This window comes from Schistocerca nitens, chromosome 4 (genome assembly GCF_023898315.1).
Source record: "Schistocerca nitens isolate TAMUIC-IGC-003100 chromosome 4, iqSchNite1.1, whole genome shotgun sequence".
Lineage (NCBI taxonomy): Eukaryota > Metazoa > Arthropoda > Insecta > Orthoptera > Acrididae > Schistocerca > Schistocerca nitens.
The window spans coordinates 570,801,089-570,945,267 of NC_064617.1; the positions used below are offsets into that span (position 1 = coordinate 570,801,089).

The 144,179-nt window shown below is 43.3% G+C and overlaps 2 protein-coding genes across 2 annotated transcripts; one reads left to right on the forward strand and one right to left on the reverse strand.

Annotated features, from left to right (window-relative positions):
- Positions 1 to 17,877: 17,877 nt before the first annotated feature.
- Positions 17,878 to 101,227, reverse strand: LOC126252439 (transmembrane protease serine 9-like). The gene is made up of 7 exons (XM_049953332.1): positions 101,217 to 101,227; positions 100,941 to 101,047; positions 99,829 to 99,866; positions 93,888 to 94,433; positions 91,276 to 91,579; positions 23,671 to 24,212; positions 17,878 to 19,493 (listed from the first exon to the last, which is right to left on the reverse strand). The coding sequence occupies exons 1-7, from the start codon at positions 101,225 to 101,227 to the stop codon at positions 19,131 to 19,133; spliced, it is 1,911 nt and encodes a 636-aa protein (XP_049809289.1). The 3' UTR covers positions 17,878 to 19,130.
- Positions 101,228 to 103,450: 2,223 nt separating this feature from the next.
- On the forward strand, positions 103,451 to 107,077 carry LOC126252440 (trypsin delta-like). Its single transcript, XM_049953333.1, has 2 exons — positions 103,451 to 103,711; positions 106,570 to 107,077. The coding sequence occupies exons 1-2, from the start codon at positions 103,451 to 103,453 to the stop codon at positions 106,930 to 106,932; spliced, it is 624 nt and encodes a 207-aa protein (XP_049809290.1). The 3' UTR covers positions 106,933 to 107,077.
- The last annotated feature ends 37,102 nt before the right edge of the window (positions 107,078 to 144,179 follow it).

Consider the following 144,179-nt stretch of genomic DNA (forward strand, 5'->3'; position numbering starts at 1 on the left):
TCTAACTTAACACATTTTGACTCTATTTGGTTGATGGATAAGTGTGTAGCGCTTTTGTTTCGCATGCTGATATTCCAGTTGCTACGGGTTTATTTATCGATTATCATTTTTTATTTGTAGTTCATTGTTGCTGTTTCAGATTAGATCTTGTCATTTGGTCATTTTTAGATAGTGAGTGGAGCTGTGGACGCTAGAAAACGAAATGCTAAGTGGAGAAATCGTAACATTTCCGAAACTTTTATCTGTCTGAGATCAGTAGAGTGGTGTCAGAAGCGCATGCAGCCAGAAGCATTTGCGAAATGTGTGGGGTTAATGTCATTGGCCGGAACACTGCAAGAAAACGGTTTCTTCATTTTGAAAAGAATCGTTTTAGCATTAGTGACTCTTAACATTCAAGTAGACATTCGGGATTTGATTAGATCATTCAAACGCATTATTCCACAGTGATCCAAGTTCATTACTCTGTTACTAGCAAGGGTGATGAAGTATGAGCATTCTACTATCGTGCCGTATTTGCATGAAATTAGGACGGTTTAAGAATCGGATGTGTGGCTACGGCATACTCTAAACCCAAATGACAAACATCACTATGTGGCCATATATGCATCTCTGCTTCTTGCCTCAATTAACTCGTGAACAATACCGGCCATTCCCATCCTGTATCTTTGTGATGAGAAATGGTGTGTAATATAAGGAAAAGAAAGGAATGTCTGAGCACAAATAAAGCAGCAACTCCCCGCATCGACAACTCCACTCAACGACGAAAGATAATGCTATACATGTAGTGGAACATCGACAGCTGGTGTATTACAAATTGCTTCCTCGGGATATAACCATCTTTGCTGACTTTTACCTCAACAACTCAGACGTCTTGCAGACGTAAGTCAAGAACAACGACCAGGAATACTGAGTGAATTTGTGCTACCTCACGATAACTCCCGTCCACATTCTGCTAGACTGAGAAAGAACATTAGACAAGATCTACGTTGAGAAGGCATTCCGTACCCACCTTACTCATCTAATCTTCAGTCCTCATATTTCACGTTTTCCGCTCTTTATCGAACAGTCTTCAAGGAATTTCCTTTTCAGATGAAAATGTGTGCCGGACATGGCTTGATGAATTCTTCGCCTGAAAACCACGTTATTTCTACATACGCTGAATTAAAACTTACCCCAGCGTTGGCAGACTGTTGGAAATAGTGAAGGATTGTGTATTATTGATTACTAAAGTAAGTGTTACGTGCATCTGTTGCGTTCATTAAATGTATTGAAAAACGCTACGAACTTATGCACGAAACTAATACTATTCTCCGATTTCGAAATTGTCGTAAATAAAAATGCAAAAATTTCGTAATTTCGGCCTTTGGTACTGAATATTTGAAACTGGATCTTTTCAGAATACAGTATCCAATTTTACATACAACTGATTTCCCCATTGCTTTCCTTTCCATAGCCATATTCTCCATCTGCCTCAAGGCCCTTTGCTGTCTTTCTTCAGTGGTCCATTCGGTTTGAGACGAGAAACCTGTAAACTCAGCGAAAATATTGCCAGATTCTTCACCATGTAAGACTGTACAGGGTAGGAGACCAAAACTATGCGAGGTGCCGGGGCTAGCAGTGTATTTAACACTAAATTCTTCTAGAATCTTCACATAAAAATTATGCTCTCTGCCCCCCCCCCCTTTTCAAGCTCCGACTTTTGCTGTTGCACATGGATTAAGAAGAAACGCGAACTGACTGTAATAGACCGTGCAAGTGGAGTTGAAAAGAGTTTGACACCTGCAATAATTTAATTTCATAGAAATTAATTTGATATAGGAGAGTTTCATTAACGTAGTGAGAAATGAAAGGGTTGCTGTACCGATCTACAGCATGAAAGTTCTGTCCAAAATAACAATTTGATTTATTATGACTAAACTCAAAATAATAAACAAAACACACGAAACATTTACAGTACGTCAGATTGGATACTCAAATAAATGCTGTGAAGGTGAAGTTGTCTATAAGTGGTATGCGGAGCCAATTCCTTGCAACTCAAGAGAAATACCCAGCCAACCCAACGTTAATTGCTGCTACAGTAGTGAGAACTCAGACAATGAACACCCAAGACAGAACCACTTTAGAAAAGACGGGAACAGGTAGGCTCTGCTGAGCTCTTCCAGTGCTGCGGACATGTGATACCAAGCTGTCATCTTAACTGCAAGGACACGATCTGACGTACTGGAGGCGATGGCTGGTTGCTTCGACGTCCCGTCGTGGTGATGATAATGTCGCGGGTATAGCCCGAAACAAATTATCCAGGTCTGGTTGTTACAGACTAAAACTTCCTAGTAACACAAATGCGCCTCCGATGCAGATGCAGAAGGCTTGCTACACAATCACCGACGGTACAGTGACTGATTTTAACAAGCGAAGTTACTGACAACATAGGCCGCTTGTATGCAGAACGCTGCATGGAAGTCGAAACTTCAGCAACTTCGTCAAACAGTTACAATTAAATGAAATTATATCAGACAGCCAAAGGAAGGCAGGCTGTCCAGAGCAGCGAGAGCTCAGTCTTGTAACCTGCCCCGTCCGAAAGGCGAGACTCGACTCTACCAAGAGCACCCGTACAAGCCAAACACAGAACATTTCCGCCCCCACGACAGTGGCCGTGATTAAACGTGCCAATCAGCAGTTCCAAAACCAGCGAAAAATTCCACTCTAATGCCGAAGCACTACTATTCCACCAATGGGAATACTTGGCGCCAATTTCTGCGCCGATTTAGCTACGTCACGGAGCTGTTCCCTGAACAAGCCAATCACAGTTATGATTTTGCAGAAAACGAGGGAATTTTCCGGCCAAAACAGCTTAAGAACACAAGTCATTCCCACGCCTCGCTGTTAGCCCGTCAGAAAGTGTTTTCACTAGGTTTCTGCAAAGTAACGGACTCTAACCCCATCCGCTCCTTCAGACCTCTGTGGGCGTGTAGCCCCCGGTCTTATGACAATGTCGGCGTCTTGACAGCATCCACTTGACTCCCTCACACCCGTCGGCATAACCCTTTAAAGAGAAGCAGAACCCGCCTGTCACCAGACCACCTGGGTGACGAGAGACGCTGCGTGGGAAGTCCACGTGTGAAGGAATAGCAACTTTTCACCGCATGCAATTACACAGGAAAATATTCATATCTTCTGAGTTCTCAATGACAATACTCTGCAATACTTCCCGAAATCGAATTACTCAGAGTAAGATATAAATATGAGAGGGGGCATGCCACCTCTCAACTTTGATGTACCAAATCACTGATCACGTCCTTAATGATAGATAACTTCCTGAAACACTAATTGTGCTTGATTTCGCAACGTGGTTTCGGTGTGATTCCAACGATTCTAAATGTGTACAAAACTTTATCCAGCATGCCTATTCACTCTTTCTCCGACAGAGACGTTATCAAAACATCATCGACGTACACTATAAAAAAAATGTTCAAATGTGTGTGAAATCTTATGGGGCTTAACTGCTAACGCATCAGTCCCTAAGCTTACACATTACTTAACCAAAATTATCCTGAGGACCAACACACACAACCATGCCTGAGGGAGGACTCGAACCTCCGCCGGGACCAGCCGCACAGTCTATGACAGCAGCTCATTAGACGGCTCGGCTAAGACGTACACTATCACGTTCTGTAGAAGTTCTGCAAGAATCTCATCCAAAGCTCTATCAAATGCTAATGAGGAAACGTTACAACCGAAATTGCATCTGTCTGAAACGGTAACACTGTCTGTTTTGCAAGAATGCAGTGAACTGTCGGCTTCCCTCGTCCAGCTCTGACTGCCAATAGCTACATGTTATATCAGGCTACTAAGGTAGGAAATGCTGTACCAGCAACGTTTCACAAAATTTGTTCGATGTTTTCAGTCTAATTTCTCGAGCTAGAGTAATATGATAGCTTGAATGTCCAGAAAGAGTATGACCGAATCGCTCCATCTAATTACTGGATGTTTCATACTGCAGTACTCGCTGTCTGACCTCTCAGTTATATCACGATTTATCACATGTATAATCTCTTTCGCTACAGTTTCTCTTCCACCTAGCGGTACTGAAAATAGACGGTTAGTGTGGTCGCACTTTAATTTGACACTTACATACCTTCATTATACAACTTTAAATTGCTCCAGACATACGTATAGCTTCTTGCAATTATTCTCTTTTGGAAGTGTGTAAATTACTCAAATCCGGATTCTACTTTGTATCTCCTTCTTGATAGTTATAATTACTAACCCTGCAGACTATTCTCCTTTTTCTCCCACCGACCCGACGAAACAGCCAATTATTCACCCATATCAGAAATGCTTAAACATTCTCTTCCATAACCAATCCTACATCTTCTTACTGCCAACCAATCGCTGCAAAAATTCCAATACACAATCAAAAAATTAGGAGCAAACACGACCACTTACAAATGTCTGTCTACAATCTTGCATCTAATGTGTTCCTGCGTGGTAACGCCACAACTTATGTGCCTGCTCGCAGCATCTAGGAGCACTCTATTGACAGGGAAAACAAGTACCGCTTCTATCCAACGAGTCTATTCACATAAATTGTTGGGACTCTCTGTAGTATCAGTTCTAGTATCTAAAATTACTGTAATTTTCCGACTATTTACACTGAGTTCAACCATTGGACTCAATGCCTCATCTGTAACTTGCACATCTCCTCTCAGTAATTGAGCTTTGATGTCTGTATTTTCATGAATAGTCATTTGTATTCCTACTTCTGACCCATTAAAATGTTCGGTCGTTCCAGAATGGGGTTGACCCGAGATAATTTTAGTTTACTGGCCATTGTTCGCGCTGCCTGCGTCTGTTATCTATATCTAGGAGCAATGAACGTTCGTAAATTCTCCTATCTTGTATTCCTGCTGGTTCCCTGTACCAAAATTATTTTCCTTCCTCGTATTATTTCGCAACAGAGCATCATTCCGTAACAATTTCGCTAGCGTTCATCTCTTCGCGTGTTATTGTACTGCTGGTGATTGTCATTTTGTTGATTACAGGCGGGCGCCCGAACTTACCTTGCCGTGGTGTGTCGCGACGCAGATAATGTTGACTGCGATGAGTCCAATTTTGTTTCGTTCCAACTACCGTGCCTTCATTGCCTATCCCTTCTGAACGATTTGCAACTCTTAATAACTCATAAAAACCATCAGTCGTTTAAGACTGTGTTTTATTACTTTCCATGATAAGTGTTTTATCAAAATTATGGTTACATCGCCGTCGTGAATAGGATGGTCCAGATAGCTTCTGTAAAATGCTACGCACTGACCCTTACTGTCGATCGTAATTGTGCATCGAAAATAATGTCCGGCCCCGGTAGATGATTGGTCAACGCGACAGAATGTGAATCTTAAGGGCCCGGGTTTGATTCCTGGCTGGGTCGGAGATTTTCTCCGCTCCGGGACTGGGTATTGTGTTGTCCTAACCATCATCATTTTCTTTGAACTGTTCAGCATCTATATCTATATCTTCTGTGTCCGGGGAGGGGGTGGGGGGGGAAATGTCAGTAAAACGATTTATACCAATACTATTTCGCAATAACCATCTATTTCAGTTTCACTACAAGGTAAACTACTTGTGACCGCTCCACCACCAACTACATTTAAACTATCCTTTCTGAACACTATTAGGCTTTTATCTGCTGACATTGTGTCTTGACCCCGCTTATGAACTCAGATCGTTCCTCAGTGAATGCTTTTGTACATAAGTGCGCAACATTAATGACCTGACAGTGCAAAGTCATTACGAAGGCGTACTACGACTTTATCCAACATTTTGTCCTATTTTTGACTATGTTTATCGAGTTCCTATTTCAAATTCATGCTCAGTTCTTGTTTTGTATCATCAACAGTCTTGTTCATGTTCCGCTTATAAGCATAAAGGTTTTTGTCAAAACCTCGACCAACTTTTTATTAATATCATCACGCTTTTTAGTAATTATTGTCAATTTTTTTGAGTAGGTCTGTATTCATTTTTTGTAATACCGTTCGTACAGCATAAACACAATTGTTGTTTACCACTGACTCATGTATTTCAAAGTTTACGTTCTAATTCGAATTGCCATTTTCCCCTATTTCTACAGTCTGGCTTTTCCATTAATAACGTCACTGTTCTCAGCTGACTAGCCATTGTTATTTAAATACATAGTGCACAAGTAACGATAATGAAAGTAAGTGTTCACGTCTTTGCCTCTGGTCTCCATACACAACAGCGCCCAGAAACGTCGCCACAAATGGCTCTGAGTACGATGGGACTCAACATCTGAGGTCATCAGTCCGCTAGAACCTAGAACTACTTAAGCCTAACTAACCTAAGGACATCACACACATCCATGGCCGAGGCAGGACTCGAACCTGCGACCGTAGCAGTCGCGCGGTTCCGGACTGAAGCGCCTAGAACCACTCGGCCACACCGGCTGGCGTCGCAACAAACGTAAAGGGGATGTAAAGGCTGCCTCGGTGAACAAATCAGTGTCAGGAGCTTCTGTCCCGAAATGTCGTCCTACTACGCAACACATCGTCGAAGTTATTGGCGCCGGCGCCTTCCACTAGACAGACTTTGTGCGCTGACGCACCGTACGAGCAACGTCTCGCAAAGTTCCTTATTGATTGATTGCGAATGATAGCCACGATCGCCAGTGGCGGAGATGGAACTAGCTGCTGCGTTAGCAGGCCTTCCTTTATATGATATATGGACGTGACGCTCTACTGTCTTAGTGGGTCACAGTGTCGGAGATGGGTTCTTATCTGCAGTTAATTAGACGATGCCAGGAGACAATAAACTGCGGACGAAACCCGCGTCCGAAACTGTCATCCACTGGGTCAACAGAGCATCGAGTTTATAAGAGACAAGGCCATTCTAAGCAACAGGTAGCCCATCTTCTCCACTGGCGATCGTGGCAATCAGTAGCGGTCACTGAAAGACTAACAACCTTGCGAGACTCTCCCCCTACGGTCCGTCAGCGTGGAAAGTCACGTTTACTGACGAAATGGTGGTACAGCGGCAAGTGCCAGTGCTTGTGACTTCAGAGATCTGTGCGTCGTTCGACGACATTTATAGACACAGTTTCCTATCCTCGATTTGTTCCTCAAGACACCCTCTAAAACTGTCTAAGCTCGTCGTAACGTTTCTGGAGCACCGCGTATAACACGACCACTTCGTGCATGCTACTTACAACGACAGTTTTGACTCTCACAACTACATTAAATGAAAGGCACATAATTCAAATGGCTCTGAGCACTATGGGACTTAACTGCTGAGGTTATCAGTCCCCTAGAACTTAGATCTACTTAAACCTAACTAACCTAAGGACATCACACACATCGATGCCCGAGGCAGGATTCGAACCTGCGACCGTAGCGATCACGCGGTTCCAAACTGTAGCGCCTAGAAACGCACGGCCACTCCGGCCGGCACACATAATTCAGTAACTGACAGTATAAGGAAAAAGATAATGTCAGGTTTGATTAAGAACCTTTTTTAGTAGAATTCTAAAAATGCTATTTATTGCCGAAAGCACTACCCATAGCAAACACTTTTAATTAAATATGCAAAATTTAGTAATATTCCGCATGCCACCATATGAAGCCGCCTTCTTCACACTGAAATTCCACTGTGAAAAAACGCAGCACGATTAATTATTTTGAAAACGAATCAACAACTCTACACGAACAGTGTCGACCCAGTTATAGTATCAAACCGGTCGCTCGGATCGGACACCCCTTTCCGAGCACCACTCCATCCTCTCTTCTCGACTGCAGTTTCTGACAGCCAGCTGCCTGCTGCCACTCTGAGCGCTCAAACCCAGCAACAACTACCACACATTATTCAAAACACTGTCGGTTGGATGTGTTTACTTTGAAATTCTACCTCAGGGGCAGCGTCGTCACTGCGATTAAGGAATTCGATAAGGGCTGAAGGAAGCGATTGCTTCTAAATTCTACCTCGGCGAAACGAGAGGTAGCTGCAACATATTCATTGCGATTAAGCAGCTCGATAAATTTATTCTCAAATGTTGCAGATAGTAACAAATATCCTGTCATGTGACGATACGGAATCCTCACAAGTACCTGCTTCGGTATTAATAATGCTTGAGACACACGGCTTTTTACGTTTAAGTTGTCGCCATGTGTTGATCATTTTGACATGCTTTAATTTGTGGACGGTTGGTTCGTTCAAATGAACGACGTACATGCCTCTTCTGTTAAGTCAAACATTTGTACTCTTCTTAGTTCTGTTCATTGTCTCGCACGGGAGTTTAGTTTGAGTTGTTCCCCTGCGTTGCGTCTAATTGACAACGGACTCGTGTCTGTAGTCAAGCTTCTCCGCCGTCCTTAGTGGCTACCCTGCACTCTCATGACAGAATCATACAGCGAGAATAGTTTCAAGTCTTGTTATTCAATTATTTGTTTTCTACATCTAGTTCCATACGACCAAATTGAGGAGCAAATCTCCAAGGTCATGGAACGTGTCAGTATATGAAATTACAACATAAAACTAATAACAGATAAAATAAAATGTTAATGAATCCAAGAAAGACAAAACAAAAGTGTACGTAAACGCAATCAACAATATAACACAGCAATCAGCTTAATTTTTCATGCAATTTCTCGACAGAATATAAGGAATGGTCCACGAGAAAACTCTTCAGATTCGATTTCAAAGCGCGTATATTACGGCTAACATTTTTGATTTCTTGTGGTAGCTTCTTGAAAATGGATGCATCCGTATACCGCACACCTCTCTGCACAACAGTCAAGGAAGTGCGACCCAAATGAGGATTGGATTTTTGCCTAGTATTAGCTGAGTGAAAACTGCAAATTCTTGGGAATAAGGTGATAATGTCCACAAGAAATGACAGCAAAGAATATATATACTGCGAGGCCAATGTCAGAATACCCAGAATAACGAACAGGCGTCGAGAAGAGGTTCGCGAACTTACACCATTTGTTGCCTGAACCACCCCTTTCTGAGCCAAAAATATTCTTTGAGAGTGGGAAGAGTTACACCACAATATAATATCACACGTCATAAGCGAATGAAAATAAGCACTACTTTTCGTGTCAAACTGACACTTACTTCAAATACAGCTCGAATAGTAAAAATGACAGCAATAAGTCTTTGAACAAGATCCTGAATGTGAGCTTTGCAGTACACTTTACTTTTCTATCAGGACAACTAAAAATTTGAACTTATTTAATGCCCATTCTGTGAAATTAAAACGTTGGTTTTTGTTGAACTGTGTGCTACAAACTGCAAAAACTGAGTCTTACTGTGTTTAGTGTCAGTTTATTTTCTACTTACGCCATGAATTGCGCTATTTGAAACAGTGCCAGTGTTGCACACAACGTCCGTTACTACCGAGCTCGTGTCATCAGCAAACAGAAATATCTTAGAATCACCTGCAACACTAGAGGGTATATCATTTTCATAAATGAGGAACAGGCGTGGCCCCAGCTCTGATCCCTGGGGCACCCCCTATTTAATCGTACCCCGCTCAGACCCCCACGTCATAGCAGTTCTCAACACTGTGGATAATTTCCTTTTGCTGTCTGTTGTTAACGTAAGAGGTAAACCAGTTCTGAGCTACTCACGGAATTCCATAACGGTCCAACTTCAGGAGCAATTTTTGGTGATCAACATATTCAAACGCCTTACTTAAATTAAAAAAAGATACCTAGCGTACGAAATCTTTTTTTTAATCCTTCTCGTACCCAACACAGAAAAGAGAATATAGCATTTTTAGTTGTTAAACCACTTCTAAATCTGAATTTTACTGTTGATAGGAAATTATGTGAAAGAAAATGATCAATTATCCTTACATACACAACCGTTTCAATAACTTTAGCAAGCACTGATGGCATGGAAATAGGTCTAAAATTGTCTAAATATTCCCTTTCTCCATTTTTGTAAAGCGACTTTACTACTGAGTGCTTTAACCATTCTGGGAAATGACCATTCTTAAAGGAAAAATTACAAATATGCCTAAGTACAGGGCTAACATGTGCAGAACAGTACTTTGATATTCTGCTAGGTATTCTATTATATCCATGAGAGTCCTTAGTCTTCAGTGGTTTAGTTATTGGTCAGTGTCTCAGAGGATTATTTCAGACATCAGTCTCCAAAAGGCATTATCCAAGAGAGTTATATGATTTAGTTTTTATTTAATTCGCCAGCAATGCTCAGAAAGTGATTGTTAAGTACGGTACACATACCTGACTTATCCGTAACATATATATTTGTTACGACCTGACTTTATGTCGTCGACATTGTGCTGCTAAGCAGTCACTTTCTTCGTGATTGATCATACTGTTTTAATTCTGCCCTGTGAATTAGCTATTCTGCTTGCGCAACAGGTACTCCTTGCCTTCCTAAGACATTTTTAAGCACCTTACAGTACTGTTTGTAATGGGATACTGTACCTCGACCGTGGCTACTTCCCGCTTTTTGATATAAACCTCACTTTGTTCTAATGATATCCTTATCCCACTGGTCAGCCACCCAGGCTGCCCTTTACTGCTAGTACCCTCTTTAGAAGACTCTAATAGAAAGAAGCTTCCGAAGATCTTGAGAAATGTGTTAAGGAAAGCATCATATTTGTCATCCATTTTATCGGCACTATAAACATCCTGTCTCTATTGTTCCTTAACAAGGTTTAAAAAATTCACTACTGCCGTTCGGTTAGCTTCTCCACATACTTTGTAATTATATATAACCTATGTTTGAGTACAAAACCTTTTAGTGTTAAAGTTTGTTCACCATGATCTGAAAGGCCATTCACTCTTTTATTAACAGAATGCCCATCTAATAATGAAGACTAAACAAAAATATTTTCTATGGCTGTGCAGCTGTTCCGCTTTTTTGGTAATATTAGCGTTATTGTGTTAATACCCATTAGGCTAACGTATCTTTAATTAATCCGATTACCGTAACGGCCACCACCCGTTAGTTAACTATTATCTTATGACAAATGGTTGCAGACGTAGTTTCACGTGAACTAAAGATAACAATGAACGCTGTAGTTTCTTAATCATAGTGAATGATGCCATAGCGTTACATGTTTTACCAAGCCATAATTTAAGGACTTTTTGAACTATTAATCAGTGTAATTTTTTTAAAGCCTTGAATGTTGTTCCAAGGAATACTTCTACTTGGTGATTTTAAAAGTTGTCATACAGTGGTGCCGGTAAAGGGAGATCATGTTGGTTTTACAGATCTCTCTTTCAGAGACTCCTCTTTCGATCCGTCCTGTACCCGCAGCTCCTGTGGGGCGTGCGCCGACGTTGCGGAGGCCTCCACACTTGTTGAGATAACCAGGTTCTCACGTGCGGCGCCTAGCTCGCTCCAAGGCGGCCAAGTGTTATTAATTGGTGTCGGATCATGTTTCAGCTCAACCACCCTCAGTCGTAAACAACACTGTACGCCATTTCCCTTCCACGCTCCTTTCCGCCACAAATACCAAATAATGTGTGCGTTTCATGCGACGTCTGTGTATCTTCAGTACATTAATGTGATCAGTAGTTGTTGTGATTGATAATTAATGTAAACTAAGATTCTGTTTAGTAATGAATGGCTACTATAGGTGAATAATCATCATTTATGACCAGGTGTTGTACATTTAGTTCCTGGTGTCAAGAGTGTTATTTGTTTGACTTCTTCCCCATGTATGACGGTCATTGAAATAAGGATCTATGGGTGAGACAACTGCATCCTTACTATTTTCGTACGTAAATACTATTTTATTCACGTAGCTGTCTGAAGACAATCTAAGTAACATTACTTTTTTCTTTGTTTTTATTCTATAATACTGAGTTACTTGTTCTGCCGTTCTCATTAACTGCAAATGTATCTATGACCTCATGTAGTTCCGGCGTTTCGGTGGGTAGTGTTTGTTACGGGAGTTTGTAACTGACTCATGAGGCTGGCATAATTTAGTAATTATTACATGTTCATCATCCTGTCGAAAAAATGTAATTGTTATGGGAGACGAAGGAAAGTGACTTGCGATAAGTAATTGATGATGTCATATTCAGTTGTACTCCGTAATTAGCTACGCGGTGAGTTTTGACGTATGGAACTTCAAGAGAATAAAGTTTCAGAGATAAAAATAAACGGCAACAGTGAGAACATTATCCAAAACGGGCTGATGTACAATATGCTGTCATCATCTTCAAATTCAGGCACGTCGAATTCCAGCCTCACCCTCCATAGTCTTCACGAAACACTGGAATTCACTCCTCACGCAAATATAAATATGAACAAATATTAAAGAGCATTTAGCATCCCAGGGTGCCCCAGAGAGCATCCCAGGGCGCCCCAGAGAGCTACAACACCAAGAAGAATCGATTCTCGGCTTTCGGCAAGATCAATGTGTAGTTTTTTTTAATAGATAAGGATTTAGGATAAGGAAGCGAACTTTATTTAATTGCTATAATAATGAGTCAGATCACGAACGAGTGCGATCTTTCTACAGTTGTCAACACCTTTCACCCACACTGGGACAGATTCTGATTCATTTATTTTACGACGATTCCTGATCCTGAGAAGCAAAGGCATGGTCGACATGTAATACGATGAACCCTTATCTCTGTTGTACACTTCACAAATCGGAAATGTCCGATAAGCGTTGACATCACGTTAATTGAAATTATCGACCCCTTTTACTTTATCGACTTTTGGTCCACGTACAAGAGCAACGGTCCCCCAGCCGTTACCGTGTTCATTCGTATCCTTGTTAGCGAGAGTGAAGTTCAAAACTCCACCGCAAAATACCGATGGACCTTGCAAGATGACTTGGGCGCCTACGAAATCCTTGGTAGTAATAGAAATGTAGTCTATTGGTTTAAAAACTGTAGGACGCGAACGCCTACTCCTCCTTATTTTAGGAGTTCTTTTACGTTAGTAAAGGTGAATGTTTATTATAATTTAGGTAGCAATTTGTTATTACGCTACAATCATTATTTCATTTATCTTGCACTTATTCCCGACGTGCTCCATAAACAATTCTACACTCTTCATCCTCTCTCGTTTTTAAAGCTTCACTTTAGATTTAAATATTTTTCGTATAGGAGACTTTATGTGAAATTTTTGCATGATGAATATTCCTGTAGCAATGGCTTTTAAAGTATTTATTTCTTTTAGGTTATGTTTTGTATACTTCTGACAATAAGGTCTGTCTTTGAATTGGTTGACATGCCCTGTATTTTGTTTTAGGACGCTGAACATTTCACGTTTATTTTCATTTTAGATAATTACACCAAAGTATTTTCATGTTTTCTATGCAGACACAATGACAGAACCCACATGAGAATGTACTCTCTCCCGTTTTATATATCACCTCTCAGAGACAGCAAGCTATTACGTCACCTGACAGTAAAGCAATTATTTAACTTTTTATGTATACTGAATACTGATGTATATACAGGCAGTCACCACAATTGCTAGGAATATGCGAAGCCGTTATTAGTTAATTTATGAGATTTTGTGTAACCTCTCACATACTTTCAGCCTTTAATTGTTCGTAGGAATTACATTTGTAAAGTTTTTAATAAAATATCAAAATAATAATTTTGCAACTAACTTTGACTCCAGACGACTAAATACCCGCTATTGTACATTTGTCATAGCCATAAGATGGTTCTAATTTTAAAGATAGCTTCCATAGGCATCAATAGTTCTGAAGGTATATTATCTTTCTGCGCAGTTGTTTGAGTCAAATCGTCTAGTGCTTTGTAAATTATGACTCCATCAGTGGATCACTTGTTTCATGATTTTTCTGTGTCACCTTATTATATTATAAATCTTCAGTATCCCAGTGTGTAGATTCACAACCAGTCCAAGGCCACAAAATTGCTGTGAATTTCTATTTGTTCTTCTGCCATCTTTTGAAGAATGCGACTGATGTACCTGAAGTCTTCAGATGTTACGGTGACAAGCTTTTATTGTAAACTTTTATAGTGAATGCACCTGTAATGTTAAAGTATACTACGTTGTTGCATAAGTCTACGTACCAGATAAATGCAGCCAAGCTTTTCCAGAATGAGAAAGCCTTGCACGTTAACGTTTCAAGCATGCACAAACTGCAACAGCCAGTTGCAGTACATACGTCGAATATGGTTTTTCAATTGGTCAGTCGACGCACTACCGTTACCTTGTATAAGACAGTAGTGCGAGTTTGTGCATAGCTGCTTGAGTAGGGTGACACGTAAGTCTAAGGCGCTAAATGGCGATGCACCACCTGCCAGAGTCTGAGGAACGGTCCGCAGCGTACGAGGCAATCGGAACTCTCCAGCACCTCTCCGATTCAGCGTTTATGCATCCAGCTTGTCATGCTTGAAATGTTAACCACATAATGCTTGACAGTATTTGTGTCATACATGAATCAGGCTCTAATAGTGTCAGGAACGAGTTACTTTCCAGTCAGTGAAGCACAGAGTGGTTAAAAGTTCTTGAAAGGCACTGAGGCTTGGGTCACTCACCACAAGCTGAAGCCCACTCAGTACACGTTTCACCCCCCTCCGTGGGCGACACCGCTAACTCACGCTTGTGCATTGGCACTGGACTCGGAGTTGGGTTGGTTTGAATCCCCGTGGTGAATGCAATTTTCACTACCTTATTTGGCCAGCAGTGGGAGTGAAGGTGTACGTGTAAAGCTCTTGATCACCAGTCTTTGTGCCAATGGCCTGGACTAAATTCAAAACTTTTCCCCAGTGTCTAATGAAGTGAGAAAACGTGACACTGTTGATGGTGATCTGTCCATCGGACGGGGATGCAAGGATCTCCAGCTTCCTCGGTGCTATTCGCTAGGAGCAGGCTACGTGCCAGCACCTAGTGTCACCCTCGCCATTCTATAGTCTTTTTCAACACGAACACAATAGTAGACGTGCGTCTATTGTAGACACCTGCACTTAAAAGTTACACTTACATACACATATCATACTTTGCGAGGGAAAGATGCCTGTCCGTGCGAAGGATTGGGAAATTCTTTCAATTATGAGGCTAAACCTGCCATATGGGATCTCCCAGCCATTCACACCATACGACTGTACTTACCTGCTAGTGCATGCAGCCACGTACAGTACATAGAAATTGCTTCTTGACGCCCTATGCCGAAATCGGCCGTGATGATGCTCGCAGTAGACCATGAATTGCCCCATATAGCTCTGGAAAGGCTATGGTCCAAATGGCTCTCAGCACTATGGGACTTAACGACTGAGGTCATCAGTCCTCTAGGACATCACACACATCCATGCCCGAGGCAGGGTTCGAACCTGCGACCGTTGCAGTCGCGCGGTTCCGGACTGAAGCGGCTAGAGCCGCTTCGCCACAGCTGCCGGCAGTTAATGCCGAAATGTTGACTGCTTCTGTAAATCTACGATGTTCAGTGACCCAAGCGTTCTGTACTCCAAGTTGAATTAACGATATGCTGCCATGTTCACTGATTACCTGTCAGTAGGAATCTCCTTGACTCGTGGCATATGCCACATCTTGCAGCTGTTTCGGCGTCATGCAAGGCATGTCCTTATATGGGAGAACCCTCCTCATTGGTTTTGGTTACTAACTTTTAGTCAGTGTCGTTATTCTGCCGGATATCATGCGTTATTTTCACACCAGCAGCTTCATATGATTTTACAGTCGAGTATAAATAGCAGCTTTGTGTACAAACACTCCTTGAATTTTGCCCGGTGTAATAACCGATGGTGTCTTCATGAAGCAGAAGTACATTTCTTACCCTTGTCTTTTATCTGAGATATAACAGAACATTGATTGTCCGAATGCTTACTAACCGATAGCGTCTCAGTTGTTAAATTAAAATTTGGGAGCTTGCACAGAAAACGATTAAAATGGGAAGAAATCAGGAGTTAGCCACTGCAAAAATCTTGGAATAACCTCCTTTCTTGAGGTGACTATCACTCCACCTGAAAAACAACATCCAGTTTGCATCTGAATTAGCTGAATACGTTAAAATATCACCACTGTTTGAAATAAAGTATGTTATTCGAGACTGACTTGAAAGTGAAATTCATGCCCATGACTGTCACCTAATGACAGACGAACGAATTGCCAGTGTCATCAAGGAACAATATCCTCACGGTGAGAAGAAGAGCCAGCAACAAAGAATGTAATCTAAATACGATAACAGAAAAAAATCGTCATACCTAAAAATAATTAATGTACGATAATGACATCTCTGGAATACATTTAGCCAGGTAACATATTTGATTAACAACGCAGGATTAGAAGTCAATTTCACTGTGAGATAAGCAACTGAAAATGTGAAATACTGGTGCATTAATAAGCGTGTAAGAACAAGATTGTTTTATACAAGCATGCAAAAGTGCTTGCATTGTATTTTTTAGGTGCCGGATGTTAGTTTGTGGCATGGAGTTCCATTCCTGTTCCACGTGGTCGGTCAGTACAGCAGCGGTTAATGCTGATTGTGGACGACACTTGAGTTGTCTTTGGATTATGTCCGGTAAGTATTTGACTGGAGACAAATATGGTGATGGAGCCGGCCAAGGCAACATGTCGACGATCTGTAGAGTATACTAGATTACAACAGCGGTAAGTGGGCGAGTGTTATCCTGTTGGAACCAAAACCAAGGAATGTTGTTCATAAACAACAGCATAACAAGTCGAAACAGCAGACTGGCAAACAAATTTGCTATCAGGGTGCATGGGATAACCACGAAAGGGCTCCTGCAATCATACGAAATCACACTCCATACCAGTGCGTCTCGCACTTAGATAGGTTGATTGCAAGCACTCAGCTGGCCTCCTTTTATCCAACTGAGGGCCATCAGTGGCACCGAGGCAGATCCAGCTCTCACCAGAAACACTGACAGAATCAATTCTGCCCTCAAACGAGCTGTCGCTTGACACTACTAAAATCGCAAATGGCGGCGTTTTGGGGTTAGTGAATTGCACGCCACAGGTCATCTGGCTCGGATCAGTCCTTGAAGTGTCTCATTTGTAGCGTTTTATTGTAACACTATGGTTCCAGCTGCTGTTGAAATTGCTACTGCAGATGCAGTACGGTGCTCCAGAGCTATACGCCAAACACAATGCTCTTCCCTCACGGTAGTGTTCTTGCGACTATACATTTTTGTGACCACCACTGTCAGCAGTTATTTACAGATACTACATTCCTGAGAATTTTCCTGAATTATGGCAGAAGGAACATCCAGCTTCTCGTAGTCCACTTACAGGACCTCGTTAAAACTCAATGACATGTCGATAATGGCGTCTTTGTCGCCTTAAAGACATTCTTAACATCAACTCACTGTATCCAGTCTCAAAGGTAACTAACGCTGACATCACAGCGTGGATTTAAAGCAAATAGGATTTGCATTCTCATTGTGGCGCTATTAGCGCCACTTTTATGTGACTGGAGCGAATGTTGATTGGACACCATTTTTCAGATGGAGAAACACGCCTAACAACTTTCGTTTATGTTACGCAATTCCTTTTTGGTGCTGCGATTATTTCTTCCATCAGTGCAGGTCATAGGCCACTACTGACAGCCCTGCAATAAGATGTCCTTGAAGTGGTTATAACAGCAAGAATAATGTGACGCTTTCCAATTGTTGATTTTAAAACGTTTTCGAAATTTAGTGACAAAATCAAACATCTCAGCTGTGAGACCTATCTTCGAAACGTACGTTCTTCAGCTTGCATTCTTGTCTTTTTTTTGTACCACTGGAGTAAATATGACATCACAAACAAGTTGGAAACATATATTTCCAGTGTTTTCGAATCTATTGTTTTCAAAATATATGAATTTATTTCTCTGAGTAAGTTGTATCCAATGATAATTTGCTGGTTTTTATTTGTATACGAACAAAAATTTATTCAAAGGCTTCTGCACTAGCACTGGAGCCATAAGACCGCTATTTAAAATGTTTGTTTCTTTCTTTAATGTAACATTTATGAAAACAGAATTATGATTGAAACTTCCTGGCAGATTAAAACTGTGTGCCCGACCGAGATTCGAACTCGGGACCTTTGCCTTTCGCGGGCAAGTGCTCTACCATCTGAGCTACCGAAGCACGATTCACGACCGGTCCTCACAGCTTTACTTCTGCCAGTATGTCTCCGTCTCGGTCGGGCGCACAGTTTTAATCTGCCAGGAGATTTCATATCAGCGCACACTCCGCTGCAGAGTGAATATCTCATTCTAGAATTATGATTGTTGTATTGAACAGCTGTAATGTTGTTTTCATGTTAGTTCAATAAAATAGATGATGTACTCCGTTTAAATTATTTAGGGACTTTATGACCCCATTGGTACTTACTGAAACAAAAAAAATCTGGCATTAAGAGATTTAAACAGGTTTAAAGATCATTTGTAACTTTCCAATCTCGTATATATGGTCAGATTTCTGGTTCATATGTAAAATATGTGACACAAAATATACGTAACGTTATTTCATTAGTTTTCTGCCTCACTCGCACAAAAAATAATTTGCGTCAACGATGACTAGATCCAAACGTTACAGCTTGTGATTCTGAAGTTTTTAATTAAATATCATTTGCACTTTTTAAGTTATGGATTTAATAGGCACGGAACTTCAAAGTTGAATAGTTGCATATCCCTTTAAACGTGCAATTATTATTTCGTTAGTAATTTCGGAATCACCCTGGTAATTGTTCGATGATGAACGTAAATATTCCATTCATCCAGATTTTCAGTGCAGCTGATACAGAAATATAAGGAAGTAATAAAATTGGACACAGTTGTTGATCCTTCAGTGAACATGAAGGTAGAATTCTGGAGAAGTGTGTATGTACACTCATGTGTTTAATTAATTTTTTTCTTTGGTATTCATATTAATACTTGTACAATATATTTTCGTAAATGACTCTTGCACAAAAAAACAGTTAATCGAACTCCCCGCCCTCCACCCCGTCTTCAGTTAGCTGTGATAATCAACGCTGTACCTTAGTTCTGTGTCTCCAGGGATTCATGAAAACCTTCGATTATCTGTGCTGAAATATGGAACCGCTTAGCGACGGGAACGTAAATAGGTGCAGACAGTTTTATCTACATAGAAACACACAGATTGTTACAACAGCTCCAGCGTGCCGTGCTAAACGCCACTGGTCTCGGTTATCCAGGAGCGCAGGTAGGCAACGTTGGAGTAGACGCCAGGGTAGCGAGCGTCGGCGCACCCGGAACCAAAGGAGACGATGCCGTACTGCGTGTTGCCGGCCACCAGGGGCCCGCCGCTGTCGCCCTGGCACGCGTCCTTGCCGCCCTCGGGCTCGCCGGCGCAGATCATGCGCTCCGTGATCTCCGTGGTGTAGGCGGCGTTGCAGTCCTCGCGTGACACGATGGTGGTGGTGACGGCCTGCAGCTGCCACGCGCTCAGCCCGTCCTCCTTGAGGGCGCCCCAACCTGTCACGTCCACCTGGCTGCCGACCAGCGGCTCCGACGTCGCCAGCGCCACCGGCTGCCAAAACACATTGATTGCATCAATGGTGTGGACGGGGCCTTGGGAAAAAGTCTTAAATTTTGTCTTTGATAAGGAGACTGGACTGCTTTTGACTGATAATGTGTTGTGTCCTCCATTGAGAAAGGTTTTTCTGCATCAGAATACAGAAGGAAACAATCTGTAACGAGGACAGAAGGAACTGAAGACAGTGATCACCTTGTTAGCGTCTTGGAAGTGCTAAAATATCGTAGAGTGAAAACAATAATATACGTAGACACACCCTAGACCGATACGGCTAAAAGAATCACAGTTGTAAATCACGTGATTGTATTACATAAGGGGACACAGTTAGTTCGACAAGCTAATATTCCTTGCTGTACTGCTAGAAATCTTTGCAAATGTGAGGGAAGATGAATACATGTTGTGTACGTCGTTGTTGAATCCCTGAGATTTACGTTTGTAGGACTGAACATCTGCAGGACCACATTGGTAGTAATTTTCAGTATTTTAATAATATCCATAACAAAAGAGGTTGAAGATAAGGGCCAACCAGTTACAATAAATCTTTGTTTTGCAACTGGTTTGCTAATTTTTTCAATCTCTTCAGATTTACGCAGTTGCTTTCCGAAGCCATGTTTAAGATCTGTAGCATTTGCAAGAAGCATTTGAGACAGTATGGCAACAGACAGTGAACCTATCGGACACTTTCAGCTCGAGTATTCTGTCATGTGTTGCAAACCTTGGGTTGGAACACATGTATGTGGGTTCTCATAGTAGTGCCTTACTTCTGATGTTACCCTTGGCTTGATTAACTCATAGTATATTTTTACGATCCTATTACAGTTGAAAGGTTCAAATTTCGCGTAATATTTCGATTACTACGACGGTAGTCCATGTACCGCATGCAATACAGAATCGTAAAATACTTTGAAGTTATGAATCCTTGATTGGGTTGACACTATGTTCCATTTTTGTTGTGTGTCTACGTAAGTACCACATCCAGCAAGTTCGACATTCAGTTTTGCATATTATGTCTCTGTCTGCCCGTACTGCTTTCACTTCCGCTACTACTTCCATCGGCAGGCATATTACTGGTGGATGAAGTAGCAGGGGTCGTTGGAAATACAACTGAGTTTCTTCGTGGAAGCATCATTTGTTGCTAGAACAATTAATTTTTCATTTATTATTCGTTTTGTGTATTTATTCTTCTAATGCATGACAAGTATCTATTAGACACCTTAACAAATGAGCTGTCTTTCGAATTTCTTGTAAATAGTTGTCTCTTGAGGGCCATCGTAGCTGAAGTAATCCTTGTTTCTGAAATAAACCACTTTCAACTGTATATGAACTTTTACAGGAACGTGGACGGTTTCATGATGTCAACCCACAGCTTCAGATATCCATATGCCAATAAAATACTGAAGCTCTGATACAGGAAGGAGGGAGATTCAACCTTCTCAAATTGAAATGCTGTTAACCTAAAAAAAGACGCCCTGCTTGTTGCGGGTAAAAGTATTTTATTTTGAGAAGGTTGACTCCCCCTGCTTCCCGTATCAGGGCTTAAATGTTTACTGACATATATATTTGAAGGTCTGGTTTAACATCACGAAACGGTCATATTCCTATAGAAGTTCTTGTACAACTGAAAGAAGTTTATTTGAAATTGCTTATTTATAGCTGATATAAGTGGCCCGTCACGTTGGCAAGGTCACTGGCAGCAATAAGCAGTTCAGAACAACTGCACTCATCGTTTAAAAAGTCTCTGGTGCTGTGAAAGCAGCACCTGAGTATTATTGGGAAAGGTAGCTGATTTATAGTGTTTCAAATGTGTATAGTTGATAACACATACAAACTATACAATGCATAATACTATATAATAGCTTCTGAACTCGCATGCAAGGAGCTGACACTGCCGACCATCTACTGCTGTATTAAATTGGAAACATGAATTCACAAACTGCGAGAACGATTATACATCTGCTGTCAAAAACATTAATTTACTTCCGTGGGTGTAAGTGCCATGAAACAACATATCGTTTGATTTCTTCGTAAATCTGAATCAGTAGTCCATTCTCATGACCAGAAGGCACATACATATACTTGCAAGAGACAGTCAAAAAATGGCCTTTTGTCTAACGGATGAAAATAATAAATGTACCACCCTAAAATGCTCTGTGCTTATGTCTAGGGGTAGCGTCCCAGCTACATGGTAAGTCGAAGAAATAAGAGATGAGATTTCAATAGAAATTATGGTAAGAAGTGTTACGGCCACAAATGGAGAGGAAAGTGAATTATCCTCGACTCCAAAGAGTTTTCTAAAAATCAAGACACGCTTTGGAATGACCAGCAAAGATTAGCCCATTGTGGACGACGGACGACCACGAAATCAAAGATGCTTCATGTTTCATGCAAAAATTGCAAATAACATGCTTTAATTATTTGCAAAGTATTTTAGCTCACAAAACTTCCAGCGTTGACGTAATAAAATCTGACGATTCTTGTTTAGTTACTGTTACAAAGGGAAAACACATGCATTTTTCTTTTTATTGGCAATGCCACAAATGAATTCAAAGAAATTACTAAAAATGTCACATGTTTCTCGAGAAGATATTGATGATTTTATGTGGGGAAGTTAAGAGTGCAATGACAATTCCTCTGTTATATATATAGTAGAGCGGCTATGTGGAAGGAGTATTCAATGAGGCGGAAGACTTTCGTGACAACGGGACAGAAGAAGAAACCGGAGTCGACAGGAATGATGAAGGACATCCAGTTTTCGAATTAGTACTTAGAAAACTTTGGAAGACCTAAAATATCTAATGAGGCAGAAGTGATTGATAATATTCCATGACAATATTTAAGATCATTTGGGGAACGGGCACACGCTCGTGAGCAGGAAGTATTTTATTGGCTTTCGGATAAACATCATCCACACAATTCCGAAGCGGAAAAACTATCGCACAGTCAGCTTACCAGATCATGCGTCCAAGTTACAGACGAGAATGGTATGCAGAAGAATGGAAAGAAAACCGAGGATCTTTTAAGTGAAGATCAGGTAGCTTTAGGAAAGCTAAAGGTGCCAGAGAGGTAGTTCTGATGTCGCGTTTGATAATGGAAACAAGACTGAAAAAAAAATCACGACACGTTCAACGATTTTTCCATCTGGAGGAAACGTTCTGAAATGTCAGACGGTGCTAGATATTTGAAATTCTGAGAAAAAAGTGGTAATCTATTAGGAAAGACGGGCCATTTATAATACGTACAAGAATTAAGAGAGAACAATATGAGTGGAAGACCAAGAACGAAGTGCACCGATTGAAAAGTGTGTAAAACGTGGGTGCAGCATTTCTTTCCGGCTGTTCAATGTATACGTTAAAGAATCAATGACGGAAATAAAAGAAAGGTTCAAAATTGGGATTAAGATTGAAGTTGAAAGGATACAAAACAAAAGATTCGCTGATGACATTGGTATCCTCAAAAATGGTTCAAATGACTTCTGAGGTCATCAGTCCCCTTGAACTTAGAACTACTTAAACCTAACTAACCTAAGGTCATCACACACATCCATGCCCGAGGCAGGATTCGAACCTGCGACCGTAGCGATCGCGCGGTTGGAGACTGTAGCGCCTAGAACCGCTCGGCCAACCCGGCCGGCTGCTGTCCTCAATGATATGGATTGAGAGTAAAGATGAAAGAAATAAGCAGCAGCAGAAATAAGAGCAGCGAGAAACTTAACATCAGGATTGATGATCACGAAATAGATGAAGATAAGGGATTGCACTGCCTAAGCAGCAAAATTACCAATGATGGATGGAGCAAGGAGGACGTCAAAAGTAGACTACCACTGGCAAAAAGGGCGTTCCAGGCCAAGAGAAGTCTGCGAACATCAAAGAAGTGCCTTAATTTGAGGAAGAAATTTCTGAGAATGTACGTCTGGAATAGAGTATTGTATTGATATTAGAGAAACATTAACTGTGGGAAAACCGGAGCAGAAGACATCGTAGCATTTGAGACGTGGTGCTACAGACGAATGTTGAAAATTAGGTGGACTAATGACGTATGGAATGTGAAGGTTCTGAGCAGAATCGGAGAGGAAAGGAATATGTGGAAAACGCTGACAAGGAGAACACACGGGATGATAGGAAATCTGACTAGTCAGAAGACACGACTCAAAAAGAAAAAAAAAATATCTAACCTGGACATTGGTACCAAACTCAATCGTATCCTTGGTCTGCATGAGGCCGATGTCGTAGTCTATGGTGACCCAGCTGAAGCTGGAGTGGAAGTGCTTAGCGGCCGCCTTGTAGATAGTACCGCCACTGCCCCTCGTCGAGGACCCGGCGCGCACCGACAGGCCGAACAGCGGAAATCCGTCGAGGCAGTGCGCCGCGGTCAGCACCCAGGTATCACTGATGACGGAGCCACCGCAGTTGTGCCACCATGAGTAGCGCACCGACACCTGCCATGGGTACTCAGAGATGTCGACGTCGTGGCCGCCTACGATGCGCCCCTGACCGCCGCCCACGCTTCTCCTAGGGGCGGAAAAGGAGGGCGGCGCTGCCAGCGCGGCAGATAGGCAGAGTGCGACGACGACTATCGCGGCCTTCGGCATGTTGCTGGCTCCCGCATCAGTTCTGGCGGAGCTTATATCTGTTCCACTATCTGCTCTGCACACGAGGGAAAGCCACTTTCGCACAAGTGCGCCGACCTTGCCCCTTAATCTGTCATCCATTAAATCTGTCTCAAAAACATATCAATTACAGCTTACACTGCGAAAGGTAATATCATAAAGAAACGCCAATTTTATGTTTAATCAAATAAAACGTAATTTCCGAAACTACCATAAAGTCTGTAGTTTGATTTTTTACAATGTGCCACGGAAACACAACCGCTGAGTGCCCAGTTTGTAAGGTAAATTTATGTGAAAAATAACAGCCAAAATTGGCAAATGATGTACTTTATAGAGCTGGCTGGTACCCAGTGTAAAATACCACTCCATCAATACTGCCAAGACTGTCACTCAGTCGAGAACATATTACTTAAGCGTAACTGATAAGCAAGAATGAAAAAATTTAAAAAAGTTGTTTTGATCGTTTCAAGACTAATTTTTACGAAGAACAACGGAACAACAGCAAGCAGTCACAATCGTTAGTAAAATATTTATTTAGATAACCGGTTCGTTAAGACTATGTCACCATCTTCCTATCTTCAAGTTCACAATTCATACGATCTCTGACACCTGTGATCTTTACTGTGTCACATTTCACTCCAGCAAAAACAGTAGTATAACTCAAGAATGCACTACTAGACATAAATCGACTTACAGAATTTTATACAACATATACTGAAATAGTATTAGTGTCCTTTAAATTTCAAGTAAGTAAATCTGCCAATAAATTGCACTGTAGTCTATACAACAGTAATATAGTATATATCAGTATCTACTACAAACATATCAAAGAAACTACTTGAGTTTGTACAGCCCTTTTCGAAATCAGCTCGACCATATTGCTTACACTGTGACAACATACCACACACAAGGTACTGCCGTTTGTGAACGGCTATTTCATCACCACTAATATCGAATAATCTTGGTGGTAGATATATTTAACAATACTTCACACAAACTAGCAATGCCACTCCAAATGCGGTAGTCATTACTGAGTGCAACACTCTCTTCTCCTTTGTCAGTAGCTCTTCAGTTTATGTAGTGTCTACAGTGCATTCCGAAGGACTTGGGCAATTCCAAAAGGACAATGCGAGACCCCACACATCCAGAATTGCTACAGAGTAGCTCCAGGAATAATCGTCTGTGTTAAAACACGTCTGCTGGCTTCCAGACTCCCCAGAGATGAAAATTATTCAGAATATCTGGGATGTCTTGCAACGTGCTGTTCAGAAGAGATCTCTATCCCCTCGTACTCTTACGGATTTACAGACAGACTTGCGCGATTCCTGGTGTCAGTTCCTTTCAGCACTACTTCAGACATTAGTCGAGTCCGTGCCACGTCGTGTACGGACACTTCTGCATGAACGCGGGGCCCTGCACTATATTAGGCAGGTGTACCAGTTTCTTTGGCTCTTCAGTGAAGATTGAGAGTAAATTGAACAAATATGAAAGTAGTGAGAAGTAGCAGAAGTGAGAACAGTGAGGAACCTAACATTCGAATTCGGGTCACCAAGTAAGCGAAGTTAAGGAAATTTACAAAATTGTTAAGGCTTTCGTGGCCACTTGTTGACAAACTGCCTATTGGCTTCTGTCTCGGGTTCTTCGGCCGACGTTCATCTAATGATTTTTCTGACGTTTCGCCAGCACGAGTGGCTGGCATTGTCAAAGCTTCACCCTCCATTGCCGGTGGTGAAGTTGGTCAGAAAAATCATTAGATGAACGTCGGCCGAAGAACCCGAGACAGAAGCCAATAGGCAGTTTGTCAACAAGTGGCCACGAAAGCCTTAACAATTTTGTATTACGCCTCTACGGGGAGGAGATTTGCAGATTGTACCGACGCCTTGACCAACGACGGAAGAAGAAAGCGCGACTGATGTCCTCTCTCGCCTTTCTGTAACGGTGCCGATATGAATGTGCTACACCGAAGTTCTTGAGATGCAAGCGCCTATTCACCACTGCCCAAGCACATCGTATCTGCGACAGAATGGAACGAGCTTTTCTTCGTGAGCGAATACATACAACACGGAGAGACTTGGCAAGAACGGATCAGGAACTTCTGGACATTTTCTATCAACTAAGTAGCAGAATGCATCGAGACGACTGGGACAAGATCGACAGCATCACTCACAGGAGCATGCAGAACGAACTCGAGCGCTGCACCGAGCGGCAAAACAAAAAGTTTGAAAGATGCCGGAAGCAGACCGACAAGGCGATTCCCGACATGTCACACACAGTGGTCAACCCCACTGAACGACAATTGACCGAAGAGGAAGTGTCAGTCCTTCAAAAAGGAGGGAATTTCGCTATCATCCCGAGAACTATACCTATGGAGGACATCATTGCCAACACCGAAGCAGCCATTCGGACCCTTCCTTGTGAAAGAGCAGAGGAAATACGCACTGAAACAGCCAGGATACTGCGCCGAGCAAAACCACCAGCTTGCAACCTGAAGAAAGAAGAGGTACAAGCCATTAAGAATCTCAACGCCGACAAGAGTATATTGGTACTGCCTGCCGATAAGGGGAATGCGACCGTCGTAATGAAGACCGAAGATTATGAACAAAAGATCCGAGACCTATTAGATCCGACGACGTACCGAAAACTAAGCGCAGATCCGACGCAGCGTATCACTCGGAATACGAATCGATTAATCAAGGCGTCTTCTCTGCCGGCGGACATACAGAGAAACCTGCGCAACACAGAAGCCCTACCACCTCGGCTGGATGGATTACCAAAGATCCATAAGAACAACGTTCCACTGAGACCGATCGTTAGCGCTCCTGGCTCACCAACGTATAAACTGGCGAAACACTTGACCTCTCTGCTCCAGCCACACGTGGGAAAGACCGACACATACATTAAGGACTCAGGACATTTCATTGAGAAGCTGAAGAAACTGAAACTTGCGCCAAACGACATCCTGGTCAGTTTTGATGTTGTTTCGTTATTTACGAAAGTGCCACTCAGCGACGCTCTGGAGCACATCGGTTCCATGTTCCCGCAAGACATCAAAAAGCTCTTCCATGCATGTCTCACCACGAGCTATTTCACGTGGAATGGCGATTTCTACGAACAGCTGGAAGGCGTCGCCATGGGTAGTCCTCTCAGTCCAGTGGTGGCCAACTTCTTCATGGAACAATTCGAAGCACAGGCACTGGACTCGGCGACTTGCAAACCTAAGGTGTGGTACAGGTACGTCGATGATACTTTCGTGGTGTGGAGCCATGGTGAAGAACAGCTCGGTGAATTCCTGAGACACTTGAACAGCCTCCATGCCAACATAACATTTACCATGGAGGTAGAAAAGGACAGGAAACTGCCATTTCTAGATGTGCTGGTCACAAGGGACGGCGAAAACCTGGGACACAGCGTGTATCGAAAACCGACACACACGGACCGATACCTGCACAAACTGTTAAACCACCACCCGAGCCAGAAAAGAGGCATGATTAGTACGCTCGTAACGAGAGCAGGACGAATATGTGAGCCTCAACACCTCAAACGAGAAATGCAACACCTGGAAACTGTTCTGAGGAGCAATTGGTACTCCACAAATTACATTAGAAGTATAACAGAGCCAAACACTCGGCGAAGTAAGGAACCAGAAAAAGAAATGTCGGGTACGGCCTTTCTGCCATACATTCCCAGAGTGACGGACAGAATCGGCCGTATATTGCGCAAACACGGCGTAAAGACGATTTTCAAACCGACAAGGAAGATCAAAGAGTGTCTTAGATCGGCGAAGGAGAAAAGAGACCCACTTGCAATGTTGGGAATATACCGTATACCTTGCACATGCGGAAAAGTTTATGTAGGAATGACTGGACGATCCATTAACACCAGGATCAAAGAGCATAAGCGACATTGCAGGTTGGGGCAGGTGGAGAAATCGGCCGTGGTAGAACACGCACTGAATGAGACCGACCACGTAATAAAATTCGCCGACACGGAATTTCTGGCTGTAGAGAAGCACTATCACACGCGCTTGTTCAGAGAAGCTGTAGAAATCCAAAAACACGCGAACAGTTTCAACAAGAAAGAGGAAAGCCTTAAGGTAAACGGATCCTGGCTTCCCGTACTGCAGCGAACGACCGTCGCAGGTAGCAAGAGGAGAACCGCACCGGAAATGACCGCGGAGAAGCCCTCGGACGTTGGCGCGCCAGGTACATATAGTCTGCGGCCGCGAGCTCGGCTCCAGTTCACCACCGGCAATGGAGGGTGAAGCTTTGACAATGCCAGCCACTCGTGCTGGCGAAACGTCAGAAAAATCATTAGATGAACGTCGGCCGAAGAACCCGAGACAGAAGCCAATAGGCAGTTGTTAAGCAAATTTGTTATCTATACAGCAAAATATGTCTTTATGGTCATACCAAGGACTTAAAATGCAGACTAACACTGACAAAATGGGCATTACTGGCCAAGAGAAATCTACTAGTGTCCAACATCTGCCTTAACTTTACGAAGAAACTATTGAGAATGTACATACGGTGCAGAGCATTATATGGTAGTGGAACGTGTGTGCTGGAAAAAAAACATAACGATAGTTAATTCAAGTATTTGAGGTGAGGTGCTATAGAAGAATTTTGAAAATTAGGTTTACTGATAAGTTAAGGTATTGGGAGGTTCTTCTCAGAATCGGCGATTACAGAAGTATATTGAAAATACTGACAAGAAGAAGGGACAGTATTATAGGGCTTCGTTTAAGACATAAGGTGTTAACTTCCAAAGTACTAAAGGGCGCCGCAGAGGCTAAAAACTGTTGAGGAAGCCAGAATTTTAAGACAGCCAGAAAATAATTTAGGGAGTGAGTTGTATTTGCTACTTTGAGACCAAAAGGTTGCCACAGCAGAGGAATTCGTGGTGGGCCGCATCAAGCTAGTCATAAGACTGAAAAAAATTATAAAGTATTACACCAGTTGTCTAACTCACTATCACGGCACGATAATCTGAGCCATCGATGCTAGTATGTTAAAACAGTTCTAAGTGGGATACTGGCTTCTCGGGGAAACAATATCAGATACATATTCCTCATGACCTGCATAGCGGTACCTCACATGTCCACCATGTTAAGTGACAGCGTTAAGTCACGCTGAGCTTGTAATACTGGTGCTACAATTCAGCCTACATCTTCCTTCCCTCCGAAAGAAATCGAATACGATCCTTACCATCTGTGACTAAGACCCAATGTAACTTGTTAAATGTATGAAACTCCATTCTTTAATTATGTGAACTTATTCGTAATCCGCAATTCACACTTATTGTTAGCACCTTTTGTAGTGTCGGCAGACTTGCCAACACTACGCACACTAATTGAAACAGGCGGCCAAGATGCACGCGCTAACTCACGAAGGATGGAGTGAGGTCTGAAACAGGATACGTAATGAATGCTATGAAGAAAAGTACGTAGCTTCTTGAATACTTAACTTTATTCCATCCTTGTGGTACATCGCTCTTGACGAATCAAGTGAGACTCTTAAGATACATGCAATGTTACAAATGGCGCCTTGCTAGGTCGTAGCCATGGACTTAGCTGAAGGCTATTCTAACTGTCTCTCGGCAAATGAGAGAAAGGCTTCGTCAGTGTAGTCGCTAGCAAAGTCGTCGTACAACTGGGGCGAGTGCTAGTCAGTCTCTCGAGACCTGCCGTGTGGTGGCGCTCGGTCTGCGATCCTAACAGTGGCGACACGCGGGTCCGACATGTACTAATGGACCGCGGCCGATTTAAGCTACCACCTAGCAAGTGTGGTGTCTGGCGGTGACACCACATTCCTCCCCCGCAAATCGGCGAACGGTCGTGTGATAAGGCTTCCGCCCGCTGTGGGGAGGACCCCATGTTGACGTATGCAATGAGGTGGGGAGCCTGTGCCACCCGCACCCGGCCATTCGGTCCGAGGGGAGCCAGGAAACGCCTGGAAACCTAGTCCAGGGTGCACGTCAACATGCGGTGTATGCGCCCATAATGAGACAGGAGGGGCCGAAGGGTCGACCTCCATTGCGTCGGGGGATCCGACGCGCGATGACGCCATGTGGTCCGGATCAATGAAACAGCAGCTCCGGTATCGAGCTGGAATGGGATCACTTTGCCTTCAAAGTCCAAGTCTACAAAAAGTTTATTGTCCTGCTGACGACAAGAGCGACTGTCTCGTGCAATTTGAACTGATACAGGTACAGAAGCACTTGCGACCTGACGAGATTTCCGGCGACGTCGACGCACACTTTTTGTGGGACGAACACAGTCACTGTTAGAGAAAGTGGCACTGGGCGGAGTGGAATTAACTACATGAATGTCCATGGGCGAAGGTTCACGAGCCTGATTGTCCATGGTTCGATTCCGGCGCGAAGCAAAGGGCCTGGAATGGTTGTGATTGGCCGATCAGAGCTTTTTCTGGCAAACACTTTGAACATGTCCTTTCTTATGACAGTAAAAGCAAATAGCTTGGCGTGACGGGCAATGTTCACGCGAATGTCTAGTTGCACACCATGGGCATGATTTGAGAACTGCATTGGCATGCTTACGCGGCACACGTGTTTGAGAGCTAGGCTGCAGTTGCGCGGACGTGCGCGAGGGCTGTTTAGCGTTCCGTGCAGCGCGCCCGGCGGGCCGGTTAATGTGACACACGGCTGGCGAGGTTTCAAATGATTCCTGTGCAAAGTCAAGGGTGTCTTGCCTATCCAATATGTCTATCACTTGTTGAAGGGAGGGATTAACTAGTTTCAAAATCTGTTCCCGTATACGAACATCAGAAACGTTCTGTGCAATTGCATCACGTACCATTGTATCTGAATAAGGGAGGCCACATTCACACTCAAAAGCACAATCCCTAGTAAGTCCTTGCAATGTTGCAACCCACTCCCTATTAGTCTGACCGGCCGTACGTTTTGTACGAAAGAACATATACCTTTTTGCAACTACATTAACTGTTTCTTAGAAATAGGCATCTAATGCCGACAAAATTTCTTCGTAGGACAGAGTTGCTACGTCGCGTCGGGGAAACAATTTCACTATCACACGGTACGTTTGCACGCCGACACAAGACAATAAGTGAGGCTGCCGCTCGTTACCTTGAATTCTGTAGGCGGCGAGATGGAAACCAAATTGGCGTGACCACTCCGTCCAGGTTTCGTTGGCTGCATCATACGGTCGAAATGGGGCTGCAACTGCATGTTGTGGCTGTGGTAGCGGTGAAGCGGCGGCGGCCACATCGTGTTGCAGTGCATGTTGACCCTGGACGAGCTGTCCAAGGGCATCCAATAACGCCTGCGTCTGCTGACTCTGCAAGCGATAAAATTCGGACAGTACATCTGGCGAAGCCATGACACAAGGAAATGTAAGCAATTAGAAAGAACAAGACCCTTTTTTGACTCGTCGCCAAAAATGTAGTGTCGGCAGACTTGCCAACACTACGCACACTAATTGAAAGAGGCGGCCAAATGCACGCGCTAACTCACGAAGGATGGAGTGAGGTCTGAAACAGGATACGTAATGAATGCTATAAAGAAAAGTACATAGCTTCTTGAATACTTAACTTTATTCCATCCTTGTGGTACATCGCTCTTGACGAATCAAGTGAGACTCTTAAGATACATGCAATGTTACAAATGGCGCCTTGCTAGGTCGTAGCCATGGACTTAGCTGAAGGCTATTCTAACTGTCTCTCGGCAAATGAGAGAAAGGCTTCGTCAGTGTAGTCGCTAGCAAAGTCGTCGTACAACTGGGGCGAGTGCTAGTCAGTCTCTCGAGACCTGCCGTGTGGTGGCGCTCGGTCTGCGATCCTAACAGTGGCGACACGCGGGTCCGACATGTACTAATGGACCGCGGCCGATTTAAGCTACCACCTAGCAAGTGTGGTGTCTGGCGGTGACACCACATTCCTCCCCCGCAAATCGGCGTACGGTCGTGTGATAAGGCTTCCGCCCGCTGTGGGGAGGACCCTATGTTGACGTATGCGATGAGGTGGGGAGCCTGTGCCACCCGCACCCGGCCATTCGGTCTGAGGGGAGCTAGGAAACGCCTGGAAACCTAGTCCAGGGTGCACGTCAACATGCGGTGTATGCGCCCATAATGAGACAGGAGGGGCCGAAGGGTCGACCTCCATTGCGTCGGGGGATCCGACGCGCGATGACGCCATGTGGTCCGGAGCGGGCAAGAGTCCCATGGCGGAGGACAGCTGGTCACGGGAAGCGATCGGTGGTGCGTGACCCAGGGAGGCGCTTGGCGGCTGCAGCGAAGCGTCCACTGCGGGCGGCGCCGGAGGGAGAACAGGCGGCGGCGGCGGCGCGTCGCCATGGGGCAAAATGGAAGGCAGCGTCGGTAACACCTGGGGATGAGGCGAGCCAGTAGATGGGTCCCCAGGGCGCTGACCGGACGGCACCGTCGCTGAAAGCAGACGGGGAGCGGCAGAACCCAGGCGACGACAGAGGCGCAGCTGATTGAGATGCCGACGCACCTCACCAGAGGCCCCCAAAACCAAATACATCGCGCGGCCGAGGCAGCGAAGAATGCGCCCTGCGAGCCAACGCCGTGAACCTCGATAGTTGCGATAGAATACAACGTCGCCTGGAGCAAAAACAGGAGTCTGCCGCTGCACAGGAACCTGATGCGGCGGATGCAACAAAGACATCAAGGTTCGATGAGGACGACCGTGGAGCAACTCAGCCGGCGAGCGACCATCATGGGGCTGAGAGCGATACGAGGACAAAAAGAGAAATAACGCGTCCTCCCGAGAATGCGACTCTTTCAACTTCAACATCTGGGATTTGAAAGTCCGGACCAACCGTTCAGCGGCACCGTTTGACTGAGGCAAAAACGGCGCGAATGTCAGATGTTGAATACCATTGGCCTTGCAGAATGACTGAAAGTCTGTGGACACGAATTGTGGGCCACTGTCGGAAACAATAGTCTGTGGAAGACCTTCAATGCAAAAAATAGCAGACAACGCTTGGATTGTGGCAGAAGACGTCGTGGAAGACATCCGGACAACAAAAGGAAATTCACTGAAAGCATCGACCACAACCAACCATCGAGCATTCCAGAATGGACCAGCAAAATCGATGTGCAAGCGTTGCCAAGGGGAAGTGGCGTGCGGCCATGCAAAGAATTTCCACGGCGGTGCGGATTGTTGTTCGGCACACGCCATGCAAGAAGAGCACATAGTCGTAATCGCACCATCGATTCCGAACCAAGTACAGTGCTGACGAGCAAGTTGTTTCGTTCGCACTATACCCCAATGTCCTTGGTGAAGAAGACTGTAACGAACTTGGGACCACGACTCTGGACTTTTCATTAACAGAACGCAACAACAAAACACCACATCGTACAAAAAGTCTCTCCTTGTGAGCAAAAAATTGGCGAACCAACGGATCCTCGATCCGTGACTTCGACAAGGGCCATTGCGTAGCAACAAAACGCAAAACGGTAGCATGGACAGGGTCAGCAGCTGTGGCTGTAGCTACACGACGAAAATGAATCGGAAACGATTCGACCACGTCATCGGTTTCCGAATCAATGAACATGCAAGCAAGTTCGGAAGAATCGAATGCTTTATCCGCAGCAACAGGCAAAATGACTAAGGGTGAGGCCCAGAGAGAAGCCTGCACACATTCAAATACACCTTGTGATTCTAAATCGTGTAATGTTCTTGCGACCTCATCACGCAATGCGAGGGGAACATTGCGCGCTCTGAAAAATTTCGGTTGCGCGTTTACTTTCAGTTCCAAATGTGCTTCATAGTTCTAGGCCCGGTGCAAAAATGTCTGCAAATTCGTCACATAGACGAGAAACACTGGCGGAAGGCACAGTCTGGTTCACTGACAGGACCTGATTTACTATAGACATGTTAAACAACTGAAATAAATCTAAACCAAACGAGTTCACTGCAGTAGAAGAACGAAGAACGTAAAATGACACAAGTTTTGTTTGTCCCTTGTATGTGGCAAGAAGAGTGCACTGTCCTAACACAGGGATAGCTTGTCCTGAATAACTATTTAACTTAACATTTGCGGCACGCAATGGAGGTTTGCCCAGTTGTTTGTACGTGTCGTGATTGATCAATGAAACAGCAGCTCCGGTATCGAGCTGGAATGGGATCACTTTGCCTTCAAAGTCCAAGTCTACAAAAAGTTTATTGTCCTGCTGACGACAAGAGCGACTGTCTCGTGCAATTTGAACTGATACAGGTACAGAAGCACTTGCGACCTGACGAGATTTCCGGCGACGTCGACGCACACTTTTTGTGGGACGAACACAGTCACTGTTAGAGAAAGTGGCACTGGGCGGAGTGGAATTAACTACATGAATGTCCATGGGCGAAGGTTCACGAGCCTGATTGTCCATGGTTCGATTCCGGCGCGAAGCAAAGGGCCTGGAATGGTTGTGATTGGCCGATCAGAGCTTTTTCTGGCAAACACTTTGAACATGTCCTTTCTTATGACAGTAAAAGCAAATAGCTTGGCGTGACGGGCAATGTTCACGCGAATGTCTAGTTGCACACCATGGGCATGATTTGAGAACTGCATTGGCATGCTTACGCGGCACACGTGTTTGAGAGCTAGGCTGCAGTTGCGCGGACGTGCGCGAGGGCTGTTTAGCGTTCCGTGCAGCGCGCCCGGCGGGCCGGTTAATGTGACACACGGCTGGCGAAGTTTCAAATGATTCCTGTGCAAAGTCAAGGGTGTCTTGCCTATCCAATATGTCTATCACTTGTTGAAGGGAGGGATTAACTAGTTTCAAAATCTGTTCCCGTATACGAACATCAGAAACGTTCTGTGCAATTGCATCACGTACCATTGTATCTGAATAAGGGAGGCCACATTCACACTCAAAAGCACAATCCCTAGTAAGTCCTTGCAATGTTGCAACCCACTCCCTATTAGTCTGACCGGCCGTACGTTTTGTACGAAAGAACGTATACCTTTTTGCAACTACATTAACTGTTTCTTTGAAATAGGCATCTAATGCCGACAAAATTTCTTCGTAGGACAGAGTTGCTACGTCGCGTCGGGGAAACAATTTCACTATCACACGGTACGTTTGCACGCCGACACAGGACAATAAGTGAGGCTGCCGCTCGTTACCTTGAATTCTGTAGGCGGCGAGATGGAAACCAAATTGGCGTGACCACTCCGTCCAGGTTTCGTTGGCTGCATCATACGGTCGAAATGGGGCTGCAACTGCATGTTGTGGCTGTGGTAGCGGTGAAGCGGCGGCGGCCACATCGTGTTGCAGTGCACGTTGACCCTGGACGAGCTGTCCAAGGGCATCCAATAACGCCTGCGTCTGCTGACTCTGCAAGCGATAAAATTCGGACAGTACATCTGGCGAAGCCATGACACAAGGAAATGTAAGCAATTAGAAAGAACAAGACCCTTTTTTGACTCGTCGCCAAAAATGTAGTGTCGGCAGACTTGCCAACACTACGCACACTAATTGAAAGAGGCGGCCAAATGCACGCGCTAACTCACGAAGGATGGAGTGAGGTCTGAAACAGGATACGTAATGAATGCTATAAAGAAAAGTACGTAGCTTCTTGAATACTTAACTTTATTCCATCCTTGTGGTACATCGCTCTTGACGAATCAAGTGAGACTCTTAAGATACATGCAATGTTACAAATGGCGCCTTGCTAGGTCGTAGCCATGGACTTAGCTGAAGGCTATTCTAACTGTCTCTCGGCGAATAAGAGAAAGGCTTCGTCAGTGTAGTCGCTAGCAAAGTCGTCGTACAACTGGGGCGAGTGCTAGTCAGTCTCTCGAGACCTGCCGTGTGGTGGCGCTCGGTCTGCGATCCTAACAGTGGCGACACGCGGGTCCGACATGTACTAATGGACCGCGACCGATTTAAGCTACCACCTAGCAAGTGTGGTGTCTGGCGGTGACACCACACCTTTACTTTTGGACTTCTGTCATACACAACTTTCCATTCTACACTTGAGTCTCTCAGTTTATTACACACGCCCAAAAAGGTTTGCATCACCCCAGTTCCCAGAACTCCTGAAGATAGATGTTGCTGTATATATTGTATCAAAGACACAGTAACTTTGACGGTTCAGAGATGTCACTAAATCCGCCCGAAAATGTTAACAAGCATGCATGGGCAGCACCTATTAGATGGAGGGGGTCCGACAGCCGATCAGTTCCAGTAATACCACTAGGAAGGAGGCACACAGCTCATGTTGTCTGTAGTTCAACCATGCCTAGACGGTCAATACCGCTGTTCGATCGTGTCCGCATTGTTGCTGTGTGCCAGGAAACACTCTCAACAATAGATGTGACCAAGCGTCTCGGAGTTAATCAAAGCGATATTGTTCGGATATGGACGAGATACAGAGAGACATGAACTGTCGATTACATGCCTCGCTCAGGCCATCCAAGGGCTACTACTGCAGTGGATGACCGATAACTACGGATTATAGCTAGAAGGGACCCTGACAACAACACTACCATGTTGAATATTGTTTTTTGTGCAGCCACAGGACATCGTGTTACTACTCGAACCCCGCGCAATAGGCTGCATGACGCGCAACTTCATTCCCGACATCCATGGCGAGGTCCATATTGGCAACCACGACACCATGCAGCGCGGTACAAATGGGCCCATCAACATGCCGAATTGACCCCTCAAGATTAGCATCACGTTCCCTTCACCTAACAGTGTCGCATATGCCCTGAACCAGACAATCGTTGAGGACATGTTTGGAGGAAACCCGGTTAGGCTGAACGCCCTAGACACACTGTCCAACGAGCGCAGCAAGGTGGAGGTACCCTGCTGTTCTGACTTGGCATTATGTGGGGCCGACGTTCGCCGCTGGTTGTGATGAAAGGCGCCGTAATGGCTGTACGACACGTGAATGCCATCCTCCGACCGATGCTGCAACCATCACGGCAGCGTATTGACGAGGCATTCGTCTTCATGGACGACAGTTCGTGCCCCCATCGTGCTCATCTTGTGAATGACTTCCTTCGGGATAACGACTCGCTCGACTAGAGTGGCCAGCATGTTCTCCAGACCCGAACCCTATCGAACATGCCTGGGATAGGTTGAAAAGGGCTGTTTATGGACGACTCTGAGGGAACTACGCCGAATCGGCGTTGAGGAATGTGACAATCTGGACCAACAGTGCCTTGATGGACCTGTGGGCAGTATGCCACAACGAATACAGGCATGAGTCAATGCAAGAGGACATGCTACTGTGTATTAGATGTATCGGTGTGTACAGCAACCTAGACCACCACCTCTGAAGATCTCGCTGTCAGATGGTACAATATGTGTGGTTTTCATGACCAGTAAAAGGGTGGAAATAATGTTTATATTGATTTCTATACCACTTTACAGGATCCGGAAATCTTGGATCCGATTTGATGCAAACTTTTTTTGATTTGTGTATTTTCAGCTGCTGTTACATTAATGATTATTTGATGGTTCCCAAAATTCCTCTTAAATGCAAATTATGTCACTGTTCTATGCACGCATGGACGCCAATTTTAAGGCGTGCAAAAAAATACAAATAAAAACTAGTTACTGCACCAATTCATTTGGATCAATCCAGTGAACCCAGTGAACCAAACCAACAGGTGCTGTCGATCTGTTGGAGACTCTTCCAATCTCAATTTTCAAGTACATCTGGGCTTCTTTCTAATGGTTACAGGTAAGCATTAAACTGAGTTGTAGCACTGCCATCGCTGCCACATGTTACAGCAAAACTGTAACTACGCTACATTATGTGATAAATAGTATCCTACTACTCAGCATTGCACATTGCTATGGGTATTTCTAACCTTAGCCTTAATAATAACTTGCGCTCTACTGAAGACACTTGCAATGAAATTTCGTAACGTCTGTGGAGGAGTGGCAGCATGGTCCTCCTTACGAAACTAATCAAGTACTATTAGTTACTTGGTTCTGGAGCACAGTCCATGATCTGTCCAATCCCATTTGTGTTCCATCGTATTCAAGTTGGGACTCTGAACAGACAAGTCCTATTCAGGAATGTTACTTGAGCCGTGCCTGGCTCATGTTATGCGTTGGATTAAACCTTGGTTTCTATTCTGTGTTTAGTCTCCCGCGGTTTTCGCGATTATGCTATCCTCTCTCTCTGCGAGTGGCAGCAGCGGTGTGTATCGATAGTTGCACCTTGTACTATCTTTGGCCAGGCGCTTATAGTTTCTGGCTGTGCTGTGTGCGATCAGTTAGTCGGTTGGCGTGGAGCAGCGAGGAAATCTCCGTGGCGCGTCGTCTGGCCAGGTCCGCTGGCAGCGTCTACGCGAGTTTGGAGTGTGTGATGCTGCTCCCATTGCTAGACGTCCGTGGCTCACCGATCCTGAACACGGAATTTGAGTTTTTGCTTAATCTACCAGCAAGTCACGACTGTTCACATTGTGTCGTTTGGATTCGGTTATCGGCTGTTGGGACATTCCCACAAACAGCAACGTGTGTTTTCAAGTTGGCAAATCTTAGCCATCCTCCGGTCGAGTTTAACTGTACTTGGTTATTTTGAATTGAAGTGCACCAGCTGAATCTTCTACCTTGTGGCCGTTAACGTTCCAGTTATCTGCCATGGCCGTTGACGTAAATTGAGGCAGTGTATTTTCCTCATCGTGCTGTCGCTGTCCAGAATGGTGTGTAGCTTGACAGCTCAATGTATAGTTAGTTGTGGGCGCCAATACTTCCTACGTTGTTCCATTAAACTCCCTGTTGTGTGCTCGTCGGGTGGAGCGTAAGTTATCTTGTCGGTGGGTCCGTCGACTGTCTGTCGGTTGGGTTGTCGTCGGATCGAGGATGGTTGGGCCGACTGCCTGTCTCACGTAAGCGAGCATTAGTGTTTGAATTCCAGGCCGACCCTCGGAAACTTCTGAGCGCCGTTGGGTGTACTGCCTTTTCTTATTTGCTTTTGTTATTTGTATTTGTATGGCTTCTAGCCGATTTTGGAAGTAAGGTTGTTTTGTCTTTAAGTCGTAAGATTGTTTGGCCCTTCAACTAATTTAAAAATCTGTTTTAAGTAAGGCCTTTGTCCTTCTGAAAAATTTAATTTTGTTGAGTATTAAGTGATGGGCCTTCAGCCGATTTTAAATTAAATTGGTCTTGCCCTTAAGACATGAGATTGTATGGCGCATTCAGCTGGTAATTAAGTTCCAAAATTAATGCTGTGTTTTTTTAAAAGATTTTCTTGGCTCTTGTAATGTTTGGTCAAATGAATAAAGTTGTATGTTCGAATGTAACTGACAGCCGCTTATTTTAGCCCCTTTCCACAATTAAAACTACCTGTCCATTCCTGCAGGTGTAACAGGACGTGTCACTGGTTTCAGAGCGTACTTTCGCTTGTGCATGTCATTCTAGTTGTTGTCAGTTTGACTCTTGTTTCGTTTGTGTTCCCTGGCACCATGTTGTTTTGGCTGTTACTTGTTACAGGTGCTTATCGTAATGGCAGTAAGACAGTGTATGGGGAACGGCCTGCATAGAACGGACCACCCTGTATACGAGTTGGCAATAAGGCGCCAACCGATTGAGGGCAGTGTTCCGGAATTGGTAGCCCGTTTGCACGCTGCCGTTCTTCAGACGGTTGACGTCACGTCGGCGGTGGTGGGTGAGACAGGAGCGGCAATTGAATTTTTGTTTGAGGCTATTAAAGGTCATGAGGATACTATTGGTCTTTTGGAGGGAACCCAACCTAGTGAAAGTAAGCTGGATAGGGTGCAGGCACAGTTAATGCATTTAAGCGCGTTAGATTTGGAAGATCATCACATAAAATTAACCGTTGAGTTAGGAACTTTGGTGAACGCATTACAGTTTAAGCTTACGTGTTTGGAGTTGGATGGAAGGTACGTTGAAGATAGGGACTTACGCTGTCAGGGAGAGGGTGAGAGCCAGAACATGGGTGGTACTGTTACATCCTCTGTCAAGTTAGGAACTATATTTGCCAATTTGCTTAATCCTCTAGCCTATTTCATCCGAGATGTTACTGAATTGGTTGTGGAGTGACTTCATCAGGGGGAAAAATTATTGAGGTTATAGGATCGCCTAGAACAACACGCGGCCACCTTTCGCGTTCCGCACCAAGTAATTTTGTCGTTGTTGTACCCGTTAGATAGAGGCGAGAGCTGACAAGTGCGAGAATTATCGCACAATCACCTTAACAGCTCATGCATCGAAGCTGCTTACAAGAATAATATACAGAGGAATGGAAAAGAAAATTGAGAATGCGCTAGGTGACGATCAGTTTGGCTTTAGGAAAAGTAAAGGAACGAGAGAGGCAATTCTGACGTTACGGCTAATAATGGAAGCAAAGCTAAAGAAAAATCAAGACACTTTCACAGGATTTGTCGACCTGGAAAAAGCGTTCGACAATATAAAATGGTGCAAGCTGTTCGAGATTCTGAAAAAAGTAGGGGTAAGCTATAGGGAGAGACGGGTCATATGCAATATGTACAACAACCAAGAGGGAATAATAAGAGTGGACGATCAAGAACGAAGTGCTCGTATTATGAAGGGTGTAAGACAAGGCTGTAGCCTTTCGCCCCTACTCTTCAATCTGTACATCGAGGAAGCAATAATGGAAATAAAAGAAAGTTCAGGAGTGGAATTAAAATACAAGGTGAAAGGATATCAATGATAAGATTCGCTTATGACATTGCTATCCCGAGTGAAAGTGAAGAAGAATTAAATGATCTGCTGAACGGAATGAACAGTCTAATGAGTACACAGTATGGTTTGAGAGTAAATCGGAGAAAGACGAAGGTAATGAGAAGTAGTAGAAATGAGAACAGAGAGAAACTTAACATCAGGATTTATGGTCACGAAGTCAATGAAGTTAAGGAATTCTGTTACCTAGGCAGTAAAATAACCAGTGACGGACGGAACAAGGAGGACATCAAAAGCAGACTCGCTATGGCAAAAAAAGGCATTTCTGGCCAAGAGAAGTCTACTAATATCAAATACCGGCCTTAATTTGAGGAAGAAATGTCTGAAGATGTACGTCTGGAGTACAGCATTGTATGGTTGTGAAACATGGACTGCGGGGAAACCGGAACAGAAGAGAATCGAAGCATTTGAGATGTGGTGCTATAGACGTATGTTGAAAATTAGGTGGACTGATAAGGTAAGGAATGAGGAGGTTCTACGCCGAATCGGAGAGGGAAGGATTATGTGGAAAACACTGATAAGGAGAAGGGACAGGATGATAGGACATCTGCTAAGACATGAGGGAATGACTTTCATGGTACTAGAATGAGCTGTAGAGGGCAAAAACTGTAGAGGAAGACAGAGATTGGAATACGTCAAGCAAATAATTGAGGACGTAGGTTGCAAGTGCTACTCTGAGATGAAGAGGTTAGCACAGGAAAGGAATTCGTGGAGGGCCGCATCAAACCAGTCAGTAGACTGATGACAAAAAAAAAAAAAAAAAAAAGGATAGAGGCGAGTTGCAGAACCTCCTCTCGCGAGTCGTGTAGGAGGGGTTTTCTCTGCAGTAGTTACGGGAGCTGCCGGCCGCGGTGGTCTCGCGGTTCTAGGCGCTCAGTCCGGAACCGCGCGACTGCTACGGTTGCAGGTTCGAATCCTGCCTCGGGCATGGATATGTGTGATGTCCTTAGGTTAGTTAGGTTTAAGTAGTTCTAAGTTCTAGGGGACTGATGACCACAGATGTTAAGTCCCATAGTGCTAGGAGCCATTTGAACCAGTTAAGGGAGCTCTTGATTAGGCAAAGTTTGACCACTGGGGTTCGTAAACAGCTTGAGTGTCATTACATTTGTGAAGTGCAGCAGGGTGAGGAGCAGTTACATCAGTATATCGATAGAGTTCAGACAACCTCTTTGGCCTTGCTAATTGATTTACCTGTACAAAAATTGGTCTCTATCGTTCTTTGGGGAATGAGTGCTGCAGATATGTTTCATTTTGTCTTCCGTAAGCTGCCTTCAACCTGGGAAGAGCTCCGTGTCGTGGTCGTAGAAGCATCCACATTACCACTTGAGAACCATTTACGTCATGATGTTAAGGTGAGGGAAGTCGATGCTGATTTCGGAGTATCTACAGCCACTGAAGTTATGAAAAGGGAACCGCGGTGATGTTTCAGGTGCGGCAGTGCGGCTCGTTTGGTGCACTCTTGTGTTCAGCCTCGTGCACCAAGAACCAATATATGACGCCGGGTTGGGCCGCGGACTCGGGTTCGAGCTTTCAGACCTTGGCGTACTCGGGTGGTCGCTCCCTCATCACCCCCCTTGCCTTACGTTTGTTTTCGGGTAGGTGGCGAGCCAGTTTGTGCTCATTTGGATTCTGGTAGTTCCTTTTCATTACTGAACTTCGAGTGGTTTTTGGAATTTGGGTATCTTACGAAACTCTGGTCGGTCCCTTCGCCGGTGCAACAATGTCGGGTGGCCAATAGCCAGGTTTTGCCTCTGCATGGTTGAGTCCAGGGTAGTATATCGGCCGACGATGTTTCCTGGCCTACGTCTGTAGCCTTGGTTAAGGAACTGTCCGTTAATCTAATTTTCTGGTGTGTTTTCATCAATAAAACTGCGTTGGTCTTGGATTATACCGTAAACACCTTTTCCTTTAAGTTCGCTCCTGAAGAGAAATTTGGCCTTTGCGAATGCGCTAAACCTATTGTGCATCGAACTGGCCATTAAGGCTGTAGTTAACGAGTTTTATTTGGCCTATGTCTTGACCTATCAGGCTTCTCAGTTACGTGATATGTTGCTCAGTTTTCCCCAGCTCCTTAGTGATAACATAGGTGTTACTAACGTTCTTCATTATGACATCCGTCTGTGCAACAATGTTCCGGTTAGGCAGTCCCCATACCACCTCTCACCCCCTAAGGTGAAAATACTCAAGACTAAAATATCTCAGAGGCTCCAACAAGGAGTAATTAGGCCTTCTACATCTGCTTATGCTTCCCCAGTATTTCTTGTATCTAAAGATCAGGGTCGCGATTTCAGACCTGTGGTTGACTACCGCCATTTAAACGCTAAGGTTGTCCTTGAATCGCATAATTCTTTTACTTGTTTTGCCGGCGCTAATTGGTTTACTGTCCTTGATTTGAATGAGGCCTAGTATCAGATTCCATTGGCTGAAGAATGTTAACATGTTACCGCATTTTTTACTGATCAGTACTTGTTTGAGTTCAACAGAGTTCTTTTTTGCTAGCATCTGGAGCGGCTGTGCTTATTCATTTGCTGGATGATATCCTTGGCGACATGAAGTTAGTCTGTGTATATAATTACTTGGACGACTTGGTTATCTATAGTCGTTCGTTTGAGGATAATTTGGAGCAAATCCAGCAAGTTCTTTTGAGATTACAAGGAGTCGGGCTGACCGTTAAGACTAGTAAGATTACGCAGCCAAGCAGCAGGTATCTTTCTTAGGTCATACAGTGTCGGGTCAATTCGCATTTACCAACAGCGAACTAAAGCGTTACGGGTCTTGCTTCCGCCTACTGATAAACGGGGAATTGCTAAATTCATGTTGTTGTTGCTGTTGTGGTCTTCAGTCCTGAGACTGGTTTGATGCAGCTCTCCATGCTACTCTATCCTGTGCAAGCTTCTTCATCTCCCAGTACCTACTGCAACCTACATCCTTCTGAATCTGCTTAGTGTATTCATCTCTTGGTCTCCCCCTACGATTTTTACCCTCCACGCTGCCCTCCAATACTAAATTTGTGATCCCTTGATGCCTCAGAACATGTCCTACCAACCGATCCCTTCTTCTGGTCAAGTTGTGCCACAAACTCCTCTTCTCCCCAATCCTATTCAGTACCTCCTCATTAGTTATGTGATCTACCCATCTAAATTCATAGGCATGGCAAATTACTTTAGGCGTTTCGTTCCCAATTTTGCTCAATTGCCGGCTCCCTTAAATCAGTTACTCCGGAAGGGTGCGCGTTTTGAATGGGGACCCGCCCAGGAGGATGCCTTTGAGCATATTAAGGCAACAATAGCCTATCCTTCGTTTCTTGGGGTACCCGATTTTAATAAAAGATATATTGTTCAAACTGACGCTTCTAATGCTGGTGTTTCAGCTGTTCTCTTCCAGGAGTTCGAGGGGCAGAAACACCCATTAGCCTAGTCGTCTCGTCGGTTAACTGACGCCGTGCTCAAGTACTCCGTCTACGAGTACGAGGCTTTGGCCGTTTTATTTGCATTAGAGAAGTACCGCTTCTACCTTGAACATTGGGTTTTCCAATTAGAAACCGACAATCAGGCTTTGAGTACGGTGTCGACTAGGCCGCGCGAAACTGGCCGTATTGCCAGGTAGGCAGTACGCATTTCGGCACTTCAGTTTGAAGTTAAACGTGTGAAGGGCTCTGTAAATATCCTTGCGGATGTTCTCAGCCGGATGTTCGTCGAAACTACGCCTGAGAGAAACCAGCAGGTAAATGGAGACAGTCTTAATTGTATGGTGTTGGGTGAAATTACCCTCTTGTTTGAAGATGTGGCTCAGCATCAGGATCAGGACCCTGTTTGGGCCCCCACTAAGCAACGTGTGTTGACAGCAGAGCTGTCGGATGAGTATGTTGTTAAGAGTGGTATTCTGTGTCAGAGGGTGGGCGATGCTAAGCAGTGCAATATCGGTTTGCCTGTAACTTTGGTGCGACCGGTTTTTCGTTATTTTCATGATTCGTTGGTGGGTGGACGTTTAGGCACTTATAAGACTCTCTAAAAAGTCAAGGAGCATTTAACTTGGCCCTCCATGTACCGGGATGTGAGAGAGATGGTATCCCAATGCCGCTTGTCTAATGTAGCCAGACCCAAGAATGCTCTTCAACAGGGTTTGTTGAGTTCTGAACGAGAGTCCTGTCCTATGTATAAGCTCTATATTATTATTTAGGACCCTTACCTCGTACTAAGAAGGGTCATCGATATGTACTAGTTATTACAGATGCGTTCGCCAGATTTACTTGGCTCCTCCCGAGCCGTAACACTACCGCTGCCACCAATATTTATCATTCAACTAAGGTCTTCAGTGTTTTTGGCCCACCCAAGCAGCTTGTTAGCGAAATTGCTCCTGCTTTTCTTTTGGCTCCTTTCAAGACCTTCTGCTTTCAGAACGGTGTCAAGCATATCACGACCACCCCGTATTATCCCCAGGGGTCCTTTGTGGAGAGAGTTAACCTAGATCTTAAGTCCTCGTTGATTATTTATCACCAGAAAACCTATAGTAAATGGGACTCCAGTCTTCCCCGGTTAAGTTTTGCCTTTAACACCGCCAGTCATGAAGCCTATCCGGTTAATTCCCCTCTTTCGAACTTGTGGGGAACTCAAGATCTTATTCCAACCGATATTAGTTGTCATGTTGTCAAGGAAAACTGGAACCGGGCCCGGCGTAGTATACTCAGAGCCCATAAGCTGAGCGTTATAATCGTAATCGAGAAACCTTTAACGTTAGGCCAGGGGTCAAATTAATGTCCGCAATTTCCCTGGCTGGCAGGTACGTGGCGGCAATCTTAGTAAATTTGCTCCTCGTTTACTGGCGCCTTGCACTATTGTGTGTACTTTAGGCCCGGTAAATCTGTTGGTCAAGGAGAACAGTTCAGGTAAGAAGTATCGGGTTCACCTTAGCCATTTTTAATTCAGATAGCTCAGGGGTTTAATCACCCACTCCCTGTGTTAGGTTTGAGGGGGACAGGTTGAGCCGTGGCTGCCTCATGTTATGCGTTGGATTAAACTTTCGTTGCTATTTTGTGTTTAGTCTTCCGCGGTTATCGCGATTATGCTGTTATCCTCTCTCTCCGTGAGTGGCAGCAGCGGTGTGTATAGATATTCGCACCTTGTACTATCTTTGATCCGGTGCTTAGTTTCCGGCTGTGTTGTGTGCGACCAGTTGGTCGGTTGGCGTGGAGCATCGAGGAAATCTCCGCACCGCATAGTTTGGTCGGGATCGCTGACGGCGTCTACTCGGGGTCGCAGTGTGCGGTGCTGTTCCCATTGCTAGAGGTCTGTGGCTCACCGATCCTAGACACCAAATTTGAGTTTTTACTTAATCTAGTAGCAAGTCATCACTGTTCACATTGTGTCTTTTGGATTTCGTTGTCGGATGTTTGGACATTCCCACGAGCAACAACGTGTGTTTTCAAGTTGGCAAATTTTAGCCAACCTCCGGTAGAGTTTAACAATATTTCGTTATTTTTAATTAAAGTGCACCAGCGGAAACATCTTCCTTGTGTACGTTATAGTTCCGGTTACCTGCCATGGCCGTTGACGTAAATTGAGGCAGTGTATTTTCCTCATCGTGCTGTCGCTGTCCAGCATGGTGTGTAGTTTGACAGGTCAATGTATAGTTGGTTGTGAGCGCCAATAATTACTACGCTGTTCCATTAAACTCCCTGTTGTGTGCTCGTCGGGTGGAGCGTAAGTTATCTTGTCGGTGGGTCCGTCGACTGTCTGTCGGTTGGGTTGTCGTCGGATCGAGGATGGTTGGGCCGACTGCCTGTCTCACGTAAGCGAGCATTAGTGTTTGAATTCCAGGCCGACCCTCGGAAACTTCTGAGCGCCGTTGGGTGTACTGCCTTTTCTTATTTGCTTTTGTTATTTGTATTTGTATGGCTTCTAGCCGATTTTGGGAGTAAGGTTGTTTTGTCTTTAAGTCGTAAGATTGTTTGGCCCTTCAACTAATTTAAAAATCTGTTTTAAGTAAGGCCTTTGTCCTTCTGAAAAATTTAATTTTGTTGAGTATTAAGTGATGGGCCTTCAGCCGATTTTAAATTAAATTGGTCTTGCCCTTAAGACATGAGATTGTATGGCGCATTCAGCTGGTAATTAAGTTCCAAAAATTAATGCTGTGTTTTTTTTAAAAGATTTTCTTGGCTCTTGTAATGTTTGGTCAAATGAATAAAGTTGTATGTTCGAATGTAACTGACAGCCGCTTATTTTAGCCCCTTTCCACAATTAAAACTACCTGTCCATTCCTGCAGGTGTAACAGGACGTGTCACTGGTTTCAGAGCGTACTTTCGCTTGTGCATGTCATTCTAGTTGTTGTCAGTTTGACTCTTGTTTCGTTTGTGTTCCCTGGCACCATGTTGTTTTGGCTGTTACTTGTTACAGGTGCTTATCGTAATGGCAGTAAGACAGTGTATGGGGAACGGCCTGCATAGAACGGACCACCCTGTATACGAGTTGGCAATAAGGCGCCAACCGATTGAGGGCAGTGTTCCGGAATTGGTAGCCCGTTTGCACGCTGCCGTTCTTCAGACGGTTGACGTCACGTCGGCGGTGGTGGGTGAGACAGGAGCGGCAATTGAATTTTTGTTTGAGGCTATTAAAGGTCATGAGGATACTATTGGTCTTTTGGAGGGAACCCAACCTAGTGAAAGTAAGCTGGATAGGGTGCAGGCACAGTTAATGCATTTAAGCGCGTTAGATTTGGAAGATCATCACATAAAATTAACCGTTGAGTTAGGAACTTTGGTGAACGCATTACAGTTTAAGCTTACGTGTTTGGAGTTGGATGGAAGGTACGTTGAAGATAGGGACTTACGCTGTCAGGGAGAGGGTGAGAGCCAGAACATGGGTGGTACTGTTACATCCTCTGTCAAGTTAGGAACTATATTTGCCAATTTGCTTAATCCTCTAGCCTATTTCATCCGAGATGTTACTGAATTGGTTGTGGAGTGACTTCATCAGGGGGAAAAATTATTGAGGTTATAGGATCGCCTAGAACAACACGCGGCCACCTTTCGCGTTCCGCACCAAGTAATTTTGTCGTTGTTGTACCCGTTAGATAGAGGCGAGAGCTGACAAGTGCGAGAATTATCGCACAATCACCTTAACAGCTCATGCATCGAAGCTGCTTACAAGAATAATATACAGAGGAATGGAAAAGAAAATTGAGAATGCGCTAGGTGACGATCAGTTTGGCTTTAGGAAAAGTAAAGGAACGAGAGAGGCAATTCTGACGTTACGGCTAATAATGGAAGCAAAGCTAAAGAAAAATCAAGACACTTTCACAGGATTTGTCGACCTGGAAAAAGCGTTCGACAATATAAAATGGTGCAAGCTGTTCGAGATTCTGAAAAAAGTAGGGGTAAGCTATAGGGAGAGACGGGTCATATGCAATATGTACAACAACCAAGAGGGAATAATAAGAGTGGACGATCAAGAACGAAGTGCTCGTATTATGAAGGGTGTAAGACAAGGCTGTAGCCTTTCGCCCCTACTCTTCAATCTGTACATCGAGGAAGCAATAATGGAAATAAAAGAAAGTTCAGGAGTGGAATTAAAATACAAGGTGAAAGGATATCAATGATAAGATTCGCTTATGACATTGCTATCCCGAGTGAAAGTGAAGAAGAATTAAATGATCTGCTGAACGGAATGAACAGTCTAATGAGTACACAGTATGGTTTGAGAGTAAATCGGAGAAAGACGAAGGTAATGAGAAGTAGTAGAAATGAGAACAGAGAGAAACTTAACATCAGGATTTATGGTCACGAAGTCAATGAAGTTAAGGAATTCTGTTACCTAGGCAGTAAAATAACCAGTGACGGACGGAACAAGGAGGACATCAAAAGCAGACTCGCTATGGCAAAAAAAGGCATTTCTGGCCAAGAGAAGTCTACTAATATCAAATACCGGCCTTAATTTGAGGAAGAAATGTCTGAAGATGTACGTCTGGAGTACAGCATTGTATGGTTGTGAAACATGGACTGCGGGGAAACCGGAACAGAAGAGAATCGAAGCATTTGAGATGTGGTGCTATAGACGTATGTTGAAAATTAGGTGGACTGATAAGGTAAGGAATGAGGAGGTTCTACGCCGAATCGGAGAGGGAAGGATTATGTGGAAAACACTGATAAGGAGAAGGGACAGGATGATAGGACATCTGCTAAGACATGAGGGAATGACTTTCATGGTACTAGAATGAGCTGTAGAGGGCAAAAACTGTAGAGGAAGACAGAGATTGGAATACGTCAAGCAAATAATTGAGGACGTAGGTTGCAAGTGCTACTCTGAGATGAAGAGGTTAGCACAGGAAAGGAATTCGTGGAGGGCCGCATCAAACCAGTCAGTAGACTGATGACAAAAAAAAAAAAAAAAAAAGGATAGAGGCGAGTTGCAGAACCTCCTCTCGCGAGTCGTGTAGGAGGGGTTTTCTCTGCAGTAGTTACGGGAGCTGCCGGCCGCGGTGGTCTCGCGGTTCTAGGCGCTCAGTCCGGAACCGCGCGACTGCTACGGTTGCAGGTTCGAATCCTGCCTCGGGCATGGATATGTGTGATGTCCTTAGGTTAGTTAGGTTTAAGTAGTTCTAAGTTCTAGGGGACTGATGACCACAGATGTTAAGTCCCATAGTGCTAGGAGCCATTTGAACCAGTTAAGGGAGCTCTTGATTAGGCAAAGTTTGACCACTGGGGTTCGTAAACAGCTTGAGTGTCATTACATTTGTGAAGTGCAGCAGGGTGAGGAGCAGTTACATCAGTATATCGATAGAGTTCAGACAACCTCTTTGGCCTTGCTAATTGATTTACCTGTACAAAAATTGGTCTCTATCGTTCTTTGGGGAATGAGTGCTGCAGATATGTTTCATTTTGTCTTCCGTAAGCTGCCTTCAACCTGGGAAGAGCTCCGTGTCGTGGTCGTAGAAGCATCCACATTACCACTTGAGAACCATTTACGTCATGATGTTAAGGTGAGGGAAGTCGATGCTGATTTCGGAGTATCTACAGCCACTGAAGTTATGAAAAGGGAACCGCGGTGATGTTTCAGGTGCGGCAGTGCGGCTCGTTTGGTGCACTCTTGTGTTCAGCCTCGTGCACCAAGAACCAATATATGACGCCGGGTTGGGCCGCGGACTCGGGTTCGAGCTTTCAGACCTTGGCGTACTCGGGTGGTCGCTCCCTCATCACCCCCCTTGCCTTACGTTTGTTTTCGGGTAGGTGGCGAGCCAGTTTGTGCTCATTTGGATTCTGGTAGTTCCTTTTCATTACTGAACTTCGAGTGGTTTTTGGAATTTGGGTATCTTACGAAACTCTGGTCGGTCCCTTCGCCGGTGCAACAATGTCGGGTGGCCAATAGCCAGGTTTTGCCTCTGCATGGTTGAGTCCAGGGTAGTATATCGGCCGACGATGTTTCCTGGCCTACGTCTGTAGCCTTGGTTAAGGAACTGTCCGTTAATCTAATTTTCTGGTGTGTTTTCATCAATAAAACTGCGTTGGTCTTGGATTATACCGTAAACACCTTTTCCTTTAAGTTCGCTCCTGAAGAGAAATTTGGCCTTTGCGAATGCGCTAAACCTATTGTGCATCGAACTGGCCATTAAGGCTGTAGTTAACGAGTTTTATTTGGCCTATGTCTTGACCTATCAGGCTTCTCAGTTACGTGATATGTTGCTCAGTTTTCCCCAGCTCCTTAGTGATAACATAGGTGTTACTAACGTTCTTCATTATGACATCCGTCTGTGCAACAATGTTCCGGTTAGGCAGTCCCCATACCACCTCTCACCCCCTAAGGTGAAAATACTCAAGACTAAAATATCTCAGAGGCTCCAACAAGGAGTAATTAGGCCTTCTACATCTGCTTATGCTTCCCCAGTATTTCTTGTATCTAAAGATCAGGGTCGCGATTTCAGACCTGTGGTTGACTACCGCCATTTAAACGCTAAGGTTGTCCTTGAATCGCATAATTCTTTTACTTGTTTTGCCGGCGCTAATTGGTTTACTGTCCTTGATTTGAATGAGGCCTAGTATCAGATTCCATTGGCTGAAGAATGTTAACATGTTACCGCATTTTTTACTGATCAGTACTTGTTTGAGTTCAACAGAGTTCTTTTTTGCTAGCATCTGGAGCGGCTGTGCTTATTCATTTGCTGGATGATATCCTTGGCGACATGAAGTTAGTCTGTGTATATAATTACTTGGACGACTTGGTTATCTATAGTCGTTCGTTTGAGGATAATTTGGAGCAAATCCAGCAAGTTCTTTTGAGATTACAAGGAGTCGGGCTGACCGTTAAGACTAGTAAGATTACGCAGCCAAGCAGCAGGTATCTTTCTTAGGTCATACAGTGTCGGGTCAATTCGCATTTACCAACAGCGAACTAAAGCGTTACGGGTCTTGCCTCCGCCTACTGATAAACGGGGAATTGCTAAATTCATGTTGTTGTTGCTGTTGTGGTCTTCAGTCCTGAGACTGGTTTGATGCAGCTCTCCATGCTACTCTATCCTGTGCAAGCTTCTTCATCTCCCAGTACCTACTGCAACCTACATCCTTCTGAATCTGCTTAGTGTATTCATCTCTTGGTCTCCCCCTACGATTTTTACCCTCCACGCTGCCCTCCAATACTAAATTTGTGATCCCTTGATGCCTCAGAACATGTCCTACCAACCGATCCCTTCTTCTGGTCAAGTTGTGCCACAAACTCCTCTTCTCCCCAATCCTATTCAGTACCTCCTCATTAGTTATGTGATCTACCCATCTAAATTCATAGGCATGGCAAATTACTTTAGGCGTTTCGTTCCCAATTTTGCTCAATTGCCGGCTCCCTTAAATCAGTTACTCCGGAAGGGTGCGCGTTTTGAATGGGGACCCGCCCAGGAGGATGCCTTTGAGCATATTAAGGCAACAATAGCCTATCCTTCGTTTCTTGGGGTACCCGATTTTAATAAAAGATATATTGTTCAAACTGACGCTTCTAATGCTGGTGTTTCAGCTGTTCTCTTCCAGGAGTTCGAGGGGCAGAAACACCCATTAGCCTAGTCGTCTCGTCGGTTAACTGACGCCGTGCTCAAGTACTCCGTCTACGAGTGCGAGGCTTTGGCCGTTTTATTTGCATTAGAGAAGTACCGCTTCTACCTTGAACATTGGGTTTTCCAATTAGAAACCGACAATCAGGCTTTGAGTACGGTGTCGACTAGGCCGCGCGAAACTGGCCGTATTGCCAGGTAGGCAGTACGCATTTCGGCACTTCAGTTTGAAGTTAAACGTGTGAAGGGCTCTGTAAATATCCTTGCGGATGTTCTCAGCCGGATGTTCGTCGAAACTACGCCTGAGAGAAACCAGCAGGTAAATGGAGACAGTCTTAATTGTATGGTGTTGGGTGAAATTACCCTCTTGTTTGAAGATGTGGCTCAGCATCAGGATCAGGACCCTGTTTGGGCCCCCACTAAGCAACGTGTGTTGACAGCAGAGCTGTCGGATGAGTATGTTGTTAAGAGTGGTATTCTGTGTCAGAGGGTGGGCGATGCTAAGCAGTGCAATATCGGTTTGCCTGTAACTTTGGTGCGACCGGTTTTTCGTTATTTTCATGATTCGTTGGTGGGTGGACGTTTAGGCACTTATAAGACTCTCTAAAAAGTCAAGGAGCATTTAACTTGGCCCTCCATGTACCGGGATGTGAGAGAGATGGTATCCCAATGCCGCTTGTCTAATGTAGCCAGACCCAAGAATGCTCTTCAACAGGGTTTGTTGAGTTCTGAACGAGAGTCCTGTCCTATGTATAAGCTCTATATTATTATTTAGGACCCTTACCTCGTACTAAGAAGGGTCATCGATATGTACTAGTTATTACAGATGCGTTCGCCAGATTTACTTGGCTCCTCCCGAGCCGTAACACTACCGCTGCCACCAATATTTATCATTCAACTAAGGTCTTCAGTGTTTTTGGCCCACCCAAGCAGCTTGTTAGCGAAATTGCTCCTGCTTTTCTTTTGGCTCCTTTCAAGACCTTCTGCTTTCAGAACGGTGTCAAGCATATCACGACCACCCCGTATTATCCCCAGGGGTCCTTTGTGGAGAGAGTTAACCTAGATCTTAAGTCCTCGTTGATTATTTATCACCAGAAAACCTATAGTAAATGGGACTCCAGTCTTCCCCGGTTAAGTTTTGCCTTTAACACCGCCAGTCATGAAGCCTATCCGGTTAATTCCCCTCTTTCGAACTTGTGGGGAACTCAAGATCTTATTCCAACCGATATTAGTTGTCATGTTGTCAAGGAAAACTGGAACCGGGCCCGGCGTAGTATACTCAGAGCCCATAAGCTGAGCGTTATAATCGTAATCGAGAAACCTTTAACGTTAGGCCAGGGGTCAAATTAATGTCCGCAATTTCCCTGGCTGGCAGGTACGTGGCGGCAATCTTAGTAAATTTGCTCCTCGTTTACTGGCGCCTTGCACTATTGTGTGTACTTTAGGCCCGGTAAATCTGTTGGTCAAGGAGAACAGTTCAGGTAAGAAGTATCGGGTTCACCTTAGCCATTTTTAATTCAGATAGCTCAGGGGTTTAATCACCCACTCCCTGTGTTAGGTTTGAGGGGGACAGGTTGAGCCGTGGCTGCCTCATGTTATGCGTTGGATTAAACTTTCGTTGCTATTTTGTGTTTAGTCTTCCGCGGTTATCGCGATTATGCTGTTATCCTCTCTCTCCGTGAGTGGCAGCAGCGGTGTGTATAGATATTCGCACCTTGTACTATCTTTGATCCGGTGCTTAGTTTCCGGCTGTGTTGTGTGCGACCAGTTGGTCGGTTGGCGTGGAGCATCGAGGAAATCTCCGCACCGCATAGTTTGGTCGGGATCGCTGACGGCGTCTACTCGGGGTCGCAGTGTGCGGTGCTGTTCCCATTGCTAGAGGTCTGTGGCTCACCGATCCTAGACACCAAATTTGAGTTTTTACTTAATCTAGTAGCAAGTCATCACTGTTCACATTGTGTCTTTTGGATTTCGTTGTCGGATGTTTGGACATTCCCACGAGCAACAACGTGTGTTTTCAAGTTGGCAAATTTTAGCCAACCTCCGGTAGAGTTTAACAATATTTCGTTATTTTTAATTAAAGTGCACCAGCGGAAACATCTTCCTTGTGTACGTTATAGTTCCGGTTACCTGCCATGGCCGTTGACGTAAATTGAGGCAGTGTATTTTCCTCATCGTGCTGTCGCTGTCCAGCATGGTGTGTAGTTTGACAGGTCAATGTATAGTTGGTTGTGAGCGCCAATAATTACTACGCTGTTCCATTGAACTCCCTGTTGTGTGCTGGTCGGGTGGAGCGGAAGTTATCTTGTCGATGGGTCCGTTGACTGCCTGCCGGTTGGGTAGTGTTTGAATTCCAGATCGACCCTCGGAAACTTCTGAGCGCCGTTGGGTGTACTGCCTTTTCTTATTTGTTCTTGTTGTTTGTATTTATATGGCTTCTAACCGATTTTTAAATTAAGTTTGTTTTGCTCTTAAGGCGTAAAATTGTTTGGGCCTTCAGCCTAATTTAAAGAACTGTTTTAATTTAATTTCGTTGAGTATTAAGTGATAGCCCTTCAGCCGATTTTTTAAAATTGAACTTGTTCTACTCTTATGGTGTGAGATTGTTTGCGCCTTCAGCCTAACTGAAAGAACTGATTTCAGGTAAGTCCTTCTGCCTTTTAAATTTCTGATTTTGGTTAAAGTCTTAAGTTATTGACCTTCAGCCGATTTTAAATTAAAGTGGTCTTGCCCTTAAGGCTTGAGATTGTATGGCGCATTCAGCGGGTAATTAAGTTCCAAAAATTTATGCTGCGTTTTATAAAAATTTCCTTGTCTCTTGTCATGTTTGGCTGGTCCCGGCGGAGGTTCGAGTCCTCCCTCGGGCATGGGTGTGTGTGTTTGTCCGTAGGATAATTCAGGTTAAGTAGTTTGTAAGCTTAGGGACTGATGACCTTAGCAGTTACGTCCCGTAAGATTTCACACACATCTGAACGTTTTTTTTTCTTTTCATGTTTGGTCAAATAAATATTGTTGTATATTCTAGTGTAACTGACAGCCGCTTATTTTGGCCCCTTTCCGCAATTTAAACTACCTGTCCTGTCCTGCGGGTATAGCAGGGCGTTTCGGTACTGTGGATGAACTTTTGTTTTACAGACGCTGCTTTATGGCATAGTGCACTGTGGTGCCGGTAGAAACATGCATCCTCTCCAAACTCTCCTGCTGTACGTAATACAAAATGGTATAAATGTGCTCATTTTTTTCCACATTTTACATTTTCTACTTGTTAAATATATTGTTCCATAGACGCATTCCACAGCTGGTTGACCATACCTTATTGTTGGTTTAATTCTTTCATGAAACCCCATGTCACCTGGTAAGAAGATACATCCTCTGGTCTGTCAATATGTCATCCCTTTGTCTTTCTCCGATAAAATTTGCTTCCACTTCAGTACGTTATTTCCCACATTTCTTTTAGTAAGACAGCACTTAAAAATTTATTGTCACATTTATCATTTGCGTATTACGACGTGTACTGACTTTGTAATTTCTGTTCAATCTTTTGATCTGATAACGTGTCCCATCTACTCAAAAGCACAGAAAAAATTTCTGGTGTATGATACCACAGATCTCCACGGAGTGATGAGGGAAGAGTGGTATGTCCTACTTTGGCTGATTGGAGCGTCCCTGCCATGAACAAAGGACCCAATGACTTGGGGGCTAACCGCGCCTCTATTGCCAGGTCCATTGCAGTATGTTAGCAAAGATTAATTTATCTGCATATGCAATGCATTTGGACACACTGTCGGCTTGCTTGTTTACAGCATATAAAGCTGGTATAGTTGGCCGCTTGAAACAATAATGTTCTTTGTCTCAACGTTTAATACTGAGGTTTTATTCGCTATCAGTTTGTTCGTTTTGGGTAGAGTCCTGCGTGAAACCATTTAATTTGATTTAAATTAAAACCTAGTAACTTTATGTCATTCCTTCTCTAATGAATTCTCTGATTACTACTTTGTTATGTGGTTTTGTTTCTGATGAAAGTCTTTGTGTGTGAATGCAGCTTGCCGCTAACTTGGTGTAATGTTTGTCTGTACAGAAGTGTATCTGTCGTCTTTATCGTTCCTTCACTCTCACACCTGAATCAGTACAGTGAAGTCAGGGCTTCGTGTATTATGATTGGCTGATCCGTAAAAGGACAGACAAACAATTATACTACTGGAGGATTCTAAGTAATTTCTAGAATTACATTCACTCTCTCTCTCTCTCTCTCTCTCTAATTTATCTGTGTACAATGCAAATATAAATTACTTGAGATCAGCCTGGTCGAATCTCTGGTAGAGCCCTCAGTCTTACTATTCAGCGGCTATCTTGCTAGAAAAAATCTTTACATTTGTTATTATTATTAAGCGCTGCATTCAGTTGGGAAAATCGATCGTTTGAACCATTCGTTCAGTTTACGACAGATCTAATATTTCAGATGTGGACGAAGCCTTTTTGGACGATTTATAAAACTCATAGATTGCAGGTTCTCTTCGTCACAGCTGAAACTTCCCAATTAATTACAGGGCCTAGACAATCATCAATGATTCCGACAGAGAACTCATTCTTCATTCACTCTGTAATAAAATGGTCACAAACCTTATTTCTGATGAAAGATGTATATTGAATTCCTTTTTAATTACAGGTTCCGTTTCCGTGTATTTTAAGTCTCAGGAAAGTTACTTTTTTACAGGTTTATCATTTCTTTATCTATCCCGCTAGCGGCACAAATTTCCCTTGTTCGCTTTAGTGCGAAGAAGAGTACCTAAACTTCTTTAGGAATCCAAAAATCCTCCCACCGATATTTCCGAAACTGTTCCCTTCTCTCTCTCTCTCTCTCAACTATAATAACCATGGAGCATACATATCAGTACCTCTGTTGTTCCAAAGAATAAACGTACTAGAAAAATACCTTGGCGTCGACGAGCTGTCGGCGCATATCTTACTAGAAAATCTGATCGGATACTTTTCAAACGTAAATAAATGTGGATGATTTGATTGATCACTATTAATTAGTGCGTGGTGGAGGGTAATTTTCCGTGGGGATATTACACTTCCTTTCTTAACTAGTCATCACCAATTTCATATGTCATTCTATTTTTTCGGAAAAATATCATCTACACAATTCCGAAGAAAGCGAGGGCTGGTAAGTGCGAGAACTCTAGCACAATCAGCTCGACAGCACATGCGTCCAAACTGCTGACAAGAATTATGTGCAGAAGAATGGAAAAGAAAACTGAGGCCTTAGGGAAAGTAATGGCGCCACAGAGGCGGCTCTGACTTGGCGCCTGATAATGGAAGCAAGACCGAAGAAAAATAAAGAAACGTTAATAGAATTTGTCGATGTAGAGACTGCGTTCGAAAATATAAAGTGGGACAAAATGTTCGAAATTCAGAGAAAATAGGAGTGAACTGTATGTACAAATCAGCCAAGAAGAAAATGTAGAACTAGATGAGTAACATCGAAATACTCGGATAGAAAAGGATGTAAGACAGGAATGGAGCCTTTCGTCTTACTCTGCAGTCTATACACAGAAGAAGCAATGGAGAAAATAGAAGAAAAGTTCAAGGATGGGATTAAAATCCAGGGAGAAAGGATACCAATGACAGGATTCTCTTACAACGTTGATACCGTCAGTGAAAGTGAAGAGCAAATTACAGGAGCAGCTGAATCGAATGAACATGCTAGTGAGTTCAGAACCACAAAAAGACCATTGTAATGAGACGCAGCAGAAATGAGGGTAGACTGAAACCCAACATTAAACTTTGTGCTCACAGAATAGACGAAGTTAAGGAATTCTGCGACCTTGGAAGCAAAACAACCCATTATGGACGAAGCTTGGAGGGCATAGGCACGGATGGTATTCCTGGCCAAGACGTATCTGTCTGGTTAGAAAAACAAATTTTAAGAAGAAATTTGTGACAATGTGCGTTTGGAGAACATCATCGTATAGTCAATAATTCAAGAACGGTGTTAATCGCATTTATTATTGTTATAATACCGCCAACCGGTTTCAACCCTACGTAGGAGTCATGTTCTGGGCGTTTACACCATTGGTCGACTGCTGGTGGTGTCACTCCTGTCTACATAACGGCAGGAAACATAGATGACCCCTACGTCTAGTTGAAACCGGTTGGCGGTATTATGACAATAATAAATGCGATTAAGACTGTTCTTGAATTATTGATTAATCATACTAATCGCTGCTTCTCTCCACAACCATGTTGTCCAAAAATCATCGTATAGTAGTGAATCATGGACAGTGGGAAAAAAGGAACAGAAGGGAATCGAAGCATTCGAGATATGGTACTACAGTAGAATGTTGGGTATTAGTAGGACTGATAAGCTAAAGAATTAGTATGTTCTGCGCAGAATCGTTGAAGAAAGAAACGTATGGAAAATACTGAAAAGAAGAAGGAACAGGATGATAGGACATGCAATAAGACATCAGGGAATTCATGGTATTAGAGGTATTCTCTAAGGGCAGAAAGTGTAGAGAAAGATAGGACTAGAACACATCCAACATATAACTGAAGGTATGGGTCAAGTGTTACTAGGAGTTTAAAAGACTGGAGCAGGAGATGGACTCGTGAAGGGACGCATTAGACCAGTCAAAAGATTGATGACGCAAAGAAAAGTCACCAGTTCGGGGTTTCGCGAGGTGCCCCGAAGTAGAGAAGCAATAAACGACGATTGCAACACTCTATATGTTTGCACCTTTTAGGGATGTTAGAATACATGAAAATGGAAGTGCAAAAGTTCTATTACGATATAGTAGGGGTCCGTGTAGTGAAATGTAAAGAAGATAAGGACTCTTCAGTACAATCGGCAGAAAATGATATAACAGTAGCTGGATTCGTTATGAATAGGAAGGTAGAGCAGACAGTGTGTTACTGTGAACAGTTCAGTGATAGTGTGGTTTTCATCTAAGTCATCAGAGAAACCAAGCCGAATACAATAGATCAGCCATATCGTCTATGTATCAAAATCGCAAGCAGAAGATGAAGAGGCACAGTATATTGGGCCAATAAACTGATAATTAAGTACGTAAGTCATGCGGCATTGGAATGCGGATGTATGGGAAGGAGTAGAAGAATGATTACCGGTAGAATATGAGACTGGTAGTAGGGCTGAGAGAGGAGAAAAATGAGTTCTGTAATCAGTTTCAGCTGGTGATAGCGAATAGTTTGTTGAAATATCATACGCAGAGGACACATACTAGGAAAAGGCCCAGAGATACGGAAAGATTCCAGTTGGATAACATCTGGCAAAGCAGAATCTAAGTCGCTTCCGAATTAAGTTACCTTATCTCACTCTGAAACATTAAGCCTCCCCGTCCTCCCTGTAAATTTCTAATTTCACATTATCAATCTGTATAATAAATGTAATGTGAGAAAAATAGCTACTTGTGTCCAGGATATAACGTTTTCAACGTTTCAGAAGGCTCTCCAAGGTTTTCCATAAGTTTAAACAAATGCAAGGGAAGCACACCACCATAAACAGTAAAAATAATGATTGTACCGCGCTTTTGAAATACTGGGAGATAAGAATAAACTGGCAAGGAATATGGGAAAGAATATTGTCATATCAGAGATAGAAACAAATTGCAAGTTCCCCCTGGAATGATTACCGAAGTGAGCGATTACCAGACTCCAAGGGAAGTAAGAAACATAGCTCGAAGCTCAAATTTCCATGCTAACAAGCTCTGGCCAGTCTTATGAACTGACATGTATCTACCAATCCTACATTTACTAAACCGTAAAGCTTCATTACAGACTCGATGCATAGCGCTGCAGATTTATCGTCACTAACCTGATGACTACGGAAGCAAAGGGAGCAATGTGCAAGCATTAGTCGTGAAACAACTGGATGTATGTTGTCAGCTGATTACTTCTGTTTCCGCGAGTTATCATCGTGAAAGGTACAGAGTTCGACGCGCAAGCCAAATCAAAGACTGTAAGACCTCAGTTTCTCCCGCCGTATACTATGTTCAAATAGCTTAGCTGAATGCACGACAACCGCCAATGTTACGACAGGTGACTATCCTGTTATTTTCAAGGAAAAATTGCCTTCAAAATAACATTGTGATCTCCTGCGAAATATTGGCGGGTATCGACGACGGCACCAGGCTGCATTCGAGTAAGTTATTTCAACAAGTGCAACACTGCTTGCTGCCGAATAGACCAGTCTCTCTCTTCAGCCCTGCTAGTGGCCGAATAGCTGAACAGACTCTTGCTGAGTACTGTGGTGCTCTTCTCGAGAACCTCCAAAGACAATAAGAGAAATAGATCAAAAGTTTGTACCAATGATGGGATTTTATAATAACATTTGAACTGCCGCCTCCTAAGCGTGTAAGGAAAAACCAATCAGAAGCGTTACTCTGAACAGCAAAACTGCTCACAGATCTCTTCCCATGTTGTGCACGCAGCTTACACTTTCTGCTCCCATAAGCAGAGATTAAACACGTAAGCATGAGGGCTCTTCACTTCCGAGAGACATGGCAAAGATGTCATTTTTTCAACAACATCACTGAATCACATTCCAGAGACTCGCCTCTTTGTAGCGAAATAGTGTTTTTGTTTCCTCCCCTCATATGGCATGGCTTTCAGCTGACTGTGACGTACTAGTACCCACTACTGTAGAGGTTGCTCCAAGCCGATTCTTTAGCTGTGTCTCCCCATTGTCTTCCAGTGGTCCGGTCCTTACGGCAGGCAGTATACAGCTGTAAATTCCTCCGCTTTCCATTAACACTGGGTCCCACACAGTGTTTTTTAGAAAACGTGCCTCCTGCATCACCAAAGTCTTATACAAAACGTATTCAAGGTGAAGCCAATTATAACGAAAAATTAAACTAAAGGATCATTCAAACATAAAAACTGAAATCACTCGTTACCCCGCGAAATTAAACACGTGTTAATAAAAACTCTCATTTGAGAAAATGATAAGATTCGCTGTTGCCTTTGTTATCGCAGTGAAGGTGAAGAAGCACTGACGAATGTGTTGAATGAAATGAACGGTGTGATGAGTACTGAATATGGATGAAGAGTAAACCGGAAAACGATAAATCTGATGAAATTCAGCAGACATTAGAATGGCGAAAAGCTTAATATGAATGTTGATGATCACAAAGTAAGTAAAGCTAAGGAATTCTGCTACCTCGAGATAACCCATAAGGGACGAGTCAAGAAGACGCAAAAAGTAGATCAGTACGGGCAAAGAGAGCATTCTTGGCAAAATGAAGTTTATTTTATGAACATAGGACTTAATTTGATGAAAAAGGTTCTTGGAATATACGCTTGGAGCACAATATTGTATAGAACTACTTTGGGAATGTCAGAAGAGAATCGAGGCCTTTGAGATTCGGTGTCAGGGAAGAATATTGAAAATTAGGTGGACTGATAAGGTATGGAATGTAGAGATTAAACGCACAATCGTCGAGGAAGGGAATGTATGAAAAACACTGAAAAGTATGGAGGGACATCAGGGAAAAACTTTAGAGCGTAAAAACTGTAGCGGGAGATCGAGTCTGGAATACGTCCAACTAATAATAGTGTGCGTTGGGGTCAAGAGCTTCTCTTAGATGATGAGGTGGCACAGAAGAAGAATTAATTGTGGGTTGCATCACACCAGTCAGAAGACTGCAGACTCAAAAAAGACACTTAACGTAATGTTTTGCGAGAGAGAAGAGCGTTGAAATCAGATTGACAGATCTTGATGCGAGTCGCTAACAAAAGAGCATGAGTGGAGGTGAAGAGAGTGAATATTTTCGTATTTAATGAGGGAATGGCACGTTTATAGCTGCAGCGTTCCATATTGTGTCTTCTGTGTTTTGCTTGGGCTACGAGTTTAATGGAATTACAGATCGAAGTGATTTTTATTATAAAAAGATTAGCTCCGAAGCTAATAATGAGATGAATACGAAATCAGAACATTGAAAAGAGACACGTTCTAAGTGCTCTCTTGAGGATGTTTAACACGGACTGTGAAGTAATACTATGAACGCATTTAAGTAAATGTTGACATCCACTATCATCAAACCCAAGTTAGAAACGACAATACAAGTATGACTAAAGTTGGTGTCAGTCATTTACACATCCAATTACTTTTTGCTACATTAAATTCTTCTTCTGGGGGCCTATTTAACCATAGCTAGGAGGCTTAGTGAGTACAAGTGGGGCAGAGGACACACGAGCACACGAGTAGGGGAGAAATCCAGCGTCAGGCTATTAGGAGGACCGCAGAGCTTTCAAAGAACGAAGACCATGTGGGGGATGAGACTCACGGGTAGAATGTTGGAAGAGTATGTTGCGTGCAGGCATAACTCCGTCAAAGAGGCCCCGCCCATTTTGTGTTCTAAATGACAAGGAGAGGTAGTATTGTGTTTTTGAAAGTGAACAGACCTCTTGCGCCGGAGGGAAATGCTGCGAGCAGACAATAAAGAGCGGACTTTAATGGCGCTCTGTAGCAGGTCAGCAGCATTCTGTGAAACGCTTGACCACAAGTAATGTAAAGTAAGAAATTCTGATGTGAAGTAACACGGAAGGTCACCCGACGCTTTTGTGTTTAAGAACATGGCACCCACAGTCGTCAGAATGGTGCCAAGTTAACTGCTCTTTTATTGACTCTGTCATAAAACATTAAGGGGTGCTGGATGGAATCTATAGTGGGAGAATAGGAACCGCTCTGCTTTCTTGCAGGGACCTGATTGGCTGAAAACGCAAGATTGGATTGTGTTCATTTATAAATTCAAACACTAAAAGCTAATACATGTTATGGACGGGAGATTGTTGTAGCATTAGAACGAACAAATTCTTGAGCACCAGAAAGAATCACATGCGCGCCCAAAATCATGCACAAGTTGAAAATTCAGCTTTTCGCTGAGAGTCGTCTGTGGATGTTGTACATAAATACTCCGCGATCCATCCTGAAACGCCTGACGTAGGGTACTCAGTACCACCATTAGTCATTTCCTCTCCTGCTCCACTCGCAAGCAGAGTGACGGAAAAGTGACTGTCTATATGCCTTCGCATGAGTCCTAATTTCTAGCGGCTTACTCTTCGTGGTCCTTAAGCGCTATGTGTGTGGGAGGCAGCAGAATCGTTCTGCTGTCAGCTTCAAATTCTGGTTCTCCAGATTTTCCCAGTAGTGTTCCCAGAAAGGAACGTCGCCTTGATTCCAGTATTTCCCGTCTGAGATCCTGAAGCACTTCGTAACACTTGCATTCTGTTCGATGCTACCTGCAAGAAATCTAGCAGGCCCTATCTAAACGGCTTCTACGTCTTCCTTTAATCCAACATGGTACGGATCCCAAACACTCGAGCAGTACTCAAAACGAGGTCCTACTAGGTCCTATATGTGTTCTCACAAATGAACCACGCTTTGCTTTAAGTCTCCCAGTTAACCGAATTCAACCATTTGCCTTCCCTACCACAATCAAATGGTTCAAATGGCTCTGAGCGCTGTGGGACTTAACATCTGAGGTCATCAGTCCCCTATAACTACTTAAACCTAATTAACCTAAGGACATCACACACATCCATGACCGAGGCAGGATTCGAACCTGCGACTGTAGCGGTCACGCGGTTCCAGACTTAAGCGCCTAGAACCACTCGGCCACAACGGCCGGCCCTACCACCACCTTCGCATGCTCTTTCAATTTCATAACGCTTTGAAACGTTACTCTCAGATATGTATACGACATGACCGTGTAAAGCAGAACACTACTAATGACGTATCCGAATATTACGCATTTGTGTTTCCTACTCATCTGCATTAACTTACATTTCTCTACATTTAGAGGTGGAAATTTAGTCTGTCATCTGGAATCCCCCCAGTCACTCATCTCCGACACCTTACCGTACACGACACTATCATCAGCAAACAACCGCAGATTGCTGTGTATACTGTCCGCCAAATCATTTATGTACGTATAGAGCAACAGCGGTCTTGTCACACTTCGCTAGTGCACTCCTCTGTGTCTTTGATGAACACTCACCATCCAGGACTACATATCAGGTTCTATAACTTTTCGACCCATTCACAGACATGTGAACATATTTCACATGATTATACCTCCCTTAACAGCCTGTAATGGGGCATGGTGTCAAAGGCGTTCCGGAACTGTAGAAATAAGGTATATGCCTTTTGCCCTTCATCCATAGTTCGCACTATATCATGTGAGAAAAGAGCAGGCTGAGTTTAGAACGAGCGATGCTTTCTAAGACAGTGCCAATTCATGGGCCTAATATTTTCGGTCTCAAGAAAATATTAAAAGCCGTGGCTCGTTTTTTTACAGGTTACTATTCCTTGCTGTAGGGGCTGTAATTTTGATATTTTCTTTAAACCAGCAAGGTGAAACAGTGGACACTACTTCCACCACGTCAAGTAGATATAGTGCTCACGTACTCACGCTGAGACGTGAACACTTCCCGGTTTATCAATGTGGGATAGTTGAATATTATTATTACTATCATCGGTACCGTGCGTGCAATGGTCGTGCCAGGCCCGCGATATTGAATCTTTATCTTATCATTAAAGGCGCGAGACCGGCACGACCTTATAGCAACCGTTATCATGATAATCGTTCTGTATTATTCTACTGCAGCACAAAGGGTGATTTCACGTAATGAAAGGGAGAATGTAAAGATTAAAAGACTCATTTATTTAACAGTTGAATACTGTGAAGTGTTGGCAGAAGAGCCAACACCGTGTTGCTAGAGGAGGCCGAAATGCACGCGTTTAATTACACGCTCACTGGCGTGAGGTCTGGAACGGGACAATGTCTTGAGAATTGTAAATAAAGTACGTAGATGATGTAATACTTAACTTTAATCCATAATTGGTGTACATCGCTCTTGACTGTACATGCTTCATATGAGAAAAATCCATTGAATACGGCGCCTAGCTAGGCCGTAGCAAATGACGTAGCTGAAGGCTATGCTAACTATCGTGTCGGCAAATGAGAGCGTAATTTGTCAGTGAACCATTGCTATGACCGTCGGCTGTACAACTGGGCGAGTGCAAGGACGTCTCTCTAGATCTGCCGTGTGGCGGCGCTCGGTCTGCGATCACTGACAGTGGCGACACGCGGGTCCGACGTATACTAATGGACCGCGGCCGATTTAAAGGCTACCACCTAGCAAGTGTGGTGTCTGGCGGTGACACCACATTCCTCCCCCGCAAATCGGCGTACGGTTGTGTTATAAGGCTTCCGCCCGCCGTGGGGAGGACCTCATGTTGACGTATGCGACGACGTGGGGAGCCTAACAACAGGCGAGGCTGTGCCACCCGCACCCGGCCATTCGGTCCGAGGGGAGCTAGGAAACGCCTGAAAACCAGTCCAGGGTGCACGCCAACATGCGGTGTACGCGCCCGTAGAGAGACAGGAGGGGCCGAAGGGTCGACCTCCATCGCGTCGGGGCACCCGACGGGCGAAGACGCCATCTGGTCCGGAGCGGGCAAGAGTTCCAAGTCGGAGGACAGCTGGCCACGGGAAGCGATCGGCGGCGCGTGAGCCATGGAGGCGCTGGGCAGCTGCAGCGAAGCGTCCACTGCGGGCGTCGCCGGCGGGAGAACAGGCGGCGGCGGCGGCGCGTCGCCATGGGGCAAAATGGAAGGCAGCGTCGGTAACACCTGGGGATGAGGTGAGCCAGTAGATGGGTCCCCAGGGCGCTGACCGGACGGCACCGTCGCTGAAAGCAGACGGGGAGCGGCAGAACCCGTGCGACGACAGATGCGCAGCTGATTGAGATGCCGACGCACCTCACCAGAGGCCCCCAAAACCAGATACATAGCGCGGCCGAGGCAGCAAAGAATGCGCCCCGCGAGCCAACGCCGTGAACCTCGATAGTTGCGATAGTATACAACGTCGCCTGGAGCAAAAGCAGGTGGCTGCCGCTGCACAGGAACCTGATGCGGCGGATGTAGCAAAGACATCAAAGTTCGATGAGGACGACCGTGGAGCAACTCAGCCGGCGAGCGACCATCTCGGGGCTGAGAGCGATACGAGGACAAGAAGAGCAATAACGCGTCCTCCCGAGAATGCGACTCTTTCAGCTTCAACAGCTGTGACTTGAAAGTCCGGACCAATCGTTCAGCGGCACCGTTTGACTGAGGCGAAAACGGCGCGGATGTCAGATGTTGAATACCATTGGCCTTGCAGAATGACTGAAATTCTGCGGACATGAATTGTGGGCCATTGTCGGAAACAATAGTCTGCGGAAGACCATCAATGCAAAAGATAGCGGATAACGCTTGGATGGTGGCAGATGACGTGGTGGGAGACATCCGGACAACAAAAGGAAAATTACTGAATGAATCGACAACGACCAACCATCGAGCATTCCAGAACGGACCAGCAAAATCGATGTGTAAGCGTTGCCAAGGGGAAGTGGCTTTCGGCCATGCAAAGAATTTCCGCGGTGGTGCGGATTGTTGTTCGGCACACGCCATGCAAGAAGAGCACATATCCGTAATAGCAGCATCGATTCCGAACCAAGTACAGTGCTGACGAGCAAGTTGTGTCGTGCGCACTATACCCCAATGTCCTTGGTGGAGAAGCCGTAATACAGAGGACTGTAACGAACGTGGAACCACGATCCTGGACTGATCATTATCAGAACGCAACAGCAAAACACCACGTCGTACAAAAAGTCTCTCCTTGTGAGCAAAAAATCGGCGAACCAACGGATCCTCGATCCGTGACTTTGACAACGGCCATTGCGTAGCAACAAAACGCAAAACGGTAGCAAGGACAGGGTCAGCAGCTGTGGCTGTAGCTACACGACGAAAATGAATCGGAAACGATTCGACCACGTCATCGGTTTCCGAATCAATGAACATGCAAGCAAGTTCGGAAGAATCGAATGCTCTATCCTCAACATCAGGCAAACGGGACAACGCATCGGCGTTTCCGTGCTTAGCAGTGGACCGATACAAGATATCGTAGCGGTACTGCGAGAGGAAAATAGACCAGCGAATGAATTTCTGCGCTGTACGTGGAGGTACAGGCTTGTTCGGATGAAAAAGCGACGTCAAAGGTTTGTGGTCTGTGATGATGGTAAAGTGACGACCATACAAGAAATCATGAAATTTAGTAACACCAAATACGAGAGCCAAAGCTTCTTTCTCGATCTGAGAATAATTTCTTTGCGCAGACGAAAGCAATTTGGACGCAAAGGCAATAGGGCGATCATGCGATCCATCTTTGTTCGCAAGCACAGCACCGATCCCGAAATCCGATGCATCTACCATCAACAAAAGGGGTTTCTGGGGATCGAATGGCATAAGGCAAGTATTTGAAAGCAACGCCGATGTCAACTGGCGAAAGGCGCGTTCGCATTCCGTCGTCCAGACGAACGGAATACCTTTACGGCGTAAGCGATGAAGCGGAGCTGAAATGGAAGAGGTGTTGCGCACATATTTCTTATAGTAATTCATTTTTCCCAGCACACTCTGTAGCTGCTTCAAATTCTGCGGCGAAGGCAAGTCTTGGATGGCACGGAGGTGCTCTGGACTGGGATGTATGCCTTGGGCATTGATTACATGTCCCAGATAGGGTAAGTCACGAGCAAAAAACACACATTTGTCCTTCCGCAAGCGAAGACCATTTTGTCGCAAGACCTGAAATAATGTTCTGAGATTGGCTAAATATTCTTCTTCTGTCTTTCCGGAGATCACAATATCGTCCAGATAGTTTGCTGCAGTAGGGACTGAGGCACAAACAGTTTGCAGATATTGCTGAAACAATGCAGGGGCGGATGCACACCCGAATGGCAGTCTTTTAAATCTATACAAACCAAGATGCGTGTTAACCACCAAAACGCGCTGGGAATCTTCGTCCACCGGTGGTTGCAAGTACGCATCTGCGAGATCCAACTTCGAAAAATATTTACCCGGGCACAGTTTGTCAAAAAGGTCTTCCGGGCGGGGTAAAGGATAAGTTGCAATCACTAGCTGGGGATTCACTGTTGCCTTGAAGTCCACACAAAGTCTCAATTGTCCGGAAGGTTTTGGCAATATTACTAAGGGTGAGGCCCAGAGAGAAGCCTGCACACGTTCAATCACACCTTGTGATTCCAGTTCGTGTAATGTTCTTGCGACTTTATCACGCAATGCGTGGGGAACATTGCGCGCTCTGAAAAATTTCGGTTGCACGTTTACCTTCAGTTCCCAATGTGCTTCATAGTTCTTAGCGCAACCAAGGCCCGGTGCAAAAATGTCGGCAAATTCTTCACATAGACGAGAAACACTGGCTGAAGGCACAGCCTGGTTCACTGAGAGTACCTGATTCACTATAGACAAGTTAAACAACTGAAATAAATCTAAACCAAAGAAGTTCGCTGCAGAAGAAGAACGAAGTACGTAAAATGACACAAGTTTTGTTTGTCCCTTGTATGTTGCAAGAAGCCTGCACTGTCCTAACACAGGGATATTCTGACCGGAATAACTATTTAACTTAACATTTGCGGCACCAACGGAGGTGTGCCCAGTTGTTTGTACGTGTCTGTATTGATTAGTGAAACTGCAGCTCCGGTATCGAGCTGGAATGGGATGACCTTGCCATGAAAGTCCAAATCTTCAAAAAGTTTATTGTCCTGATGACGACAAGAGCGACTGTCTCGTGCAACGTGAACTGACACTGGTACAGAAGCACTTGCGACTTGACGCGATTTCCGGCGATGTCGACGCACACTATTTGTGGGACGAACACGGTCACTGTTAGAAAGAGTGGCACTGGGCGGAGTGGAATGAACTACATGAATGCCCATGGGCAAAGGCTCACGAGCCCGAGTATGCTTGGTTCGATTCCGGCGCGAAGCAAAGGGCCTGGAACGGTTTGTAGCATCCAATCTAAGCTTTTTCTGGCAAACACTTTGAACATGTCCTTTTTTATTACAGAAAAAGCAAATAGCTTGGCGTGACGGGCAATTCTCACGCGAATGTCTAGTAGCACACCGCGGGCATGACTTTAGCACTGCATTTGCTCGCTGGCGCGGCAAACGTAGCGGAGAGCTTGGCGGCAGCTGCGCGGACGAGCGCGAGGGCTGTTTACTGTTCCGTGCAGCTCGCCCGGCGGGCCGGTTAATGTGACACACAGCTGACGAAGTTTAAAATGGTGCCTGAGCAAAGTCAAGTGTGTCCTGCCGATCCAATATATCCATCACTTGTTGAAGGGAGGGATTGACTAGTTTCAAAATCTGTTCCCTTATACGAACATCAGAAACGTTCTGTGCAATAGCATAACGCACCATAGTATCTGAATAAGGGAGTCCACATTCACACTCAAAAGCACAATCCCTAGTAAGGCCTTGCAAAGTTGCAACCCACTCCCGATTAGTCTGACCGGCCGTACGTTTTGTACGAAAGAAAGTATATCTTTTCGCAACTACATTGACAGATTCTTTGAAATATGCATCTAATGCAGACAAAATTTCGTCGTAGGACAGAGTTGCTACGTCACGTCGGGGAAATAATTTCACTATCACTCGGTACATGTGGACCCCGACGGATGCTAACAAAAAAGGCTGCCGCTCATTACCTTGAATTCTGTAGGCGGCGAGATGGAATCCAAATTTGCGTGACCACTCCATCCAGCTTTTCAGTGCCCCATCAAAACGACGAAAAGGTGGTGCAACTGCATGTTGTGGCTGTGGTAGCGGTAGAGCGGCGGCGGCCGCATCGTTTTGCATTGCACGTTGACCCTGGAGGAGCTGTCCAAGGGCTTCCTATAACGCCTGCGTCTGCTGATTCTGCAAGCGATAAAATTCGGACAGTGCATCTGGAGATTGTGGCGAAGCCATGACACATGTAAATTAGAGCTATACGACCGTTAAATCTTCGTCGCCATATGAAGTGTTGGCAGAAGAGCCAACACCGTGTTGCTAGAGGAGGCCGAAATGCACGCGTTTAATTACACGCTGACTGGCGTGAGGTCTGGAACAGGACAATGTCTTGAGAATTGTAAATAAAGTACGTAGATGATGTAATACTTAACTTTAATCCATAATTGGTGTACATCACTCTTGACTGTACGTGCTTCATATGAGAAAAATCCATTGAATACGGCGCCTTGCTAGGTCATAGCAAATGACGTAGCTGAAGGCTATGCTAACTATCGTGTCGGCAAATGAGAGCGTAATTTGTCAGTGAACCATTGCTATGACCGTCGGCTGTACAACTGGGCGAGTGCAAGGACGTCTCTCTAGACCTGCCGTGTGGCGGCGCTCGGTCTGCGATCTCTGACAGTGGCGACACGCGGGTCCGACGTATACTAATGGACCGCGGCCGATTTAAAGGCTACCACCTAGCAAGTGTGGTGTCTGGCGGTGACACCACATACTGAACAATTATACAATCAAATGGGGGTGGGGGAAGAAAGAATTGAGTTCAGCAGCCTGCCCCAACGTACGTTCATAATAAGCCACAATGGCAGGAGAAAGGAATTTTAGGAACGATCGCCGTATTATCAAATGGGGTTCAATTTACTGAAGGAAGGGGTTACAGGCATGCAACGACCACCACCATGAATCAGCCAAAGACTAAGAAAGATGCTACTAGGGGTGAATCGCGAGGTAGCCTCCTGTACTAAAGGAATAAAACCAACAAGACGCGAACCTATTCATACATGCGATACTAGGTAACTTTGGCTTGCGGTCCGACTACGTTAATGAAACATGAAGGGGCGTCAGACACTCAACACATGGGGTAGGAAAAAGGGCACAAGTTTTCAAGCTGGGAAGAACTAAATCCTGAGTCAAATTTTGCACGGGGGAACTGAAAGAGCTGCTGCCAGCTGAAGCGAAAATGTGAGCATGAAAGTATACCCTTTCGTGCCGAACTGCAAGCAACTGTTCGTCTGGATAGAGGTCAGGAGCGGAGGGCGTTGTAAAATGAAAATTAATTGAAGTGGAATGGACCCAGTTTATTCTTGTAATGATGGTACAGTGGTGCCTACGTAGGGCCGAGCAGCCCCAAGAGGGGTTGCCGTCTGCTCATTAGAGAGGCAGAGGCTAGAGGAGCGACTACTCGGGGCCGAGGTCAGAAGCTAAGAGAGCGCGGAGCTGTTTCCAAGCCGCCCTCGCCGCTCCCGGCCGCGTCCCCACGTGATCACACGATTAGTCTCTGATTGGAGGATTGATTCCGCCAACGCGCCTTGCTAGTAGCGTACCCCCGTCAGCGCAACCAACCCGTGGGACTTGAGTCTGACCGAGGAGCGCGTGGCAGGAATGTGCCAACCATGGTCTTCCAGCCAGCACCTTCCACCACAGTATGCCCAAACCTGCTACGGCCGAACATTATGCATGGAAAATTCTATTTAATAAAATTTTGTCGGCAATGATCCCTCTTGGGGGGGTCTCCTCCCTGCACATCCTTTCCCCTTCCGAAGAAGGCTCTCTGGATGAAAATGAATGAGCTTATTCTCATTGATTATTCCATTTAAAAAAATATATGATCAATATGTGCAAAAGTTACAAAGTGGCCTGAAGGGCCTGAAGGAAGGCTCTTGAATAACAAACTTGTGAAGTTGGTGCGACGGCAGTGGGTCGGCGCCATGCTGTGAGTGTGTGTCGGCGGTATCAGTGGTGGTGGGTACCCAGGCGATGATGAGGGGCACCGGAGCACAGCACACTGAAACACTCCACCCTCGTGGGGGTGAGAGAATGCTCCCAGGCCTGTCACAAGGTGGGTTTTCCCCGTAATATTACTTTGAGTTCTTAAATCTAGGATTACAATGGTAATTGCCCAAGTGGGTGAATGAGAACATTACAAAATGACAAAAATTTAAAATAGAAAACAAAATGACTTACATGAGGGTTAAGACTCGACAGTTAAATTGTGATTCCATAGACTTAACGCCGGCCGCGGTGGTCTCGCGGTTCTAGGCGCGCAGTCCGGAACCGTGCGACTGCTACGGTCGCAGGTTCGAATCCTGCCTCGGGCATGGATGTGTGTGATGTCCTTAGGTTAGTTAGGTTTAAGTAGTTCTAAGTTCTAGGGGACTTATGACCACAGCAGTTGAGTCCCATAGTGCTCAGAGCCAGCCATAGACTTAACATAGAAATACAAATCCATTACAAAATTTGTTCATTGACCTGACACCTAGACTATAATTCTAAGTGGGGGGGGTCATGCCTGATCGCATGCACCAAGGTTGGCAGGTAGTTTCAGGTGTGATATTCACCTACAGGTTGTGGGGGTGGTACTACTTCTCGGAAGGAAGTGAAATATTTGCAAAACCCTCTTTTACAGAGTATCCAGGATACTATAATCAGAATCATTACAATGATGATTACCGAACCGGCGCTGGGTAATACAACGGTGGTTAATCGCTTGGTTTTGTGCCAATCAGCAATATGTGAGGCCATTCGGTCAAGAGCAACTTGGTTGTGTTCCTGGGTAAGGAGGTGATTGATCGATTGGAGTAGATCTGAATCATTGGTATTCGGTAAATTCTTTAGCTTCTCATGGTGATGGAGTTTAAAAGAGAGTTCAGGAAGGTATAAGGTAAATGTGGGAATGGTGACATGAAATGTGGAGTGCAATTGAGCTGTTATCCTCATAGAAGCAGCGTATATGTCACATCTTGAACTATTATACACTAGGCCACTATTATTCAGTGTTACCCGGTACGATTCAGTCTCTGACATTGAACGGTGGCACACCAGGGTGGCGGTGACAGTCTGTGGAACAGCGAACAGAAAACTGTTGCCAACAGGCTGAATTATTGGTTGACGAAGTGAGACTAGGACACGAGGATATGGAGGTGTAGTGGTTTCAGCTAAAAAGAGTGACATCTCGCACTCAGTAGTCTTAGTGTGTAAAATTAGTGTGGAGCATACGTAATGTGTTGTACGGAAGCAACTGGATAGTTCAGCGCGAGAGAGAGTGGCGTGAGTTTGTCGATCCCGACTAACTATTAAAAATACTTGAGTCTGTCAAACAACATGGTGGCGAAGGGTAGCCCAAGAGACTGGAAAAGTGTATATTTGATAGCACTCGTATTCGCAATTTGCGCACGTGATTGGCAACCTCATTCGCATCCGAATACCGTCAGAATTACGGGTAAGTCGGACCACCAACGCGGCATAGTAAAAGGGGAGGTTGCTTTCCCGCACGGCATAAAGCATTTGTTTAGGGGCCAAAATTTGCGACGACACATTGTGTAGGATGTGCAAGAAGGGCTCTGAGGGTAACAGATGTGGACTGAGCTTTCCTTGCAGTCCAAGTTCAATGGCCGAGTGTAACATGTGCACGTGTAACTGTGCTGTGTGCATATTAAATAAAAGAATCTGCGTGGTCTTCACAATGTTCAAATGGTTCAAATGGCTCTGAGCACTATGCGACTTAACTTCTGAGGTCATTAGTCGCCTAGAACTTAGAACTAATTAAACCTAACTAACCTAAGGACATCACACACATCCATGCCCGAGGCAGGATTCGAACCTGCGACCGTAGCGGTCACGCGGTTCCAGACTGAAGCGCCTTTAACCGCACGGCCACACCGGCCGGCTCTTCACAATGTCCAATGTGATAGTCAGATTACGTAATGATGAGTCCACTCTGCTACGGGACGAAGGCCAAGTGTCGTTAATTAATTTGAGATTTTATACGAAGGAAGTTTTCCTTTTTTTTTTTAATGAAAAAAATGGGAAGGAATCCTGTGATCGCGGAGTGAACCTGCACAGCCTACGCACCTCCCACGCATTGGCTACTACACAGGGGCACCCACCCCGCTAAGGCTCGACACGGTGAGACAGGTGAAGTACTTCATAACATTCAGAAATAATACTGAGTGGTTTTTCAGCTGTAGAAAACCCGAAAGAGGGTAGGACAACTCAAGTTAACTCAATAATCATAGGATCTTTACTTACCGAAGTGGTCAATAGAGAGATTAACTGTACTGAAGGCGGAAATGAATTTTAGCGAGAGCGAGTCTGTTGCTCGTGAATACAGAGGCTGGGCGTGAAGCAGTGGAGGCGGCGCAGAGCAGCTTTATCAGCGCTGAGCCGGCAGAGTGCTGAGCTCAGATAACAGCGTCGGAGAGCGCTAGTGGCTCTGCGTCCAAGACTAAGACATTGTAAGTGCAACTTAAAAGTAACAGTTTATTGCAAAGCAATAATAAACGAATAGCTGATGTCACAAAGACGTTTGATTCCATTTTAACAGAACAACTTAAGTGTTCAACAGGTAAATTGATTACGTTGTTGATTAAAGGAAACTGCTACTGAACATAACGTACATACGTACGTACTTCCCTTTCCCCTTCCGAAGAGCGGAGGGCATAAACGATAAAAGCCTTGTTCATGTACTTAGTATATGAAAATAGAGGTCTGGTAACATCAACAAGTTACACCAAGGTAGTGTGGATATGAACAGTGTGAGTGTGTTGTAAGTTGTTATTGGGCATATGAAGTGTTGTGTAAATGTGTGACTAATGGTAGCTGATGGCGGATACGAATTGAAGGCCAATAGGTGCTATCAGAGATACTTCCAGTCGAGAAACTATGAAAGTTAAAAGGGAATACCGAATATGACACAAAAATAACGTATAACCATAAAGTGTACTAACATTAATCATAACTATAAATTGATAACAATAAAACATGACATTGAAGTAATAATAATTGACAAGAAATAAAATAAAGGGAATATTTCCCGAACATAAACTTCCGAATCGGATACGAAATCCGTCAGGGGATGTTGTTTTTTAGTCGGTTGACGAAGTGCATAAGGGACTACGCCAGCAGAATCCGACAGTGTGTGTATATAACAACATTGTTCTTAAAAGTGCAGTTTGCACCGTCAGATGGTGAAAAGCAACGAATCCGTTCAGCAACGGAAAAGGCTGCCATTTGGGGAATGGTATCTGAATCTTTGGCAGAAACCGATGATTTTGCAATGGAATTGCCCTGTAGAAGAAAGTGGCGTTGTATAAAATGTAATAAAAGAGCGTCTGGGGCTCAGTTCATTTGTGGTTGAGTGCCAAAGGCGTAGTGTGAGTGCAAATTGTCTCACGGTAATTGATGTTTGAATTGTTTTGTGGTCAACCGAGGAGCCTAGGATTCGGTGACGTGTAAGTACAAGTTCACGGTGCGTATGAGCTACCTGCGAGTGACTCGACTATTAAGTTCAGCAGTGCATTAGTGCAATCTGCATACTTGGATTGATGATTATATAATTTGCAGGACAATGGAGCAACCTGCGGACAGTGCTAAGGCAACCTGTCTAATAATTGAGGGGTAGGCAGTGCATTGGAGCTATCTGCGATACCGTGGTTCAGCGGGCCTAAGGGTGTCCGTCTGACTTAATAAGAATTAGTGTAGGCACATGGGTTTCCTGCGATGCATGGAATAAAAGTATCAGCGGCGTTATTTAGCGACTTGCTGTACTAGGAAAATGTCGACTGTTCAAGCAATAAAAATAGCTCTGAAGCTAGAATAGCATACATGCATAAATAGCGTCACTTTTTGTGCGCGCAGTACATAACACTACATAAAATGAAAATCATGAACTATAAATCTCTAGCGCTAGCATAATGACATAACTAAACACAATGACATATATTGACAGGAAAATAAAAACACAATGATGTATAATAATAACGCTGTAAGTAGTCGGAACGCTCAACGTTAACATGTAACACTGGCCACCTGGGGTTGGCTGCTAGGCTGTGTGTGTGTTAGTTTTAAAACTGACGATAACAAACTGAACAGAAAGGACAACTAGGCAGAGTTCCCGTAGCGCTTACATCACCGGCTAATTAGAGGCAAAGTACGTATCTCACAATGGATCATCGGCCGATATTTTGGGGCAAGACTGCAACAAGGGAGAGCAATATCTCGGTGTAAATGGGTGGTAAGATTAAAAGACCGGTACTGTCGGAAGAGGGTACCTAACATGTTGTAGGGGCCTCCTCATCGACAGAAGAAGGAAAACAGGATAGAACAATGACCACGGCGGTAGAGTAAAATAAATGGGGAGGGCAAAAATAACTGCGTAGCAACCAAGGAACAATCGCCCACCGATATAAGGCAGCCCGGACGGTTAGTCGTTTGTGCCTCGTCAGTAGCGTGAAAAACCCGTGGCATTGCATTGGTTTGCCCATATCTGGCCTTGTCCAAGGAAGATAACGTTAAATGTCCTCATAGTTCGATGTGTAAGAGGGTTAGGGCTGTAGTTTGTAGCTTATACAACGAATCAAAGCAGTAGTGAAACTTCACTTATATGATTGGCAGACTAAGGTATGCAGAATAATGTAAATCGTTAAGAACTTCGTGTGATTTATCCAGCTAATGTGAAACAAAACAAGGAAAAGAATTTAAACAATGAATCACTTCTACTTAATATTTATGTTAAGATTTATTGGGATGTTTGAATGAATTTTGTTTGCCGTGTCTTCCGGCTGCATGAAAGTAACCAGCTTGGAGCTGTTAGCGAGTGCGCAGCGCACGCGTAGGTGCGGAGTAGGCACCGGCACGTCAGCGGTTATGTGAGACGGCGTGTAGCCGCGAGAGACCGGCCGTTATTGCAGCGACAAATATCACGCGCTTAGCGTGTACAAGAAATAACGATGAATTAGAAATTGCTAATTATCTAGAATAAGAGTTTTTTTAAAAAGGCTGTTAGTTATATAAAATGATGGTAAATGCATTGTAGTCTGTCATACACGGAGGATAGGGCAGTAATCTACGGTTTGTTTTTGTAACTACTCGGACGCGCCGCGTGTTGAGACGCTTGAGGCGGCAGCACACGTGGCTGAGAAAAAATGATGGCCGCTGGCCAGTTCTTGGCGAGGAGAAGGGACAGCGCTGAAGAGAGGAGGGGAGGCGACAGCTGATGTGTTGCCCCGCCAACAGCTGGTCCCTTAAACAAAGCGTACGAGGCGTATGCATTTCAAGTCCTGGCTTTTTCTGTTCCGATTACTTACGATTAGCTGCAGCAAATACAGAACTACGACATGTAGTACAATACACTAGACGTGAACGTAACAAGTATTAAGAAAAGCTCGGAGTAAAAATACTCCACATGTACTGGTTTGCCAAATAGATGGCAACAGAGGACATTGAAGAATATTATTCGGGGTTAGCAGCCGCGGTACTGCCAACACCAAGTGTAATGGTTGCATTTGAAGCAAGTCAGTTGCGTGACGTCTAATGCGTGGCATTGCTTGCAAAACATAAAACATAATCATACATATGAAAATGAGCAAAAATACATGACAGGACTGGAAATTGACAACTGAGAATGGCTGGGAACTCCGTGGTGGCCAGGCACGTCTTGCTTCCAAGTCCCTGGAGAAAATGACTTAAACTAAGCTGCAATAGAACATAACATAAAACTCTAATTAGGCGTGATTAATCACGCGACCTCAACCCATAAGGGTGTCGATTCCGCAAAGGGTATCTACAACCCTGTGGAGGTAATCTCCTCCGTTTTTTCTTTCGTCTTGTTCCACTTGAGGTGGAGGTGACACAGGCGGATCGGGGGCTGCGACCTGTTGTGGCGACACAGCCCTACCGTGGTAAGGTTGCAGGCGGTCAAAGTGCACTATCACCGTACGATCGGTTAATTGCAGTTCTGCATTGACTGGTGAGGTCAACCGTACAATCCGATACGGGCCTTCAAAGCGGGGAGAGAACTTTTTAGTTCGTCCCTTTTTGATTGCCGGGTTTCGTAGTAACACTAAATCACCTGTTAGATAAGTCGGTAAAACAGCATTTTTGTTCTGCCTGTGCAACTGTTTATTAGTAGCTTTGATATTATTCCTCTTTACCTTATACCAGATCGCTTTTAGCCGGCGGGCTTAACCTTTTACTTCATTTATTTCTACACCTTGAGGTAGTTTGTCTATTTCGAACGGTGAATTCATCGGCCGTCCAAACACAGCTTCGTAAGGGGTATACCCCGTGGATTCATGTATTCGGGTGTTGTATGCAGAAGAAATATACGGTACATATCTGTCCCAATCAGCGTGCGTTTTTGCAACATAATAGGATAAGATTTTACAAATTGTACGGTGTACGCGTTCAACGCGACCGTTGGCTTTAGGATGGAAGGGAGTTGTACGCCATTTTTTGATTCTTAGCAATTTACAAACTTGTACAAATAAAGCAGACATGAAATTGGTTCCTTGATCCGTTAAAATGGCATCAGGACTTCCAAAAGGTAGTATCACACGATTTACAAACTCTCTCGCCACAGTTTCAGCCGTCATGTCTGGGAGGGGAACCAAAATTAGATAACGTGAAAAGTGATCAATAACAGACAAAATGTATTTGTTACCTTGTTGCGACTGTGTAAAAGGACCTTGTAAACCTAAAGCAAGAATTTCGAAGGGTGAAGATGCCTGAGGAAGTGTTTGCAGCGGCACTCGCGGATGCCTATTTTGTACTCGTTGTGCACACGGCAGGCAAGATCTTAAATACCTGTCCACGTCACGTTGTCGGTATTGCCACCAATAACGTGTCGCAATTCGAGCGTTCGTAGCGCGTTTTCCGCTGTGACATGCTTGGATTGTATCATGGCATTGCCGTATTATACGTTGCTGCAAGCATTCCGGTATTACCAAACGATTTCCATGGGGAGTTCTTCGATACAAAAGGTCGTCTATTACTTCAAATTCTGGCAAGGTGGCGTATTTTTGACATTGAACGTCCACCTGCTGTGCTTCTTTTAACTCTTCAATTGATACCTCATCTGGTTGAATGACACGCACTCTTCTACTTAACGCATCAGCATTTTGATGCAACCGACCAGGCTTGTGCCGAACTTCAAAATCATATTCTGACAGTTTCATGGCCCAGCGCATACGTTTGCTGCTAGGGTCTTTAAGATTCAATAACCACTGCAGAGCAGAGTGATCGGTAAGAGCTGTAAACTTGCGACCATAAAGGTAACATCTAAAATAATTAATTCCAAAAAGAAGGGCCAGCAATTCCTTTTCTGTAGTACTGTAATTGGTTTCTCCTTTATTCAGTTGACGAGAGGCATACCCAACGGGTTTTTCCTCACCATCTTGCACTTGGCTTAGGACACATCCTACAGCAAAATCAGATGCGTCACAAGATAAAATAAAAGGTTCAGCGAAGTCTGGGTAAACAAGTAGAGGTGAACTAGTTAAAATAGTTTTCACTGTTTGAAAGGCGGTCGAACATTCATCCGTCCAAACAAAAGGAGTATCCTTTTTAACAATTTAGTAAGTGATTTGGTAATAGTAGCATAGTCTTTAACCAAACGGCGGTAATAATTTGCAAGGTCAAGGAAGGATTGTAATTCCTTTAAATTTGTTAAAATAGGAAAAGTGTCTACTGCTTCAGTTAATCGTGGATCTGGCTTGACTCCGCTAGAACTGATGACATGACCTAAATACTGCACTTGTGATTTAGCAAAAGAACATTTTTCTAATTTTAAGCTTAAATTAGCATTTTGCAAACGCAACAGTACACTGCGTAGATGTTCAGCATGTTCAGCAATGGATTTTGAAAATATAATTATATCATCAAGATACACAAGGCACATAGTAGGTTTCAACCCACGTTATAGCAGATCTGCAAATCGCTGAAAGGTTGCTGGTGCGTTGCGAAGCCCGAAAGGCATCCTTAAGAATTCATATAAGCCACCAGGAACTACAAAAGCTGTCTTAGCTCGATCTTGAGGAGCAATTGGAATTTGATGATACCACTGCGCATGTCCAATGTTGTGATGTATCGGCAATTGCCCAGACGATCGAGTGTTCCATCGATCCGGGGTAATGGATAATGATCTGGAGTAGTAACTTTGTTTACTGCTCGCATGTCTACACAGAGGCGATAGGATTTTTCTCCGTCTATAAATTTCTTTGGAACGATTACAGTTGGGCTAGACCACGCACTAGAAGAGGGTTGTATTATTCCTGCTTCTAGTTGCTGTTGTATAGTTTCCTCTACCACTGACTGAAGATGGTAGGGAATTCGGTACCCTTTTTGAGCTATTGGCCTAGCATTTCCGGTTGGAATCTCATGTTGGATTAGATCTGTCGCTGGTAAATATTTCCTGTCTTCAAACAACCATGAATATTCATTCAATACTTCATTTATTAGCTTTTGTTCATGCAATGGGAGGTGACTAAGCTTAGCTTTAAACTTATCTGTCAGCTGTGACGTGATTGTCAAAAGGTGTTGAGAGGCGGCAGCAGTCTTTTCCTTTTTCAGAGAAGGGGTACTCATTGGCAGCTCATCTTCTGTGATAACCTGTAAGCTGGCTAATACTGTACCACGCGGTATTAAAGCTTGCTTGTGACTAAAATTGTCTAAACACACGGGTACGCAATTTTCTTTCTGTACTTGCTGCGCTTTGCGCAGGCTACGTTTTACGTGGACCTGCATCTGGTCAAGAGTTTCATTCTGGCAGAGTGGATCTACCAAGAAATGAACCTCTTCGGATTCACGTATCCCGACAGGCACCCAAAGGATCTTTCCTGTGCCTTCTGGTATCTCCACGGGATTATCGGCTTTTAGCATCGTTACGGGAGACTCCGAAACTTGGGAAACGGATCCTTTTTTCCCAGCTCCGCTCGCCCGCAACGTGCGGTCACGTCCAAAACGGTGCACGTTGTCGCCGAATTAGACGGTATTTAACCTATAGTCAATAACCCCCTTGAAATGACGCAGAAAGTCACTTCCCAGGATGATGTCGTAATCCGTGCGCCTGTTCCGTACAACCTCCATCGTAAAAGCATAGTCTGTGGAGTCCAACATAAACTCAACGCAACAGCTGCCATCAGGTTTCACTATGCCGGGACCAATACCACTGATATGGTACCGCGGCGGTTGCAATGTTCTTTTATCTCTCTTCGATAAAAATGCCAAGCTGATTTGTGCACCTGTGTCAATTAGCATGCGTATTGGTTTGCGGCCTCTAACACCATCGACAACCACGCTTGCCACCTGTGTGATTCCCTTATAAGCTAGGGGAGGCACTATTTTTAACGGGGGCCGGGAGGGGTGGCACTTCCTGCCCCGCGGCCGTTTCCCGAATTCTGTGGTTGGTTTGCATTTCGCCTGGAATTTGCAGGCGGTTGTGGCCTACTATTTGGACAATGCACGCTTTGGTGGCCCATGTTTCTGCACTGATGACAATATGGCACGCGACATTGCTCTGCCACATGTCCTTGTCTATTACAGCGCCCACACTTAGTATCGTTCGAAAAGACACGTCGGGGCTCGCTTTGCCGCACGGAGACGGCCATAAATCGGCTCGCCTCCTCTCTCAAGAGTGCTAATCGCACGGCTTCGTGTAAGGTGCGGGGGGAAGCTACGTTGATTTCGCCCCCTATTTGAGGGTTTATGCCACGAATAAACACGTCTATCGCACGACATTCTGATTCTTCCAACAGAACCTCGTTACGAGAAGAACTGGCACTTAGTGCGTACGTGTGGCATGCGACTCTTCTAATCCTGTCCGCGAATGCTTCTTAATCTTCACCCGTTTTTTGCTTAAGGGTGGAAAGCAAGTCGCGATAGTAACTAGTACCACGTTTGTCTGTATACCTTTCAATCAACCCTGTTGCAAGGGACTGGAAGGTAGGGACATTTTTCAAGCTCTCGACTGACTGCACGTAGTTCCGCGCTTCGCCGGTGAGTTTCATTTTCATCACGTTTAAGAGAAATTCATCTGGCCAACCGCAAAGCTTTCCGATGTCCTGGATATTCTGGACAAGCGTTTGAATATCCTCGTGCGGCTTTTCAGCGAACGCCGGAATAAACGTTACTGCTGGAAAGCTCTGCACCAAAGTAGAGGTGGCTACTGCCACAGGTGATTCTGCACTAGTGAGTGGTGGAGTCACCTGCTTCGGCTGTTCTTCCACTAGCACTTGCTTAGCAACATTAGATTGTGGAGAAGCCATTTTAAGATCATCTATCTGTTGCTTAAGCTCCGCGTTAGTTAGAATTAATTGTTGTAATTGGGACTGCAGCGCCAAGAGGGGATCTTCATCCTCTCCGGCTGCTCCTGCCTCCGATTGCTGCCTAGTGGTCGGCATGTTACAATAGTGTGGGCATCTACACCACCGTAGCGTCGCTAGCGACTTACATTATTTGGTGGCGTGCAGACGACGGACGGCGGCGGTGTCGACGAGCGGCGGCAGGCACGTTGATAACGCGCGGGCGCAGCAGGCGGCGGGCGACAGCACGGACAGCTACGACGGCGGGGCGGCGCGAGGGCCGCACCCCGGACCCTGGCGCAGGCGGTGAGCCGTGGCAGCTACGGACGGACGGCGGCGGTGGCGGCGTCGGCGAACGTGACTGCATCGCGGACCCTCCTCGGCTCGCGTCCGGCGGCGAACTGCGTCACGCTTGTGGCGCGCTAGTGCGCGGCCACGCACGTTCTGCAACGCTGGCGACCGGCTGGCACGCGCATGGCGCGCTGCAGCCTCGCCACGTTCGGTCTAGTTTCCTTTACTTGCTCAGACTCGGCCCCTTTGTAGTACTCATACTCAACTGATAAGTTGATTTTACAACCGTAAGGTGGGTCGCATCCCACTTTTGACACCATTTGTTCGTCTGGATAGATGTCAGGAGTGGAGGGCGTTGTAAAATGAAAATTAATTGAAGTGTAATGGACCCAGTTTAAGGGGTTGCCGTCTGCTCATTAGAGAGGCAGAGGCTAGAGGAGCGACTACTCGGGGCCGAGGTCAGAAGCTAAGAGAGCGCGGAGCTGTTTCCAAGCCGCCCTCGCCGCTCCCGGCCGCGTCCCCACGTGATCACACGATTAGTCTCTGATTGGAGGATTGATCCCGCCAACGCGCTTTGCTAGTAGCGTACCCCCGTCAGCGCAACCAACCCGTGGGACTTGAGTCTGACAGAGGAGCACGTGGCAGGAATGTGCCGACCATGGTCTTCCGGCCAGCACCTTCCACCACAGTATGCCCAAGCCTGCTACGGCCGAACATTATGCATGGAAAATTCTATTTAATAAAATTTTGTCGGCAATGATCCCTCTTGGGGGGGGGGGGGTCTCCTCCCTGCACACTACTGCGACTAACCCACACTCGCGCACATTATGCCCAACTGTACATGGAAAACCTGTACAGCCTTATAACCCGGAAAATTGCGTAAACCGTAATTTAAGGAAGACACATCAGTAAAATGATCTATAAGGTTCCCTTTGGGCCGCAGGGCGCTAAACTACAGTGCACGTCGGCGTTGATGCTTACCGAAACTTAATCTTCTGGAAGCAGCACGTTCGGTCTCAGGCACGGTCACACTAGAAATGCTCACTGTCTCTTTGTCCACTATCCACCCGCGGAGAGCGGTTGGCGCCCACCCGGGAAAAACGGGCGTGGACCTGAACTGGCCAATCAGAGGGCCGGAATCTCACAGGGAGGCGACCTCGCGACTTTAAAATCGAGCAGAAATTTCAGTTACAAGGTTGGTAAGGCAGGTTGGGGAGCTGAGAACAGGAGAAACTTTGGCCACTACTGAACATTCAAACGACACCGCGTGCTACCCTGGCGGTCGGAAAAAGGATGGGAAACGGGAAGCCATCATGGTTACTAGGAAGACTCCTGCCATCGCCCATAAATAAAGAAAATTCCTAGCGCCAAGCTCCTCTCACTGATGAGTATGAGACAAACTGTAAACATCGTCAAATAATTTAGGCAACCCATAGAAGTTATTAACAGGGCCTGAATTATTATATTACCGAATATCAGAATGCTGCGATTAGAAATATGATATACAAGCACTTGATGGTGAATTAAGTGCACTTCTTTCAATATATTATATTTAAACAGAAAATTTTCAAGCATTTGCTGCAAACCAGTATTAGTCATACTGGTCTAATTTTTGTGGGTCCGTTACTTTCCCCTTCTTATACACAAATGTCACCTGCGCTTTATTCCAGTCGCTGCTGACTTTGTGGTGGGCGAGAAGTTTGCGAGCTAGGTAGGGGCTGAAGAGAGCTCTTTGGAAAGTCAAACTGGGACTCCATCCAAACTGGGTGACTTATTTCTTTTCAACTCCTTCAGTTATTTCTCCCATCTGATTCTCCGCAGATGAAGGTTCAGCTGAAAGAAGCACATCGAATCCAGACGCTGAGAAAGAGCCTTTTTCGATGCAGGACTGCTAACCTCGAATTTTCAGCCATCACAGCCGTTACTCAATTTTCCCAAGAGATGGTTATCAGCAACCAGTTTCTAGACGCACTCTGTGAAATAATGGAGTTCATTAGGAGTTGTTTGACGATTACAAAGATGGATCACGATAGCAATCTGTAATATGTTAGATGTAAGACCATACCGGCAGTTTCTTCAGGAGCTAGAATACGTTCATGTGGCAGGAGCGGAGGAGACAGTCTGCTTTGTAGCGTTTCGCTTTCAAGCAGAAGGACATGAATCAGAGAATCAGAACTGGAGCGCGAGATATCCACCTCAAAGATACAGAAATAAATGGATCTCTCGGAACCAACGTGGACAATGGGGACGACAAAACTGGACAGATGAACGAGGAAATAATGGGACCAGAGAAAGCCAATACACGCAGGCATCAGAAATAGTGGGGGTAGTAATCCAAACCCGGGAGAAATCAGTGAAATGAGGAACAAGGAAATGATCAGAGAATTTACTAGTGGCTCATGCTACGATTTCACCGTAAGATCTTTCACAGTTAGCAGGAGCCTTATTTGTAAATTTAACTAAATTGAGGAAAACATTAAAAATGTAAAGAAATTTTACAACATTCCAGATGGTATTATCTACCGGATTAAATACGTGAATATGGGCAGTACCAGAGAACCATGTGTGCTGGACATGGGAAGGCAGGTGTTCGTGATGGATAAAGAAGGAAATGAAATGTGTGACAGAGCTAAGAAATGGCCACGGTTCAAAATGTATGTCCGAAAGTATGTGGCTCAGCGAACGCCAAGTGCTCAGATGGGAAAGAACTTCGGATACCAGTAACATCACTCATCAGTAAATGACAAATTGGGGTTTAAATTTCTGAACTACTACTGAATTACTTTCCTCTTACAGAAAATATTTACTATGGTGTGTATAACCGATGAAGAACTTAAATTAAAATTCAGGGATAGTGGAGAAGAGCCTGAAGAAGGAAGGTTTGATGTACTACGTCTTGTCATGGACGATGCGTTGGAAGAGCTATCACCAGAAAGCGAAATGGAACAGAGGAGCCGTGTGAGTGGCGAGGAGGCCAGTCAGGAAGAGCAAGAGAATGGTGGTTGTTCGAACATATGATTCTGTGGCAGATCCAGATTCGATCGCTGAAAGCAGAGAACGAGGAATTAATGTCAGGGTGACGTAGACTGGGAGGACATCTGGATCAGTGAATCTGAGAACAGAGAGCAGGAACAGCAAGGATGCAATATGAAACTTTCTGGCAGATTAAAACTGTGTGCCGGACCGAGACTCGAACTCGGGTCCTTTGCCTTTCGCGGGCAAGTGTTCTGCCAACTGAGCTACCCAAGCACGACTCACGCCCCGTCCTCACAGCTTTACTTCTGCCAGTACCTCGTCTCCTACCTTCCAAACTTTACAGAAGCTCTCCTGCGAACCTTGCAGAACTAGCACTCCTGAAAGAAAGGATATTGCGGAGACAAGGCTTAGCCACAGCCTGGGGGATGTTTCTAGAATGAAATTTTCACTCTACAGCGGAGTGAGCGCTGATATGAAACTTCCTGGCAGAGTTCGAGTCTCGGCCCGTCACATAGTTTTAATCTGCCAGGAAGTTTCATATCAGCGCACACTCAGCTGTAGAGTGAAAATTTCATTCTAGAAACATCCCCCAGGCTGTGGCTAAGCCATGTCTCCGCAATATCCTTTCTTTCAGGAGTGATAGTTCTGCAAGGTTCGCAGGACAGCTTCTGCAAAATTTGGAAGGTAGGAGACGAGGTACTGGCAGAAGTAAAGCTATAAGGACGGGGCGTGAGTCATGCTTGGGTAACTCAGTTGGCAGAGCACTTGCCCTCTAAAGGCAAAGGACCCGAGTTCGAGTCTCGGTCCGGCACACAGTTTAAATCTTGCAGGAAGTTTCATATCAGCGCACACTCCGCTGTAGAGTGAAAATTTCATTCTAGAAAATGCAATATATTTGGAGATAACAGTTCTGCGTTGGGCATTTTAATGTGTGGAGGCTGGTCAATGTGCTGCTGAACAAAACTGAGGAAGAGATGAGTTACGACGAATGTATGACGAGAGACCAAGAAGAAGAGCAGACTGTAATGAAAAAGTTCATCTGTTTCCTTGAAGGAAGCGCAAAGGGAGAAATAATCGAAGGAGGAAGGATTACCTAATGCCAGCGAGTACAGCTTGTGGGGTAACATGTTTAATGACGGTTCAGTGTAGAAAGGTGGTATAAATCTAGAGTAATACTGTTGTGATGTCCACAATAACTGTGTTGCATGTTAGGTTGTCTGCATAACACGATAAACTTATGGAAGTTGTGTTTATGAATCTAACGTGAATTTTAGAAAATCAAAACTGTTGCATACAGATGGTTCTGTTCATCACGGCAGACCGATTTCTGGCGACAGATTTCTCACTCGCCTCAGCCGCCACTTGCACGCATAGGTGTCATTAAGTATTTCAAATGACTACAGTGTTCTTAAACCACTTGACAGGACGCACCCGGATTATCCAAATTGCCGTTATGATTCTTGCGTTTCTAATTCATGTGCTGTCATTAGTAATCTTGAGCTTAACATGTGCTCAATCAAGATAGGACGTGAATACATGAATCTTTCTGTAGTTCATTCTTTCCTCTGTGACTGAACATTCGTCAACCACCGCGCGACGTTCTCGAACTAGATCTACCCCGAAATAATGTTTTGAACGTATTTACCTCGATCTTATTACCAGAGCGTTTTCAAGATGCTGTCGCTATAATTCCGTTGTAAACAAGTATTAATACTCAATGAGCTTTCCTTGTGTACTTGTGATTAACATAAAGTAGATAGCCAATTGTGATAGACAGGGTTTTATAAAAGTCTTTATTGCATCCCGTACTTTGATGAAACTCCTCCCAATCTGATGATTCTACGTGTTACCGTACCCACGTTTCTCGTATTCTAGCGACACACCTGTTTAATACGAGGGCAGTTCAATAAGTAATGCAACACTTTTTTTCTGAAACAGGGTTGTTTTATTCAGCATTGAAATACACCAGGTTATTCCCCAATCTTTTAGCTACACAACACTATTTTTCAACGTAATCTCCATCCAATGCTACGGCCTTACGCCACCTTGAAATGAGGGCCTGTATGCCTGCACGGTACCATTCCACTGGTCGATGTCGGAGCCAACGTCGTACTGCATCAATAACTTCTTCATCATCCGCGTAGTGCGTCCCACGGATTGCGTCCTTCATTGGGCCAAACATATGGAAATCCGACGGTGCGAGATCGGGGCTGTAGGGTGCATGAGGAAGAACAGTCCACTGAAGTTTTGTGAGCTCCTCTCGGGTGCGAAGACTTGTGTGAGGTCTTGCGTTGTCATGAAGAAGGAGAAGTTCGTTCTGATTTTTGTGCCTACGAACACGCTGAAGTCGTTTCTTCAATTTCTGAAAAGTAGCACAATACACTTCAGAGTTGATCGTTTGACCATGGGGAAGGACATCGAACAGAATAACCCCTTCAGCGTCCCAGAAGACTGTAACCATGACTTTACCGGCTGAGGGTATGGCTTTAAACGTTTTCTTGGTAGGGGAGTGGGTGTGGCGCCACTCCATTGATTGCCGTTTTGTTTCAGGTTCGAAGTGATGAACCCATGTTTCATCGCCTGTAACAATCTTTGACAAGAAATTGTCACCCTCAGCCACATGACGAGCAAACAATTCCGCACAGATGGTTCTCCTTTGCTCTTTATGGTGTTCGGTTAGACAACGAAGGACCCAGCGGGAACAAACCTTTGAATATCCCAACTGGTGAACAATTGTGACAGCACTACCAACAGAGATGTCAAGTTGAGCACTGAGTTGTTTGATGGTGATCCGTCGATCATCTCGAACGAGTGTGTTCGCACGCTCCGCCATTGCAGGAGTCACAGCTGTGCACGGCCGGCCCGCACGCGGGAGATCAGACAGTCTTGCTTGACCTTGCGGCGATGATGACACACGCTTTGCCCAACGACTCACCGTGCTTTTGTCCACTGACAGATCACCGTAGACATTCTGCAAGCGCCTATGAATATCTGAGATGCCCTGGTTTACCGCCAAAAGAAACTCGATCACTGCCCGTTGTTTGCAACGCACATCTGTCACAGACGCCATTTTAACAGCTCCGTACAGCGCTGCCACCTGTCGGAAGTCAATGAAACTATACGAGACGAAGCGGGAATGTTTGAAAATATTCCACAAGAAATTTCCGGTTTTTTCAACCAAAATTGGCCGAGAAAAAAAATGTGTTGCATTACTTATTGAACTGCCCTCGTATATTAAATTCAATAACTCATCCGTAGAGTGAAACTTGTAACTTAATTCTATAGGAGGGAGCTGATTATGGGTAAGGTCATCCGTTGCAGCTGACGTCCACAGGGGTATGTCAACGGCTCAGCAGTACCCTCAAAATTTGAACGGTAAATTGTAATGACGTGGAACGAGTCATGTTATATTCACAACACCCTTTACTAGCATTATGAAGATATAACTACATGTTTATCTATTAAAAGTGATTAAAGCAATTGCATGTGTGAGTTAGTAATTCCTACCCACGACCTTGTACATTTTACGATATAGAATTTCTTCTGCGGAAGAGAGAATTTGTCAAAGAAAACATTTTTCAATTTATTTCAAGTTTTACTTTTCTGTGCGTCAGACACATTATATTACTGGGCAAGCAAACAAAAATTTTGTTGCAGCACTGAGTAGCCGTTTTCGTACTAAAGACAACCTTAATGTGCCTTAATGAAGGTCATATCACTCTGGATGACATCATTACTCCAAGACCTGTTTTTGACACTAACCATTTGCTGTAAACTACACACATAAATTTACTACCCTGATTCATACCGTTTACTAATAGCTAACGGTACCTGAACGGTGGTGAGAAATGTTTAATAAGCACAATGGCGTCGTTAAACGTTGTGTTTTCCTGTGTGAAACATGACTGGCCTACGTCGGTGACTGTAGATACTACAGTCAACGAGGAGAATGTATATAATTAACTTTCTACAGCATCACCATACCAGAGACCGTTTTCAAGGAGACAAAACTGCGCCATTTCTTAATCAGTATTGTACTTTTGGTCTATCGGCTAGTAACGTTAGAGACGAAAAACCATTTCCCACTGCTAAGTATTCTTCATCGCAGATTATAACTATTAGGGAGGTCTCCCTTCGTAAATTTGATTCAAGAAGACTTATTTAATAAACATACAATTAATTTTTGTTGAAATTACATTCACGGCTTCTCACTTGTTACCGATTTCACTTACTTTCGAGATACTTTAAACCACGGTTACAGCAATCTCAAAAATGCGGAACTGAAATTAATTTCATTTATGAAGTGCTTTCTCGTAGCAAAATATTGTATGTTTGCGAATACTTTCTTTTCAGTCATTGCTTCCATTTTTGTATCGTAATCGTACACAATTGCTGAAAATTTTCATTTTATGTTTTCTTCCTATCTTACTATACGTAAATGTGTAATTGCAGTGTTTTTGAGTTTTACTCTTTCTTTTGCACGTTTATGTAGATTTCCTGTTGAATTACATGCTCATTCAACGATTTCGACCATCTTTCGCCTGCGCTTCAACCAACCCTCTGTCTCTTTCTATGTGCACTGGATGAAACATTTAAGTTCTCAAAAATGTGACTGTGATCCTTAATCGGGAGCTGATGTAAACCATTTCCTGTTTTTATGTCTCAAATTTGAGTGAACGATTGGACTTTCAGAAGACATAGCTGAGTATGGGCTACCACCTTCCTCAACCGGTCTCTTCTCTTTCATTTACTGAAGGCATTCGACATCTTAACATAAATATTAATTTCCTCAGGAATAGTGTGAAACATATGTATGTATAAATGACGTAAATATTTCATATTTATGTCTTATTTGTGACACAATTTCATGAATAGTATGAGTTAAAAAATTAAAACTGTCCCACTTACTTTCAGAGTAGTTGTTATTTTAGAAATCATTGTGACCATTGTGACATCTTGGGCTCTTATATCAACAAACGCGCGTTCATGTATTCTGTTCATGCAGTTCATATACATTAAATGGCTAAATAAAGTACCCGGTCTGAAGGACAAATAAATTAAAAAGGAAAAAAAAAAACAGCTTTCATACTATGGTAGTCCAGAACTATTGTGGGTCCATGCTTACCTGTTTTGGTGAATACCAGAAATTGTTTCAGTCCAAGTTCCGTAACATGCAATAAATTTTCGATGCATAAAATTCTATGTTTGTAGTTAGTAAAAGAATACATTCTAAAGATCTCACGATTCTTTCGTTACAAGCATATGAGATATCCTCCACTTGTAATAATTTTTGGTCAAATCCTGCTATAGTTGACGATCAAATATATTTATAATTGAATATTCATTTTTGTACGAACATGGTCATTTTTGGAATAAGTAATGTTATGAAGGCTCCTTTTTCGTTAGGTGATGGGCGCCGTTGTTCTAATAGTAAAAGAGCAAATGCTTTTTTTGCAGTTCAAGTAAATTGACTTGTATTCTGCTGTGACACAGCCTGAGCGATGTCCTAGCAAACGCTGTGACTTGGCCTCATTGTCTAATTGTCTGAAACCTGTTGTAATCGCACTGATCTAACATGATACATGGTTGACAAATGTTTTACCGTCTGGTTTACATTTTTCCAGGATCTGTTTAGTTTCGTACAGCCAGTGGTTTTTCCTCAGGTAAGTATTTGTGCATACATGTTGTCATACAATCAAGCAGTGCAAGCGTTTGTACATATGTGGGTAACGCAATTCATTTGGACCAAATAATAACTAGGAAATTATTATGGGGGGTTTTCAACCGTGACGAACTGGTGCTGCTATTTGAGTGAGAATGAAGTGCCAGTATTGAATTGGACGGTAAATAAATTTCATTATTTGGGTTACTCTCGAGATTGAATCCAATTTTTACTAACATATTCAAACAGCAACATTTCAAACAAAACGAACTTCTTTCCTCTTTCGCATAAATGGTGAATTCCATTATAAAAAATGATTTACAATCAACGTCCTCCAACATTACGTAATTTGTTTTCATAATACGTCTTACATTTCTGAGGACGTTCTCACGTTAGATGTGTAGCACAAAAATTATATCTAGTAGAATCTATTCTGGAGGACACGCTGGTATGGACGACAATTCTGTACGAGTGTGTACGATGAAACATCCTCTCGCTGTAAAGTCCTATACAATCTTGGCACACACAAGTCTCACAGTCACCTACACGCCGGTTATTTCGGTTATCCAGGAGCGCACGGCAGGCACATTCGAGTAGACACCTGGGTAGCCGGGATATGCACATCCTGTGCCCCAAGAGACAACTCCATACTGTGTGGATCCCACCACCAGGGGTCCGCCGCTGTCGCCCTGGCACGAGTCCTTGCCGCCCTCCTTTTCGCCGGCGCAGATCATGCGCTCCGTGATCCTCCCGCCGTACGCCGCGTTACACTCACTCCGCTCAACGATGTGCGTGGTGACCGCCAGTAGCTGTTCCGTGTGGTTTCCCCCATAGGAGAGGTCGCCCCAACCCGTAATGGTCACTGCTGTGCCTGCAGCGAGCTCCGAGTTGCCGAGGCTGACCACCTGCAGAAAATAATCATTATATTAGTAGAACACTGCAGGTAAGGTAAGATAACAATAGATGCTATCAATTACTATACAATTTTTCCCTTTTAGATCGGAATTGTGGATTGTGAAGCCATGTTCTTACCCAAAGATGCTAGTAAATAAGATTGACTTAGCATGTTTTATTGCCATGTGTCCCTTTTTTTTCGCTATCGGTATAAAATTGGTTGGCATTGGTGAGTAGAGTCTGTTGTTTGAATATAACCATGGTATAACCTTGTACATAGCATCCGAAATGCTGTTAGACGGCGCTGGTTTCTTAAAACACATTTATTTATTTATTTATTCTAAACCACACCATTCAGAGTGTAAACTTTTCGACGAAATGTGTGATTCACGTCTATTACTCGTAAATCAACACAGCTCTTTCAGTAGAAATTTTGAAAAATTCTGTTCCTTTAATATGTTGCCGATTGTGGATGTGGTCTTCATTGCAGCTCCTTCAATTCAATCTGCAAAAAGTGTTAACAAGTCCATCCTTTTAATAAAAACTTTTCCTTCTAGTGATAATAGCATCTTATCCCGTCTTCTGTTCGGCCGTTATCTTTTGTTTTGCTGCCCAAATGGCCAAACTCATCTACTACTTTCGTTGTCCAATTTGCTTGTCTAGTTCCCTCAGCAATAGCACATTTAATATGAGTACGTACCTTTACCCTCGTTTGACTTTTGTTGATCTTCATCTTATAAATTCTTTTCAAGGCACTATACATTCCGTTGTACGATGCTTTCAATAACGTTTCCGTATCTTACAGAGTTACTACATCATCAGTAAACTTGAAAGTCTTTATCTCTGTTCTATGAACTTCTTGACAACTAATTCCGTTTCACTCTCTTCGACTGCAGTAACCGAGGTTATTTCTATACATGTATTTTATCTCTGCTATCTTCGAAAATTAAAGATTGTATTCAGGTCAGTATTTTTAAATGTTTTCTCTAATCTACCAACGCTATGAATGTGCCTTTTCCTTATTTCATACAAATTTCTAAACTTATTTCTTGTGCTAGATGTATATCTCACTTTCTGCATTCTTCGGAACAGAAACTGTTCTGTCCCAAATATACCTTTTAATTTTTCTGTGGATAACTCATTTCAGTGTTTTGGAACCAAGCCTTGTAAATCAATTTCAGTATTATTCATGCATGTCGCCACTTGCTAACAACACATAAGTCTGATAATAATTCTATGCTGAAAAATAGGAAACTGCAGCAGAAAATGTAAATGGACTTTTTAGCAGGCACAAAACGAATTCCTGCACTTTTATCAATTTCCAGAACGGCATTCCACTTCGCTGGTCATCTCATTTGCGATCCACGAACTATCCATTACAAATGATTACCGACCAGAGCTCCTCTAGATGCGTGAACCACGAAGTCTCAGATAGAGGTTTGGGATACTCATGGTCAGACTGTAATTCTGCTAAGCAGTTACATATTACGCATACCAGGCAGTCTTAGATAGTCAGGCATCAACAGCAGTATTCTTACTCTGTTATGCCATGTAATGGCAAACATATTTCTATGATCAACTGGGCGTATAAAATTTCTCTTTAAAAGTATTAAATACGTTAAGAATCGAGGATAGAGCAACAATAAATAAAAATAAGATTAATCCTATCGAGCTCTCTACCAGAAAATCTAGAATGATATGATACATGTTCGACATGAAATCTGCCATATCAACGATGTTTGCAAACGGTGACAACTCTTTAGCAAAGCTTGTAGGACTTCCGAGAAGATTAAGGGTAATTATTCCTCAATAAAGAAATGTTTGAATTAACCTTCGTTTAGTTATAAAGCTCTGACAGTAGCCGTAATTGCTGACTACACTACGGGAATACCGGTCCGCCAACTTTGCAAAAAACTGTTAATTTCAATGCAAAAACATTTTTCGGCATCTTTGTCCCATCACCTTAGTGTATGTTAAATGAGTTAGCATTTTACTTTGATGAACAGTTGAAAGCCGAATCGTGGTTGTGCATTAGAAACGAGAATTATGTGCGTATTAAGTGTACTGTACTTACCATATTCTGTAGTTTAGTTGCCCTCAGTCTTCTGTAATTTAGTACAAAGACAATATTTCCCTTGTCCATTCAATACATAAAACAAGTTCTAATTACATATTCTCACATCCAGAATCAGTAAGCAGGCATAAGTCCTTATATAGACTTGATGATGGATTTGAATTTGCCAAAGTATATAGTTGTGAAATACAGTGTTGTGACGCACTGTCCTTTCGAAAAGAGTAATTCTCTTGTTGTGAAATTACCTGGACGTTGTTTTCAAACGAGATTGATCCGGAAAGCTCAAGGAGTGCAAAGTCGTAGTCTTGTGTGGTGGGCCAGTGATATTCGTGTGCAATCATGGTGGCAACGTCATAGACGGATCCGCCGCTTCCGCGAGTTGAGGTACCAACTCGCACGGACAGCATGCTTGCGTATAAACGGTTGAGGCAGTGCGCTGCCGACAGGACCCACGTGGAGCTGATGATGGAGCCACCGCAATGATGAGATTCGTAAACCTGCAGCGAGACCTGCCAGGGGAACTGCGAGATGTCCACCGGCTCACCGCCCACGATGCGGCCGTCGAGGACAGGTGTGAGCCTACGGTGCCTGGTGGAGGGCGCGGCGCTGCAGGCAGCGACCAGCAGGCAGAGGACGGCGGCGGACTTGGACATCTCTCTCGCGGCTCTGATTGCCCCTGGCTCCTCAGCGTACTTATAGCGAGCAGGCTTATCACTCTCCTTCTGTCCTATCGAATACTTCAGAATGCGGCATCCGGGTTCTCCCGCGATGTGTGGATAAGGTCCAAGTAACTAACGTGTGACGCAAATGGCTGATTTATTGACGCACACACAGGCAGTACCGTCACTGACGCGAGGTACAATGTTCCAGACCACTAACATGAATTTCTCTTTATAAGATAAACATCCGATATAAAGGTTTATCGAGCCGCAGGCACTGTCAGATGTACGTAACAGTAAACAACGAATAGATTTTATGTATAGGAGAAGGAAATATTTCTGTAACTCTGGCCTGGCAAATTATTCGTGGTAATTTCGGTACACAGTGCACGACAACAGAAAGAAATATATCCTGATGGAGTAATGGCACGCTGTAGCTCCCGATATCCATAATAATCTCAAAGTAGGACTTTGAATATTTCCTCCAGCTTCTCAAGAGGTACAGATGTCAAGTCAGACACCTTTAAGCCGTAATATTTCCAAACTTATTTAATTTGGCTACCAGTTTCCGCGATTTACTACACTACCCTCAGAGCTCTGACTGGCGTGTAGGAAGATTACACCTCTTTTCTGGTTAAAATAGGGGCGAGCATTCAAATACCTGTACCTGTAGATTTCTGCTTGCTATAGCGGTCACTTCAACCATCAACGGAGTCGGCAGTTGATGGTCGAAGTGATCGCCGTAGCAAGCAGAAATCTACAGATACCAATATATGATGCTGGCCACTGTTTTGACCAGAAAAGAGGTGGAGTCTTCCTACACGCCAGTAAGAGGTCTGAAGATGCTGTAGTAAATCGCAGAAACTCGTAACCAAATAAAATACGTTTGGTAATTAGACGTCTGGAAGATGTTTGATTTGACAACCTGTTGCGAACAGCCGAGTCCCGCAACCATATCTGAAAAAATTGATATAGAGTCTCAAGAGGTAGGTTTTTTTTCTTTTATTATCTTTAAATTGTTTTCTGGCTTGTTATATTGATAAAACGAAAGTGTCATATGAGGAAAGGTTTTGTAAATTTATTTCTTTGTGTTATCATGTAAAATTAGATGTAATGCAGTTGGAGGGGGAGGAGATTAGTGTTTAACGTCCCGTCGACAACGAGGTCATTAGAGACGGAGCGCAAGCTCGGGTGAGGGATGGGGAAGGTAATCGGCCGTGCCCTTTCAAAGGAACCATCCAGGAATTTGCCTGTAGCGATTTAGGGAAACCACGGAAAACCTAAATCAGGATGGCCGGAGAGGGGATTGAACCGTCGTCCTCCCGAATGCGAGTCCAGTGTGCTAACCACTGCGCCACCTCGCTCGGTGTAATGCAGTTGCCTTGAATATGCTCGTTAGTTTCATTTATTCTGATGCTATATGCTTTCCCATTTATTATCATGTCCTTCGAAATCAGTGTCTACAAATAGATCAGTATCTAGTTTGGCCAGAAACTATAAATAGATAGAATCAGAAACTCTGAAAGTGCTACTTGAACCAAGATGTGCGTGCGGTGTACAGACATATCGATAGGTCGACACAGGAAAGCACCAACAAAGAGTGTGTGGCGAGGCGACAAGAACTGAGTTGAGGTGTCTGTCACGCCACGCGTCTACCACTACACATTGCGTCTGTGGCCGCTGAAATATTTCAGTATCAGAACAGTGACACATACGTGATTTCGGGAAGTTCCGCGAATAAATAATTAGTAGCTTTTCGTGTGGCGTTGCTCATTATCCGGAACTACAGTTTGACTCACTAAGATTAAAATTTTAAATTGCAAACCGATAAGGTGCCTGAAAGCCGTAAATACACCGTTTTCGGTTATAGACAGCACTGGCTGTTTAGTGCGTACCGCGGACTGTGAAATTGAAAACAAATGCTAACTAATTTTCTTGTCGTATACTGATACAAAGAACTTTATCTTTGAATGTACAGTATGCTGATCGCCCCCTACGTGACACTACGAAGATACGAGGGCAGTTCAATAAGTAATGCAACACATTTTTTTTCTCGGCCAATTTTGGTTGAAAAAACCGGAAATTTCTTGTGGAATATTTTCAAACATTCCCGCTTCGTCTCGTATAGTTTCATTGACTTCCGACAGGTGGCAGCGCTGTACGGAGCTGTTAAAATGGCGTCTGTGACAGATGTGCGTTGCAAACAACGGGCAGTGATCGAGTTTCTTTTGGCGGTAAACCAGGGCATCTCAGATATTCATAGGCGCTTGCAGAATGTCTACGGTGATCTGTCAGTGGACAAAAGCACGGTGAGTCGTTGGGCAAAGCGTGTGTCATCATCGCCGCAAGGTCAAGCAAGACTGTCTGATCTCCCGCGTGCGGGCCGGCCGTGCACAGCTGTGACTCCTGCAATGGCGGAGCGTGCGAACACACTCGTTCGAGATGATCGACGGATCACCATCAAACAACTCAGTGCTCAACTTGACATCTCTGTTGGTAGTGCTGTCACAATTGTTCACCAGTTGGGATATTCAAAGGTTTGTTCCCGCTGGGTCCTTCGTTGTCTAACCGAACACCATAAAGAGCAAAGGAGAACCATCTGTGCGGAATTGTTTGCTCGTCATGTGGCTGAGGGTGACAATTTCTTGCCAAAGATTGTTACAGGCGATGAAACATGGGTTCATCACTTCGAACCTGAAACAAAACGGCAATCAATGGAGTGGCGCCACACCCACTCCCCTACCAAGAAAACGTTTAAAGCCATACCCTCAGCCGGTAAAGTCATGGTTACAGTCTTCTGGGACGCTGAAGGGGTTATTCTGTTCGATGTCCTTCCCCATGGTCAAACGATCAACTCTGAAGTGTATTGTGCTACTTTTCAGAAATTGAAGAAACGACTTCAGCGTGTTCGTAGGCACAAAAATCAGAACGAACTTCTCCTTCTTCATGACAACGCAAGACCTCACACAAGTCTTCGCACCCGAGAGGAGCTCACAAAACTTCAGTGGACTGTTCTTCCTCATGCACCCTACAGCCCCGATCTCGCACCGTCGGATTTCCATATGTTTGGCCCAATGAAGGACGCAATCCGTGGGACGCACTACGCGGATGATGAAGAAGTTATTGATGCAGTACGACGTTGGCTCCGACATCGACCAGTGGAATGGTACCGTGCAGGCATACAGGCCCTCATTTCAAGGTGGCGTAAGGCCGTAGCATTGGATGGAGATTACGTTGAAAAATAGTGTTGTGTAGCTAAAGGATTGGGGAATAACCTGGTGTTTTTCAATGCTGAATAAAACAACCCCAGTTTCAGAAAAAAATAATGTGTTGCATTACTTATTGAACTGCCCTCGTAACTGTCCACGGCACGGATTGCTTGGTGTAAAATTCAAACTGTTACTTCAAGGTACAAAACACGTAATATACGTTCCTAGTGTTGGCAGATAACTGTGAAATGTGCCGACCCGTGATCGAATAGTAAATTATAAATCTGAAAACCGTGGCTATAACGACTAACAAATATTACGGATTCGGGTTGCATGTAGCTTTAGTGGAAAGAATTGTTACTTATATTCGTAGTCGTATGCAGACACGCAAACTGGTACTAACTCTTCAAAAATAAAGCGTTGCTGTTACATTCGCGACAGTAGCCCGCGATCAAGATCAGCAACGCAACAACACTCACAGGATTGCACGTTCAAGGATCATGGTTCAAAATGGTTCAAATGGCTCTGAGCCCTATGCGACTTAACTTCTGAGGTCATCAGTCGCCTAGAACTTAGAACTAATTAAACCTAACTAACCTAAGGACATCACACACATCCACGCCCAAGGCAGGATTCGAACCTGCGACCGTAGCAGTCGCACGGTTCCGGACTGCGCGCCTAGAACCGCTAGACCACCGCGGCCGGCAAGGATCATGAGCTAATGATTCAGACATCGACAACTACCCGACAGCAATAACAAAGTGGAGACCGTCTTTGAACAAGCATTGGCTAAGAAATGCCACCGACTATATTTCCTAACCAGTAACGTAAAAAATCATTTTACAAAAATAACAGTGACTTTTCTTTCTCATAGATCTTACGTAACTGTAAACGATCGTAGTTGATTCCTACCGTAACTTATTTTCATTAACATTGAGGCTAATAGTTTCGTTCATTCAATTAATTCTGTTCATAGTTATAACAATTTTTGCAAATCGAATAAATTCTGACAATATACGTATTACTGCAAATAACACCGGTCAACACTGGATTTGGTTCCTAAATGAAAGTAACGACTAGTTACTAAACCCGGTATGCTGATTTTAAAAATACCAATGAAAATCACTAATTGGTTGTAGTTTCTGAGACATCATGTTTGGATTGTTTTATAAGGAAACCTTGATGTTCTTTTATATGAGGGGTGGAACTTTAATAGTGGCAACTATTTGCTTACACCTAGTACAAAACAGATACTTGTTTCAAAGATTTACTGACTTTCAAAGTAGTCATCTGCTTTGTGTATAACCCGTTGCCAGCGCTGTGGAAGTCGTAGGATACTCTTAGCACTCCAGTTGTGTTGACAGTTCTAGCGGCGCGGTCTGTTGCCCGACGAATTTGTAGCAGTTCTGAAGCGAATGCCGTGAAGTGTTCCCTTCAGTTTAGAAACCGAGTTGAACTCACGAGGGCTTTAATCAGGGGAGTGCAGTAGGTGGGATAGCACTTAGCAACCCCGTCAAACAAATCAGTAACAGCTGGCACTGTACTTGATGAGCATTGTCCTACAAAATGATGGTCAGGACCTGCAGAAAGTGTAATCACGTCTGTCTCTAAGCTGGTCGTAGGTTGTGTTCCAAAAATGAACAGCATAGAGACTTAAGCCCTCGTGAGTTCAGCTCGATTACTAACATGAAGGAAACACTTCAAGGCAGTCGCCTAAGTACTGCTACAAATTCGTCGGGCAATAGACCGCGCCGCTCGAACTGTCAACACAACTGGCACTGCGAAGAGTATCCTACGACTTCCACAGCGCTGGCAACGGGCTATACACAAAGCTGGTGACTACTTTGGAGGTCAGTAAAACTTTGAAACACGTACCTTTTTTGTACGAGTTGTAAATAACTAGTTGCCAATATTAAAGTTTCAACCCTCGTATCATGCAAATAAAACTATTTTCTTTTACATTTCCGTTTTGCCTCAATCGCAGTTAGCCAGTGATTAGTTTTGCAATAAAGTGCCACGCTATTGTGTGAACATTTGTGACCATTTCTGTTACATTTCTTTCGAGGTCGTATTTACTACGCAGAAGAGAAGCGCACGACTGTTGTCTGCAAAGGTCATCAACTGTATCTTAGATGCAAGGCGGGTGACCGGTAGAAAGGATAGGCTCCTTATTTTTCTTGTAATATATGTGCTCTGTTTCTAAGGTAGTGACTGAATGGGAAGAAAACGGCTATTCGATTTTTAGTGGTCACAGTTTGGTGAGAAATAAAGAATCATACTGCGACTGTTATTTTTGTGCAACACCGTCAATAAAAGACAGGACAGTGACAAAGGAAAAGAGGATTGTGTATCCAAACTTACCATCAACATAGACAAATGTAATGTATTGCGAATACATAGAAAGAAGGATCCTTTATTCTATGATTATATGATAGGGGAACAAGCAATGGTAGCAGTTACTTCTGTAAAATATCTGGGAGTATGTGAACGGAACATTTGAAGTGGAATGATCATATAAAATTAATTGTTGGTAAGACGGGTACCAGGTTGAGATTCATTGGGAGAGTCCTTAGAAAATGTAGTTCATCAACAAAGGAGGTGGCATACAAAACACTCGTTCGGCCTATACTTGAGTATTGCTCATCAGTGTGGGATCCGTACCAGGTCGGGTTGACGGAGGAGATAGAGAAGATCCAAGGAAGGGCGGCGCGTTCCGTCACAGGGTTATTTGGTAAGCGTGATAGCGTTACGGAGATGTTTAGCAATCTCAAGTGGCAGACTCTGCAAGAGAGGCGCTCTTGGTTCAAATGGCTCTGAGCACTATGGGACTTAACTTCTGAGGTCATCAGTCCCCTAGAACTTAGAACAACTTAAACCTAACTAACCTAAGGACATCACACACACCCACGCGCGAGGCAGGTTTCGAACCTGCGACCGTAGTGGTCGCTCGGCTCCAGACTGTAGCGCCTAGAACCGCTCAGCCACCCCGGACGGCTAGAGGCGCTCTGCATCGCGGTGTAGCTTGCTGGCCAGGTTTCGAGAGGGTGCGTTTCTGGATGAGGTATCGAATATCTTGCTTCCCCCTACTTATACCTCTCGAGGTGATCACGAATGCAAAATTAGAGAGATTCGAGCGCTCACGGAGGATTTCCGGCAGTCGTTCTTCCCGCGAACCATACTCGACTGGAACAGGAAAGGGAGCTAATGACAGTGGCACGTGAAGTGCCCTCCGCCACACACCGTTGGGCGGCTTGCGGAGTATAAATTTAGATGTACATTTAGATGCATGTCGGCCAGTTCTCCATAGCTCTGAGCTGACTATACCTCAATCACTGTGCAGAGGACTATTGACGGAAAAATAAACATTTATCATGTGATGAGATGCAGATGAAGCTTTTACAGCTAATGAGTCCGAGATTCATAGTTCTACACAGGAATAACACGATGACCTTGCTTATGATCTTGAAATTAGCAAAACCCAAAACAGAACTTTCGGGTTTCCCGTTGAAATAGCGGAATGTTAGCACTTCATATTGACTGCAGCACAATCTTCAGGTCAGCACAGATTTTCTACTTACAGGTAGTTTATTGTAGACAACGTAGAATATGCTCCAGTGAATTGTATGTGCCTTCCATCTGTGAACAAGCACAACGGTAATGGCGGTTTCTCATTCCCATTATGGCGTAGCACACACGTCAGACTCACCTTTGAAGCATCTATGAAAACCCTCAATTTCTGTGGGTTTATTCAAGACCAAATGCTGCCAGCACCCGTCAATATTCTTGCAGAAAGGGACAGTTCCATCCACTGAGAAAATCTGTGCTGATCGGAAGGTTGTAGCGCTCCTCCTAGATATGCAGTTAGGATATACAAAGTACTCGTGTTTCATTTGCGAGTGGAACAGATTTGTTTCAGGAGGGCCAAAGGGCAGCAACCTAGAATCACGCAAGAAGAATGAATAAGAGTTAACAGATTCTGCTGTCGTCACTCCACATTTATCTCGGTCTTATAACGATTTTCGTAAGGGTTCTGTATAGGGAGGGCGCAGCCTACGAGTGCCTTCGAGAAACGTTTACTCACATGAGAGATGCTAAGGTAAAGGAGGACGTATTTGCTCAGCCCACAAATGAGTCAAACTGCAGTTCCGGATAATGAGCAACGCCACACGAAAAGCTACTAATTATTTATTCGCGGAACTTCCCGAAATCACGTATGTGTCACTGTTCTGATACTGAAATATTTCACCGGCCACAGACGCAATGTGTAGTGGTAAACGCGTGGCGTGACAGACACCTCAACTCAGTTCTTGTCCCCTCGTCACACATTCTTTGTTGGTGCTTTTCTGTGTCGACCTATCGATATGTCTGTACTCCGCACGCACATCTTGGTTCAAGTAGCACTTTCAGAGTTTCTGATTCTATCTATTTATAGTTTCTGGCCAAACTAGATACTGATCTATTTGTAGACACTGATTTCGAAGGACATGATAATAAATGGGAAAGCATATAGCATCAGAATAAATGAAACTAACGAGCATATTCAAGGCAACTGCATTACACCGAGCGAGGTGGCGCAGTGGTTAGCACACTGGACTCGCATTCGGGAGGACGACGGTTCAATCCCCTCTCCGGCCATCCTGATTTTGGTTTTCCGTGATTTCCCTAAATCGCTACAGGCAAATTCCTGGATGGTTCCTTTGAAAGGGCACGGCCGATTTCCTTCCCCATCCTTCCCTCACCCGAGCTTGCGCTCCGTCTCTAATGACCTCGTTGTCGACGGGACGTTAAACACTAATCTCCTCCCCCTCCAACTGCATTACATCTAATTTTACATGATAACACAAAGAAATAAATTTACAAAACCTTTCCTCATGTAACACTTTCGGTTTATCACTATAACACGCCAGAAAACAATTTAAAGAAAATAAAAGAAAAAACCTACCTCTTGAGACTCTCTATATCAATTTTTTCAGATATGGTTGCCGGACTCGCTGTTCGCTACACGATGTCAAATCAAACATCTTCCAGACGTCTAATTACCAAACGTATTTTATTTGGTACGAGTTTCTGCGATTTACTACAGCATCTTCAGACCTCTTACTGGCGTGTAGGAAGACTCCACCTCTTTTCTGGTCAAAACAGTGGCAAGCATCATATACTGGTATCTGTAGATTTCTGCTTGCTACGGCGTTCACTTCGACCATCAACTGCCGACTCCGTTGATGGTTGAAGTGACCGCTATAGCAAGCAGAAATCTACAGGTACAGGTATTTGAATGCTCGCCCCTATTTTAACCAGAAAAGAGGTGTAATCTTCCTACACGCCAGTCAGAGCTCTGAGGGTAGTGTAGTAAATCGCGGAAACTGGTAGCCAAATTAAATAAGTTTGGAAATACGAGTATTACGGCTTAAAGGTGTCTGACTTGACATCTGTACCTCTTGAGAAGCTGGAGGAAATATTCAAAGTCCTACTTTGAGATTATTATGGATATCGGGAGCTACAGCGTGCCATTACTCCATCAGGATATATTTCTTTCTGTTGTCGTGCACTGTGTACCGAATATACCACGAATAATTTGCCAGGCCAGAGTTACAGAAATATTTCCTTCTCCTATACATAAAATCTATTCGTCGTTTTCTGTTACGTATATCTGACAGTGCCTGCGGCACGATAAACTTTTGTATCGGATGTTTATCTTATAAAGAGAAATTCATGTTAGTGGTCTGGAACATTGTACCTCGCGTCAGTGACGGTGCTGTCTGTGTGTGCGTCAATAAATCAGCCATTTGCGTCACACGTTAGTTACTTGGACCTTATCCACACATCGTGGGAGAACCCGGATGCCGCATTCTGAAGTATTCGATAGGACAGAAGGAGAGTGATAAGCCTGCTCGCTATAAGTACGCTGAGGAGCCAGGGGCAATCGGAGCCGCCAGAGAGATGTCCAAGTCCGCCGCCGTCCTCTGCCTGCTGGTCGCTGCCTGCAGCGCCGCGCCCTCCACCAGGCACCGTAGGCTCACACCTGTCCTCGACGGCCGCATCGTGGGCGGTGAGCCGGTGGACATCTCGCAGTTCCCCTGGCAGGTCTCGCTGCAGGTTTACGAATCCCATCATTGTGGTGGCTCCATCATCAGCTCCACGTGGGTCCTGTTGGCAGCGCACTGCCTCAACCGTTTATTCGCAAGCATGCTGTCCGTGCGAGTTGGTACCTCAACTCGCGGAAGCGGCGGATCCGTCTATGACGTTGCCACCATGATTGCACAACAAAATCACTGGCCCACCACACAAGACTACGACTCTGCACTCCTTGATCTTTCCGGATCAATCTCGTTTGAAACAACTTCCAAGTAATTTCACAATAAGAGATTTACTCTTTTCGATAGGACAGTGCGTCACAACACTGTATTTCACAACTATATACTTTGGCAAATTCAAATCCATCATCAAGTCTATATAAGGACTTATGCCTACTTACTGATTCTGGATGTGAGAATATGTAATTAGAACTTGTTTTATGTATTGAATGGACAAGGGAAATATTGTCATTGTACTAAATTACAGAAGACTGAGGGCAACTAAACTACAGTATATGGTAAGTACAGTACACTTAATACGCACATAATTCTCGTTTCTAATGCACAACCACGATTCGGCTTTCAACTGTTCATCAAAGTAAAATGCTAACTCATTTAACGTACACTAAGATGATGGGACAAAGATGCCGAAAAATGTTTTTGCATTGAAATTAACAGTTTTTTGCAAAGTTGGCGGACCGGTATTCCCGTAGTGTAGTCAGCAATTACGGCTACTGTCAGAGCTTTATAACTAAACGAAGGTTAATTCAAACATTTCTTTATTGAGGAATAATTACCCTTAATCTTCTCTGAAGTCCTACAAGCTTTGCTAAAGAGTTGTCACCGTCTGCAAACATCGTTGATATGGCAGATTTCATGTCGAACATGTATCATATCATTCTAGATTTTCTGGTAGAGAGCTCGATAGGTTTAATGTTATTTTTATTTATTGTTGCTCTATCCTCGATTCTTAACGTATTTAATACTTTTAAAGAGAAATTTTATATGTCCCGTTCATCATAGAAATATGTTTGCCACTACATGGCATAACAGAGTAAGAATACTGCTGTTGATGCCTGACCATCAAAGACTCCCTGGAATGCGTAATTTGTAACTGCTTAGCAGAATTACAATCTGACCTTGAGTATCCCAAACTTCTATCTGAGTCTTCGTGGTTCACGCATCTAGAGGAGCTCTGGTCGGTAATAATTTGTAATGGGTAGTTCGTGGATCGCAAATGAGATGACCAGCGAAGTGGAATGCCGTTCTGGAAATTGATAAAACTGCTGGAATTCGTTAGCAAGTGGCGACATGTATGAATAATACTGAAATTGGTTTACAAGATTGGTTCCAAAACACTGAAATGAGTTATCCACAGAAAAATTAAAAGGTGAATTTGGGGCAGGACAGTTTCTGTTCCGGAGAATGCAGAAAGTGAGATATACATCTAACACTAGAAATAATTTTAGAAATTTGTATGAAATAAGGAAAAGCCACATTCATAGCATTGGTAGATTAGAGAAAACATTTAAAAATACTGACCTGAATACACTCTTTAATTTTCAAAGACAGCAGGGATAAAATACGTGTGTAGAAATAACCTAGGTTACTGCAGTCGAAGAGTGTGAAACGGAGTTAGTTGGCAAGAAGGAGGTGGGACAAGACTGTAACCTATTTCCGATGTATTTCGGTCTACTGTATACGTTGAGCAAACCAGTACAGGCAACCAAGGACAAAACTAGAAAGGAAATTGGAGTTCATAGAGCAGAGATAAAGACTTTCAAGTTTACTGATGATGTAGTAACTCTGCAAGAAACGGATACGTTCTTGAAAGCATCGTACAACTGAACGTATAGTCCCTTGGTTAGAATTTGTAAGATGAAGATCAACAAAAGTCAAGCGAGGATAAAGGTATGTACTCAAATTAAATGTGCTATTGCTGAGGGAACTAGACAAGCAAATTGGACAGCAAAATTAGTAGATGAGTTTGGCCATTTGGGCAGCAAAACAAAAGATAACGGCCGAACAGAAGACGGGATAAGATGGTATTATCACTAGAAAGAAAAGTTTTTATCAAAAGGATGGATTTGTTAACATTTTTTGCTGGTTGAATTCAAGGATTAAGCGGATATTCGTCAAGATATTGGTCTGAAATGTAGCCTCGTGCAGAAGTGAGACCAGGACGCTGAACAGCTAAGAGGAGAACGACACTTTTGGAATGTGGTGGCACAGAAGAATGCTGGAGATTAAATGGGTAGATCGAATAATTATTGAAAAGTGACTGAACAGAATTGTGGAAATATCAGATTTATGGCTCAACGTGACGAAAAGAAAAGACCAGTTGACAGGAGTCGTCCTGCGGCAGGAAGAAGTCCTCAGTTCGATAATGGAGGGAAGTGCGGTGTGGAGGCCAAGCGCCGAGTACTGTAATCAGGTTCAAATGTATGTTTCTTGGAGTAGCTAAGCAGAGATGAAGACTCTTGCAGCCTGTAGACTAGAGTGAGGAGCAGCAATGAAGACCACATCCACAATCGGCAACATATTGAATGCACTGAATTTTTCAATTTTTCTGCTGAAAGAGCTGTGGTGATCTACGAGTAATAGACGTGAATCACACATTTTTTCGAAGAGTTTACACTCTGAATGGTGTGGTTTAGAATAAATAAATAAATAAATGTGTTTTAAGAATCCAGCGCCATCTAACAGCATTTCAGATGCTATGTACAAGGTTATACCAAGGTTATATTCAAACAACAGACTCTACTCACCAATGCCAACCAATTTTATACCGATAGCGAAAAAAAGGGACACTTGGCAATAAAACATGCTAAGTCAATCTTATTTACTAGCATCTTTGGGTAAGAACATGGCTTCACAATCCACAATTCCGATCTAAAAGGGAAAAATTGTATAGTAATTGATAGCATCTATTGTTATCTTACCTTACCTGCAGTGTTCTACTAATATAATGATTATTTTCTGCAGGTGGTCAGCCTCGGCAACTCGGAGCTCGCTGCAGGCACAGCAGTGACCATTACGGGTTGGGGCGACCTCTCCTATGGGGGAAACCACACGGAACAGCTACTGGCGGTCACCACGCACATCGTTGAGCGGAGTGAGTGTAACGCGGCGTACGGCGGGAGGATCACGGAGCGCATGATCTGCGCCGGCGAAAAGGAGGGCGGCAAGGACTCGTGCCAGGGCGACAGCGGCGGACCCCTGGTGGTGGGATCCACACAGTATGGAGTTGTCTCTTGGGGCACAGGATGTGCATATCCCGGCTACCCAGGTGTCTACTCGAATGTGCCTGCCGTGCGCTCCTGGATAACCGAAATAACCGGCGTGTAGGTGACTGTGAGACTTGTGTGTGCCAAGATTGTATAGGACTTTACAGCGAGAGGATGTTTCATCGTACACACTCGTACAGAATTGTCGTCCATACCAGCGTGTCCTCCAGAATAGATTCTACTAGATATAATTTTTGTGCTACACATCTAACTTCAGAACGTCCTCAGAAATGTAAGACGTATTATGAAAACAAATTACGTAATGTTGGAGGACGTTGATTGTACATCATTTTTATAATGGAATTCACCATTTATGCGAAACAGGAAAGAGGTTCGTTTTGTTTGAAATGTTGCTGTTTGAATATGTTAGTAAAATTGGGATTCAATCTCGAGAGTAACACAAAATAATGAAATTTATTTACCGTCCAATTCAGTACTGGCACTTCATTCTCACTCAATGGTGACGTCACAGAGCGCCACGCTTTTTCACCATCACACAGGAAGCTTTTAGACAAATTTGAGCCAAATTTCTAACTTTTATGTCGCAAAGGAAAATAATTACGCAGTTTCGAAATAGTGTTCCTTAAATCTGTTGTTACATGAATCCCAGAAATGGTTATCCCACAGTATTGGATATACAGAGGATATTAAACTGACACTACGTAAATGAGTAGCAGATCTTGGTAAATCACATCAAGGGGAACAAGTTTTCTCACAGACAAAATGTTCGCTGATGGCTTTAGTCAACACTACGAAGCTGAAAGATTAGCGTAGGCACTCTACAGCGTTTATATGAATTGTTTGCAACTCATATGCTAGTAATCAGCTCCATGTGAATGCAGGTAAGCTCAGAAAATTTGAAGTTCCCATTTATCTTCTAAAATAGCTTTCTTTTCTTAGAAACACCGTTTCCTAAGATTTTCCTGTAGAGAATCACCGGCCAGTTGCCTTTGACTAGAAGAAGGGATCGGTTGGTAGGACATGTTCTGAGGAATCAAGGGATCACCAATTTAGTACTGGAGGGCAGCGTGGTGGGTAAACATCGTAGAGGGAGACCAAGAGATGAATACACTAAGTAGATTCAGTTCGCGTGGGTGGTGGACCCTGCTAATGTGGTGAAATCTCGCACTTTTGCGGCTTATCAGTACTAAAGGACTCACTGCATCGCCGGAAAATGTCAGTGAATATTTCGTCCCTAACAGAAGTTGTTCGCCTTGATGAGCTCTGTCATCCCTGGATATTTGGTGCAAAGACTTCAACACACCCTGTACACTGAGGTGACAAAAGTTGTGTGATACGCTCTGATATCACATCATACGTACTCGTTCCTGACGTAGTGCAGCATCTCGTCGTGGCATTGACTCAACTAGTCGTCGAAAGTGCCCTGCAGATATACTGAGCCATTTTGCCTCTACAGTCATTCATAATTGTCGATGTGCATCTGGTGCAGGAATTTGTACACGAACAGACCAATTGATTATGCCCATTAAATGTTAGATAGGATTCGCGTCGGGCGATTTCAACTGGCACGTTAGTCTCTCGAACTGTTTAGAAAGTTAATAATTTTTTTTTCATAATGCGGGGCCACAATCATAATATATTTCTTTGAAGTCAGTACCGCCATTAGACTGTTGTTTATTTACAGTGTTACATTTACGCTGACAAAATCATGATTTCGGCTTCAAAGTGCCATTATGAAGTGTTTTAAGTGTTATAAATTGCCTAAGATGGCACACTGTCGTATTATAATACACTATTAGGCACATTGTCTTAAGAGTCGATATTTATGGCAGAACCTAATGCTTTGTTTCATTACAGAGTACTCTAGATGGTAAGATGGTGTACTCAGTAATGAAACAAAGCAGTAGTCTCTGCCAGAAATATCGACTCTTAGACAATGTGTGTAATAGTGTATTTTAATACGACAGTATGCCATCTTAGGCAATTTATAACATTTAAAACGCTTGATAAAGACACTTTGAAGCCGAAATCACGATTGTGGAAGTGTAAATGAAACACTGTATATAAACAACAGTCTAATGGCGGCACTGACTTTAAAGAAGTTCAGAATGTTCTTCAAACCAGTAGCGAACACATCTGTCCCGGTGACATGTCCCCTTGTCATCCATAAAAATTCCATAATTGTTTGGGAACGTGAGGTCCAAGTAGCCAGATATAAGCGTTTCCAGTCAGTTGGACCAGGGTACCCAGTCCGGACCATGTAAACACAGCCCATACACCATTATGGAGGCAGCATCAACTTGCACAGTGCCTTGTTGACAAGTCCACTGGTCGCTGTAAATATCCGACAGATTCCACAACTTCGTGGGTTTTCAGCCACACTCGAACCCTACCATCAGCTCTCATCAGCTGAAATCGGCACTCGTCCGACGTAGTCACGTTTTTCCACTCGTCTAGGGTCCAACCGATAACGTTACGAGCCAAAGAAAGGCGCTGCAGGCGATGTCGTGCTACTAGCAAAGACACTCACATCGGTCATCTGATGCCATAGCCCATTAACGGCAAATTTCGCAGTACTGTCCTGACGGACTCGTTCGTCGTAAATCCCACATTGACTTACGCAGCCATTTCACTCAGTGTTGCTTGTCTGTTAGCACTGAAAACTCTCCGCGAAGGCCGCTGCGCTCGGTCAAACGAAGGTCATCGGTCACTACATTGGCCATGGTGAGAGCTAACGCCCGAAACTTGGTATTTTTGGTACATAATCTCGGCACACTCTTGACACTGTGGGTCTGGGAGTACTGAATTTCCTAAAGATTTCTGAAATGGAATGTCTCATGCGTCTAGCAGCAAATATCATTCCAAGTTCAAAGTCAGTTAGTTCCCATCGTGTGGCCATAGTCACGTCGGGAAGCTTTTCACATAAATTACCCAAGTACAAATGAGAGCTCCGCCAGCGCACAGCTCTTTTGTACTTGGGGTGCGTGATGCTGCAGTCATCAGTATATGTGCAAATCTTTATGCCAAACCTTTGTCAATTCAGTATGTAATTGTAATACGTGTCCTCGCTTTGGGTCTGTCTTAACTAAGATAGTGCGCTCACAATGCTGTTCATCGGTGTTCAGCTGCATTCCTATTTTATTATTCATTATTAGATCCACTTCGCTCTTATTTAATCTCTTCTTCCTGGATCTGCACCTCGGTAATTCCCATTACATCTGGCTTTTACCAGTCCATTTCTTTTTTCAATATCAACTTATTACCTGTCTGAGAGACGTGCAAGAGGCGACTGTTGGGAGGGCGTAAATAGAGTTGGTTCTGTGTCAGGAGCTACTCTCTCAGTTCGATCCTTGCCAATTTTCTTCAGAAGGATGGTGGTGACCTGTGGTCGCCGGTAGGCACAGTGAAAGAAAATTCAGAATTAGTTCTTTATTTCCATGACAATACAGGTAGCGTCTTGACTTGAGGCTGGCATCGTCTGTCAATGCCCACTGAGGAATCGCGCCGTAAGCGGTCTTCGGCCCGTTAAAGTAAGCTGGCACCGCACACTTCGTTGCAGCCGGCTGCTACACTGGCTGTAATGTAGCGAAATGGTTTCGCTATGGGATTTTTAAAATTTTATCCGTTTCACTGCCACATACAAGGGTGGCGTGCAACGGATGTAACATTATACAGTCCAAAAGTAGAGATGTAATGGACATGCTGGTGCAATCAAGATCATTTGAGGTAAGGACATGTACTTTAGTTCAGGGACAATGGTCAGTGTCCTCCAGGGTCAATATCCTGGCACTTTTGTGACGTATCTTCAAGGCGACATCTCCCTGGGATAAGAAACCCACTGTCCTCTACAAGCCAGCCACTTTGCCGATTACTTTTCTTATTGAACTGTAACAGTTGATTCTGAACTTACTGTAATTAATAAACTGTCAATTTTATCACCAATATTTAGAACATAATTGCAGATATTCATTGTTCAAAATTATTCCCCCACCAGTCCCCTGGTCTTACTTATAATCCGACTGACTCCTCACTTGTGTTCAGTGAACTGAAGTGAGAGCTAGCAGTCAGAACAACAAAAAAGTGAGAAAGATGGAAGCAATGTATTTGTCTCTCCAGTTTATTTTATTAACTATATGCTCGTGTCCTACACACACGACTTGTCTACTTTTTATACGTTTATACGCAGTATAACTGCAGTGACTTGTTTTCAGTACTCTTACCAATATATTTTCATTTGAGGATGAAGCTATGTTTTCGTAGTTACACAAAAAGACATAAAAAGGTTGCACTACAAAAGTATTATTCGAGTTGGATGTAATATTTAGATGTAATGTACACTCTTTGACATAAAACACGACCGGTGGCCGGCCGCTTCAGAGGCTAAGTCCGCGCCGATCGCGACATGGGACAAAAAAACTGGCTAACTCGCTAATTCTCTAAGTCCGGTTATCTGCACAATCTGGCAACACTGTAGACTGCGGCACTTCCTGGAGGAAAACTTGTCCCAAGATAGAGAAACTCTAGGCTGATTACGCCTGTGGTCTAGCGGTAGCGTGCGTTGTTTCTGTTCATAATGTCAGTGGATCGAGAGCAGCTGGCATAAAATATTTTTATAGCCTCTTCTGTCTGAATGTAATGGTAGCGCAGATTCAATCTATTTCGCTTTGTGACACACCGATATCAAAATTTTATCCAGTAACGATTTAGCGGCAGATTTCCTGCAGACTGTCCTCCTCTGGACGCCGTATGCGGCAAAGCTCCGGGATCCATTTGCTGGCTACTGGCAGCGGCCGTGGCGACAGCAGCGGCACTGCACTCCCCCGTTCTTTATCGAAAGCGCCTGCTACCGCTCATCGCTTTTGATGATTTAAAACGCTTTATTATTAAATGTTGCTCCACAGAAAATTTCTACAATTTCCATTCACGCTCAAAAGCAACGGAGACAGATGCCCTGATTAGTAGGCGGGTAATCGGCAAGAGCTGAGTATGGCCCGAAATTAATTTTATAGACTGGGACGAAATTAAACCACCTCACTACATTCGATGAATTTATAGATGCTTCATACCTCGTTTCTTTTCCTTCCAAACTTAATTATTTGTGCAACTTTTGGTCAATGTTTGGATGTTTTCGTCAAGCCAGAGTGAGCGTCTGTGGTGTAAAGTGTATTACAGTTCTTGTTTCATTCCTTATGGTAAGTCTATGCGATAAACTGTGTGAATACCTTACAATGCATGCTCTGTAGCAGTGCAGGCACACTGCACATTTGGAGTTCCATGTGTGGGTTCATGAAGTATTTATTGTTGATCGGAAGTGATAGTTAAGGTCATCAGATATAAACCAGAAAAATTTGTCGTTTTGAAGGTTTCAGAGAACGGAAAGGAGTTGCTAACGCCGGTGTTAGAAAACGTCTACAGTTAAATGCTATTGCAAAAATTTAGAAGAAGGGAACTATATTAATGAACATGTGCACTTCATAAACAACCTTCTGACATGTTAGACCTATATGACGAACAAAGCTCAAATTTATATCGTTGACAGTCGGTTTGAATCTTTTCAGGACCTATTTTACAGTGAAGCACCTTGGAATTTGCAAAGCAGAAATCCATGATATTAACTTAATTTACTAAGTCGAAATCGGGCGAAGACTGATGTTTAAAGGCATTCTTCAGATTTCGCATAATAAATTTTTACTAGCAGTTTGCAACTCCATTAATTAAAATGGAAAATAAAAGGTTGTAGTCAGCGGTTTCTACCGTGATTCGAACTTATAATACAAGCACTGCAACGCACAAGGGAACCTCTGAGCTAACGACACACTGGCGGCCAGAGGCGGACTATAGTCACTGCGATGTTGCCTGAGCCTCAAAACGCAACCTTAAACACACAAACAGAGGAGGTGGAGATTACTGTTTTAACGTCCCGTCGACAACGATGTCATTAGAGACGGAGCACAAGCTCGGATTAGGGAAGGATGGGGAAGGAAATCGGCCGTGCCCTTCCTAAGGAACCATCCCGGCATTTGCCTGAAGCGATATAGGGAAATCATTGAAAACCTAAATCAGGATGGCCGGGCGCGGGATTGCACAGTCGCCCTCCCGAATGCACACACAAACAGGTGTTACTTATGTGAAGAACGCCGTTCTTGGAGTCCAGAAATTAAATATACTTTCTAATTGTGTCATCTTGCATTGGATTATACCGTACGAGTCTTCGATGTGGAAAACGAATGTCAAGTGAATTTAGCGAGGTAACGCCGACCTACAACCGGAAGTAAATGCACTATCAGAGTGTTGACAAATACTTGCTACGACGCTGCCATTTCTCGGCTCTCTGACGAGGCAGCTCTTCAGCGAAATGCTTGCCGTGATTCTCCGATACGGTTCTTCAGAGTGGAGACGCGCGCGCACGTTTGGTTTTTATGCGGCGTTCTCCCCTGATGGTTTCTGACGTCGCCTTGTGGGCTATGTATACATATGAGACATTCAATTATCATTAATCCAGAATGATACAAGTTTCAGCTTCCGGCGTGGAAGAAGGCTGTTGACGCCGACATTATATCATTTCAACGTAGGGAAAGCAAAACGGATCATTCAATGTTTCTCATTCAACATAAAGCATGTGAGATAAATTTCCGTAACGTTCATAATCATCTAAAAATACAAACGAAGTAAAAATACACCGGAAGCTTATTCGAATTGAATATAATGTAAGATACCAAACGCTTTGCACCTCGATGTCGAATTTGTCCACTTGCAATCGTTTGCAGCATGCACATAGAATGTCATGATTACCACGAGAATGAAGAAATATGTTGGTAAGGATGGAAACAAGAAGAGACGCAGTCAACAAATATTCTATTCCTCATGGCATTCATTTCATTTGACACGTAAGAAGAGGTATAGCGGGAATTTACTTTCGTTAACACGAAAGATATGCCGCACATATTGATAACGAGGAAGTCTGCGTCTTCATACGTTTCCTCCTTGAAATCTGTATGCTCTATTATATACTAAGTAGCCCGATCATTGTTTCAGTAATGTTACCCTCTTGTTTGACACCGTAACGATGAACAGATTCCAAATGCATGTCTCTGCGTGAAAGTAGCTGTTCGAACCCTTCCTGGGTTGTTTTTTGTGTTTTATTGCTTGGAATTCCTGAAGCAGACCACTGTGCCTTCCCCCCTCGTGGGTTAGGTCTCAAAACTAAACCGCTTTGTATCCAATGGCATAATTTATTCATACAGCATCAGCATAAGACTCTTGCGAGTGAGAGAATGACAATAACAATCGTAACAAGAACAAGCAAATAATGAATGATGTTTATTCCAACGCAGAACGAGAATGGCTTTAAATATAAAAATCTTCGACAGCTCGCAACTTTCACATTTCTGTCTCCACCCTACTCCAGACAGCTCTCGGTGGTGTTGCACTACGTTGCCGATGTTATGGAAGGCCTTCAAACCGACAACAGACCACATATTGAAAAATACAAGCGAATTCTCTTGCAGCGTAAGCTTATTGTAACTAATCTAAAAATTATTGGAGAGGAACATTGTCCTATTCAAAAAAAGTAAAATGTTACACACTGTTGACGTCAAACGGACATTATCTATGTCCTGTCTTGTGTCCTACTCATCTATAATATCAAGTGTACTATGAAAATGATTATATATAATGGATTACAAGGTAATGCATTGATACCAGATGGTGGAGGCCGGCCGATGTGGCCGTGCGGTTCTAGGCGCTTCAGTCTGGAACCGCGTGACCGCTACGGTCGCAGGTTCGAATCCTGCCTCGGGCATGGATGTGTGTGATGTCCTTAGGTTAGTTAGGTTTAAGTAGTTCTAAGTTCTAGGGGACTGATGACCTTAGAAGTTAAGTCCCATAGTGCTCAGAGCCATTTGAACCATTTGAACTATTTAACACAAAATGGCATTAAAAATTCAAGTTATTCACGAGCAGCTAGTTGAGAATATGTATGAACATTAAATGACACGACGAACCGTCTTGTTCTCCATATGGATTCAAACCCAGCTCATGCAGACTAAGCAAAGATTTCGTGACTGACGGAAACTAACAGTCATTCCTGATTAGGCATACAGAGAGTGATATACCTCGATTTTAGAAAGTATCAGTTAGCAAATATCAACTTTAAATTCCATAACGCAAACATTTTTAACAGACGCGAATTCCTACCCAGCATCTATTGTCCCTGTTAACGAACTACGAGAGATGTTAAATATTGCTTCTTCACAAGTAACTTACTTGAAATGCCGTGAGGTAAAGCTGTGTGTTGGACACGGATTCGAACCCGGAACCTAATCGGATTGTTATCGAAGCACAGTCAAATGTGACATATCGGAATTTCGCGGCAGTAACTAGATGTTTTAACTGAAATGACGAGACGAAACATTAATTTTTTCCTTCCCAGGACTCCAACCCGGAACCTATCGCTGTTATATTCTAGAGAAAACGAACGTTAAATATGGGTTTGTTGCACCAGCAGTGGAATGTGAGCATGTTTGAACTGAAATAATATGACGAAGAGTTCAGCGCTCACTGGGAATAGAGCTCCACACATATCGTTGTTGACTACACACAAAGAGACGTCAGCTACCGAATTTTTCTCCACCAGCTGCTCAGAATAGCATCTTGAACTTACAGTCATCTCGCAAATTGTTCTGTGTCTCACTGGGAGTTAAAAACGTCAGATATCGTTAGTGTTGACAGCGAATGAAAATACATTAAAAATCAAAATTATTATCCACCAGCAGATAGGTGTTCTCATGCTGGAGCTTGATAATACGTAATTAAATCTTTAGTGCTGGGCCAGGATTCGATCCCATTCACGCATAATATGTGAAGGTGTTGAGGAATCTGCAGTTTTGAACAAACAACAAATTGTAGCCGAGCTGTATTGCCACGAAGGGATCAAATTCCGCGTTAATGGCGGTCTGAGTTGCATTCCCAGTTCAGAACCAATTTTATCGACATACAGAAGCTCAAATAAAAGATGGAATAAGTGTCCTGTGACCATACATAGCGTTTGTGTCGTCACTTGAAATAAATAACTAGTATAAGAAAGGTTACTAGTGATAGAGTTTCTACATGTCGCCACTCCAGACTTTATTGTGGTTCAACCTACCGTCTACTTGGTAAAGAAGGAATATCATCTTTAATGTGAATTTTCAGACCACGCAGCCATTATATCTCCTTCACTTGGTGTAGCCAGGAGAGAATGGAATCTGTCTCTCCCTATCTAAAATCATTGACATAAGTGGGAATCGAACCCAGACCATAGATATAACAACCTACCATCCGTCCAACAGACCACGAAATCCTCTTCTCCGCGAGTCATTTTTCTATCGTAACGCAGTTGCGCCACACTGGATGAGAATTCTGACACACAGGCTCCCTGTAGTAATTTGCAGCATGTTCAGTAAATTCATTTACTTGGTTGACCGAATCACCATGAACTAGCTGCCTCGGCTACCCAGTGCATACATTCGACTATTTTGTAATCACAGAAATTAAATCACGTAACTGCCACCTACACACAACTGCCAACATTTTAGGATGCAGAAGTTTAAATAGGAAGTGTTCCTTTCCACTTGAGCTATTCTATTGCACTATCTGTTACTAGAAAACGTCGTTCAGTCCAAAAGAAAAGCTGTAACTGTTTGTCTCTCAGAAGTCAAGACCTGGCCATATGCATAATCTCACAATGGTGTGGAATCCAAAAGTTCTGGAGGAATAGTTGCCGAGCTCTGGAGCTGTTGTAGCTACGTGTCAGCTTGTAGCATAGATAAGATGTCGCGAGGTCGAATACATTCAGTGCTACATTTTTTAAAACACAATTCTGCTCTCTGCTGAAGTTATCAATCTAATGGAACTTTGAACATAATTCCCTTCACTTCTCAACCCAGAGTAGTCGGATGTGGAGAAAGGACTAACTACTGTGACATTTTGTTCTATTCAGGTTTAATAGACAGCAGGCAGCAGATGGATCTCGAAGACGTGCAGGGAGAGCGCATCGTGCCATAATATGTCAGAAAAGTATTTTCTACATTAGCCGTCATGTGGTAGTGATATTTTATTCTTCTTCAAACTTTGATTGACAGCTTTAACTCAGAACACGTTTTCTACATGCATGTAATCAATAAACTGCATGTGCATTGTCAGACTGTCATAGGTAACATCAGAGAATTCGCATATATCGTTGATGATTAATTTCTCTCTCATGTTTACTATTGTTTTAACAACAATAAAAGAAACCTTACGAAAATTGTGCACTGTATTATAAGAAATGAATTAAAACTAACCATGATAACCTGACGACGAAAGTATCTGTACACAAGCATGCCTCTATCGACACGAATTAGTAAAACACTACTCACTTCGATTTTGATTGGGTCTGTGTTTAATTGGTATGCTGTGTCATACTCAAGAGGTATGCAAATGTGGCATTTCATAAATATAGTTACGTATTCCTAGAAACCCAAAATTCGCTTGTCAGCAGCGGAAAGAGGCGTTACCTGTTGTGCAGCATTGTAGGTTTTTCAACATTGCACTATGAGCTGAAAGCATTTTCTTGCGATTTCCTTATTGATGTTTGATCTGACTGCTTGTAGCTCTTTCACAGAAGGGATAAAAACGTTACAGTCAGTGAGACTGGAACTGCGAACCGTAACAGACGCTGTTTCACAGGTCAGCACGTTACCACAGAGCTGGCGAGGAGGTATGGGTCTCAGCTTCCTATTACGACGGGAATAGTAACCAGAACTCGTAAACCGCTATTTAAAGGTCGAGATTAGTTGCGATTTCCACCTGCAACGACTTTCCTGGACTGAAAATCGTAAATTTTCAATCTTTTGTTACCCTTCAAGCTATAATAACTCAGATTATTCAATGGAAATGACAGGTAAAATCAAGTGTACTTTGAGGCTTAATTCCGTGCACACCAGGAAGTAACTCGTCGATCACAGAGTTGCCAAACATAGGTTGCCTTCTTGCCAAATCTCAGTTACAGTACCAGCAGGAAGAAGACGAACCGATGTGATCCTACAGCGGTCTGGGAAGTGACCATAGCTGGTGTCTCCAAGTCGCGGCTGCTACGGCCTGGAATACGTAATGCGTCTGATTCGCTTTCTGTAACTAGGTTTAGGGACTGGAGCGTAGTTACTAATAATACTCAGAACTGACTGCAAACTGAGCATCATAAATCAGTAACTCTCATTGTTGTTTTATATATTTCTTTCGTAAGTGCACTCAAAACTAAGAAAGTCATTCACATGCGTTTTCGTGCCTCGCCGATAGTCGAGCACAACATACAAATAAAAATAAAAAAGAATGTGTGTGTGTGTGTGTGTGTGTGTGAGAGAGAGAGAGAGAGAAATAAAAAGCAATGAGAGAGAGTGTAAAAAATTGTTGTAAAGAAATTGAATCATGGTATTTAAAGAAATCTTTCATTAAAATGACACGTTCCACATCATTACGAAATGTTTTATTCATGATCTATGGAACAAGAGTTAATCTAATGTAATCTAATCTAATCTAATCACATCATATTGATGATTAGCCATGAAGAGTCATGAATTACCGAAATTTTTGCCAATACCAGTAACCAAATCTAAACTTGAAAATAAAAGACGACAATTTTTGTAATAAACCGTGACTCCTATCAAGACCCTTTCATCCCTGTTATCTAACCACGAAAGATGTCTGATATACCTCCATTCTGAAGTAACAAAGTGTGCATGCATTTAAAGATGAAGTGCATGATGTGAAGTTCTGTGACGGAGATACGAACCCAACACGTAATCCGATTGTTAACTAAGAAAAATCAAACGTTACGTATCGGTTTTTCTTACGAGCCGCTAGGTGTCTGAATCTAAAATAAGGATACAAACTTTTGTGCCTAAGAGACAATCGAACTGCACACTTACCGTGCATCCACGAATATAGCTTAAGTATCAGTTGGTTACTCATGAACAGGAAGATGTGTGCGTGTTTGACCAGAAATAACGACACCTGTTGCGATTGTTGGCAACACATTAACATACATTGAAATTGCGCGTTAATTTTCACTAGCAGGTGGGTGTGCACTTGATAAAGCTAGAAATGAAATTATGAATATTTTTGTGATGGATCAGGTTTCAGACCCACATACTTACCTTTGGAGGAGACCTAGAGACGATTGCAGTCTTGGGAAAAGGAACGAATTGACTGAACTATACTGTTCCGAGAGATTCAGATCCTCGAAAGAGGAGATACGGATTCGAATCACTGTCCAGCACCAAATTTTTAAACTTCTCTAGTTCAATCAAGTACAAGTAAAATAAGAGCCCTGTCCCTTTAAATGGCTATCGGTTCATCAAATAAAATAAAATTTTCTAATGTAAGTAAGCTTACTGGCGACTGTATTTCTGTTTACCATGATTTCCGCTGTGTCATTTTCCAACGTAAACCGGCTCTGCCCAGTTGGTAATGAAGGAACATGATGTTTAATGCGGATTCTGTATTATAACGACTTTCTCTTGAGGTTACCAGAGGTAAAATAAACCTGTTTGTGCCTCTTAAAAGTAAATGCCTGAACCCACGCATTGCACCTGTGATAGCTCGTTCCACCAGACCATTGTGGCCACATTACCCAGCCCCAGGAGTGTGCTGTAACGGATGATGTGCTTAGCTTACAAAATTAGTCACGGTGGAAAAAATGCGAGTCTATTAAATGGTCAAGTAGAAGCAAGCTTCTGACGCAGAGATTATGCTATTCTCATGTCAGCAGGATGTAAAGACTCTTCTAGGCATCATAGGCTGGATGTGAAGCCATTTTGATTTTTCACAAATTCAGCAAATTTCTTAGTTCGAGAAAATCCACTGTGAAGTGTGAAGTTGCCGGATAATTCGGTTATTACTGTTATTATTACTATCATTTTATTCATACCGCTGATGGAACACGAACGTAGTCTTGAGGTAAAACGCGAGACCAGCTAATATGACGTCTGGCGACCGAAAGCACACATCGACAAAATTTTTATCGCCCCTTTCCTCTCGGTACTGAAGCTATGAGTGTAATTCAAGCGAATCTACAATATCATATTAGCTGTTCTCGCGTTTTAACTCAAGACTACGGTCATAGTCAAGAGTAATGTACTAAGACTGGAGTCAAGACTTCCTCTGGGAAGTGCCGCAGTCTACATGTTGCTACATCGAGCATATTGCCAGACATAGAATTCTGAGAGGAGGATGACTGTATTGTCCACCTTACGTGAACGACTCGGCGGTCAATTTTTTGGTCTGAGACTGTATCTACAACACATATTGCACGCTTAAGACCCAGAAGAATTAAAAAAAAGTAGTTTATGAGAGCAACGTTAACCATAGCGTTCGAAGTATTCGTAGTATTGCATACGTGTGTGTAAACGCCTTCCTATGACCACTCAAGAAAGACAAGGATACACAGTCTAGCTTCAATATTATAAATACGCCTCAGTTTGTGGATGAACTCAGACTTAGGTTGATAATAAGTTTGAAAATGTAGCAGCACTGTACCCATTGGTGTTAAACTCGTTTTCAACCAATGATTCCCACAGCTACAGGGATACCACTTGTGATACCTCTTAGACAAAATACTTAAGCAGTGTTATCAGACGAAAAGATCAACCTGGCACAAACTGTGGGAAGTTTGTTTTACAACCTTCGTACCTGGATATTCAGCTTTTTCCTATTTGAGATATCTGTGAACGTTGCTGCTTAAGACGATTTAAGCAGAAATTAAATTCCCTCAGCTTCGACAATGTTTAAAGAAATGGTCTTATCGGCACTAAATCGTGGTTTGTGAATTGTTTACCGGCCGTACTCTTCCGTATTTTGCCGGTTGGAAGGCGAAAGCTTACTGACAAATTTCACACAGAAATTACTGTTACAGTGTACTTATGGAGCCAAATGAGTCAATTGCGTATTTTCCGGTGAGAAAGAGCACTGGCAAACAGTCTTCGCTACATTAGGTTATTTAAACTGGTGTCACTCTGAGCTAGAATTTATGGTCAGCGACTAAGTGTAAGGTCAACGTTTCGAATGCGAGTTTTACGACTGTGAAATACTTTCCTACCTTATAGAAGCGAATATTAAATTTGAACTAATATTGCGAAAATTTTGCACTTGGACAGCTTAGAATGAAAATGCTTCTGTTTATTGCAAAGGGAAACAATAGATTTTCTAAAACACTGTCTCTCATACACTACTTGAAACAGGTCATGCCGACCAAATCATGTGGAAGAACTAACAGCAACGTATATCGGAAGGCAGTAAGATCTCTTGCCTTTTGGTTTGTCAGTACTCGATAGCCATTTCTAGGCGAAAGTAAATGAAGAAAGGCAGTGTGTTTTTGTTACCAAGTAACGTCTTCGTCAATTACTTTAGTTTTAAAGTAATCTACGAGTAATTGCTGGTGTTTGATATTAACATGAAAAGGATTCCGTAGACAGGGAAAGAACCTGTTCTTGGGAAACTCCTTCTATAGTGACCAAAAGGCACTAAATGATATTCAAGCACTTGTGTTACAGCAGCGGTATGAATAAAATAATATTAATAATAACAGTAATAATCGAATTATCCGGCAACTTCACACTTTACAGTGGATTTTCTCGAACTAAGAAATTTGCTGAATTTGTGAAAAATCAAAATGGCTTCACATCCAGCCTATGATGCCTAGAAGAGTCTTTACATCCTGCTGACATAAGAATAGCATAATCTCTGCGTCAGAAGCTTGCTTCTACTTGACCATTTAATAGACTCGCATTTTTTCCACCGTGACTAATTTTGTAAGCTAAGCACATCATCCGTTACAGCACACTCCTGGGGCTGGGTAATGTGGCCACAATGGTATGGTGGAACAAGCTATCACAGGTGCATTGCGTGGGTTCAGGCATTTACTTTTAAGAGGCACAAACAGGTTTATTTTACCTCTGGTAACCTCAAGAGAAAGTCGTTATAATACAGAATCCGCATTAAACATCATGTTCCTTCATTACCAACTGGGCAGAGCCGGTTTACGTTGGGAAATGACACAGCGGAAGTCATGGTAAACAGAAATACAGTCGCCAGTAAGCTTACTTACATTAGAAAATTTTATTTTATTTGATGAACCGATAGCCATTTAAAGGGACAGGGCTCATATTTTACCTGTACTTGATTGAACTAGACACGTTTAAAAATTTGGTGCTGGACTGTAATTCGAATTCGTATCTCCTCTTTCGAGGAACCGAATCTCTCGGAACAGTATAGTTCAGTCATTTCGTTTCTTTTCCCAAGACTGCAATCTTCTCTAGGTCTCCTCCAAAGGTAAGTATGTGGGTCTGAAACCTGATCCATCACAAAAATATTCATAATTTCATTTCTAGCTTTATCAAGTGCACACCCACCTGCTAGTGAAAATTAACGCGCAATTTCAATGTCTGTTCATGTGTTGCCAACAATCGCAAAAGGTGTCGTTATATCTGGTCAAACACGCACACATCCTACTGTTCATGAGTAAGCAACTGATACTTAAGCTATATTCGTGGATGCACGGTAAGTGTGCAGTTCGATTGTCTCTTAGGCACAAAAGTTTGTATCCTTATTTTAGATTCAGACACCTAGCGGCTCGTAAGAAAAACCGATACGTAACATTTGATTTTTCTTAGTTAACAATCGGATTACGTGTTGGGTTCGTATCTCCGTCACAGAACTTCACATCATGCACTTCATCTTTAAATGCATGCACACTTTGTTACTTCAGAATGGAGGTATATCAGACATCTTTCGTGGTTAGATAACAGGGATGAAAGGGTCTTGATAGGAGTCACGGTTTATTACAAAAATTGTCGTCTTTTATTTTCAAGTTTAGATTTGGTTACTGGTATTGGCAAAAATTTCGGTAATTCATGACTCTTCATGGCTAATCATCAATATGATGTGATTAGATTAGATTAGATTACATTAGATTAACTCTTGTTCCATAGATCATGAATACGACATTTCGTAATGATGTGGAACGTGTCATTTTAATGAAAGATTTCTTTAAATACCATGATTCAATTTCTTTACAACAATTTTTTACACTCTCTCTCATTGCTTTTTATTTCTCTCTCTCTCTCTCACACACACACACACACACACACACACACACACATTCTTTTTTATTTTTATTTGTATGTTGTGCTCGACTATCGGCGAGGCACGAAAACGCATGTGAATGACTTTCTTAGTTTTGAGTGCACTTACGAAAGAAATATATAAAACAACAATGAGAGTTACTGATTTATGATGCTCAGTTTGCAGTCAGTTCTGAGTATTTTTAGTAACTACGCTCCAGTCCCTAAACCTAGTTACAGAAAGCGAATCAGACGCATTACGTATTCCAGGCCGTAGCAGCCGCGACTTGGAGACACCAGCTATGGTCACTTCCCAGACCGCTGTAGGATCACATCGGTTCGTCTTCTTCCTGCTGGTACTGTAACTGAGATTTGGCAAGAAGGCAACCTATGTTTGGCAACTCTGTGATCGACGAGTTACTTCCTGGTGTGCACGGAATTAAGCCTCAAAGTACACTTGATTCTACCTGTCATTTCCATTGAATAATCTGAGTTATTATAGCTTGAAGGGTAACAAAAGATTGAAAATTTACGGTTTTCAGTCCAGGAAAGTCGTTGCAGGTGGAAATCGCAACTAATCTCGTCCTTTAAATAGCGGTTTACGAGTTCTGGTTACTATTGCCTTCGTAATATTAAGCTGAGACCCATACCTCCTCGCCAGCTCTGTGGTAACGTGCTGACCTGTGAAACAGCGTCTGTTACGGTTCGCAGTTCCAGTCTCACTGACTGTAACGTTTTTATCCCTTCTGTGAAAGAGCTACAAGCAGTCAGATCAAACATCAATAAGGAAATCGCAAGAAAATGCTTTCAGCTCATAGTGCAATGTTGAAAAACTTACAATGCTGCACAACAGGTAACGCCTCTTTCCGCTGCTGACAAGCGAATTTTGGGTTTCTAGGAATACGTAACTATATTTATGAAATGCCACATTTGCATACCTCTTGAGTATGACACAGCATACCAATTAAACACAGACCCAATCAAAATCTAAGTGAGTAGTATTTTACTAATTCGTGTCGATAGAGGCATGCTTGTGTACAGATACTTTCGTCGTCAGGTTATCATGAGAGAGAAATTAATCATCAACGATATATGCGAATTCTCTGATGTTACCTATGACAGTCTGACAATGCACATGCAGTTTATTGATTACATGCATGTAGAAAACGTGTTCTGAGTTAAAGCTGTCAATCAAAGTTTGAAGAAGAATAAAATATCACTACCACATGACGGCTAATGTAGAAAATACTTTTCTGACATATTATGGCACGATGCGCTCTCCCTGCACGTCTTCGAGATGCATCTGCTGCCTGCTGTCTATTAAACCTGAATAGAACAAAATGTCACAGTAGTTAGTCCTTTCTCCACATGCGACTACTTTGGGTTGAGAAGTGAAGGGAATTATGTTCAAAGTTCCATTAGATTGATAACTTCAGCAGAGAGCAGAATTGTGTTTTAAAAAATGTAGCACTGAATGTATTCGACCTCGCGACATCTTATCTATGCTACAAGCTGACACGTAGCTACAACAGCTCCAGAGCTCGGCAACTATTCCTCCAGAACTTTTGGATTCCACACCATTGTGAGATTATGCATATGGCCAGGTCTTGACTTCTGAGAGACAAACAGTTACAGCTTTTCTTTTGGACTGAACGACGTTTTCTAGTAACAGATAGTGCAATAGAATAGCTCAAGTGGAAAGGAACACTTCCTATTTAAACTTCTGCATCCTAAAATGTTGGCAGTTGTGTGTAGGTGGCAGTTACGTGATTTAATTTCTGTGATTACAAAATAGTCGAATGTATGCACTGGGTAGCCGAGGCAGCTAGTTCATGGTGATTCGGTCAACCAAGTAAATGAATTTACTGAACATGCTGCAAATTACTACAGGGAGCCTGTGTGTCAGAATTCTCATCCAGTGTGGCGCAACTGCGTTACGATAGAAAAATGACTCGCGGAGAAGAGGATTTCGTGGTCTGTTGGACGGATGGTAGGTTGTTATATCTATGGTCTGGGTTCGATTCCCACTTCTGTCAATGATTTTAGATAGGGAGAGACAGATTCCATTCTCTCCTGGCTACACCAAGTGAAGGAGATATAATGGCTGCGTGGTCTGAAAATTCACATTAAAGATGATATTCCTTCTTTACCAAGTAGACGGTAGGTTGAACCACAATAAAGTCTGGAGTGGCGACATGTAGAAACTCTATCACTAGTAACCTTTCTTATACTAGTTATTTATTTCAAGTGACGACACAAACTCTATGTATGGTCACAGGACACTTATTCCATCTTTTATTTGAGCTTCTGTATGTCGATAAAATTGGTTCTGAACTGGGAATGCAACTCAGACCGCCATTAACGCGGAATTTGATCCCTTCGTGGCAATACAGCTCGGCTACAATTTGTTGTTTGTTCAAAACTGCAGATTCCTCAACACCTTCACATATTATGCGTGAATGGGATCGAATCCTGGCCCAGCACTAAAGATTTAATTATGTATTATCAAGCTCTAGCATGAGAACACCTATCTGCTGGTGGATAATAATTTTGATTATTAATGTATTTTCATTCGCTGTCAACACTAACGATATCTGACGTTTTTAACTCCCAGTGAGACACAGAACTATTTGCGAGATGACTGTAAGTTCAAGATGCTATTCTGAGCAGCTGGTGGAGAAAAATTCGGTAGCTGACGTCTCTTTGTGTGTAGTCAACAACGATATGTGTGGGGCTCTATTCCCAGTGAGCGCTGAACTCTTCGTCATATTATTTCAGTTCAAACATGCTCACATTTCACTGCTGGTGCAACAAACCCATATTTAACGTTCGTTTTCTCTAGAATATAACAGCGATAGGTGCCGGGTTGGAGTCCTGGGAAGGAAAAAAATTAATGTTTCGTCTCGTCATTTCAGTTAAAACATCTAGTTACTGCCGCGAAATTCCGATATGTCACATTTGACTGTGCTTCGATAACAATCCGATTAGGTTCCGGGTTCGAATCCGTGTCCAACACACAGCTTTACCTCACGGCATTTCAAGTAAGTTACTTGTGAAGAAGCAATATTTAACATCTCCCGTAGTTCGTTAACAGGGACAATAGATGCTGGGTAGGAATTCGCGTCTGTTAAAAATGTTTGCGTTATGGATTTTAAAGTCGATATTTGCTAACTGATACTGTCTATAATCGAGGTATATCACTCTCTGTATGCCTAATCAGGAATGACTGTTAGTTTCCGTCAGTCACGAAATCTTTGCTTAGTCTGCATGAGCTGGGTTTGAATCCATATGCAGAACAAGACGGTTCGTCGTCTCATTTAATGTTCATACATATTCTCAACTAGCTGCTCGTGAATAACTTGAATTTTTAATGCCATTTTGTGTTAAATAGTTCAAATGGTTCAAATGGCTCTGAGCACTATGGGACTTAACTTCTAAGGTCATCAGTCCCCTAGAACTTAGAACTACTTAAACCTAACTAACCTAAGGACATCACACACATCCATGCCCGAGGCAGGATTCGAACCTGCGACCGTAGCGGTCACGCGGTTCCAGACTGAAGCGCCTAGAACCGCACGGCCACATCGGCCGGCCCCCACCATCTGGTATCAATGCATTACCTTATAATCCATTATATATAATCATTTTCATAGTACACTTGATATTATAGATGAGTAGGACACAAGACAGGACATAGATAATGTCCGTTTGACGTCAACAGTGTGTAACATTTTACTTTTTTTGAATAGGACAATGTTCCTCTCCAATAATTTTTAGATTAGTTACAATAAGCTTACGCTGCAAGAGAATTCGCTTGTATTTTTCAATATGTGGTCTGTTGTCGGTTTGAAGGCCTTCCATAACATCGGCAACGTAGTGCAACACCACCGAGAGCTGTCTGGAGTAGGGTGGAGACAGAAATGTGAAAGTTGCGAGCTGTCGAAGACGATCTTCATATTCCTAATGCGATTAGGACATCGTATACTCTTGACGACGTTTAGCACCTGTGCGGTCAGTCACCCAATTTCAGAATTCATTTTGAGTAATCCTGCTAAATTCCCGAAATATTGTCTTTTTATATTGATGAGTAATATGGATAGTCGTCACGTTCATGTGCCGTCTACAACGCAAATTTAATGTTACTATCCTAGGAACTAACCTGCAATACGTTTTGTATTTCATAATCGGAACTATCTGCATTAACCGTCATCAGAGCAATGTCAGGGAACAGAATGCAGCAGTGCCTTGCTACCTACTTGAGGACCTGCTTGAGTCGTGTTCTACGGAAAGGGTAGTTGCTGGTTCACATTATATTACACTAGCGAGAAGTACCGACTTTTCCTTTTCTCTGAAAACATCCAGAACTAAATTCAGTAACTAAATGCTAAGAATATATTTGCATTGTGCCAACTCAAAGATCAATAGATATGGATATAGATTTTTATATTTAAAGCCATTCTCTTTCTGCGTTGGAATAAACATCATTCATTATTTGCTTGTTCTTGTTACGATTGTTATTGTCATTCTCTCACTCGCAAGAGTCTTATGCTGATGCTGTATGAATAAATTATGCCATTGGATACAAAGCGGTTTAGTTTTGAGACCTAACCCACGAGGGGGGAAGGCACAGTGATCTGCTTCAGGAATTCCAAGCAATAAAACACAAAAAACAACCCAGGAAGGGTTCGAACAGCTACTTTCACGCAGAGACATGCATTTGGAATCTGTTCATCGTTACGGTGTCAAACAAGAGGGTAACATTACTGAAACAATGATCGGGCTACTTAGTATATAATAGAGCATACAGATTTCAAGGAGGAAACGTATGAGGACGCAGACTTCCTCGTTATCAATATGTGCGGCATATCTTTCGTGTTAACGAAAGTAAATTCCCGCTTTACCTCTTCTTACGTGTCAATTGAAATGAATGCCATGAGGAATAGAATATTTGTCGACTGCGTCTCTTCTTGCTTCCATCCTTACCAACATATTTCTTCATTCTCGTGGTAATCATGACATTCTATGTGCATGCTGCAAACGATTGCAAGTGGACAAATTCGACATCGAGGTGCAAAGCGTTTGGTATCTTACATTATATTCAATTCGAATAAGCTTCCGGTGTATTTTTACTTCGTTTGTATTTTTAGATGATTATAAACGTTATGGAAATTTATCTCACATGCTTTATGTTGAATGAGAAACATTGAATGATCCGTTTTGCTTTCCCTACGTTGAAATGATATAATGTCGGCGTCAACAGCCTTCTTCCACGCCGGAAGCTGAAACTTGTATCATTCTGGATTAATGATAATTGAATGTCTCATATGTATACATAGCCCACAAGGCGACGTCAGAAACCATCAGGGGAGAACGCCGCATAAAAACCAAACGTGCGCGCGCGTCTCCACTCTGAAGAACCGTATCGGAGAATCACGGCAAGCATTTCGCTGAAGAGCTGCCTCGTCAGAGAGCCGAGAAATGGCAGCGTCGTAGCAAGTATTTGTCAACACACTGATAGTGCATTTACTTCCGGTTGTAGGTCGCCGCTACCTCGCTAAATTCACTTGACATTCGTTTTCCACATCGAAGACTCGTACGATATAATCCACTGCAAGATGACACAATTAGAAAGTATATTTAATTTCTGGACTCCAAGAACGGCGTTCTTCACATAAGTAACACCTATTTGTGTGTGCATTCGGGAGGGCGACGGTGCAATCCCGCGCCCGGCCATCCTGATTTAGGTTTTCAATGATTTCCCTATATCGCTTCAGGCAAATGCCGGGATGGTTCCTTAGGAAGGGCACGGCCGATTTCCTTCCCCATCCTTCCCTAATCCGAGCTTGTGCTCCGTCTCTAATGACATCGTTGTCGACGGGACGTTAAAACAGTAATCTCCACCTCCTCTGTTTGTGTGTTTAAGGTTGCGTTTTGAGGCTCAGGCAACATCGCAGTGACTATATTCCGCCTCTGGCCGCCAGTGTGTCGTTAGCTCAGAGGTTCCCTTGTGCGTTGCAGTGCTTGTACTATAAGACATAGCAGTTCGAATCACGGTAGAAGCCGCTGACTACAACCTTTTATTTTCGATTTTATCTAATGGAGTTGCAAACTGCTAGTAAAAATTTCTTATGCGAAATCTAAAGAATGCCTTTAAACATCAATCTTCGCCCGATTTCGACTTAGTACATTAAGTTAATATCATGGATTTCTGCTTTGCAAATTCCAAGGTGCATCACTGTAAAATAGGTCCTGAAAAGATTCAAACCGACTGTCAACGATATAAATTTGAGCTTTGTTCGTCATATAGGTCTAACATGTCAGAAGGTTGTTTATGAAGTGCACATGTTCATTAATATAGTTCCCTTCTTCTAAATTTTTGCAATAGCATTTAACTGTAGACGTTTTCTAACACCGGCGTTAGCAACTCCTTTCCGTTCTCTGAAACCTTCAAAACGACAAATTTTTCTGGTTTATATCTGATGACCTTAACTATCACTTCCGATCAACAATAAATACTTCATGAACCCACACATGGAACTCCAAATGTGCAGTGTGCCTGCACTGCTACAGAGCATGCATTGTAAGGTATTCACACAGTTTATCGCATAGACTTACCATAAGGAATGAAACAAGAACTGTAATACACTTTACACCACAGACGCTCACTCTGGCTTGACGAAAACATCCAAACATTGACCAAAAGTTGCACAAATAATTAAGTTTGGAAGGAAAAGAAACGAGGTATGAAGCATCTATAAATTCATCGAATGTAGTGAGGTGGTTTAATTTCGTCCCAGTCTATAAAATTAATTTCGGGCCATACTCAGCTCTTGCCGATTACCCGCCTACTAATCAGGGCATCTGTCTCCGTTGCTTTTGAGCGTGAATGGAAATTGTAGAAATTTTCTGTGGAGCAACATTTAATAATAAAGCGTTTTAAATCATCAAAAGCGATGAGCGGTAGCAGGCGCTTTCGATAAAGAACGGGGGAGTGCAGTGCCGCTGCTGTCGCCACGGCCGCTGCCAGTAGCCAGCAAATGGATCCCGGAGCTTTGCCGCATACGGCGTCCAGAGGAGGACAGTCTGCAGGAAATCTGCCGCAAAATCGTTACTGGATAAAATTTTGATATCGGTGTGTCACAAAGCGAAATAGATTGAATCTGCGCTACCATTACATTCACGTCTTCAGCATTCAGACAGAAGATGCTATAAAAATATTTTATGCCAGCTGCTCTCGATCCACTGACATTATGAACAGAAACAACGCACGCTACCGCTAGACCACAGGCGTAATCAGGCTAGAGTTTCTCTATCTTGGGACAATTTTTCCTCCAGGAAGTGCCGCAGTCTACAGTGTTGCCAGATTGTGCAGATAACCGGACTTAGAGAATTAGCGAGTTGGACAGTTTTTTTGTCCCATGTCGCGATCGGCGCGGACTTAGCCTCTGAAGCGGCCGGCCGCCGGTCGAGTTTTATGTCAAAGTGTGTACATGTGTAGACAGACGAATGATCACAGTTCCAGAAAAATTGCATTTTTTATTAAAGGGAAAGAGATTCACGAACTGAACAACTGAATAATGCGCTGATTTACATAAATGTGACACCAGACCATCACTCCTGACAGTCGGGCTTTATGGAACGCGACGGACATATTGGTGTCACACTACTGTTCAGGGCGTTTCCAGGCACGTCTTCGCCCTGGAATCTGATTGACTGGACTAAAACTGTCATCAACGGTGACCCCTAAAAACCAATGAAAAACATAGATCGCACAACCTATTTCAACAGTCTTAGGTGTCATCTTCAGGTCCTAAACATTTTTTTAGTAAAACATGTTCCTTTTACATTGAACCTAATGCTCAAGATGTCAAATGGATAAAACTCAGAATAATATAACATGTTTTACTAAAAAATGTTTAAGACCTGAAGATGACAACTAAGAATGTTGAAACCGGTTGTCTTGAATAAATGATGTTTTGTTTTATCTTGTCTTTTGAATAGTTTTCCACAGTTAAAACACATCGCCGTTCAATATTCTAGTAATGAGAAAACTCAGTGTTCAATGATAAGTCGCTCTTCGAATGAAGCCCTGGTGACCAGCGAAACCTTACCTTCGACTCTCACACTCAGTCACATTTGTAGTTATGTTACACATAAAAATTCAGAGTAATAATACTTGGACTGCATGTAACTGTATAAAAATAATCATGTCATATATAGAGGTCATAAGAATAAGGCTTATAAAAAAAAGTCCATTACATCGACTTTTCACCGTACATTCTCATTTCGCCTGATCCTCTCAAAATGGTGTGCAAAACACAAGTGAGGATTCAGTCGGACAGTTAGAAGGACGAGATGACGTGTGAGGGAAAGTCCTTATTATTATATAATAAATATTTATATTCATGTATAAAATAATACCGACAAAATGAACAGCTCAGTAGCCATACTAACTGGACAATAAATTCTGACAGGTCATTAACAAAAGTGATACACCATGCGGCTGCCTTGTGGAGAACAATCGATTTATTATACCAGGGAGGACAATGACCTGTGATCTTGTAGATAAGTCGCACAATTTCTAAGACACTGGCCCCAGGATACAATGATCCCCGTCCTTATAGATACGAGTGTGACCTGTGCCTTAGATGACATTCGTTGCCCCACTGTTCCCTTCACTGCTCTTATGCTCATGACATTATAGTGTGACAAAGGATCAAAGTCCATATTAATGCATTAGCTGTTGATTATAGTCCTTTCAAAGATCCAAAGCCCGTTTCGCTCTTTAAACTTCCATTCTCAGGTACATTTTTGTATAAAAGAATTACAATTGTTTTATGATAAAAAAACGTAAGTGAATTTTTTTTTAAAACTTCAAAAACTTTTCCTCAGGTAGCTACTCCGTGTGGGTATTGCTAGACGACGTTGCTTTAAACACGCTTTAAAAAACCTTTTGCTACAATTGCAATTTATATGGTGATTTTGATCGTCAATTTTCATATTGGTTACTTACAAGAAATCACGTCATGTCTAATGAGAGTTGTGACGTTCCAAGGTGCCACTATAAACTAATGTGAATGGTCTCATAACGTTTGTCATCAAGCTACAGGGTTGTCAAACATCGATGCTGGGTGTACTAAACAAAATTCTTAAGTTGAGAATTTGTGGGTGTTAATGTTTGTATAATGAAAGAATGAAGTCGGTCAAGAAGTAGGAGTTATTTATTAAAGTAATCCAAATAACTAGTCAAATGAACCGAAATTTTATCGGTCAATAGAAATAGGGTAAGAATAATATGTTACTCACCACTAAGCAGGAGGAGTGTTCACTAAAATTCGCACAGCAACGAATACTGTTACGTGGACAGTAATGCATGTACGAAATTCAATAATTACCTTCGTCTTTGGATCAGATCAGCCCTCCAAGAATCTAAGGATTTGTCGTATCTCGACGGGGGTCGTAACATACGTGAATCCCTCAGCCGAATAGAAAGCGATGTGGCAGTTTTCAGGTCTACCGACTCCTTGACACGTGAGCGGCTTCGTGCTGTAGCTGAGTTTTATTCGGTCTTTATGATTGGAGGTGGTACAGAAAGAAACGGGTATCAGGCTAGGAAGGTAGAAGTGAAGAAACGAGCTTCTGTTTGGTCTGATTTTATTGCTTCTTCCCGAGTTTACAGGAACATGTCGAATTGCAAAGGCACTGGGTCATAATTTCAAGGAGAGTAGAACACAGATGAGGCTTACTAGATACTGATATTAACAGAAAAATAGCCTTCTTAGTCTATCACTGTGACTTGAATCATAAAGAAAGAGCGAGTATCTTATTGCTCAAATCGAACACTCAGGTTCTTGTTCAAATGGCTCTGAGCACTATGGGACTTAACATCTTAGGTCATCAGGCCGCTAGATCTTAGAACTACTTAAACCTAACTAACCTAAGGACATCACACACATCCATTCCCGAGGCAGGATTCGAACCTGCGACCGTGGTGGTCGCGGTTCCAGACTGAAGCGCCTAGAACCGCTCGGCCACACCGGCCGGCACCCAGGTGCTGTTACACGTCACGATGTAAGTGACAATGAGTCATAATGACAAGTAAGAGATGATAGATTATTTATCCACAGTCCAGAGGTACGTACAGTCAAGAATGCAAGTCCCTGTTAGTGTACAAGCTGAAATGAATAGGTTCGTTCAGTCACATAATTTTCTGCTCTGGTCCGACGGCCACCTGACCCTCGCCCTCCGGCAGGAATTATCGAACCGCTGAACTCTGCCCTGCTAGTCAACTGGTGGCCTCCTTATGCTGCATTGGCGCTGTTTACTTATAGATGATACGTGACTGCGTTGTACTTTTACTCACAATTCGCCAGCGGCCAACTTGAAATCAGCGGTTTCTTAATGCTCGAGATCTCATATTGGTCTGGCGAAAGCGTCAAGCACCATACGTCTTCATCTAGGTTCCCAGGCTCTACTTGTTCAAATTCTTACCAAGATACAAAATTGTTAAGGCTTTCGTGGCCCCTTGTTGACAAACTGCCTATTGGCTTCTGTCTCGGGTTCTTCGGCCGACGTTCATCTAATGATTTTTCTGACGTTTCGCCAGCACGAGTGGCTGGCATTGTCAAAGCTTCACCCTCCATTGCCGGCAATGGAGGGTGAAGCTTTGACAATGCCAGCCACTCGTGCTGGCGAAACGTCAGAAAAATCATTAGATGAACGTCGGCCGAAGAACCCGAGACAGAAGCCAATAGGCAGTTTGTCTTACCAAGATGACTCATCATTTTTTTTTCTTAGCAATCCCTTCACGATTCGGTCATTACAGATCCCTATACTAAAACTAGACCATGATTAGCGTGGAGATAGATCCAAAAATGCACTTAACATAGTGACAAAGTGCAGTTGACTACAAGGCAGAGCAAAAGCTCACTTACCTGAAATACCACGGGCATCGTTAATAATTGCATCTTGGAACATCGCTACTTTCATCGACTATGAAGTGACTATTTTTAAGGAATGAACGTGAAAATTGACGATCAACAGCACCATATAATTTTATATTTGTGAGAAAAGAAATCATTTACGATTTTTTTATTTTTTATTGTTTTATTTTTTTTCATTATACAGATAGTGTAATTCTTTTACACAGAAATGTACGTGAGGATGCACTTTGAGGTGCGAGGCGGTTGTGGGTCTCTGAAAGCACTACAGTAAACAGGTAATGCCGTAATATGTACTTTCATTCATTTTCATTATTATTTATTAATAACATTTGTGTAATGTTATGGCATGAAAATTCCAGTTTCACCAATCAAGTAACTTTTATGTTGTTAATTTCTCCCGCTAGTGCCTGAGTAACTACTTCCCACTCGCACTGTTCACAATCACACGGAAGCGGGCGCACATTAGAGCCTTGTTTCTTTAATTACCAACCGCTGACTCCTCTGTATAAAATTTTGAAAGCTGTCTGTGACTTCCACTAGTTAGAAATCTTTTCAGAAGGTCCAAGTCGTAGCTTTCATGACCGTGAAATAGAAAAACTTTCCTTCATCCTACCAGCCTTCCGCGAACTTGGAGCTCAACGCACAATGCCCTCGTCTGCAAGAAAGGCATTTCCGGAAGGAACAAGTTGTAAAACGTCCAATATTGCGGCGAGGCAAGTCTTCAGCAGCTGCTTTTGTTGTTTGTATGTTGGCTCCACGTGCTCTCCTCTACTTCTCAAATTTCGCGGACAGAGACTGCTGCATTTACCAAGGCAGCGGCTGAATGGCAATGCAGTTTTCGGAGTGCCTGCCTTGGGTGCCAAGGAGCGTCTCTCCCCTTAAGGATTTAAGTTGCCCCAAGAGCACGGCAGTGTATTCTGGTGTAACGCCGCTTCTTTTGGACGCAAAGATGAAAATATAAAAAATAGAACCCAAAACCCAATACAAGCCCCAAACCCAAGATCCAAATTTCATAAGAAATGTCCCACTGTGAGAGCATCACTGTAATACTAACAAGTATACTGAAGATAAACAATGTAAAATAAATAGAAAAGAATCCCAGTATAAAGTAACTTAATATTTATGCAAAGGAAAGTAAAATAGAATCCCTTTTGTATCACATGAAAGTAAAAGTAGATCCCAAAGTAGTGTACTTATCGATCATGAAGTAGAACAAGTGACCTAAAAGAATACCCCTTGTCAGTATGTAACCTCCCCCTCACTTATCGACCTTAATGACAGTGAAAAATTAAACCGCGTGTACCTAATGGAAATTTGGGAAAAGCGATTAGATATTTGAGATTTGGGGGAAATTACGGTCGCCAGTCCTAAGGACAATTACTATAGTAACTGAAAAAAGAAAGGTTATTACACATATAATTAGCACTAGAAGCGTGGCAACTGAAGGTTGACACGTGTAGTGTGAAAACTGAAAGTTTGTCAGAAGTAATAAATTTAGCAAAAGAATTAATAAAACCGGAAAATCGAAAGTTAATTTAGTGACTGAAGTTAATAGTGAGCTTTCTTTCTGAAGCACATCGAAATTCAGTAAAATACGGTTAGTCTTGGACTACCTCAACAATCATTTCAAAAGCTACTTGAATCTACGCAATTTAGAAATAAGAGATTTAACTTTGAACTTGAATTAAATGATTCTGAACAATCAACAATAGTAAAATTTAGTACGTACCATCTGAGCTGCAGTCATAGGTAACTAAAATACGGTAACAAAACTCGCACTCTTAATTTGTGCTTGTGCAATCTAAATATTGTAGCCAGCTATGAATACCTTAACTGAACTTTGAAATTAAAGCAGTGAAATCGAATGATTTGAATTTCAAGGACACACTGGCTCATTTCGGAAAAGGAAGGGACCCTGCTTGGCAATGCAATTGGGACAATGAGCAACAAAGGTTCATGCTAAGTTGCTGTCACTTTGTGATGCAACAATTTTAAAAGTTTGAAAAGCTGAGGTCTGCCATACAGTTCTAAAACTTTACGTGCTTCCAGTCTTCCTTGTTGGCTGATTGAAGGTTTGAAGCCGTCGATCGAGGAGGTGGCGACAGTCACTCATTGTCGGCCGTCGCTGTTGCAGAAGCTGGATGTTGGCGCGCCTTCTTCTCGACACGGTCACCAGACGAAACGGGCTCTTGATGTGCGCCAGCTAATGCTTCCCGTCCGCGACACCATGTCAGAAACTATCATCGCAAGTCGAGCGCAATTACATTCTGCCAAACCCCGAAAGCGCGGCAACTCGCTTCACACAACACACCTGCTCCACTGCACCACCCCAGCCAGACTCCCCTCTGCCCGCGCTCCACGCGGCAGAGTTAACGCTACCAAAAATCCTAAACACTTTCGTTCTCCACACGACATATCGATGTATTCGTTCGATAGCATAGTTTTCCCTAGGCATGACCCAGCGTAAAATACAAATAATATTTACAAAACAAACCAATTATACATCGACATAAATGCATATATATATATATATATATATATATATATATATATAAACACATATATATATATATATATATATAAATATATATATATATATATATACAGTAAAACAATTACAATATATAAAGACACAGAAAAGTCATATCTTGAGGTAGCAAAACAAGGAAAAAAATTATAGTACAATAGATGGAAATAGAAGGATATGCAGTTCCGGCGTTACACGTGCCCCACATTGTCTGAGGATGTTCTTGTAACCTAAACAGACTCAGAAAATGTCCCAAAAAAGAAACAGCGGAAATGCATATGCTCAAAACATCAACAAAATTTAGCATTCGTCTAATTAACCATAAATCAATTTTTAGACCATAATAATTGAGTGGAGACACTCCTAATCTTATTCCACTCTGTCATCTCGCACAAAATAAAACAGGTTGACAACATATTAAAATTCATCGAAAACATAGAAAATGGTTTAGCTATTCCAAAATCGTCAAAATTCGTAACACTATCAAGAAATGGAATACTATTTACAAAATTAATCAGAGTACATGGTCATAAAAACAGGTAGATCAAAATACGCAAATTAATTATTAATCACACAGAATACACATTTTTATATAACCTTTTCATAATTAATATTCTCGACATGAGAGCCCACTTAATGCTAAACAAGAAAATAATATTCAGCAGATCAAAAAAACCATAAATATTGACAGCAGAATTCTTTCAGCTGTCCGGGAAGAAAAACAATTCCGCCTTCCGTACTCGCAAGTGCAAAGAATGCCGACAGCGGCACATGAGCCGATAGCGGCTCCGCCTCGCAAATATTGTTGCGCCCGCCTGTGCGGCACGCTTGATCTCACTCGCCTGTGTAACGACATTTTCAGAACGTCCGTTTCACTGAATTCTTTCGGAAAATCTCACTCCCGAATAATCTCAAGGAGTCCATTAACACTATCACAGTGGATAACTCAACACTGTCCATCATCACACATGTACAAGCCTGAAACTTAAAACATCGTCTAAGTACATCGGCAATGACTAGTAAAACACATATTCATGAAATCTTACAGCTTGTTACAAAATCATATTTCCATTCCTTAATCTACTGTGACTCAGCTGAAAACTTAAAATAGCAGCTTGGATTTTTCAGTTGATTAGATCATGATAAAATTGATTAAAATTAAATTGATTAATCAAAATTAAATCATTTAGTAAAAATTAATTACTTATTAATTACAACTTCTTTAATGTCCTCTTGGTCAGGCAAAAGCATGGCAATCTAGCAAATCGTTTAAATCTTACACTCTATATTTACATACTGTACAAATTACCCATTCTGTGGTTCAAAAAATGGTTCAAATGGCTCTGAGCACTATGGGACTCAACAGCTGTGGTCATAAGTCCCCTAGAACTTAGAACTACTTAAACCTAACTAACCTAAGGACATTACACACATCCATGCCCGAGGCAGGATTCGAACCTGCGACCGTAGCAGCCCATCCTGTGGTATTAATCGATCCTAGGTTGGTACAATTTCAAGTCTACAATGTTCCGCATACCTAATAGTTTTCCAGAGCTTGGATACTCTAAGCAGTAAGCATTTGTGTGAGGTATACCAATGACTTTATATGGTCCATTATAAACAAACCTAAATTTCGCGATTTCATTGTCTAGCTCGCTCGATTTCTCATGAGCTTTTACAAGCACTAAGTCTCCGATTGCAAACTTAGCAAAACGCGCTTTAGCGTCATGGCGACGTATGCGAGCATCGGCTTTTAGCTTCATTACTTCTCGCAAACGATCTTTTTTCACACCAACACTAATGTCAATCCTTGGAGGGAATTTGATTATCTCTTCCACTAAACATTTACTTCTATCATCCAACAGGATTTCCTCTGGAGAAAATCCCGTAGATTCTGTCTCAAGCTGTTCATAATTCTCTCAAATACTGCTACATATTTGCCCCATGCCCAATGGTTGTGATGGCAATAGGTATGGCAAAGTCGGCCTAGCTCGCGCAGGCATCGTCTTTGTTCGTGTGTTACGTTTGACACACCGTCTACAATACTTTCCAATTCACTTTCTACAATATTGTCAATGCCGAGATTCCTCACGTTACAGTAGTTCAAATTCATACCTACGTCAATACCATCCGGCCAGTTAACAATGTGTATAGGCTGGTATTGCCTATGCACACCGTCTCCTGCCTCGTCAAAACTAACTACTATTGTTTTATCTTGTGACGTACATGTCAAAGTTTTGCTTTCGCAATTAATCACTGCACGGTACTTTAATAGCCAATCCAACCCGATAATTACTTCCGTAGTTAAGTCTGGCACGACGACAAACTCTTGTTCAAATCGTGCCCCACATATCTCGAAGTTCACAAAATTCTGTTTTGTGACCGGTTTACTGGCCTTCCCAGTAGCACCGATAATTTTCACTCCTGTTACTGGCATAACTACGATGCCGGGTCTGTCTCTCAGTAATTCAAATATTTTCCCAGATACAGCACTCAATTCTGCACCGGTGTCAATCAACACGTTTAGTTGTAGCTCGTGCATATTAACAGACACTACTATCTGCCTACACTTGTCTTCGACTGTTTCTTTATTTTCCCACAGTAAATCCTCGTCTATATCCAGGTCATTACAGAAAAAAACATCCGGCTTTGATCTTAAAAGCGGCTTATCTGGCGGCTTTTTCAGCCTCTGTTCACATACAGTTTTAATTTCAACACGTTTGTCCTGAGGATTAGTCTGTAGCTTCGCCTCCAATACTGAAACCTTTTCCTGTAACTCGTCAAGTAGTGAGTGTTGCTTTGCTATCAATTCACTAATTGTCACCTTCGTTGATTCCTCTTTGGCCAGATTGATCTCATCTGCCAATCTACCTGGAGGAATATGCCCAGTAGTATCTGCAATTACTTCCTCTGGATCTGCGCAACCCACACTGCTACCGTCTGACCGTATAACGTCAGCTCTAACCTCATACACGCTGTAATCTACGTGATTTTCTACCAATCGTGTCTGGCTATCACTAAAATTCTCGTAATCTTTCTCCTCAATACTTTCGCTATGTTTAAACTGGAGTTTAGCGTCGGATGGGTCGGCCACTTCTAACACTATAACTTTCGGTAAAGTCTGCCGGTCAGGGCCGGAACTTTCCGTCACTACTTCAACATCCAACTCCTGCGGGACGAAACACGACGAATCTTGCTCGTGCTCCCCATTAACATAAACTATTTCTGGTAAGGTCTGCCGGTTAGGGCCAGAACTTTCTATCACTTCACAAACACTATCTTCCTGCTGGACGAGACGCGGCAAATCCTGCCCGCGCTCCCCATAAACACTTCTCCCGTACAGGCCCCTATAATCTCTTAGTTCGTCGTATAAGCTACCGAACTGCCTTAACCAGACCTCATCCCTCTCTGCATTCCCCCGCTCGATGACGGACGTGTTATCCGACATCTGATCTTCTCTCAACAATTGCGAATCATTCATAAACTAAATCTCCAGTTCCGCTGTGGGTGTTACAGCTGCCACTTTGCAATCGATTTGCGGAACTCTACTTCAATTGTTCTCACTGACAGTGAATGTATTTTCTACTGCCGTGTCTACAGCTGATCTACTACTCATGGGCGCAATCCTTTCTCTTAACACTGGCACACGCTCCCACCGTTGAATATTCCATACGGAATTTTCATAACGACGACACCTGGGTGTTCTCCTGTTATTGGGCCTCCAAAATTTCTCCACGCCCGGTCGGCCCCTCACCGGCGCGGCTAATGGTTTCCCTGTCTCGTCCCAGCAGATCTGCTCCCCAGATGCTGCTGAGGCGGCTTATCGCACACTCTGGCGTTATTACTATTCTGTGAAGCCCGTATCACGTTAGTATGATACTGGTTTCCGTTATTCCTGTTAATATTTGCATTGTACCGATTGTCATTACGGCCCGAACCACTATTGTTATTGCTGCCAAGATTGCGGTATGCATTATTCCCATAGTTATCGTTGTTGTGGTTGCTGTGGTACCCGTTGGTGTTACCACGGCCTCTACCACTGTCGCGATTATTGCGCCAATTGTCCTCGTTCTCAACTCTTTCCAGGAAATCATTGATTGTCTTGTAATTGCTTCCTACGTAGCGTTTTGTATCATCTGGAAGCTTCTTGTAGAGTTCCCAGACTATTTCGGATTCCGTGCGGCGATCACGCAAATATTCCTACTTGCGGATCCAGCCCTCACAAAACTCCTTAATCGAGCCGCGCGAATTCGCATCGAAAGGCCTCGATACGACAAATTCGCGCCAGACACTTTGCTGTTTTTGCTCTGACCAGTATTCAGCCAGAAACAAATTTTTAAACTCGTCAAAATTCAGGTTCGTAATGTTGAGGTTTAAGCCCCAACGCTTGACATCACCAGCCAACACATCAATAACCGCATTAATTTTTCTCTCATTAGTCCATGATCTGGGTAAAACTCTTTCACAATTTTTAATGAAATCCGTCGGGTGTATACCGCCTTTTTTCAAGGGGTCGAACCGCTCCTCTTTCGTCAACAATTCCGAACTATGTGCACAGATTGGCACATAGCTCTGTTTTTCGTCAAGTTTCTTTTCTAATTCCGACACTCTCGTAATTACTTGGCAAGTGGTTGTCGCAAGCGTTTCTACTTCCCTTTTCTTCTCTTCGCAGGTATTAGCCTGCTCCGTCACTTTGGTATCCGGATACTATAGCCTTTAAAGTTTCCACCTTATTTTGATCCTCTTTTTCCACTAATTGAATTTGTTCCGTCACCTTATTCTCGATGATCGGAGCAACTGCTTCTCCTACACTTTTCTCGATTCTGCTAATTTCGGAATAAAAACGAGTATTTATGCTCGCAATTTCCGCCTGAACGCCTGTCATTTCCTGTTTAAGATTACCGATTTCGGTATTAATCACAACAATATCTTCTTTGATTTTATCAACTTTTGTGTTAACAACTCCAACATTGTAGTTAGCAACATTAATAGCTTTGTTCTGATTGTCTAGCTTTCTTTCAATTTTTTCAGACTGAGCTTCTTGCTTGGCAGCCTGAGCATCTTGCTTCGCAGCCTGATCTTCTTGCTTGGCAGCCTGATCTTCTTGCTTGGCAGACAGAGCTTTAATTTCTGCCGATTGACTCTTGATTTCGTTAATCAAAACATTCAATAAATCAGTTAAATTCCCGGAAACTACCGGTTTTACTTCCGTAGCGGCTTCCTCTTTAATTGCCCCCCCCCCCCCCCGTATTCGTCATCAATCAAGGGATTCAGATTGGATTTTCTCTTCCGATTCCGAAACATTTTCTAAAGTTGGGAATTCCATTTCTGCTCTTTGTTGCGTTTCGGCGGTCGCGTCTTTCATGCTAGCCTCCTGCCCCTGAACAACGGGTACCGCGGTGCGCGTTTCCCACTGTACGACCGGTTGTTCCGCATCCAAGTCTACCAAATTTTGGTAATTGTTGCCTTCACACATTTTAATAATTTTCAATATTAATGCCAAATCTCAAATCTAGTTAGGATTCCTCACAATAATATTCTCGCTGACGTATCGACCATTTCGTAACCAGTACTTTGTTACGAGATTTTCACAATGCAAAATTCGTGTCCAGAACAACCTCAAATCCGAAGATTGTCCTGTCACCAGGTCGCCACGTGTAACCTCCCCCTCACTTATCGATCTTAATGACAGTGAAAGATTAAACCGCGTGTGCCTAATGGAAATTTGGGAAAAGCAATCGTCACCGAAGTCAATTTGTCGGTAAAGAGGGAGGAAAGGGTTACATCTAAATGAGAGGAAAAATGCAAATGAAATTGGTGGAAATTAATTTCGAAAAGGGGTAAAGTTAATAAAGAAAGTAAATGTGCGGCCGTTACGTTAACAATTAACTAGCGGTAATTAGATATTTGAGATTTGGGGGAAATTACGGTCGCCAGTCCTAAGGACAATTACTATAGTAACTGAAAAAAGAAAGGTTATTACACATATAATTAGCACTAGAAGCGTGGCAACTGAAGGTTGACACGTGTAGTGTGAAAACTGAAAGTTTGTCAGAAGTAATAAATTTCGCTACTCTCTGACTTAACTTAGCAAAAGAATTAATAAAACCGGAAAATCGAAAGTTAATTTAGTGACTGAAGTTAATAGTGAGCTTTATTTCTGAAGCACATCGAAATTCAGTAAAATACGGTTAGTCTTGGACTACCTCAACAATCATTTCAAAAGCTACTTGAATCTACGCAATTTAGAAATAAGAGATTTAACTTTGAACTTGAATTAAATGATTCTGAACAATCAACAATAGTAAAATTTAGTACGTACCATCTGAGCTGCAGTCACAGGTAACTAAAATACGGTAATAAAACTCGCACTCTTAATTTGTGCTTGTGCAATCTAAATATTGTAGCCAGCTATGAATACCTTAACTGAACTTTGAAATTAAAGCAGTGAAATCGAATGATTTGAATTTCAACGACACTCGAGCTCATTTCGGAAAAGGGTCCCCCTGCTTGGCAATGCAATTGGGACAATGAGCAACAAAGGTTCATGCTAAGTTGCTGTAATTTTGTGATGCAACAATTTTAAAAGTTTGAAAAGCTGAGGTCTGCCATATAGTTCTAAAACTTTACGTGCTTCCAGTCTTCCTTGTTGGCTGATTGAAGGTTTGAAGCTGTCGATAGAGGAGGTGGCGACAGTCACTCATTGTCGACCGTCGCTGTTGCAGAAGCTGGATGTTGGCGCGCCTTCTTCTCGACACGGTCACCAGACGAAACGGGCTCTTGATGTGCGCCAGCTAATGCTTCCCATATATATATATATACAAATAGTGAAACAATTACAATATATAAAGACACAGAAAGGTCATATCTTGAGGTAAAAAAACAAGGAAAAAAATTATAGTACAATAGATGGAAATAGGAGGATATGCATTTCCGGCGTTACAAGTACTTTTAGAGTTCACCACAGAATACAGAAGATAAAGTCGTACATTGTTAATGTGCTTCTTGAGCTTGCTTGATCGTCTCGTAATTTAACGTGTGCTCTTGTACGTAGGCGATACGAGATTAGTTTTACATTTTAGAGATTTGCGATATGCTAGAAATCATTAAGCTTGAAATAGGTAGATCAGCAACTTTGAGTGTCTCATTACGTAATGTCAAGATAGGAAAGGAATCGAAATTTGACTTAGATTGATTATTATCAATGGAAGACTGAACTTTGTCCCAAAGTGATAGACTGTTGGTAATTTAACGAAAAAGGGAGTGAATATTAGTATCGAATTGTGGGAAAATACTTAGATTTCGTTAAAGCATGTGGTGAAATCTGGATCTTATTGCACACTCTTTGACTGAAATTCACATAACTAATTCCACCAAGCTTAGGGAAAGGTTTCTCCTTTAAGACAATGATAGGGTGTGCTTAGACTATAATAAACCAGCACAACGTGAATTCACCGTGTTTGACATTTATTTCAAACCACATAATATTACTTGCTTACGAAATATTTTATCAGTGCAACGATACAGATTATTAACAGAGCGCTGCATTCTTGCCGCTCTAAAGAAGTTATGGTACTGATTCAGACTATTTAGCTAACAGAAAATTTCAGTGGAGAAACTACTGCTATATAGAGACTGTAACAACGATTGATGCAATAATACGAGTTTGTATGCATCTACGTGCAGCTGTGCTCGTACACGTCGGGGATGCCATGTTTATTTGAGCTGGCCGGTACAATCA

Bases quoted from the DNA above. Each gene is read 5' to 3' on its own strand.
- LOC126252439 (XM_049953332.1), bottom strand. The intron at 94,434-99,828 runs GTCTTTTATTGA...GTCACACGTTAG, and splicing joins TTTTCCTTTGTCACTGTCCT to TTACTTGGACCTTATCCACA. The intron at 24,213-91,275 runs GTGTCTACTCGA...TTTTTGAGACAG, and splicing joins TGCATATCCCGGCTACCCAG to ATTTAATGGATGACAGATTA.
- LOC126252440 (XM_049953333.1), top strand. From the start codon at position 103,451: ATGTCCAAGTCCGCCGCCGTCCTCTGCCTGCTGGTCGCTGCCTGCAGC. The intron at 103,712-106,569 runs GTTGGTACCTCA...TATTTTCTGCAG, and splicing joins CAAGCATGCTGTCCGTGCGA to GTGGTCAGCCTCGGCAACTC.